At 47.0% G+C, this 144,179-nt stretch overlaps 3 protein-coding genes across 3 annotated transcripts; all 3 read left to right on the top strand.

The window, feature by feature from the left end:
* LOC8086163 (quinolinate synthase, chloroplastic) lies at window positions 82,389–105,763 on the top strand. The gene is made up of 7 exons (XM_002443085.2): window positions 82,389–83,182; window positions 84,849–85,133; window positions 90,389–90,607; window positions 90,713–90,892; window positions 96,269–96,778; window positions 104,122–104,283; window positions 105,362–105,763. Exons 1-7 carry the CDS (start codon window positions 82,466–82,468, stop codon window positions 105,428–105,430), a joined length of 2,142 nt encoding a protein of 713 aa, XP_002443130.2. The 5' UTR covers window positions 82,389–82,465; the 3' UTR covers window positions 105,431–105,763.
* Window positions 96,790–103,299, top strand: LOC110429679. The gene has a single exon (XM_021446006.1). The coding sequence runs from the start codon at window positions 101,804–101,806 to the stop codon at window positions 102,311–102,313; it is 510 nt and encodes a 169-aa protein (XP_021301681.1). The 5' UTR covers window positions 96,790–101,803; the 3' UTR covers window positions 102,314–103,299.
* On the top strand, window positions 107,452–108,560 carry LOC110429928. Its single transcript, XM_021446694.1, has 2 exons — window positions 107,452–108,178; window positions 108,286–108,560. Exons 1-2 carry the CDS (start codon window positions 107,664–107,666, stop codon window positions 108,308–108,310), a joined length of 540 nt encoding a protein of 179 aa, XP_021302369.1. The 5' UTR covers window positions 107,452–107,663; the 3' UTR covers window positions 108,311–108,560.

Raw genomic sequence — 144,179 nt, 5'->3', positions numbered from 1 at the left:
TATCTCCGAGACCGAAGTCTCAGGACATTCGAGCGCGTGGAGCCCCACCTTCTCAGCCTCGCGGCAGTTCTTATCGGTGGTTTCGTGGCGCTTCGTCTTCCTCGCGCTCTTCGCTTTCTTCGCCTCTTTGGCCTTCTTCTGCTCCTCGTTCCGGGCCCGATTCTTGGCCCGTAGCTCCTTGTCCTCCGGGACTTGAGGTAGGGAGTCCTTGACGATCCCAATTCCCTGTAAACGGACGACAATCAAAGCTAAAGTGAGGAAGAAAGGAAACAAGCGCGAGAAAGGAGAAAGAAGCGGCATCTTACCAGAGAAATGTAACCTTTCTCGGGGCGCATCGGCACCACCCAAGAGTCCTTCAGGTCCGAGTGTGTTGGGTATTCTTAACATCATTACCAAAAGTAGACTAAGTTCTCTAAATCTAGTAACGGTGCCAAAAATGCCAAACCTATCCCTCATACCACTTAAGCCAAGTTGTCATCCCCAGCATGATATAAGAGACGCAGTATTGAAATAAGCAATTGCTCTTTTAAATAAATAATGAATGGGATCTGCAAGCGCACAGATTAATACAGATGCAGCATTTTAACCGGGAAGTATTCCAGGTATCGTTATTTATATTTTTACCACTGGGAAGGGATTAACAATCATCAATATTGATTACAGAGTAGAATATGAGATTGAGCATCTATCATTGCATGTATAATTGAGAACATTATATCTAACTCTTCATACAGGGATAAGTGTCACATAAAAGATATATGAAGTAATAATAGTGACAAGGATAACTAATCTGATCTAGCCACATAATAAATATGATAAGCACCTCAATTAGATACTCTAGAAAGTCATTAGCATGGTATTAGAACGAACTACAAGAATATTCCCTAAGTTATTCTCAACTATATAGTCTAGCATTATCATAGTTAGTGCAAGCATACTTAGCAATCATTGTGAGACAAGACTACGCCCATGCATAGTGATATTAGCAAGGAATATGAGAAACATAGCAATCACTCCCCTGTAATAATGTTGCTCTGCCAGCCCAATACACGAGAGGGGGACTATATAAGAATCAATGAAGCTGTCACTATCACGAACCACCCCACGATCTGGCATATTGGGTACAATCGCAGATAAATACGGTATAAGCACCACGCCTACACAATATCTATCATTTACCCATGGATCCAATGGATAAACGCTATACGATCCTAAGCATGTATATAGATTGAATCTAACTAAGCCAAGTACATAACTATGATAAACTAAGAACAATATAATCTTGAATATAAGCAAGTAGAGCAAAGTCATAAGCAATATATTGAAGTAGAACAAAGTCATATTCATAATATTGAAGAACAAAGATAATTAGAAAGCAATTAGAAGCACAATTAGAGAATTACCAAGAATCCTCCTGACAGATCCGGAAACCAATCGAAGATTGACTCCTTCTAGTTCTAATCCTATGTAGCTATGCTAATCTAGATATCTAATTGATGTGGTGGCTCTAATCTTGATCAGAGGCTTCTTCTCCCTTCATGGAACAATGAATTAGGGTTGAGAGGCTCTCTCCTCCAGGGGCCAGGGGGTCTGGTTTTATAGTCCCATCAAGTGAATATGGGCCCTTGGATCAAACCAACATAGATTGTATGGTTTAGATTCATCCTTTAGGTCGGTGGAGATCTCCCGCAAAGCAGAGTCCTGATTGGACTCAAGGGCAGGGCGGGCGCCCTGACCAACTGGGCGGCCGCCCAGGGTCTCGCCCCGTTTCGCCTCCGCTTCGGTCTCGTGGCTTCTGGAGTCTTCTAGATGTAAGATAATTGCGCAGCACGTTAATATCTTTACGTAATCCTGACATGTGGGCCTTTCTTCCATATTTCCTGATAACCCCCTGCAGAAATAGACAAACACCAAAACTCGTGGAATTCTGTCAGATAAAACCCTAAGTCGAGATGTTGATTTCATTTGGGTCCTTTTCTTTATTTATTTGATAATTAAATTTGATACTTAAGGACCGTCAACAGAGTGCATAGTCCTCGAGACCCTGATGGTTATCTCCGACCCAGGGGGTCTCCCGGGTGATCTGCCACATAAACGCATTCCGCTGCGCCAGCGGCAACAGGCTCCGCTTGTGGAAGGCCACCGCCACCGTCGCCGCGGTAACCCCGGCGAGGCGAAGCTTCTCGAGGCCCTCGAGAAGGGCGTCGAGCCTCCATTGCTCCTCTGCGGGGGCGCCCCACCCCCACTTTGCGGGGCACTCAACCACCATTTTCTTGCTATACTCCGGGAGCAGCCCACCGTCGTTTCGGAGGTAGAACCACCCGTTCTACCACCCCCGGTTCGACGAGGGCATGTTACTCCGGATGTAAAGGTGGGAGCACGACTGGCGGAGCTGCAGCGTGCAACCGCGGGCCGCAGGGGTCTCTTCTCCCCTCCCACGTTGCGGGAAGACATCTCCGCCTTGAAGAGGTGAAGCCAGAGGTTCCAGTGGGGAGGGACCCCCAGGAACCACTCGCACACCGTGGCAAAGACGGCCGCCTGCATCACGGAGTTGGGGTTGAGGATGTGCAGCTCCACTTCGTAGTAATGAAGAATGGCCTGGATGAGCCAGCCGACGGGTGCTCCGAACCCCCGCTCCAGGAAAGACAGGAAGCAAACCACATAGCCTGGAGGCGGGTTTGGTTCCGTGTCGCTCACTAGGGGAACGATCCACTCCGGCGCACCCTCATCCGTAATAGGGCGAAGAAGTCCGCCCTTCACACGTGCCTCCAACGCTGCCCTGGTCGTGTTGCAGGGATACCACGCGTCGTCACCGGCCATGGCTGAGGGTGAAAGAGGATGCTTGCGGGATGGTGTCAAGAAGGCGGCGGCAGAGGAATTAGGAGGCAACGGCGTTTTGAGAGCAAGGGCAGGTAAAAAGGGTAAAGGACCCTCGCGGCTACTTTTATAGAAGGAGCGCACCGCGGCCACGCCTCCCACACAGAAGATCAATAGGGAAAAGAGCAACCGTCGCCCTTTCGCTGATCAGATGAAAAAATTGAAGTGCCCAGTTCTCCCGATTCTCACGCCCACTGCGCCCACATGCGCATTAATTTCGCAGGCAAGGCATCACATCCGTCTCGGGCACAACAGCACGATCGTTCCGACTCCCCATGCGAGTCGCCTCAAATGGGGCACCCTGAAAAGTTGCGTCAGGGCGGTTCCTTCCATGGCAAGCGTCGCCCGACCCCCTGCTACACCCGAGCCAAGCAGCAGGGCGGTTTCTTTTAGGATAAGCTCTGTCTCGCCCGACCCCGATACTGCAATCAATCTGAAATCTCCCAAGGTAAAAAATCTCCCGGCCATCGCCACCTACGTTCCAGATGTTGCGAGACTGACCCGACAAATGGGTTCGAACAGTCGCCTCAGGATGACAGAGCAAGGGATGACTGAGAATGAGCACAATAGAGGCCATGGTCCAAGCCCCCCAGGGGATCGGCGCATCTTTGCCAACTCGTATCCGAGACCCATGCGGGTGTCACGCGATTGGGATCCCATCGAGGGAGGCATCGAGCCCTCGGAACCTATCGAACGGTTCTGACATCCACCATGACTGCCCTCAGGTATTTTGAGATGCGCCCATAGGGCCACCAGCCGAACCCTATCGAATGGGGCTCGGGCATCCGCTTGGATTTACCCGCCTGCAGCTCTCGGGGAACGTCGATACACGCCCATCGAGGGTAGTGCGGCGTCACCCACTCCTCCTCCGAGCGAAAGGATGGATGAGGGACGTAGTGGTAAGACAGGAAAGAACCTGATCGACCCTTGTGGGGAAAAGGGCTCGGGGGCTTCCCCTCATAAAGGGAACAGGCACTGCGTACAAAGAATGCGTAACCTATCCTTTGGATACTCCCGACTGCAACATTCAGGGGTAAAAGCCTTTGACGGAATAACACCATTCCTCCAAAAGGCTCGGGGGCTACACCGGGCAGGTGCGCTCGCGCGGACCCCCTGAAGGAAATAAGAAGCTCCAGATCAACAAAAAATGTCCCTTAAAAAAGAACCTCCGGAAGGGTGTCTTCACCCCTCTAGAGGCTCGGGGGCTACTGTTGGGTACCATAAAAAGGGATACCCAAATCTAAGAAATAAAAATCACAAAAAGGAGATAAGGCAAATCACCAGAGACCATCAGGGCTTGGGCGCGGGTTCCGTCTCGCCCGACCCCTTGGCCTCAGGCGCAAGCTCCAGCTCGCCCGACCCCTTGGCCTCGGGCGCGGGTTCCGTATCGCCCGACCCCTCTGGGGCTCGGGCGTAAAACACCGCCTCGCCCGAGCCCCCATCTCGGAGCCAGGCTTCCAACGCACAGCGGTCGTACTCTCGACATGACACACGCTGTGATCCCCATACTACGGTAGGGCATGGCAGCAACTGTTCCAACAACCCCGGCCACTGTGTAGCCTTACCTTTTCCACTGTGCAGCCTTACCTCTTTCACTGTGAAGTACAGCCTCACAGTAAAAGAGGTATGGATAGGATTAACCTGCGTCACTGTGGCTGTCTTCTCTTACTGTTACAGGACAAGCTACAGTATCACCGATCCGACCCCCACGATATCAACAGGGCTCGGCAACCCTCCACAGGAGCAACCATGCCGCCAACCATGCCCCAAGGACGAGATGGGCAAGCTTCCACAGGGTCGGGACTGTGACTTTACCATTCAGAAAGAGTAGATCACCAGTCAACACATGTAAAACCCTATGACCCCTTGAGACTATAAAAGGGGAGCCAGGGCAAACACCCAAGACACGGCTCACAACACGAGAACTCAAAGCAAGTTCACGCACACACCAGAGTAGCGAGTAGCACTCTGTCCACCACACAAAGTCGAGACCTGGGACTTAGCCCTCTCTCGCAACCTGCTTGTATACCCCTACTACGAGCACTTTTCAGGTGCAAGGCAATACAGACACCCAATCTCACAAGGGCACCATTAGCCCGAACCAGTATAAATTCTCTGTGTTCCACTTGCATCATCATTCGGGTTAGGAAGACACGCAGACTCATCACTCGTTAGTGTCTAGACGACGAGTCTAGACACTGACACTATTGTACAAAGGTTGTGCTTCCTTGATATCTGGGTTGAAATAACATTGGAAAGGGTTTCCTCGATAAACTTGAACAACATCTGAATAATAATATTGGGGAAATATAAATACACAAAATAGTGCATAAAAATTGAGAAGTAATGAGGTAGATAATACTGCAGGTGCTGGACTTACTGCACAAAGTCGTGGGTAAACAACCAACAAAGAGGACTACTACGGAGTGAGGATTTTGCGACGTAGAAGTAGTAGGCATGTCGAACTCCTTTGCACGATTTTCCCATAAGGTTACCTTCTGTTCTTCATCACTGGAAATAAGACAAAAGTTATTATAGGACAACATAGTTAATATGAATATACAGTTGAAATTAATATAGGTGATTGTACCTTATGTTCTTTATGGTGATTTCCTTGATTGTTGCAACCCTTTCTCTCTTCTTTAGAGGCATTGTTCGACTGTTTTCAACGGCTATAATAATGCCCAGTACATCTGCATTCATTATATTTTTGTCATATATGATGATAAATATACAACTGTAATAAACCGTATGTTATCAAGCGTTTACCAATAAATTTAGTAGCTGCTGCACCGACAGGATTAATGCTGGAAAATGGAGTTAGGTTGTAAACATATGCAGGAAAAGTATTCGTAAGGATCCTGTACTTGAAAGACAGTAGTGAATCTCATGAATTCGATCATAATTTTTGTCTCAAAAGGTATATAGCTTGTCTTTGATGCTCTGACATTAAACTTAGCAACGGTACATGTGCCAACAATTTGAAGAAGGTCACCAAGCTTTTGAATTTGGGGTTGTAAAATTTGAGCATATATGAAGTCCCCCTGCATAGTAACAAACATAAAATGTTAAACAATAGAAGAGATGAAACCAAAGTGTACAATAGTATTTAACGGATACTATGGTAAACATGATTAGTATCTAACTCGTTTGAGACCAGTAGGAAATGTAACGAAGCGAAATATGTAGCAAGTTCGGACCTTTTCATCAGCTAAGACAAAAGCTATATAGTGGACAGCACTACCGGGTTCATTCCCATCATGAATCCACCTTCGCATAACACATACACAAATAGCACTCTTCACTGGGCCAATTGTCAAATCTGATAAAAAAGACATCGCGGTGAACCTTGCTGCATCATCTCATCTGCCAAGAAGAAATACCGGTACATTAGTGTATAATCTGATGGTAAAACAGTATTTGTAAACCAAAGCAATAAAGTAAAGAAAATAAACGTATAATACAGTAAACTTGCAATTTTTCCATAATAAAATTCAAGTCGAATTTGCAGATCTTGGAGTAGGAAACTAAAGTATAGGCATTATATAAAAGAGTATATCAGCACAGAATAATATTTCACAGTATAAAGTATATGGAATCTTGTGACAATGAATGGGAATTCAAGCAACATAGGATAATAGAAAGTAAAAAGGTATAGCTACATAACCTAACTCAACAAAGAGTTGTATATCGCTGGATTATATGTACATAAGCTTATAGAGACAAAAGTAAAGAGGAAAGCAGCACTATTCCAGTATAGGCAAATTAGTTTATAGAGGAAACAGTACAGAAAAGAAACAACATTGTTTCAACATAGGTGAATAATACACTCGTATATATAATGTTACAAACTATACAATTAAGAAACAGAGAGACGGAATATTAGTAAGCCTAAGGTAGAACACTATGTATTGTCAATGTTCTATGACGCTAAGGAGCTTATGTGTGCAGATGTAAGTGAAGCAAACACTTCCTTGTAGACGACATTTCTTCTTTCATCAGTACAATTTTCATCATCGTCCAACATTAGGAGCTTCAATCCTTGCCTTCCAGTAACACGGGATACAGCAACATAGAGCTGACCATGACTAAAAACAGGTTTCTTCAAGTATACACCTATGTAGGAAAGGGTGTGTCCTTGGCTTTTGTTGATTGTCATAGCATAGCAAGCTTTGATTGGGAATTGCCGTCTCTCAAGAACATATGGCCATTTAGTGCATTTGAGTGTAATAGAGATTCGAGGTATAAAAACGTCCTCTCTTGTGCGGGGCCCAGTAATCATCGTTGCTTGTATCATTTTGTCACCAAGTCGTGTAATAATTAATCTAGTACCATTGCAAAGACCATCGGACTGATTTAAATTATGCAACAACATTATTGGGACACCTATCTTCAAACTCAGTATATGTTGAAGGAAATTATTGCCATTCAATGAGTTGAGAAATTCCACAGGGTATAATAACTCGTAGGATTCATGTCCACCAGCAGATTTTGATATGGTGTCGCAACTAAAGTACTCCTGACTTTGGCCTGGCAATATGGAAATAATATGATCATTCACTACTTCAGCGATCTCATTTGTTGGAGCAAGAATGGCGCGTTCCTTGAGGTATGTGGCATCTTGATACCTTTGGAAAAGATCAGGGTAAATAGCATCTACAATACAGCTTAGTTTATCACCATCTGTGGTAAGTACTAAATCAGATGGGATTTTGATCCACGAAGGTTCAATCTCTCCTTCTTTAGCTCTTGATGGGATGTTGCTGTAGCCAACATTCAGCATCCAGTCACTAAATTCAGAGAGTTGATACTCTGAGCAGATGATATAAGGCACATATTTTCTGTTAGATGGAGCACAACCACAAAAGCCCACAGATGTGAGGCAGCATTGACAATTTCTGCTCGATTACCACCCTCAATGACAGGTAAGATTTGCCTTAGATCACCACCAAGCACTATAATAACTTTCCCACCAAAAGGAACAGAGGAAGCACAAGGAAAACAAGAACTCTGTATGTCGCGAAGGGTTCTATCTACGGCCTCAAACGCTCTTCTATTTGTCATGAGAGCTTCATCCCAAATGATTATTGATGTTGCCTGTATTAGATCTGCCAACATTGTTCCTCTTTTGATGTCACAGATAGAAGAATCATCAAGATCGCATGGGATTTTAAAACGCGAGTGAGCCGTGCGGCCACCTGGTAGGAGAAGTGAGGCAACGCCGGAAGACGCAACAGTGAGAACTATCTTTCGTTGCGATCTCAGATATGACACTACATTTCCATAGGTAAGTTTTCCCTTTACCTCCATAACCTGATACAAAGAAAAATCCTGGTCTGTTATCAGTGACAGTAGTCACAATAGCATTAAAAGCTTGGAGCTGACCATAATTCAAACTGTCTGCCAAATTATTTTGTTCATTGTACTGTGGACACCAATGGGCTAATTCTTCTTCGATTAAGCGATTTGTTGCTGGACGACAAGGTAGACCCACTATGCGAGGAAGATTGTAATCACGAATGTTGTGACCACTCTTGGAAAATATTGTAGATAACTCATCAAGCAAACAATCTCTAAGATCTTCATCTGACATCTGATAACTTCTTTCACCTACAATATCTCTGATCTGATACTGAATATCATCGCTGAGCAGACGCCAAACTTTTTCAAAGAAAAGATGCTCATCTCCAACCTCACAGAAAAGGATCATGGTGACAAATAGCCTACGTAGGTGCACCGACGTAGCCCAGGTCGCTGCTTCATCAAACACATCATACCACTCTTGATCATCTCCAATAAGCCCTCACGATTTTCAAGCCTCTTTAAATGTAGTGTATTGAACTCCATTATGACATATAAGGTCTCGAAACCCGAATGCTCCTTTAACCTTAAGTAGCAGCATCCGTAGGTAATACCTCTCTCCAGCAGATGGGTGTACATAATGCAATCTACCTACTTTAGGACGATTGTCCCGACGTTTAACCCATGATCTTGTATCAGTATCCCATCTCCACATCAAAGGAAACTAAAGATATGTAAGATTCCTAGCATCATTATAAGTTATATTGGCTGTAAACTACTCTGTTAGCATAGTCCTCCTAAGGAATTCTACAGACAATAACTTGTCCATATTAGCTCTTGCACTATACGAAATATAATTATCATTTGGTAAATGGACCGGCATTCTCTCTACGGCAGGATAGTGTCTGTGAATATCATACCCAAAAATGCGCCAGCATGCATCTTGTTCACATATATAACGACAGTCTAAATATTCATTAACCTCATTGACAGTCTGACTTTCTTTGTCATAAGGGGCCTCCTCTCCATTGCAAACTCTCTGAAGATACACTTTGCTACAATCAGCACCTTTTGTTACATACTTAAATAAGTACTTAACAAAAATTGTCTTGTTACACCATTCTACATTTATATGAGCTTGGTATTTCTTGAGGAGATTGATATTGTATAGAACAACCCATGCATTATCAAGGCCCTGCCCCCCTTTTTCAATATACAGCCCATTTTTCTTGCATCTGTATACAGCAAAACCATCACCATCAACAGATTTTTCTTCTTGATAAGATTTTGGACAAAATTTGGAGCACTTATTGTTTTTCATACAAGGGCAAATAGGATTCTGCCTCCCACAAGGACCATGCATCATGTGTTCAGCCACAAGAATATAACCCAATGGGTCAACTCTGGGACCTGGAATTTCGGCGCTGATAAAGGAATTGATAAGTGTAGGTGTTGGATTAGTCGTATCAATTGAACTCCATAGGATAATATGAGCATGAGGGAGACCGCATTTCTGGAATTCAACGGTGTGCAGCACTACATAACGAAGGAAATAGTCAAGGAAGCCCAGACACATAGTACTATTTATTTTAAAAAATACAGAAAGTGGAGGTATAATAGAGTGTAAAATAAGTCTGGGATAAAACCAGCACCTGCATTACATTTGCCAAAAACAGCACCGCTACGTATATCATGGAGAAGGTCTTCAAGTTTCATATTAAATATCCTGACAACAACATCTGCTCTATCACTACCTCGCTGACCCGCCTCCAGTACCCCCTCAGCAATTTCTGGCCACTTAGGATTGCACGTGAAAGTGATAAAGAAATCAGGTGGCCCATACTCTCTACAAATAGCTATGGCATCATGATAATTCTGTATCATATAGCGACGACCACCGGTAAAAGATGCTGGGAGGACAGTTATTTTACCCATCTCACTTCCTTCTATACAACCTCAGCTAACAACATCTGTAATACCGTGGATAGTATCCACACGTATATCATCTTGATGATCAAGAATATACCGTAATCTATTCATATCAATACACGCACGAGCGTCAACCTTAATTTGGCTAGAAAGAGCTCCGTAACATAAGTATGGATTTGGTTGGTTCTGCCGGTAATGGAACATGTAACGGAAATAGTCCTGCATAGTTACTTTTGTGCGTGAGCTGCTACTTGAAGGCTGCAAACCATGATATAGTACCCCAACTTGGAAACCTCTTTCACCAAAGGGAAATAGAAGAGGGTACTGCAGGGCCATGAAGGCAGGATGCAATGCAGATATCTGGTGCAGGTCACCGAAACGTGTTTGTATAACAATATCTCGCTGGAAAGTATCAATAGAGAAATCCTCCACCACAAGCATAGCGAGTTCATCAACCTCGGGAAGGTTATACTGCACAGGATCTCCCTCTCTAGCTCCTACATTCCTGATAACAAACTCCTCATCGGGATGGTCGCGTAGCCTATCTCTTGCAGCTCTGAACTGTTTGGCCAAAGGATTATGCCGATCTAGCATACATGTCAGAGCCTCTATTACTGAAGTGTCTAGATTACCGGTAGATGGTTCAGAAGGATCCAGAGCTTGAATTCTATTGTACACCTCATTTGATGTGTCGTAAATATACAATTGTATAAATTTAGGTGGTCGATCGGCTGCTGGAAGCAAAGATCCAATACGATGGTGGATCTGACCACAAATCTTGAACATAGGAGGACCACACCATCATTCACTGAGCGGTCTATATTTGCCCCCATTGAAGTGAAAGCAAATAGACAATTGTACTGCCGAATGCTCTTCATGAATCTATTGCACCTTATATCACCATCAAATCTAGCCAACGACGCCAAAGGCTCTGGACGGATATTGAAAGGAGGAATGATAACCCGGCCACCTTTGCAACAATTATTATAAATTACTCCAGAGGCATGGCATGGCACCTCATGCTTCACTCTCTCAGCATACCAGAAAATAGCATAGCAATGAGCACAGGTAAAATCTGGTGGACCGTAATATGACCGGCCAGGATATGATGCTGCACAAATAATGCAACACCATTAAAAACGGAAGGTAGACAAGGTAGAACGTAGAGCAATAGACGTATATAATTTGCAAGGTTATAGCACAAATGGCACAATGTACCTTTAAGTGCAGCAACGAAAAGTGGAGCAAAACGGACACAACCTAAGGATGAATCAGGGATGTATGGTATCCCGTGCAATAGCATGGCATTAGGAAATATGAGATTGATAATACCACACACGAAGCAATGGAATTTATATAAATATGTTGATTCAGATGAAGAGAGACCTCTGCATGCTATAAGCTGTTATTGTAGCCTCTCTCTTCTTTGACGGCGACATTTAGTAGATTGTGGACTGGATACTTCATGGCGATCAGGGAAAATCGTGGCAGAAGAAGCTTAATGAAGGAAAAGAACAATAGGGAGAAAAATACCGATTAAATGTAGAACCGATGACCGATGAACGAACAACGGGAAGGCAGAACAAAATGGTATTACTTAAACCTGTAACTCTGATAGATTGTCGATGATTATGTACAGATGTTGTTGGAACAAATAATTGATGTGGAGTATGAATCCGAACTGTAAACCCGAAGAACGAAAGTAGATCAAAACATGGTACGCAGATATAGTATAGGCAACTATACCCGAAACGAGGAACCAACAAAAGTTTGGCAATTACCAGCATATGGAACTACTCGTAGAGGGAAGCTATGGATAGGCAACTCATAATTTGACTGCCAGAGACGTTTGCCACCACGACGTGTCGTAGCTAGAGGAAATAAATAGATACTATCACATAGGAAACTATCTAGAAATTTAATAAACATAGGATATAGGCACACAATAGGCAGGCAGCTATAGAATACATTAGCAACATAGCGTAGATAAAATAACATACATGGTACGTTGGAGACAATAGTAGACGTCTCCGTGGCAGATTCCGCCTCAGACGCTAAAGCGTCGGTAAGTAGACCGCACGCTAAATGCATATGAGTTAACACAAAAGATGAACACACAGCAATAGAACGCAGAGCAAAATTAAAAGAAATATTAAAAGGGAAAAAGCATAAGTTTAAAAAAAAGTACTTACATTTTGGAACAAGATCTCATCGTGATGGTGTGTCCATCAGTATGCAGAATAGCTGCCATCAAAGAAACAGTAACAAGAAGAGAAGGAACGACCAAGCAACAGGAAAACACAATTTTAGCAAATATCCATAAATAGAATCATGGTTCCAACAGGTTGTAGACACGGACACGGGTAGCTTTATAGCTGTAACGCACAGAGGTGATCCAGGTCCATGGGTTTTGTATTACTGTTACAATATACTGTGAGCAGGAAAACATCCAAAATAATATAAGGAAACCAGCAAAAAAGACAGTACAGATGGACCTCTATATATAGGCAGAGCGACGTAAAATCTGAACCACAATATAGAATGCATCGATATAAGATACCCCATCCGAACAAAATAAAAGAAATTAATACAAACGTATATTAAGAGAAAAAGGTATCATAAAAAAACGCACAAATATAATTACGGAACCATAGGATTGAGCAACGCATTAAGATCCTGAATTATCTGATCAGCACAATGTATCAACTGCAAAGCAGAACGTTGCTCAACATCCATAGTTACAACAACCAAACGAGCAAGGTTAGCACCCCTATTAGCAACACTAAATAGATGAGTAACAAAATCCCGTTGACAAATCATAGTGTAGTATGTATAATCCACAACCATAAACCCATACAAGGTCTGTAAGAAACTAACAGCCTGGAAAGCCGCATCCTCGTATAAGTTAGGATAATTAGGATGCGGTGAAGACCAGAAGAAAACACAGCGTGGTGTATCACGCACAAACAAAGCAGGCAGCTGAAGTTCTATACCATGCTGTGAATTCCATTTTAGATGGCTTCCGTCTCTCCCGCTCCCCTTGACGTCTCGTCTCCCCACCCCAGCCCCCCGCCGGTACCCACTCCGGATCCGGCGGCCACCTCCCCATCCTCCCCTATGAAGACGTCAGGTTCCACCCCTTCCTTGTCCTCCTCGGCGGCCTGTTCTGTGTCGCGTGGTCGCTCCAAGTGCGAGCGCTGGAACACAGATAGTCCGCCTTCCTCCTGCTCTGGTGGCTCGCTACCTTCATACCGCGACGTGGTTATCTCGACCTCAAGCTCTGCTCCAGCGGCACCTTCGGCGGCGTTCGTTGGCTGGCCGGAGGAGGGGGCGGCAGCGGTTGAGCTCCCGTCACCGGCGAACCCTTCTTCCCCGCCTCTGGCTCCAAAGATTACGCTCCGCCATCGGTCCCGTTCTGGGCAGGGGCGTGCGGGCGTGTCTGCTCCAGGCCCGGAAGGGTGGCAGAAGGCCGAGTCACGAGGTGCTCGGCGGCGGCGTCTACGTGCGGCTCGTCCTCCACGCCGCCCAGTGCCCAGTGACCTTGCTGGCCTGTGTTTCAATTGCCTCTCGCCTTCGCACACAGCCGCCTACTGTCGTTCGAAGACCCGCTGTTTCCGCTGTCGTTCCCTGGGCCATCGTTCCTACGAGTGTCCTAGGGGGAGAGGTGGCAACACCTCCTCCTGCGTTGTGGTTCGCGGTTCGGTGTGGCAGCGGATTGATCGTGATCGTGGCTGTGAAGCTGATCGTGCTGACCGATCCTCTGCCGGCGGGGGCGGCTGATCGCGTTGCCCCTCCGCAACGGCCTTCTCCGGCGGAGGTGGCTCGTGGATCTTGCTCAGCACGTGTCCCCGTGTGGCAGAGGATCGGTCCGACTCGTGGAGTGGTTAACTCGAGGCCCCCGCAACGGCCATCTCCGGCGGCTGCGGCTTCGGGAAACAGAAAAGTGTGGCGACGAGTTGGCAACACTGTGCCCCTGCAACGGTCTTCTCCGGCGGGTGTGGCCGGTGGTGTTGATTCGGAGCAGCGCTCTTTAGAGTTGCAGATGAGTGACGAAGGGGCACAGTCCGGAAAGTCACGCCGGCGTCGACGACGACCTCATTTCCGTCACCGTCCTAAGGCCGGACCCCAGGGCCCTGCTCAGGAGCCCATCCCACCGCCTTGCGCAGCACCTTTCCCAACAACTTGTGATGTGGAAAAGCCACCTCCTTGCATCATCGACTGGAGCGACCAGATTGCTGAAGCTGTTGATGACTTTTCTACTGCAATTGTGGTGTCTGTTATTGGGGAGGAGCCCCTGGCTGCGGCGGAAGAAGTGGCAATGATGATTGCACCTAGAATTTCAGTCGATGCTAGCTCCTTAGTGCTGCGTCGTGCCTCGCCATCAAGCTATCTGCTGATCCTCCCCGACATGGCTCTAGCTGATCGTATAATGGGACTGCAGCAACCAATCCGGTCGTCAAGTTTCAGTTTCAGCCTGCTGTGTAAGCGTTGGAATCGTCTTATTGGTGCTCATACACGTGTTCTGCCATTCCTCCTTGACGTTGAGCTCCGAGGCATCCCTGCCCATGTCTGGGAGACTACAACGGTGGACCGTTTTCTGAGTCCATATGCCTGGGTTCAACAAGTTCACCCTGACACCTTAGCCCTTACTGATCTTTCAGTGTTTCGGTGCTTGGTCTGAAGTGTAAACCCTTCTTGTCTCCCCCTTGAAAAGGAGCTTTGGGTTGCTGAGCCACTAATGGTTAGCGCTGAAGAACCAAGTGTTAAAAGATTGCTGGCTTATCCTATCAAACTAAGGTTCAGTGAGGTCCGCCGCCCTGCTGGACCAGCTCCGGGCTCTCCTCCCTCCTCTGATGATGGTGATAATGAAGAGGATGAAGACGATGACCCAAGAAAATGCAAACGGCGCGCCCGTTTCACTTCGCCTCCGCCTGGCGCATGGTGTTTGAGCGCTGTTGGTCAGGCTTGCCTGCAGAGGGGTCAGTCATCTGATCAAGGTGGGCCTTCTGTCCGTGAAGCGTCCACCCGCTCTCTGATGGCGAACACGGGGACCAAGGAGGAGGATTCGCGGCGTGACGGCCCAAGCGGTGCTAACGTCACGCATGCAATCGAGGAAGCGGCGGAGGGGGCCTCCCCAGGTACGGCTACGGCTAATGACGCGCTTGGAACTGAGGAAGCAGCAGAGGGGCTCTCCCCAGGCGTGGCCCCTTCTGCCCATATCAATGTGGTGGTTGCGGCATCTGCAGATATCGATGAGTCGGAGCCCCCTAATGAGTCATCTGTCGGAGTTGAACAGCCCCAATCTGCTGTGATCCCATCTGTGACCTCCCCAACTCTAATGCGCTTCCAGATTGATGAAGTTTCTGGGCCACTTCCACTCTCAGAGCCCATTTCAGCAACCCATGTTGGCCCTGGGCCTTCGGCTGCTGCAGTCTGTGATGAACAACTGAACATGCCTCCTGAACTTGTTTGTGGTGCTGTCCACGATCTTGGGCAGATGCCTGTGGTGGGCTTGGGCGACGCTACGGCTTGGACCTCCCCCGGCCGGTCGACAGTGAGGGTTTCCTCCCAGAACTCTCCTGTCGGCGCGGCAACGGTTGGAAGTCCTACTCCGGCCTCCCCAAACACCCCAGGGCCTCCAATGCGGAAGAGCGCAGCTGCAAGGCCCCTTCAGGTTTACTCACGGCGGCGGCTTCGCAGGCAGCGGCACGACTGCTCAAGTCCGGTTGGCGCTGTCTCTCCCTCGGTGGCTGACGTGTTAGTCCAGTCTGGGACTTCGTTGGCCGGTGCTGGACCATGCTTTTCTCCTCTGGCCTCGGAAGTGGTAGGCTCGCCAAGGACGGGTGCAGCCATTCCGTCTTGCGCGACGGATTTCATCAACAAATTAGCCCGCCGCGCAACTGGGCTGCTCCCTGTTCCTCGAACTAACAAGAAAAAGAGAAGCTCGCGCCCACCTGGTAAAGCGTCAAGACAAAGCCGACGAATCGCTGGGAAGAAGGCTGAATTTGGACCTGAAGATTTGGAGAGAAGAATGAAGAAGAAGGCGATGCAAGCACTGGACATCATTGATGAGCATGAAGGCATTGATCAGCAAGCACTTGATGAGTATGCAAAGCTGTTCGGTCAGCCCCTATGTGAGTCTCACATTCGTGCTTTAACTGCTCTTTTCAATTGGATTCTCCCTGCTGATCTTGACCTGGATTGTGGAGGTTTTGAGCTCTTAAACTAAGTGGATATATTGGGTGTCAACTTTTTAGTGGTCGTTCTTTATACTACTGTCAATGGATCCATCAAAAATATTGATCTGGAATGTGAGAGGCCTCAATTCTTCGGGCAGGCAGAACTCAGTTCGCACTGAAGTTGACTCAACTCATTCATATATTGTTTGTTTCCAAGAAACTAAAATGATGGCAATAACAAAAAGGGTAATTCTATCAGCTCTTGGCCCAGATTTTTCTGATTTCATCGAAGTCCCGTCGGCTGGTGCCAGTGGAGGAATACTGGTAGCTTGGCGGCGACATATTGCTGTAACTGGTGCTAAAAGAGTAGATAATCACAGTGTGACCTTGCAATTTTCTTCGGATGGTGGGCAGCCCTGGTGGCTTACATGTGTTTATGGGCCACAAGGAAATGAAGAAAAGATTCAATTCTTGCAGGAACTCCGTAATATCAGAGCTGATTGTCATGGACCATGGGTTTTAGTTGGGGATTTTAACCTGATATATAAAGATGAGGACAAGAATAACGCCAACTATAATAGAGCATTGATGGGTCGGTTTAGGCGTTTTATTAATGATCTTGCTCTTAAAGATATCCCTCTCCACGGGCGCAAATTCACTTGGTCGAATCAGCAGTCTTCCCCTACTTTAGTTAGGCTTGATAGGGTCCTCTGTTCGGTGGACTGGGAGGACTTATTTCCTAACAGTTTATTGCAGAGCATGGTTTCAATTGGTTCAGATCACTGTCCACTCCTGCTTGGACTACGAGATAACAAACTTGGTCGCCGGCGTTTTCATTTCGAAACCTTCTGGCCCAAACTTGATGGCTTCCAGGAGGTAGTTTCTGAGGCATGGAATTCTATTGCAGCTGGACCATGTCCTTTCATTACTCTGGACAGAAAACTAAAGGCAGTTTCAAGAAGGCTGCAAAGCTGGAGTGACAAAAAGGTTGGACATATAAATTCCCAACTTGTCCTCGCGAAGGAAATTCTCCATCAGCTTGAAATTGCACAAGATAGTCGTGCCCTTGCTGCAGGAGAAGTTTGGTTGAAGAATATGCTTAAAAACACAGCCTCGCATTGGCTTCCCTGAAGCGCACTATTGCCAGATCGCGTTCTAGGATTAACTGGCTAAAGGATGGTGATGCTAACACAAAACTTTTTCAGCAACATGCCCGTCATAGAAAGAGAAAAAATTTTATCTCAAAATTGATTGTTGATGATAAGATCTACACAAATCATGAGGACAAATCCTCCATCATTGAGAATTTCTATAGCAGTCTGCTGGGTACACATGTGGATAGGACCAACACGGTTGATCTCTCTGAATTGGGTCTGGCTTCTCACGACCTCTCAGACCTGGATCTCCCAATTACTTCAGATGAGGTATGGAGAACCATACAGCAGCTACCCCCAGACAAAGCGCCCGGGCCAGATGGCTTCACGGGAAGATTTTATAAGTCCTGCTGGTCAATCATAAAGGAGGACATCATGTCTGCAGTTTCAGCGGTTTGGTGCAGAAAGTTTGTCAATTTTGACACCCTCAACACTGCTCTGATCTCCTTGCTTCCTAAAGTGGATCCTGCTGAACGACCACAAGATTTCAGACCAATTAGTCTAGTACATAGCTTTGCCAAATTAGTCACAAAGCTGTTGGCTAATCGCTTGGCGAGCCGGTTGCATCAATTAGTGTCCCCCAACCAAAGTGCCTTTATCAAAGGGCGGTTCATTCAGGATAATTTCATGATGGTCCAGCAAACGTCAAGATTTCTCCATCAACAGAAACAGCCACGAATTCTTCTTAAATTAGACATATCAAAAGCTTTTGACTCGGTGTCATGGCCTTTTCTCCTTGAGGTTATGCAACATATGGGCTTTGGGCCAGTTTGGAGGGACCTAGTCAGTGGGCTTTTGGCATCCTCATCTACTCAGGTCTTGTTAAATGGGATCCCAGGAAACTCTATTGTTCACCAACGAGGTCTGCGCCAAGGTGATCCCCTATCACCCATGCTTTTTATCTTGGTTATGGACGTTCTGAGCCACATGGTTTCAAAGGCAGCCAATGAAGGGTTTCTACAGCCCCTGTCTAGGAGAGTACTGCCACATCGAATTTCTCTCTACGCTGACGATGTAGTGTTATTCCTTAAACCAGAGGCTGGGGACATTATTTTAGTGATGGAAATCCTTAATCTTTTTGGTGATGCTTCGGGGCTGAAAACAAACCTCCAAAAAAGCAATGTTTTGTCCATCAGGTGTGGCGACAGTGAAATTGCTACCATCCAGAACCTGTTGCCATGTGGAATTTCAGCTTTCCCTTGTAAATATTTGGGCCTCCCTCTTTCACTTAAGAAGCTAACTAGAGGACAGATTCAGCCTATTATTGATAAAATTGCTGACCAATTGCCAGGATGGAAAGCGGACCTCATGACAAAAGCAGGAAGGAAAGTGCAGGTTCAGTTTGTGCTCACCGCTATGTTAGTTTACCTCCTAATGTCCATTGACTTACCACCTTGGGCTGTCAAAGCTGTGGACAAAATCAGACGTGGATTCCTTTGGAGAGGAAGAAAGGAAGCAAAAGGAGGACATTGTCTTGTGGCTTGGGGCAAGGCATGCCGTCCACCTGAGCTGGGCGGATTGGGGATTTCTGATTTGAAAACTCTTAGTTGGGCGCTGCGAATGCGTTGGGTTTGGCTTCAGAGGACTGAACCTGGCAGGCCATGGGCTATTTTTCCAATTCATGTCCCTGGTCAGGTCCATGCCTTCTACAATGTTGCGGTGGTAACTGAAGTTGGCAGCGGAACTAATACTCTTTTTTGGGCTGATAGATGGCTGCATGGACACTCAATTGGGGACCTTGCCCCTCATCTTCTTGCTGTAATACCTAAGAGGACTGCTAAGAAACGCACAGTCCAAGAGGCCTTCATTGATCATGCTTGGGTTCAAGATATTCGAGGAGCCATGACAGTGGAAACAATGTTGGAGTTCCTCAATCTTTGGGATCTCGTTCATGACTTCCAGTTACACCCAGAACAAGAAGACTCCCACATATGGCGCCTATCCTCTAGTGGAGTGTACTCGACCAAATCAGCATATGGGGGTTTTTTCATAGGTTCCACTATATTTGGCCCATACAAGAGAATCTGGAAAACTTGGGCCCCACCCAAGTGTCGCTTCTTCATGTGGTTAGTCGCACATGACAGGTGTTGGACTGCTGATAGGCTGGCAAAACGAGGGATGCCACACCCGGCACAATGCCCTCTATGTGATCAAGAAGAGGAAAATATTAATCATTTGCTGGTATCCTGTGTCTTCGCCCGACAGTTTTGGTTCTTCTTGTTTCGACGTTTTGGGTTTCAGCACCTCTGTCCACAACTTTCTGATTGCTCATTTGATAAGTGGTGGGATGATTCCAGTAAGGCTGTTAGTGGATTTACTAAAAAGGGGTTCAACTCTCTTGTAATTCTTGGAGCATGGACCTTATGGAATCATCGTAATAGGTGTGTGTTTGATGGAGATAACCCTAACTTGAGTACCGCCCTTCACCTTGCTCTAGAGGAGAGTCAGTTGTGGGCTGGGGCTGGGGCCCGTGGGCTGTCTTTCTTGACTGCCCCACCTCCTCAACCCCCTGTTATGCTGTAGCAGTTTGGTGGCTGTTTAGTCGTGGTCGTACTTTCCCTTGACAGGCGATATAGAGCTGTTTTATTTCTTGTGTGAGTGGTGTTGTGTTGGGTGGTGTGGTGCTGTAATTCGTGCAGTGGTGTTGTGTTGTGTGGGTTGTACTTGGGGTCTACCCCTTTTTTCCTTCTTCTATATATAATGAAGCGCAGCTCTCCTGCGTTTTCGAGAAAAAAAAAAAGTAGTCCCATCAGGAGCAATTTCCCGTATGGTGCCTACATAGGGAAGACAACAACGCCGAGCAACAGCCCCTAACAAAGGCAAACAAGATACATGGAGAATAAACATATGGGACAAAACAAACACCAGGTTATGATCGTAAGTACCAACAAATAGATAGCAGTGAACAAATCCAAGGTGAAAGAAAAAATAATCAGACAACAAAGAAAGCAAAGAGATTCAAATTAACAAAGAAGGCACAAAAAGCATTAATTAAGAACGCCGACTGTTGGATTGATGGGTTGCTTGTAGCCTTTGCCCCTCCTTTTTTTGTTTTTTAACCAAGGAATAAAAAGGAAAAGAAGATAATCCAATAAGAACATTAGTGGAAACACACATAGGATAACACCTCAATGTCAATTAATGAGGTGAATTAATACAAAATACAGTAGTAGTAACAATTAAAAGGAAGCAAAAATTATAGGCATAGTAGACATTAGAAAAGCAACCACCATACCTAAGAGCTCGGCGACCAGAACGGAGAACAACAATCGTAGCAGGCAATAGCAGACGCAAGCGTTGCGACGTTGCACACGATAAACAACACCAAGCTCCAGGAACAAAAAATCTGATACGGAAGCAACGCAATAATATCATAATTATGAACTTCATTACCTTATACGAATCAATCAGTGAATAGAACGACATCATTTTTTCTCGAACAACGCAGGAGAGCTGCGTGTCATTTCATTAAGAAGACGGAAAAACTGGTAGGAACCGGCCCAAGTACAAAAAACTCCACCCACCCACACACACACGCACACACTTCTAACAGGAGACAAGGCAACAACTAAAACCCCTGGTCAACCTAGACACCACCTAAGCGGCTAGGGACAGCGACCGAGCAAGAAGCTCTTGGAGCTTAGAAGCTCCAGCCAGCCCCCAAAAACTGCAGCCATCAGCTATCACCCGGAGCAGGTCTGGAATGCTAGGTCTAGCATGCTCGAAAATACAAGAGTTTCTGTGTTTCCAAGTTTCCCAAGCTACTAGGATGACTAAAGAATTGAACCCCTTTTGCAATTCCTTTGGAACGAGCCGAATACCTTTCCTCCACCAGCTAGAGAATTTGGTGTCCGAAGTTGAGGGCACAAGAGCAGGTAAGTGAAGGGCTTGAAGAATTGAAAACCATATCTGCCTGGTGAAAACACACCCCACAAGGATGTGTTGTATGGTTTCTTCCTCTTGATCACAGAAAGGACAAACCTCGGAATGGGGCAAGTCTCTTTCAGCAAGTCGGTCTGCCGTCCAACATCGATTGTTGATAGCTAACCAAATAAAGAACTTGCACCGTAGTGGAGCCCAACTCTTCCAAATCTTTTTCCATGGTGCAAATTTGATGGTCCCAACAAAGAGAGCCGCATAAGCCGATTTGCTGGAGTAAGTACCTGACCGAGTTAATTTCCATCTAAACTGATTAGGTACATCCTGCTGCAAGGTCAAGCCCTCTACTAGATCCCAAATATGGAAATATTCTTCCAAGACTTGGACAGTGCGTGCCCCCTTGATATCTGCCACCCACCTCTGATTAGTTAGAGCCTCAGCAACTGTCCTTTTGTTGAGAGATCTCTTGGGAATAGCTTTGACCAAATTTGGGGCTAGATCGCTAATGGTACTTCCATTCAGCCACCTGTCCTTCCAGAATAAAATTGATTCTCCATTACCTACAATACAGTCAACTGCTAGGTGAAACATTGCTTCTGCACACTGAGGAATTTGAACATGGAAACCAGCCCAAGGTCTTGAGGGATCTGTTTTTTGGGCCCAGAGCCACCGAATCCTTAGGGCCCAGCCAAGCTTTTCTAAATTATGGATACCCAATCCACCATACTCAAGCGTGCGCTGAACCCTTTCCCATGAAACTAAACAGTTGCCTCCTGTTGACACCGTTTTTGGACACGTACCCAGGATCGGTAGAGTATAGATCGGTAAGATAGGGTAACAGTAACTGGTCTGCAGGGGAGTTGCCGATGAGGGTGGTTGCCGATGAAGGGACAGCTGAATGAGACTAAGTCTGTGGGTGGTGACGCGTTCATGCCGATGGTCGAGCATTAGCCTTTGCCGATGGCTACGATGAGGAGACTGCCGATGATTTGGAAGGAGAACCTGAAGGTTGCCGATTGGTCCATGGTGGTGTCCCAGTTTGTCACGGGAGGATAGTTTTGTGTTTTCCTTAGTTATTTAAATCGTTTTGTATACGGATTCTGTTTAATTTGGAATTCGAGTTCTAGTCGTGTCTGATTGTAGCTCTTTGAGCAGGGTATAAATGTAGACCCTAGGGCCTTGTAATCGATGAATCTATCAATCAATCAAACACAAGTTTTTACTCATATTCCAGCATCTACTTTTTCGACGACTTCGTCATATTTTCCTTTTTTTTCTTACGAGTTCTTAGGAATTCGTTGACTTAAGCTCGGCGTATTCTGAAGTTCCGCGTGAATACCTCTTGGTCGTGGCATCCGGGCGCATTGCTGTTGTCGGGACTAAAGTATTCGAGTTATCACCTTTGCCGATAGTAAGGTCAAATCGGCTGGCACGCCTTAACGTTTGAATCGGGTATTAGCCTTTTGTGTTTGCAGATCCAGCTTTTGCATCAACACATCTTTTGGCACGCCCAGTGGGACCAGATTCAAGATCAAGATCGATATGGCGACTAGCGATTTCGATTTGGAGAATGTCATCTCCGTGACAGAAGCCAGTCTCAAAGATGAGCAGAAGCAAGCTATTGCGAAGGCTATGGAGGATTACAAGCAACAATGTCTCAAGTCCTTCAGCATAAACAGGAGTGGCGAGGTGATCCAGAAGGAAGCACTGCCGATGCCTCGGCAGGTTACTTTTGAAGCCAATCCTGGTAAACTTCAAGACATGGTTGATAGTGCTATTAACCGTGCCTTGATCAATCAAGCTGGTGTGCTGTCTAATACGGTTTTCAATGCCATGGCTAGAACTTTCAAAGAAGGACAATTGCCACCAAATTATGTGGGACCTTCTCATCATCAGCCAGGATCACCGGTGGTCACAGCTCCATGGGCCGCTACGGCCGCTGCGGGCACAGAAACTACCGTTCCTCCAAGCACGTTAGGAGTCACTAATGCGCAATCTACGCCAATGACGACCAATCCATCGACTTCAGATGGGCAGATCAAGCTTGCTACAGATCTATTGGCATCGGTAATGTCGGGATCGATCCCTCCTCCTAACTGGTGGGGTTATGGTTTGCCTCCAGAGTTGACGTTGAAGACATCTGGTATATCTCAAACGGCTGATGTGAGAGGCAAGGCTCCTATGGCATCGGCACCTCCAAATATGCCGATGAATCAGAGTCCCCAGTATACTACAACCACTACTGCAAGGCCTTACACTGGGAATTCTCAAGATCCAACGTTCCAGATGCCTAATACATCGGCAGATTCAGTGCCGACGCAACAGAGGTTTATGACTCAGTCAGGGTATGTCAATTCAATGATGATGCCCAATTACCAGACATTGGCAGGGCCTATGCCGACGAATGCTAATAGTGGATGGCCTGAGCAGCAAGTCTTTCCACAAATGCCCCAAAAGCATCATCAAGCTATAGGGTTTCAACAAGGCCAGATCTACCCTGGATTCCAGAATCAGGGGTTGGTCAACCAGCCGATGAATCTCGGTGGTTAGCAGTTTGGTGGTCAACAGATTGGTGGTCAGCAGATTGGTGGCCAGATGAGTAACCCAATGTTTCATGCAGATCGTGCACCACATAGACACGTGGAAGCATATCAGCAGACCCCAGATCCGCAACCGCCTCATCGGCAAGATGCCGATGCTTATTGGGCCGATAAGATTGCTGAAGTAATGAGAGACCAATTTGGGATAAAACCCAAAGTCAACACTTACTCTTATCGGACACCGTATCCTCCTGCATATGATTTAATCCCGCTTCCAAATCGGTACAAAGTGCCGGATTTTACTAAGTTTTCTGGGCAGGATGATACATCAACCAGGAGCACGTCAACAGATTCATCATTCAGTGTGGAGAAGCTGCTAATAGGGACGAGTTAAGGGTTCGCTTGTTCTCGTCATCATTATCCGGATTGGCTTTCACTTGGTTTATATCATTACCTCCTAACTCAGTGATTACTTGGGCCGATCTAGAGAAACAGTTCCACAAATACTTCTTTTCTGGAGTCCATGAGAAGAAGATCACCGATTTGGTCAAATTGAAGCAACGCAATGATGAGTTGGTTGAAAGTTTTGTGCAGAGAATATGGGAGGTCAAGAACAAATGCTATAGTCTGATTTCGGATGATCGGCAGCTAGCCGATTTGGCTTTCCAGGGTTTGTTGCCACATATCAGGGACAAGTATGCATCTCAAGAGTTCGAAAGCTTAAGTCATTTGGTGCAGAGAATTTCTGATCAAGATATCAGGCCTTTTGAGCCCAAGAGAGCATGGAACAAAAAGGTATCATTTGTGGATGAAGCAGCAAGCTCGGACTCTAATGAGGAACCAGTCACCGGCTTGGCAGAATGGGTTAAGAATAAGAAGCCGATGTCTTGCCCTTTTGGGCACAAGGAGCCCGAGAAGTTCACGTTTGACATCACCAAAGCCGATAGGATATTTGACTTTCTACTTCAGGAAAGTCAGATCAAATTGTCACCCAATCATGTAATCCCATCGGCTGAAGAATTAAAGAAGATGAAGTACTGCAAATGGCACAATCCAACTTCTCACAACACCAACGAGTGCAAAGTTTTTAGACAACAGCTGCAATCGGCTATAGAATCTGGGAGGATCAAATTTGACAGCTCCAAAACTCAGAAGCCGATGAAGATTGATCAACATCCTTTCCCAACAATCATGCTAGATGCTAAGGGAAAGGCCAAGGTCTTGACATCGGAAGCAGCTGAACGAAGTGCATCAGTGGATCCTCACCATCAGATCACTACCGCTGATGCAAAAGGAAAAGGCTTAATCTAGGAAGGAAATAGCTCAGGAAGGCCTCCCCGATCTGGTATTGTCATAACTCATAGAAGGCCTCGGAAGACTTGGCAGCAATGTGAGGATCGGTATCGGCGCCAGCAAGAAGACTATCATCGAGAAGAAGAAAGGTGCCGACAAGAGTGGAATCGGCATAGGGATCACTGGAATTGTCCGTTCTTCATCCATTGTTGGGAGGAAAATATCAAGCTTCCTACTGTCAGAGACTGCCCGGAATGTAATGGTTATGATCGGTATGACAGATCAAATCGGCAGTATCAGAACAATAACCGCCGGTTTGATGGGCCAATTAGGGGGAGAGCTTTGGTTCATGATCGGTTGGGGGGAAGGCTCAGCGTGCATGATAGGCTTGGTAACCGTGTTGAATATTTTCCTAGGAACCAGGAAGAACTTGAAGAGATGGCTAATTCACGGGTTCCCAATGAGTTTATATTTTGTAGGGACGCTAATACTTATCGAATGGAGTCGAGGGAAAATCGTCGCCCATCGGTAAAGCCACAACAACTTCCTCCATGGTGTCCAGAGGGATTGACTAGGACACAAAAAAGGAGGCTACAGCACAAAAGACGAGAAGAGTTGAAAAAGGGCGAGAACTCCGGCCAGTCTAGGGATCAGCAACAATCAGATCCTAAGGGAAAAGGTCCATCGGCAGATGTCAACATGGTATTTATGTTGCCGATGGAATTCCTTGCACCGTCCAGTGATGATGAGTTGGAGTTTTCCGACCAAATAGCTCAGTTGGCTCTGGATCCGATGATAGCCATCTTCGAAAAGCCTGCCGATGATGAAAGGCAACATCTTAAGGCTCTGTTTGTCAAAGGAAGAGTGGATGGTCAGCCGATGACCAAGATTTTAATTCATGGTGGAGCTGCTATCAACATCATGCCATATGAGGTGTATCGGAAGCTTGGAAAAGGAGATCAAGATTTAACCAAGACCGATATGATGCTTAAAGATTTTGAAGGGAATGTGTCTCCGGTTAAGGGAGCCATCTGTGTTGAATTGACTATCGGCAGCAAGACCTTGCCAACAACTTTCTTTGTGATCAGTGGAAAAGGTGCTTAAAACTTGCTATTGGGAAGAGATTGGATTCATGCCAATTGTTGCATCTCGTCTACAATGAACCAGTGCTTGGCCCAGTGGGTAGGTGACAAGATTGAGATTGTCCCGGGAGATTCTTCTTATGTCATCGCATCGGCAGAGGCAGACACCTATGAAAGAACTAGGTGTATCTCGGGAGAAATTTGGGAGAAGGATTTTCTCAAAGTTGTCGATTATGAGATTCCACCGATCCAAGCAGTCGGTTCTGATGAAGGTTATTAATGGATAGGTTCGCCGATGATGGAAAATTGGGCCCGGGATTCACATCGGCCGATGATTTGGTAGAAGTAGATATAGGTGGTGGTGATAAGTCTAGACCTACTTTTATTAGTGCTAAGTTAAGTTCTGAGTGTAAGCAACAGTTAACTGATTTGTTAAAGGAATATAAAGATTGCTTTGCTTGGGATTATACTGAGATGCCTGGTTTGGACCGATCAATTGTTGAACATCGGTTGCCTATCAAGTCTGGATTTCGGCCACATCAACAGCCAGCTCGCCGATGTAATCCTAATATTCTTCCTGATATTAAGGCTGAAATAACCAAACTTATTGAAGCTAAATTTATTCGGCAATGTCGGTATGCCGAGTGGATTTCCAATGTTGTTCCGGTTTATAAGAAAAATGGGAAGCTTCGGGTCTGCATTGATTTCAGAAATCTTAATAAAGCTACACCGATGGATGGCTACCCAATGCCAGTTGCCGATCTGTTAGTTGATGCCGTGGCAGGGCATCGGATTATCAGCTTTGGCTTGAAAAATGCTGGAGCTACTTATCAGAGGGCCATGAATTTTATATTTCATGAGTTCATCGGCAAGCTGGTAGAAATTTATATTGATGATGTGGTATTTAAGTCTAGAGACTTCACAAAGCATCTTGCCGATTTGCGAAAAGTGTTAGAATGCACAAGGTGTTGACACCGTTTTTGGGCACGTGTCTAGGATGGCAGGATAAGGTGGCAGTACGATGTTTACAAAGTGGGTTGCCGATGAGGATGGTTACCGATGAGGGAGAAGTTGAACGTGACTAAGTCCACAGGCAGTAATATGGTGCCGATGGCTAGATAAGAAAGTCTGCCGATGACTATGGCAAAGGGTCTGCCGATGATGCAAAGAGGGAGTCCGGAAGCTGCCGGTCGTTATGTGGAGGAGTTTCGGTTTGTCACGAGGGATAGTTTTGTTATTTCCTTAATTATTTGCATCGTTTTGTATACGGATTCCGTGTAATTTGGAATTCGAATTCTAATCGTGTCTGGTTGTAGCTCTTTGAGCAGGGTATAAATATAGACCCTAGGGCCTTGTAATAAAAAATCAATCAATGAATCAAACACACGTTTTTACTCATATTCCAGCATTTACTTTTTCGACGACTTCGTCATACTTTTTCCTTTTGTTACGAGTTCTTAGGAATTCGTCGACTTAAGCTCGGCGTGTTCTCAAGTTCCGCGTGAGTACCTCTTAGCCGTGACATCTGGGCGCATCGCTGTTGTCAGGACTAAAGTATTCGAGTTATCACCTTTGCCGATAGCAAGGTCAAATCGGCTGGCACGCCTTAACATTTGAATCGGGTATTAGCCCTTTGTGTTTGCAGATCAGTTTTGCATCAACACATCTTTTGGCACGCCCAGTGGGACCGGATTCAAGATCAAGATCAACATGTCGATCTCTGACCTCGATCAAGAGAACGTCATCCCCGTGACGGAGGCCAACCTCAAGGATGAGCAGAAGCAAGCTATTGCCCATGGCATGGAAGAGTTCAAGCAGCAATGCCTGAGGTCTTTCAGCATAAATAGGAGCGGCGAAGTGGTCTAGAAAGATGCACTGCCGGCACCACGGCAGGTTACCTTTGACGCCAATCCTGGCAAGCTTCAAGATATGGTTGACAATGCCATCAATCGAGCGTTGATTAACCAAGCTGGTGTACTGTCTAATACGGTTTTCAATGCCGTGGCAAGAACTTTCAAGGAAGGACAAATTCCACCAGATTATGTGGGCCCCTCCCATCATCAGCCAACGGCACCAGAGGTCACGGCTCCATCGGCTGCCTTGACGACTGCAAGTGCACAATCTGCCGTCCCTCCAAGTACATCGGGGACTACTGGTGCACTATCTATGCCGATGACAACCAACCCACAAATTTCAGTTGGGCAGCATAAACTGACAACAGATATGTTGGCATCGGCAATGTCAGGGTTGACTCTTCCTCCCAACTGGTGGGGTTACGGTATGCCTCCAGAGTTGACACCGGGAACGTCACAAATAACTGACATGAGAGGCAAAACTCCTATGACATCGGCACCTCCCAATGCGCCGGTGAACCAGAGTCCTCGGTATACCACAACTACTACTGCAAGGCCTCACACTGGAAATCCTCAAGATTCAATGTTCCAGATGCCCAACGCATCGGCAGAGTCAATGCTGATGCAACAGAGGTCTATGGCCCAGTCGGGGTATGTCAATTCAACGACGGTACCCAATTACCAATCATCGGCAGCACCTATGCCGATGAACGCTAATAATGGATGGCTTGGACAGCAAGCCTTTCCACAATCGCCCCAGCAGAGTTACCAGACTACAGGGTTCCAGCAAGGGCAGGTCTATCCCGGGTTCCAAGGTCAGGGGATTCCCAACCAGCCAATGAATTTTGGACAGCAACTCGGAGGACAGCCAATCGGTGGTCCGCAGATTGGAGGACAGGTGATCAATACAATGTTCCGTGCAGATCACGTCCCGAACAGACACGTGGAGGTTCGCCACCAAGTGCCAGATCCGCAGCCGCCTCATCGGCAAGATGCCGATGCATATTGGGCCGATAAGATTGCTGAAGTAATGAGGGAACAATTTGGGATAAAACCCAAAGTCAACACTTATTCTTATCGGACACCGTATCCTCCCGTGTATGATTTGATCCCGCTTTCACATCGGTACAAGGTACCGGATTTTACAAAGTTTTCCGGGCAGGACGACACGTCAACCATGGAGCATGTCAACAGGTTCATCATTCAATGTGGAGAGGCTGGTAACAGGGACGAATTGAGGGTTCGTCTATTTTCATCATCATTGTCTGGATCGGCCTTTACTTGGTTCATATCATTACCTCCCAACTCAGTAATTACTTGGGCCGATCTAGAGAAGCAATTCCACAAATACTTCTTCTCGGGGGTTCATGAGAAGAAGATCACCGACTTGGTCAAGTTGAGGCAACGTAATGATGAGTCGGTTGAGGGTTTTGTGCAGAGGATACGAGAGGTCAAGAATAAATGCTATAGCTTGGTTCTGGATGATCGGCAGCTAGCCGATTTGGCTTTCCAAGGTTTGTTGCCACATATCAGGGATAAGTATGCCTCTCAGGAGTTCGAAAGTTTAAGTCATTTGGTGCAGAGGATTTCTGATCAAGACATCAAGCCTTTCGAGCCTAAAAGAGCATGGAATAGGAAAGTGTCATTTGTCGATGAAGCAACAAGCTCAGATTCTGATGAAGAACCAGTAATCGGCTTGGCAGAGTGGGTAAAAAACAAGAAGCCGATGTCTTGTCCTTTTGGGCAGAAGGAACCAGAGAAGTTTGCTTTTGACACCGCTAAGGCTGATAGGATATTTGACTTTCTACTTCAGGAAGGTCAGATCAAACTGTCACCTAACCATGTGATCCCATCGGCAGAAGAGTTGAAGAGGATGAGATATTGCAAGTGGCATAATGCAACTTCCCATGACACCAACGAGTGCAAAGTATTCAGACAGCAGCTGCAATCGGCTATAGAGTCAGGGAGAATCAAGTTTGACAGTTCCAAAGCCCAGAAGCCGATGAAGATAGACCAACATCCTTTCCCGACAAACATGTTGGATGCTAAGGGGAAGGCTAAGGTCTTAACATCGGAGACAGCTGAGAAGAGTGCATCGGTAGATCCTCAGCATCAAGTTACTACTGCCGATGCAAGAAGTAAGGGCTTGGTCCAGGAAGGAACTAGCTCAGGAAGGCCTCCTCGATCTGGTATAGTCATAACTCATAGAAGGCCTCGAGAAAAATGGCAACAACGGGAAGATCGGTATCGGCGCCAGCAGGAAGATTATCGACGGGAAGAGGAAAGACGCCGACAGGAGTGGAATCGGCACAGGGATCATTGGAATTGTCCATTCTTCATCCATTGTTGGGAGGAAAATATCAAGCTTCCTACTGTCAGAGACTGCCCTGAGTGCAACGGTTATGATCGGTACGATGGGATCGATCGGCATTATCATGATGATGAACGGCGATTTAATGGGCCGATCAGAGGAAGGGTGTCAGTTCATGACCGGCTGGGGGGCAGATTTAGTGGGCACGACAGACTTAGTGACCGTGTCCAGTATTTTCCCAGGAACCAAGAAGAGCTCGAGGAAATGGCTGATGCGCGGGTTCCCGATGAATTCATATTTTGCAGGGATGCTAACACGCATCGTATGGAGTCAAGGGAGAACCGACGCCCGACGGCAAGGCAAAGGCCACTTCCTCCATGGTGCCCTGGAGGATTAACCAAGACACAGAAAAGGAGATTGCAACGTGAAAGGCAAGAAGAGCTAAACAAGGGAGAGAACTCTGGGAGTCGGCAGCCGTCAGACACTAAGTGGGAGGGTCCATCGGCAGGCGTCAACATGGTCTTCATGTTGCCGATGGAGTTTCTTGCACCAGCCAGTGATGATGAGTTGGAATTTTCTGATCAGATAGCTCAGTTGGCTCTGGATCCGATGACGGCTATCTTTGAGAAACCTGCCGATGACGAGAGGCAGCATCTTAAAGCTCTGTTCCTCAAAGGAAGGGTTGATGGGCAGCCAATGACCAAGATCCTAGTTGATGGTGGAGCTGCTATTAATATTATGCCATACGCAGTATATCGGAAGCTTGGGAAAGGGGATCAAGATTTGACCAAGACCGATATGATGCTCAAAGACTTTGAAGGAAACGTGTCTCCAGTCAAGGGGGCGATATGTGCAGAGTTGACCATCGGCAGCAAAACCTTGCCGACAACTTTTTTTGTGATCAGCGGAAAAGGTGCTTACAACTTATTATTGGGAAGAGATTGGATTCATGCCAATTGTTGTATCCCATCTACAATGCATCAATGCTTGGTTCAGTGGGTAGGTGACAAGATTGAGATTGTCCCAGGAGATTCTTCTTATGTTATCGCATCGGCAGAAGCGGATACTTACGAAAGGACCAGGTGCATTTCAGGAGAAGTTTGGGAGAAAGATTTTCTCAAAGTTGCCAATTATGAGATTCCACTGATCCAAGCAGTCGGTTCTGACGACGGTTTTTAATGGATAGATTCGCCGATGATGGAAAATTAGGCCAGGGATTCACATCGGCCGATGATTTGGTAGAAGTAGATATAGGTAGTGGTGATAAGCCTAGGCCTACTTTTATTAGTGCTAAATTAGATCCTGAGAGTAAGCAACAATTGACTAGTTTGTTAAAGGAATATAAAGATTGCTTTGCTTGGGATTATACCGAGATGCCTGGTTTAGACCGATCAATTGTTGAACATCGGTTACCCATCAAGTCTGGATTTCGGCCACATCAGCAACCAGCCCGCCGATGTAATCCTAACATTCTACCTGATATTAAGGCCGAAATCACCAAACTTATTGAAGCTAAGTTTATTCGGCAGTGTCGGTATGCCGAGTGGATTTCCAATGTTGTTCCGGTTTACAAGAAGAACGGGAAGCTTCGGGTGTGCATTGATTTCAGGAATCTCAATAAAGCTACGCCGATGGATGGATACCCAATGCCTGTCGCCGATCTACTGGTTGATGCTGCGGCTGGTCATCAGGTCATCAGCTTCATGGATGGTAATGCAGGTTACAATCAAATATTCATGGCGGAGGAGGATATTCCAAAAACCGCATTCAGGTGTCCTGGTCATGTTGGGCTATTTAAATGGATAGTCATGACTTTTGGGTTGAAGAATGCTGGTGCTACTTATCAAAGGGCTATGAATTTTATATTTCATGAGTTCATCGGCATGCTCGTGGAGATTTATATTGATGATGTGGTGGTTAAGTCTGGAGATTTCTCAAAGCATCTTGCCGATTTACAAAAAGTGTTAGAGTGCACAAGGAAGCATGGATTGAAGATGAATCCCAACAAGTGTGCATTTGGTGTATCGGCAGGGCAGTTTCTTGGTTTCATGGTACATCAGAGGGGTATTGAAATTAGTCGAAGATCTATTGATGCCATCAATAAAATAGTGGCCCTTACCAACAAAACCGAGCTCCAATCCTTGATCGGCAAGGTAAATTTTATCAGGAGATTTATATCGAATTTGTCTGGTAGGATTCGTGCTTTCAGTCCTCTTCTTAAATTGAAAGCCGATCAAGAGTTTATTTGGGGAGAAGAACAGCAGTTGGCTCTGGATGAAATCAAGAAGTATCTAGTAAGTCCTCCAGTTCTAGTTCCACCTCAACAAGGGAAGCCCTTCAGATTGTATTTATCTACCGATGGATCGGTTATCGGTTCAGCTTTAGTTCAAGAATTTGAAGGGAAAGAAAGGGTAATTTATTATTTGAGTAGGAGGTTGATTGATGCTGAAACCAGGTATTCGGCCATTGAGAAACTATGCTTATGCTTATATTTTTCATGTATCAAGCTGAGACATTACCTGTTATCGGCCGAATGCACTGTTGTTTGCAAAGATGACGTGGTCCGATACATGCTATCCATGCCGATTATGAGTGGTAGGATCGGTAAATGGATTTTAGCGCTGTCGGAGTTCGATTTGCGTTACGAATCGGCTAAGGCAGTCAAAGGGCAGATTATGGCCGATTTTGTGACTCAGCATTGCAGTCTAGTGGAAACCTTGGAAATTGTACCCTGGACGCTCTTCTTTGATGGATCTACCTGTGACCGGGGGGCAGGAATCGGCATTGTATTAGTTTCCCCTAAGGGGAGGAAGTATGAGTTTTCCTTGTCGATTGTTGCCACATCAACAAATAATCAGGCTGAGTATCAGGCTCTGATCAAGGGATTGGAGTTGTTAAGAGAAGTTCGTGCTGATGCTGTTGAAATATTCGGGGATTCTATGTTGGTTATAAATCAATTGGCCGGAAGCTATGAATGTCGAAGTGAAGTTCTCATAACTTATTTCGAGAGAAGTATGCAACTGTTAAAGGAATTCAAGGATTTCCGATTGGAGCATGTTCCCCGATTGCATAATGAAGACGCTAATCGGTTAGCTCAGCATGCCTCGGGATATCAGCCAATGATTAATGCGACATCGGCAGTCGGTGCCGGTGATTGGAGGAAAGAAATTATTGATTATCTAAAAGATCCATCCAAAAAAGTTGAAAGACGGGTTCGATTTCAAGCAACCAAGTATGTGCTCCTTGAAAATGAATTGTATTATCGAACTATCGATGGAATTCTTCTCCGATGCTTGGGTGATGATGAAGCTAGAAGTTTGATGGGGGAAATCCATGAAGGAGTGTGTGGAGCGCATCAGTCAGCTTTTAAGATGAAGTGGATGATTCGAAGGAATGGATATTTTTGGCCAACCATACTTGAAGATTGTTTTAAATATTTCAAGGGATGTCAAGGTTGTCAAAAGTTTGGTAATATCCAGAGAGCACCCGCATCGGCTATGAATCCTATAATAAAGCCTTGGCCGTTCCAGGGATGGGCCATCGATCTGATCGGCCAGATTTATCCACCATCTAGCAAAGGGCATAAGTTCATTCTAGTTGCCACTGACTATTTCACTAAGTGGGTTGAAGCTATTCCTTTGAAGAAAGTCACATCGGCCAATATGATTGATTTTGTGAAGGAGCATATTATTTACCGATTTGGGATTCCCCAAACGATTACTACCGATCAGGGCACCATGTTCACATCGGGGGAGTTCGATGAATTCGCAATCGGTATGGGAATTAAAGTGTTGAATTCTTCTCCTTATTATGCTCAAGCCAATGGGCAGGCCGAAGCGTCTAACAAAGGAATTATCAAGCTTATTAAACGAAAGATTGAAGAAAATCCTAAGCGGTGGCATACATTATTAAATGAAGCATTGTGGTCTTATCGGATGGCTTGTCATGGATCGACCAAGGTATCACCCTATCAATTGGTGTATGGACATGATGCAGTGTTGCCTTGGGAAATTAAGGCTGGATCTAGGCGATTATCTTTTCAAGATCAATTAACTTTCGATGGTTATGCCACTTTGATGACCGATGAATTGGACGATCTAGCAGGGCATCGGTTAAAAGCTTTAATGAGTATAGAAGAAAATAAGAAGAGAGTTGCTAGATGGTATGATAAGAAAGTGAAGGCTAAAGAGTTTGCCGATGGGGATTTGGTATGGAAATTGATTTTACCAATTGGGACCAAAAGTTCGAAGTTTGGAAAGTGGTCTCCTAATTGGGAGGGTCCTTATCGGATAAGTCGATCGGCTCCTGGTAATGCCTACTTTCTAGAAACCCTCGAAGGAATTGAATTTCCCAGAGCATTAAACGGCAAATATTTAAAGAAGTACTACCCCAGTATATGGGTCGATGCATAGAAGTTTAGGTGCCGATAACACTCCTATCGGCTGGATCCAAATGCTTGGGGACAAGACTTGGTGTTTCAAAAGTTTAGGTGCCGATAACAGTCCTATCGGCTAGACTAAAAGCTGAGGAAGCAGGAAAGCGCAGATACAATGCCGATGGAAACCCTATGTGTTAAGCAGCGTCTGGATTGCCGATATAGCGCGTAGCCGAATTTGGTTGGCTACTTCTATCTCCTTGATGTCATCATCGGCAGAACCTTCTATCGGCTTCAGCTTCTTCTTCAGTTGAAGTGCCTTGCGACCATGAGCATTTCGCTCGTGCTCAAGAAGCCTGATGGTCTCTGGCAATTGGCTCTCTTCCTGTTGGGCTTGGGACAGAGCGTTCTCTACTTCCTTGAGCTCCGCCAACAGGGATTCTTTTCTTGCCGATAGATCGGATATCTTCTGCTTCAGCGCGTCTCCAGAAGATCTCAGGATGCCGATGTTCTTGTGCTTCTCATCGGTCAAAAGCTTCTCTTTCCTCATTTCATCGGAGAGTTGAGTCTGAGCGGCTCTATCGGCAAGCCGCCGAGAAGCTCTTTGGTACTGCAGCTGGCGACTCTCCAGATGAGCGGCTTGGAACAGGATTTCTTCAACATCGGCTGGGATTTGGCCTCTGAGAGTTCTGAACAGGGTCTTGGTAGGGTCGGAATCATCAACCAATTGCGCTGTGTCCTGGTGAAGGAGAGCGGACAATTCTTCCAGCCTGACCCTGATCTCTGCCGATGTGATGCCGACCGTCTGAGAAGAGCTTGCTTCTTCACCTTCTTCTTCAGAGAGATCGATGGCGAAGGAGAACAGGCTATCGGGAGAATCTTGTTCCTGGGAGGGAAAGCAAAATTAGCTCATACTCAGAGAATCGGCAAATAGTGCTAACGGTAAACGGTGACTTACTTGCTTCAAGGCGATCTCTTGTCTTTGACTGAGAAGTGCTGACGGAGCTGCAGGCTGATCGGCCAAAGATGCCGATGGAGCTACAGGTTGATCGGCTGAGATTGCCGATGGAATGATATCAACTGAAAGAAGACAAAAGGAGTTATGAGACTAAATAAGAATAAGTTCATCGGTAGCGATATTGTTAAAGTATGTTACCTGGAGGAGGGACAACGGTTGTCTGAATCGGGAGAACTGCCGACGGTATAACTGGACCCACCGGGCCAGTTGTTTGTTCACCCATGTCAGCTGATGTATCTTCTGTTTGAGATCCTTCCTGTTGGGGTTCTTCTATCTGTGGTGCTTCCTGCATAGGTGGGGGAGATGGTGCTTGCTGTGGCTGGGCTTCTGGAGAAGAAGGAGAAGACTCCACCGGAATTGGAGATACCTTCTGGCGCTTTGTTCCAGTCTTAGCACCCGTGGTGCCCTTTCTCTTGGGTTGGCTAGACTGGGGGGCATCGGTACTCTCACACCTGGCTTTCGCCGATGCGCCGGTTTGCTGCAATAATGAACAAGAATTTATAAGCATAAATATAGCCGATATAAAGATAGTCAGCATAAAGGAAAAGATTTGACAAATTGCCTTGAAAGCCCGCGCAAGAGTGGGAGCAGCAACCGTTGGTGATGTCTGGGTTCTTCTGGTGGTGACTTTCCTGAGGCGTACACCCCGATGCACGATGGAAGCTAGAGTGGGAGCATTGTGGCCGATTGAGGAAATCGGGCCTGATGGAAACAAGTCAATCGGCCTGCCACTCCTGCTAACCAATGGAGGAATATTGTCAACCTGCAAAAGGAATACAAGGGTAAGCTGCCGATGGAGGTAATATTGAGAAAATGAAACGTTGGTTTGAGTTACTTACAGTGTCATCGGGAACTTCGTATTCGGAGTCAATCATGCTGCGGTATGAAAGTGCCGATCTGCAGAATAGATGCTCTTTCCATTCTGCCCACCATAACTTGTATGCCTGAGTGATAAAAGCAGCCGGAACCCATTCTGACAGATCTACATCTATATCGGCGTTTGGTGGTAGTTGGGCTGCTCGAGTCCACTCAAGAAGGTTGTTGATAGTTTCTCTGGGTTTTATCACATCGGCATAAGGAAGTGCAATCGGCAACTGGCCGAAAGCTAACTGGCGAGCTAATGCCGATGGATTGTAAAATTCGTAAGTTTGAGGGGAGGTTTTTGTGCTACCAAAGAAATTCACTGGAATGATTCTGGGAGTCACAATTGCCATCATCACCTCATTGTCCCTGTCGAGAGCTTCATCAAACGGATTGAAGGTCAGAGGGAGCATGCTATCTGGGTCATCATAAGCCAACCATGGTCATTCGTCTCTGGTCAAACCCTCATACAGAGTCTGGAAGAATCGGCCGATCTGATCTGGATTACCCTCTGAACCAGGCAGAACTATGACAGCTTCGCCAAAGTTCAAGGGGGCGCGTGTTGCCGATTCCTCTTCACCCAATACATGGTTTTCAGCTATATCTCTTGGGAAACGCTGTGTGAACAGGTTGAAGTTGAGACGCTTGTGCAGATGCAGATTGAGCCACATGTTGACAAACCACCAGGGGCCTCCCAAGTTGCCAGTGGATTGGCCGAGCAGAAGTTTCTGGGCTACTTGATGGAGAAGGTAGTAAGCAGCGCCAAGCAAGTATCGGCCGAGAGGGAATCGGCCACCGTTAGCCAGTCTTTCTGCTGCCGATAGGTAGACAGAAGTCGGTCCTGCCGATCGACCACAGAATACAAACTTGTCCAGCCACATGTTCAGAAAGGTGGTTTGTTCCTTTATGGTGACAGATCCTTTCCCACGGTACTTCTGAATGTACCCCGACCAACCGCCGATAGCGCGAGTCTCCACTTTGGCACTAGGGGCAGTATCAAAAAAGTGAGTGCTATCGGCAGAATATATATCTAGACCAGTAAGCATGGCTACATCGGCAAGAGTAGGAGAAGTAGGGCCGTGGCCAAAGGCAAAAGCATTGAGGGTGTCTAACCAAAAGTAGGATGCAGCTATCAGCAGTGACTCGTTCCTATGCATATCGGCAATGGACAATCTAATGCATTGGGCTAGATTCCTTTCACCCCACTGAACTTCATTAGAGTTGCTGACCCTCAAGAACCAGTCTTTCCACCCTACAGTTGGGCTGGGCCAAGAGCGAAAGGTGTCCTTCCACAGATCTAAGGAAAAATTTTCGGCTCTGAAGGGGATCCTGTTGGTTTCTGCGTTGATAAGGTCAGTTGGATCTGGGTCCCCTAGAGGGCCGAGGCATTGAAGGTGTGGTTGGTCGGTGGGGATGACAATTTTGTTGGACAATTCCTAGTGATTTTGGGCGTAAAAAGAAATACAAAGAGGAAAGAAAAGGAAGATGTTCAGTAAAATGAATTGCGAGTGAACAGGGATATGAAGAAAAATACAGAAGACGGGGTGGAGATTTGACCTCAGGGACGACGAACCCGACGGCCATCTTGCTGCGAAGGAAGCGTGTGAAGGCACCGGAGTTGGTGAAGAGGGGTACTTGTCGGAGACCTTAGGAGTTTTTGGTGGCGCCGCCGCTGGAAAAGTAAAGTTGGGTAGTAGAATGGTGTGATGGGGAAGGAGTACCCAAGAAGGAACTATTTATAGGACAAAATGGGCAAGGGCAAATCTGACTTATCTCTTTGCCGCATCCGAGAAATCCGAGGGTACTCAAGTGGATATGGTAACTGTTCGCACGGTAATCCAGGGATTGTGCAGGTGATTTGACGGGAAGCGGTCATTATCTAAAGATATTTTACTGTGCGAGATCTCCTGGTCGGTCCATCGGCAATATTCTATAACGGTCATATTGCCGATGGGCGGATAGAGGGGAAGTAACCGTTTGTGCGAATATCCTGGTCAGAACATCGGCAGATCTTTGTAACGGTATTGTTGCCGATGTACGACTGAGAAAAATGCCCGTTTAGGAAGTTGGGGATTTCGAGGAATCTGCGGAGGAATAGGATCAGAGTTGTTCAGATTGAGGTTGTCGGTTACCAGATTAGGAGCATTAATTGCGGGAAATGGCATCATTACTGCAGAGAATTTCGGAGCATTAATAGTTTTATACTCCGAAACTGGGGGGCATGTGTTGACACCGTTTTTGGGCACGTGTCTAGGATGGCAGGATAAGGTGGCAGTACGATGTTTACAAAGTGGGTTGCCGATGAGGATGGTTACCGATGAGGTAGAAGTTGAACGTGACTAAGTCCACAGGCAGTAATATGGTGCCGATGGCTAGATAAGAAAGTCTGCCGATGACTATGGCAAAGGGTCTGCCGATGATGCAAAGAGGGAGTCCGGAAGCTGCCGGTCGTTATGTGGAGCAGTTTCGGTTTGTCACGAGGGATAGTTTTGTTATTTCCTTAATTATTTGCATCGTTTTGTATACGGATTCCGTGTAATTTGGAATTCGAATTCTAATCGTGTCTGGTTGTAGCTCTTTGAGCAGGGTATAAATATAGACCCTAGGGCCTTGTAATAAAAAATCAATCAATGAATCAAACACACGTTTTTACTCATATTCCAGCATTTACTTTTTCGACGACTTCGTCATACTTTTTCCTTTTGTTACGAGTTCTTAGGAATTCGTCGACTTAAGCTCGGCGTGTTCTCAAGTTCCGCGTGAGTACCTCTTAGCCGTGACATCCGGGCGCTTCGCTGTTGTCAGGACTAAAGTATTCGAGTTATCACCTTTGCCGATAGCAAGGTCAAATCGGCTGGCACGCCTTAACATTTGAATCGGGTATTAGCCCTTTGTGTTTGCAGATCAGTTTTGCATCAACACAAGGAAGCATGGTTTAAAGATGAATCCCAATAAGTGTGCATTTGGTGTATCGGCAGGGCGGTTCCTTGGTTTTATGGTGCATCAAAGGGGGATTAAAATTAGTCAGAGGTCCATTGATGCTATCAAAAAAATAGTTGCTCCTACCAACAAGACTGAGCTCCAATCCTTGATCGGCAAGGTAAATTTTATCAGGAGGTTTATATCTAATTTGTCTGGTAAAATTCGTGCTTTCAGTCCTTTACTTAAGTTGAAAGCCGATCAAGAATTCGTTTGGGGGAAAGAACAACAGTTGGCCTTAGATGAAATCAAGAATTATTTGGTAAATCCTCCAGTTCTGATTCCACCTCAGCAAGGAAAGCCCTTCAGATTATATTTGTCTACCGATGGGATGGTCATCGGTTCGGCTTTAATTCAAGAATTTGATGGGAAGGAACGTGTGATTTACTATTTAAGCAGGAGATTGGTTGATGCTGAGACCAGGTATTCGGCCATTGAAAAGTTATGTTTGTGTCTTTATTTCTCATGTATTAAGTTTAGAAACTATCGGCTGAGTGCACTTTCATATGCAAAGATGATGTGGTCTGATATATGCTGTCTATGCCGATTATGAGTGGTAGAATCGGTAAATGGATTTTGGCACTGTTGGAATTTGATTTGCGTTATGAATCGGCTAAGGCAGTTAAGGGGCAGATTATGGCCGATTTTGTAACTCAACATTGCGGTACAGTGGAGACTTTGGAAATTGTACCTTGGACGCTCTTCTTTGATGGATCCACGTGTGACCGGGGGGTAGGAATCGGCATAGTGTTAATTTCCCCTCGGGGAAGCAAGTATGAGTTTTCCTTGCCGATTGTTGCCACGTCAACAAATAATCAAGCTGAGTATCAAGCTTTGATAAAGGGATTGGAATTACTAAGGGAAGTTCATGCTAATGCTGTTGAGATCTTCAGAGATTCTATGCTGGTTATAAATCAATTGGCTGGAAGCTATGAATGCGAAGCGAGGTTTTGATAACTTATCACGAAAGGAGTATGCAACTGTTAAAGGAATTCAAGGATTTCCGATTAGAGCATGTTCCTCGGTTGCATAATGAAGAGGCCAATCGGTTGGCTCAGCATGCCTCGGGATATCAGCCCATGATAAACGCAGTATCGGCAGTCAGTGCCGATGATTGGAGAAAAGAGATCATTGATTATTTAAAGGATCCATCCAAGAAAGTTGAGAGACGTGTTCGGTTTCAAGCTACCAAGTATGTGCTCCTTGAAGATGAGTTATATTACCGAACTATTGATGGGATTCTTCTCAGATGCTTAGGTGACGATGAGGCTAGAAGTTCGATGGGAGAAATCCATGAGGAAGTGTGTGGCGCGCACCAGTCGACATTTAAGATGAAGTGGATGATTAGAAGAAATGGGTATTATTGGCCGACTATACTTGAGGATTGCTTTAAATATTTCAAGGGGTGTCAAGGATGTCAGAAATTTGGCAATGTTCAAAGAGCACCCGCATCGGCCATGAATCCTATCATCAAGCCTTGGCCGTTCCGAGGATGGGCTATTGACTTGATCGGCCAGATTTATCCGCCATCCAGCAAAGGACATAAGTTTATCTTGGTTGCCACCGATTATTTCACCAAATGGGTTGAAGCTATTCCTTTAAAGAAAGTTACATCGGCCAATATGATTGATTTTGTGAAAGAGCATACTATTTACCGATTTGGAATTCCTCAAACAATTACTACCGATCAGGGTACTATGTTCACATCGGGGGAGTTTGATGAATTTGCAATTGGTATGGGAATTAAAGTATTAAACTCTTCTCCTTATTATGCTCAAGCTAATGGGCAGGCCGAGGCGTCTAACAAAGGAATTATCAAGCTTATTAAGCGGAAGATTGAAGAAAATTCTAGGAGGTGGCACACGTTGTTAAATGAAGCTTTATGGTCATACCGGATGGCTTGTCATGGATCGACCAAGGTTTCACCTTATCAGTTGGTATATGGGCATAATGCAGTGTTACCTTGGAAAATTAAGACTGGGTCTAGGCGACTATCTTTTCAAGATCAATTGGCTGCCGATGATTATGCTACTTTAATGATAGACGAGTTGGATGATCTAGCAGGGCATCGGCTAAGGGCTTTGATGAGTATAGAAGAGAATGAGAAGAGAGTTGCCAGATGGTATGATAAGAAGGTGAAGGCTAAGGAGTTTGCTGATGGAGACTTAGTATGGAAGTTAGTCTTACTGATTGGGACTAAAAAGGGTCCCTATCGGATAAGTCGATCTGCTCCTGGCAATGCCTATGTCTTAGAAACTCTCGAAGGAGTTGAATTTCCTAGGGCATTAAATGGCAAATATCTAAAGAAATATTACCCCAGCATATGGGTCGATGCATAAAAGTTTAAGTGCCGATAACATTCCTATCGGCTGGATTAAACTGTGCCTGGGGCCGGACTTAATGTTTTAAAAGGTGCCGATAACAATCCTATCGGCTGGATCAAAACATTGGGAGTGTTCAAAAGAAAAGAGCAAATATGCCGCCGATGAAGAATTCAGATATTTAATAAAGCCTGGATCGTCGATATGGCGCGCAGACGGATCTGATTGGCTTCTTCTATCTCCTTTATGTCGTCATCGGCAGAGCCCTCCACCGGCTTCAGCTTCTTCTTCATCTGTAGTGCTTTGCGGACTTGGACATTTCGCTCTTGTTCAAGAATCTTAATCGTCTCAGGCAGCTGGCTTTCTTCCTGTTGAGCTTGAGATAGAGCTTCTTCTACTTGTTTGAGTTCTGCTAGCAAGGCATCTCTCTTTGCCGATAGATCAGAGAGCTTTTGCTTCAGCGCATCTCCTGAGGATTTCAGAATGCTGATGCTCTTATGCTTCTCATCGGCAAGGAGTTTCACTTTCATCATTTCCTCTGAAAGCTGAGCATGAGTAACTCTATCGGCAAGACACTGAGCAGCCTTTTGATACTGCAGCTGACGACTCTCTAGGTGTGCAGCGTGAAAAAGGATCTCCTCGGCATCGGCCGGAATTTGTCCTCTAAGAGTCTTGAACAGAGCCTTGGCTGAGTCAGAGTCATTGACCAATTGTGCTGTGTCTTGATGGAGAAGAGCTGATAGATCTGCCAGCTTTGCTCTGATCTCTGCCGATGAGATTCCAATTGCTTGAGAAGAACTTGCTTCCTCGCCTTCATCCTTAGAGATCTCAATGGCGAAGGAGAACAGGCTATCGGGAGAATCCTGTTCCTAGAAGAGAAAAGATAAAACGGGTTATTTTATGATCAAGCACGAGCAGTGATAAGGATGGAGTTCAGGTAACTTACTTGCTTCAGAGCTATTTCTCGCCTCTGACTAGTGGAGGCCGATGGAACTTCGGGCTGATCGGCTGAAATTGCCGATGAGATTATGTCAGCTGAAAGGGTCACAGAAGTAATTATAAGTTGGAAAAGTAGGTTCATCGGTAATGGTTTCATGGAGAGTATGTTACCTTGAGGAGGTGCAGTGCTTGTCTGGATCGAGGAAACTACCGATGCTATGATTAAGCTTGCTGGATCGGTAGTCTGCTCGCGCACATCAGCCGATGTTTCTTCTGGCTGAGGTACTTCTGGCTGGGGCTCTTCTGGTTGGAGTTCTTCCACTTGGGGTGCTTCTTGTGGCTGAGAAGGAGGTGGTACCTGCGATGTCTGGGTTTCTAGAGAAGACGGAGAAGATTCCACCGGGATCGGTGACTTTGGGGGAGGAGAAGGTGTTGCTGTCCTCTAGCGCTTTGCTTGTGATCTGGTGCTCTTGGAACCTTTTCTCTTCGGCTGACTGGACTGGGGGGTATCAGCACTTGTGCTTTTGGTTCTTGCCGATGCGCCGGTATGCTGATACAACGATGGAAATTCGTGAGTACAAGTGTAACAGATGTAAGAGTGAAATCGGTATTGATGAAAGAGTTTAAAAATTTACCTTGAAAGCCTGTGCTAAAGTAGAGGCTGCTACCGATGGAGATGCCTTCATCCGCTTGGTGGTGACTTTCTTGAGGCACACACCTCGATGCATTATAGCAGCCAAGGTGGGAGTGTTATTGCCAATCGAGGAGATCGGACCTGATGGAAAAAGCTCAATCGGCTTGCCACTCCTGCTGACCGATGGTGGTGTGTCGTCAACCTGTGTATGACAAAGAAAGGGGGTTACCGATTGAAAAGGACAGTGAAGAAATTAAAACATCGGTATTGAAATACTTACAATATTGTCAGGGACTTTGTACAGGGGATCGATCATGCCACGGTACGTGAGAGCCGATTTGCAGAACAAATGCTCCTTCCATTCCTCCCACCATTGTTTGTATGTCTGAGTAATAAAGAGAGCTGGAATCCACTCTGATAGATAAGTATCTGTATCGGCACTCGGTGGCAGTTGAGCTATCCTGGTCCACTCGAGAAGACTGGTGATGGTTTCCCTGGGTTTTATCACATCGGCATAACAAAGTGCAATGGACAGCTGACCGAAAGCTAGTTGACGGGCTAATGCCGATGGGTTGTAAAATTCATAGGTCTGGTTGGAGGCTTTCCCACTGCCGAAGAAGTTTACTGGTATGGCTCTTGGAGTGATAAGTGCCATCATCACATCATGATCTTTGTTAAGAGCATCGTTGAACGGATGGAAGACCAAAGGAAACATAGTGTCTGGATCTTCATAAGGCATCCATGCTCGCTGTTCTCTTGTCAGGCCTTCGTACAGGGTTTGGAAGAATCGGCTAACCTGGTCTGCGTTACCACCTGTACCAGGTAGAACTATGGTAGCCTCGCCAAAGTTCAGAGGAGGTCGAGTTGCCGATTCTTCTTCATCCAATTCATAATCCTCGGCTATGTCCCTAGGGAAGCATTGTGCGAAGAGGTAAAGTCAAGACGCTTGTGCATATGGAGGCTAAGCCACATATTGATGAACCACCAGGGGCCCCCTAAATTGCCGATGGACTCGCCAAGCAGAAGTTTCCTAGACACTTGGTGGAGAAGATGATAGGCAGAGCCAAGCAGGTATCGGCCGAGGGGAAATCGGCCACCATTAGCTAATCTTTCTGCTGCCGATAGGTAGACAGAGGTTGGTCCTGCCGATCGACCACAGAACACAAATTTGTCCAGCCACATGTTCAGAAAGGTGGTTTGTTCCTTTATGTTGACAGGACCCGTTCTACGATACTTCTGAATGTACCCAGACCCGTCGCCGATAGAGCGGGTTTCCACCTTGGCACTAGGTGTGGTGTCAAATATGTGACTACTATCGGTAGTGGATACATCTAAGCCGGTGAGCATAAGCACATCGGCAAGAGTGGGAGAAGCAGGGCCATGACCGAAGACAAAGGCATTAAGTGTGTCTGACCAGAAATATGATGCAGCAATCAGCAGTGACTCATTCCTATGCATATTGGCAAGGGACAACCTGATGCATTGATCCAGTTTTCGCTCACCCCACTGAACCTCATTTGAAAGGCTGACTCTCAAAAACCAATCCTTCCATCCCTTGGTAGGACTAGGCCAGGAACGGAAGGCATCTTTCCACGGATCTAGGGCAAAATTCTCGGCTCTAAAGGGGATTCTGTTTGTTTCTGCGTTGATCAGATCGGTGGGATCTGGGTTCCCTAGCGGACCGAGACATTGGAGGTGTGGCTGATCGGTAGGGATGACAATTTTATTGGACAAATCCTAGAAGTTTTTACAGATAAAAAGAAGAACAAAAGAAAAAAGGAGAAGTGTGTTCAGTAAAATAAGTTGCGGATGAACAAGGGTATGGTAAAAGTACAAGAGGTGGGCTGATGAACTGACCTCAGGAACAGCAAAGTTGATGGCCATCTCCTCGCGAGGAAGATGATCGAAGACTTTGAGGTTGGTGGAGAAAAGCCCTCGTTGGAATTCTTGGAGCTCTCGAACAGCGCCGCCGCCAGAAAAGTAGAGTTGGGGTTGTAGAATGATGCGATGGAGAAGGAGTACCTGAGAAGGAACTATTTAGAGGACAAAACGGGCAAGGGCAAATCTGACTTATCTCTTCACCGTATCCATGAAATCCGAGGGTACTCAGGTGGATATGGTAACTGTTCGCACGGTAATCAAGGGATTGCGCAGGTGATTTGATAGGAAGCGGTCATAATCTGGAGATATTTTACTGTGCAAGATTTCCTGGTCGGTCCATCGGCAGTTCCTTCTAGCGGTAGTATTGCCGATGGGCGAATAAAGTGGAGATGTCTAGTTTGGGAGGTTGAGGAATTCGAGGGATCTGCGGAAGAATCGGGCCAGAGTTGTTCGATTTCAACGGTCGGTTACCAAATCGAGAGGATTAATTGCGAAAAGGCATCATTACTGCAGAGAATTTCGGAGCATTAATGATTTTATACTCCGAAATTGGGGGGCATGTGTTGACACCGTTTTTGGACACGTACCCAGGATCGGTAGAGTATAGATCGGTAACAAAATTGTCATCCCCACCGATCAACCACACCTTCAATGTCTCGGCCCTTTAGGGGATTCAGATCCAACTGACCTTATCAACGCAGAAACCAACAGGATCCCCTTTAGAGCTGAAAACTTTCTTTAGATCTGTGGAAAGATGCCTTCCGCTCTTGGCCCAGCCCTACCGTAGGGTGGAAAGACTGGTTCTTGAGGGTCAGCAATTCTAATGAGGTCCAGTGGGGTGAAAGGAAGTTAGCCCAATGCATCAGGCTATCTATTGCCGATATGCACAGGAACGAGTCGCTGTTGATAGCTGCGTCTCACTTTTGGTCAGATACCCTCAATGCTTTTGTCTTTGGCCATGGCCCTGTTTCTCCTACTCTTGCCGATGTAGCTATGCTCACTGGTCTAGACGTATCTTCTGCCGATAGCACCCACTTCTTTGATACCGCTCCTAGTGCCAAAGTGGAGACTCGCTCTATCAGTGGTTGGTCAAGGTACATTCAGAAGTATCGTGGGAAGGGGCCTGTCACCATAAAGGAACAAACCACCTTTCTGAACATGTGGCTGGACAAATTTGTATTCTGTGGTCGATCGGCAGGACCGACTTCCGTCTACTTATCGGCAGCAGAGCGACTGGCTAACGGTGGCCAATTTCCTCTTGGCCAATACTTGCTTGGCGCTGCTTACCATCTTCTCCATCAGGTAGCTCAGAAACTTTTGCTTGGTCAGCCTATCGGCAACTTGGGAGGCCCCTGGTGGTTCATCAATATATGGCTCAATCTGCATTTGCATAAGCGCCTTGACTTCAACTTGTTCACACAGCACTTCCCAAGAGATATAGCTGAAAACCATGTGTTGGGTGAAGAGGAATCGGCAACACGTGCCCCCTTGAACTTTGGCGAAGCTGCCATAGTTCTACCTGGTTCAGGGGGTAACCCAGATCACATCGGTCAGTTCTTCCAAATTCTGTATGAGGGTTTGGCCAGAGATGAACGACCATGGTTGGCCTATGATGACCCAGACAGCATGCTCCCTCTAACCTTCAATCCATTTGATGAAGCTCTTGACAGGGACAATGAGGTGATGACGGCAATTGTGACTCCCAGAGCCATTCCAGTGAATTTCTTCGGTAGCACAAAAACCTCTCCCCGGACTTATGAATTTTACAATCCATCGGCATTAGCTCGCCAGCTAGCTTTCGGCCAGTTGCCGATTGCACTTCCTTATGCCGATGTGATAAAACCCAGAGAACCCATCACCAACTTTCTTGAGTGGATTCGAGTAGCCCAACTACCACCAGATGCCGATACAGATGTAGATCTGTCATAATGTGTTCCGGCTGCTTTTATTACTCACGCATACAAGCTATGGTGGGCGGAATGGAAAGAGCATTTATTCTGCAGATCAGCCCTCTCATACCGCGGCATGATCGACCCCGAATACGAAGTCCCCGATGACACTGTAAGTATATCAAACCGATGTTTCATTTTCTCAATATTATTTCCGTCGGTAGCTTACTTTTGTATTCCTTTTGCAGGTTGACAACATTCCCCCATTGGTTAGCAGGAGTGGCAAGCCGATCGACTTGTTTCCATCAGGCCCGATCTCCTCAATCGGCCACAATGCCCCCACTCTGGCTTCCGTCGTGCATCGGGGTGTGCGCCTCAGGAAAGTCACCACCAGGAGAACTCAGACATCACCAACGGTAGCTGCTTCCACTCTGGCGCAGGCTTTCAAGACAATTTGTCAAATCTTTTTCTCTTATGCTGGCTATCTTTATATCGGCTATATTTATACTCATAGACCCTTGTTCGTTATTGCAGCAAACTGGTGCATCGGCAAAAGCCAAGCGTCAAAGTGCTGATGCCCCCCAGTCTAGCCAATCCAAGAGAAAAGGCACCAAAGGTGCTAAGGCCGGAACAAAGCGCCAGAAAATGGCAACTCCCCTTCCTCCTCTGGTGTCTCCAATCCTGGTGGAGTCTTCTCCTTCTTCTCCAAACGTCCAGATGCAGCAAGCACTATCTCCCCAACCAATGCAGGAAGCACCACAGATGGAAGAACCCCAGCAGGAAGAACCTCAAACAGAAGGCACATCAGCTGATGCGGGTGAACAAACAACTGGCCCGGTGGGTCCAATTACATCATCGGCGGTTCCCCCAATTCAGACAACTGTTGTTCCTTCTCCAGGTAACATATTTTAACAATACTATTGCCGATGAACTTATTCTCATTTAGTCTCATAACCTTTCTTGTCTTCTTTCAGTTGATATTGTCTCATCGGCAACCTTAGCCGATCAACCTGCAGCTTCGTCAGCACCTCCCAGTCCAAGGCAAGAGATCGCCTTGAAGCAAGTAAGTCACCGTTTTCCGTCAGCATTATTTGCCGATTCTCTGAGTATGAGCTAACCTTGCTCTCCCTCCCAGGAACAAGATTCTCCCGACAGCCTGTTCTCCTTCGCCATCGATCTCTCCGAAGAAGAAGGCGAAGAAGCAAGTTCTTCTCGCACAGTTGGCATTACATCGGCAGAGATCAGGGCCAGGCTGGAAGAATTATCAGCTCTCCTCCACCAGGACACAGCGCAGTTGGTCGACGACTCCGATCCTACCAAGACCCTGTTCAGAACTCTCAGAGGCCAAATCCCAGCCGATGTCGAAGAAACCCTTTTCCAAGCCGCTCATTTGGAGAGTCGCCAGCTGCAGTACCAGAGAGCTTCTCGGCGTCTTGCCGATAGAGCTGCTCAGACTCAACTCTCCGATGAAATGAGGAAAGAGAAGCTCTTGACCGATGAGAAGCACAGGAACATCGGCATCCTGAGATCTTCAGGAGACGCACTGAAGCAGAAAATATCCGATCTATCGGTAAGAAGGGAATCCTTGTTGGCAGAACTCAAGGAAGTGGAGGACGCTTTATCCCAAGCTCAACGGGAAGAGAGCCAACTGCCAGAGACCATCAAGCTTCTTGAGCACGAGCGAAACCTTCATGGTCGCAAGGCACTCCAACTGAAGAAGAAACTGAAGCCGATAGAGGGTTCTGCTGATGATGACATTAAGGAGATAGAAGCAGCCAACCAAATCCGGCTACGCGCTATATCGGCAATCCAGGCGCTGCTCAACACATAAAGTTTTCATCGGCATCATATCTGTGCTTTCCTGCTTCCTCATCTTTTAGTCTAGCCGATAGGACTGTTATCGGCATCTTTTGAAACTTTAAGTTCATCCCCAGATACACTTCAATTCAGCCGATAGGAGTGTTATCGGCATTTAAACTTTTATGCATCGACCCATATGCTGGGGTAGTACTTCTTTAAATACTTGCCATTTAATGCTCTGGGAAATTCAACTCCTTCGATAGTTTCTAGAATATAGGCATTACCAGGAGCCGATCGACTTATCCGATAAGGACCTTCCCAATTAGGAGACCACTTTCCAAACTTCGAACTTTTAGTCCCAACTGGCAAAATTAATTTCCATACCAAATCCCCATCGGCAAACTCCTTAGCCTTCACTTTCTTATCATACCATCTAGCAACTCTCTTCTTATTTTCTTCTATACTCATCAAAGCTTTTAACCGATGCCCTGCTAGATCATCCAATTCATCGGTCATCAAAGTGGCATAATCATCGGTAGTTAATTGATCTTGAAAAGATAATCGCCTAGATCCAGCCTTAATTTCCCAAGGCAACACCGCATCATGTCCATACACCAATTGATAGGGTGACACCTTGGTTGATCCATGACAAGCCATCCGATAAGACCACAATGCTTCATTTAATAATGTATGCCACCGCTTAGGATTTTCTTCAATCTTTCGTTTAATAAGCTTAATAATTCCTTTGTTAGACGCCTCGGCCTGCCCATTGTCTTGAGCATAATAAGGAGAAGAATTCAACACTTTAATCCCCATGCCGACTGCGAATTCATCAAACTCCCCCGATGTGAACATAGTGCCCTGATCGGTAGTAATCGTTTGAGGGATCCCAAATTGGTAAATAATATGCTCCTTCACAAAATCAATCATATTGGCCGATGTGACTTTCTTCAAAGGAATAGCTTCAACCCACTTAGTGAAATAATCAGTGGCAACTAGAATAAACTTATGCCCTTTGCTAGATGGTGGATAAATCTGGCCGATCAGATCGATAGCCCATCCCCGGAACGGCCAAGGCTTTATTATAGGATTCATAGCCGATGCGGGTGCTCTTTGAATGTTTCCAAACTTTTGACAACCTTGACATCCCTTGAAATACTTAAAGCAATCCTCGAGTATGGTCGGCCAAAAATATCCATTCCTTCGAATCATCCACTTCATCTTAAAAGCTGACTGATGTGCTCCACACACTCCTTCATGGATTTCTCCCATCAAACTTCTAGCTTCATCATCACCTAAGCATTGGAGAAGAATTCCATCAATAGTTCGATAATACAATTCATTTTCGAGGAGCACATATTTGGTTGCTTGAAATCGAACTCGTCTTTCAACTTTTTTGGATGGATCTTTTAGATAATCAATAATTTCTTTCCTCCAATCATCGGCACAGATCGCCGATATTGCATTAATCATAGGCTGATATCCCGAGGCATGCTGAGCTAACCGATTGGCGTCTTCATTATGCAATCGGGGAACATACTCTAATCGGAAATCCTTGAATTCCTTTAACAGTTGCATGCTTTTCTCGAAATAAGTTATGAGAACTTCACTTCGGCATTCATAGCTCCCGGCCAATTGATTTATGACCAACATAGAATCCCCAAAGATCTCAACGGCATCAGCACGAACTTCTCTTAACAACTTCAATCCCTTGATCAGAGCTTGATATTCAGCCTGATTATTTGTTGACGTGGCAACAATCGGTAAGGAAAACTCATACTTCCTCCCCTTAGGGGAAACTAATACAATGCCGATTCCTGCCCCCCGGTCACAGGTAGATCCATCAAAGAAAAGCGTCCAGGGTACAATTTCCAAGGCTTCCACTACACCGCAATGCTGAGTTACAAAATCGGCCATAATCTGCCCTTTGACTGCTTTGGCCGATTCGTAACGTAGATCGAACTCCGACAGCGCTAAAATCCATTTACCGATCCTGCCACTCATAATCGGCATGGATAGCATGTACCGGACCACGTCGTCTTTGCAAACAACAGTGCATTCGGCCGATAGCAGGTAATGCCTTAGTTTGATACACGAAAAATACAAGCATAGGCATAGTTTCTCGATGGCCGAATACCTGGTTTCAGCATCAATCAACCTCCTACTCAAGTAGTAAATTACCCTCTCTTTCCCTTCAAATTCTTGGACCAAAGCTGAACCGATAACCATCCCATCGGTAGATAAATACAATCTGAAGGGCTTTCCTTGTTGAGGTGGAACTAGAACTGGAGGATTCACTAGATATTTCTTGATTTCATCCAAAGCCAACTGCTGCTCTTTTCCCCAAATAAATTCTTCATCGGCTTTTAATTTAAGAAGAGGACTGAAAGCACAAATCTTACCAGACAGATTGGATATAAATCTCCTAATAAAATTTACTTTGCCGATCAAGGACTGGAGCTCAGTCTTGTTGGTAGGGGCCACTATTCTATTGATGGCATCAATAGATCTTCGACTAATTTCAATCCCCTTTGATGTACCATGAAACCAAGAAACTGCCCTGCCGATACACCAAATGCACACTTATTGGGATTCATCTTCAACCCATGCTTCCTTGTGCACTCTAACACCTTTTGTAAATCGGCAAGATGCTTTGAGAAATCCCCAGAATTAACCACCACGTCATCAATATAGATCTCCACCAGCTTGCCGATGAACTCATGAAATATAAAATTCATGGCCCTTTGATAAGTAGCACCAGCATTCTTCAACCCAAAGGTCATGACTATCCATTCAAATAACCCAACATGACCAGGACACCTAAATGCGGTTTTTGGAATATCTTCCTCTGCCATGAATATTTGATTGTATCCCGCATTGCCGTCCATAAAGCTGATGACCCGATGACCAGCCGCAGCGTCAACCAATAGATCAGCAACAGGCATTGGGTATCCATCCATCGGCGTAGCTTTATTGAGATTCCTGAAATCAATGCACACCCGAAGCTTCCCGTTTTTCTTGTAAACCGGAACAACATTGGAAATCCATTCGGCATACCGACACTGCCGAATAAACTTAGCTTCAATGAGTTTGGTGATTTCGGCCTTAATATCAGGTAGAATGTTAGGATTACATCGGCGAGCTGGTTGCTGATGTGGCCAAAATCCAGACTTGATGGGTAACCGATGTTCAACAATTGATCGGTCTAAACCAGGCATCTCGGTGTAATCCCAAGCAAAGCAATCTTTATATTCCTTTAACAAATCAGTTAATTGTTGCTTACACTCAGGATCTAATTTAGCACTAATAAAAGTAGGCCTAGGCTTATCACCACCACCTATATCTACTTCTACCAAATCATCGGCCGATGTGAATCCCTGGCCTAATTTTCCATCATCGGCGAATCTATCCATTAAAAACCGTCGTCAGAACCGACTGCTTGGATCGGTGGAATCTCGTAATCGGCAACTTTGACAAAATCTTTCTCCCAAACTTCCCCTGAAATGCACCTAGTCCTTTCATAGGTATCCGCCTCTGCCGATGCAACAACATAAGAAGAATCTCCTGGGACAATTTCAATCTTGTCACCTACCCACTAAACCAAGCATTGGTGCATTGTAGATGGGATGCAACAATTGGCATGAATCCAATCTCTTCCCAACAATAAGTTGTAAGCACCCTTTCCACTGATCACGAAGAAAGTTGTCGGCAAGGTTTTGCTGCCGATGGTCAACTCCACACATATTGCCCCCTTGACTGGAGACACGTTTCCTTCAAAATCTTTGAGCATCATATCGGTCTTGGTCAAATCTTGATCTCCTTTCCCAAGCTTCCGATACACTGCGTACGGCATAATATTAATAGCAGCCCCACCATCAACTAGGATTTTGGTCATTGGCTGCCCATCAATTCTGCCTTTGACGAACAAAGCTTTGAGATGCTGTCTTTCATCATCGGCAGGTTTCTCAAAGATAGCTGTCATAGGGTCCAGAGCCAGCTGAGCTATCTGATCAGAAAACTCTAACTCATCATCACTGGATGGTGCAAGAAACTCCATCGGCAACATAAAGACCATGTTGACTCCTGCCGATGGACCTTCCCTCTTAGTGTCTGATGGCTGCTGACTTCTAGAGTTCTCGCCTTTGCTTAACTCCTCTTGCCTTTCACGTTGCAATCTCCTTTTCTCTGTCTTGGTTAACCCTTCCGGACACCATGGAGGAAGTGGCTTCTGCCTTGCTGCTGGGCGTCGATTCTCCCTTGACTCAATACGATGCATGTTAGCATCTCTGCAAAATATGAACTCATCGGGAACCCGCGCATTAGCCATCTCCTCGAGTTCTTCCTGGTTCCTGGGAAAATATTGGACACAGTCACCAAGCCTATTGTGCACGCTAAGCCTGCCCCCCAGCCGATCATGAACTGACGCCCTTCCTCTGATTGGCCCATGAAATCGCCGATCATCATCATGATAACGCCGATCGGTCCTATCGTACCGATCATAACCGTTGCACTCAGGGCAGTCTCTGACAGTAGGAAGCTTGATATTTTCCTCCCAACAATGGATGAAGAACGGACAATTCCAATGATCTCTGTGCCGATTCCACTACTGTCGGCGTCTTTCTTCCTCCCGTCGATAATCTTCTTGCTGGCGCCGATACCGTTGCTGCCAATTTTCTCGAGGCCTTCTATGAGTTATAACGATACCAGACCGAGGAGGCCTTCCTGAGCTAGTCCCTTCCTGGACCAAGCCCTTACTTCTTGCATCGGCAGTAGTAACTTGATGCTGAGGATCTACCGACGCACTCTTCTCAGCTGTCTCCGATGTTAAGACCTTGGCCTTCCCCTTTGCATCCAACATGTTTGTCGGGAAAGGATGTTGGTCTATCTTCATCGGCTTCTGGGCCTTGGAGCTATCAAACTTGATTCTCCCAGACTCTATAGCCGATTGCAGCTGCTGTCTGAACACTTTGCACTCGTTGGTGTCATGGGAAGTTGCATTATGCCACTTGCAATATTTCATCCTATTTAACTCCTCAGCCGATGGGATCACGTGATTAGGGGACAGCTTGATCTGACCTTCCTGAAGCAGAAAGTCAAATATCCTATCGGCCTTAGTGGTGTCAAAAGCAAACTTCTCTGGTTCCTTCTGCCCAAAAGGGCAAGACATCGGCTTCTTGTTTTTTACCCATTCTGCCAAGCCGATGACCGGTTCCTCATCAGAGTCTGAGCTTGTTGCTTCAGCAACAAATGACACTTTCTTATTCCATGCTCTTTTGGGCTCAAAAGGCTTGATGTCTTGATCAGAAATCCTCTGCACCAAATGACTTAAACTTTCGAACTCCTGAGCGGCATACTTATCTCTGATATGTGGCAACAGACCCTGGAAAGCCAAATCGGCTAGCTGCCGATCATCCAGAACCAAGCTATAACATTTATTCTTGACCTCCCGTATCCTCTGCACAAAACCCTCAACCGACTCATCATTACGTTGCCTCAACTTGACCAGGTCGGTGATTTTCTTCTCATGAACCCCAGAGAAGAAGTATTTGTGGAATTGTTTCTCCAGATCGACCCAAGTAATCACTGAGTTGGGAAGTAATGATATGAACCAGGTAAAGGCCGATCCAGACAATGATGATGAAAATAGACGAACCCTCAATTCGTCCCTATTACCGGCTTCTCCGCATTGAATGATGAACCTGTTGACATGTTCCATGGTTGACGTGTCATCTTGCCCAGAAAACTTAGTGAAATCCGGAACCTTGTATCGATGCAGAAGCGGGATCAAATCATATGCAGGAGGATACGGTGTCCGATAAGAGTAAGTGTTGACCTTGGGTTTTATCCCAAATTGTTCCCTCATTACTTCAGCAATCTTATCGGACCAATATGCATCGGCATCCTGTCGATGAGGCGGCTGCGGGTCCGGCACCTGGTGGCGAGCCTCCACGTGTCTGTTCGGGACGTGATCTGCACGGAACATTGGATTGATCATCTGCCCTCCAATCTGCGGACCACCAAACTGCTGTCCACCGAGTTGCTGTCCCCCGAGTTGCTGTCCGAAATTCATTGGCTGGTTGGGAATTCCCTGACCTTGGAACCCGGGATAGACCTGTCCTTGCTGGAACCCTGTAGTCTGGTAACTCTGCTGGGGCGATTGTGGAAAGACTTGTTGTCCAAGCCATCCATTATTAGCGTTCATCGGCATAGGTGCTGCCGATGATTGGTAATTGGGTACCATCATTGAATTGACATACCCCGACTGTGCCATAGACCTCTGTTGCATCAGTATTGAATCTGCCGATGCATTAGGCATTTGGAACATTGAATCTTGAGGATTTCCAGTGTGAGGCCTTGCAGTAGTAGTTGTGGTATACCGAGGACTCTGGTTCACCGGCGCATTGGGAGGCGCCGATGTCATAGGAGTCTTGCCCCTCATGTCAGTTATTTGTGATGTTCCCGGTGTCAACTCTGGAGGCATACCGTAACCCCACCAGTTTGGAGGAGGAGTCAACCCTGACATTGCCGATGCCAACATATCTGTTGTCAGTTTATGCTGCCCAACTGAAATTTGTGGGTTGGTTGTCATCGGCATAGATAGTGCACCAGTAGTTCCCGATGTACTTGGAGGGACGGCAGATTGTGCACTTGCAGCCATCAAAGCAGCCGATGGAGCCGTAACCTCTGGTGCTGTTGGCTGATGATGAGAGGGGCCCACATAATCTGGTGGGATTTGTCCTTCCTTGAAAGTTCTTGCCACGGCATTGAAAACCGTATTAGACAGTACACCAGCTTGGTTGATCAAAGCTCGGTTGATAGCGCTGTCAACCATATCTTGAAGCTTGCCAGGATTGGCTTCGAAGGTAATTTGCCGTGGTGCCGGCAGTGCATCTTTCTGGACCACCTCGCCGCTCCTGTTTATGCTGAAAGACCTCAGGCATTGCAGCTTGAACTCTTCCATGGCTTGGGCAATAGCTTGCTTCTGCTCATCCTTGAGATTGGCCTCCGTCACGGGGATGACGTTCTCCTGATCGAGGTCAGAGATCGACATGTTGATCTTGATCTTGAATCTTGTCCCACTGGGCGTGCCAAAAGATGTGTTGATGCAAAACTGATCTACAAACACAAAAGGCTAATACCTGATTCAAACGTTAAGGCGTGCCAGCCGATTTGACCTTACTATCGGCAAAGGTGATAACTCGAATACTTTAGTCCTGACAACAGCGATGCGCCCGGATGTCACGGCTAAGAGGTACTCACGCGGAACTTGAGAACACGCCGAGCTTAAGTCAACGAATTCCTAAGAACTCGTAATAAAATGGAAAAAGTAAGACGAAGTCGTCGAAAAGTAGATGCTGGAATATGAGTAAAAACGTGTGTTTGATTGATTGATAGATGTCTCATTACAAGGCCCTAGGGTTCATATTTATACCCTGCTCAAAGAGCTACAACTAAACACGACTAGAATTCGAATTCCAAATTACACGGAATCCGTATACAAAACGACTTAAATAAATAAGGAAATAACAAAGCTACCCCCGTGACGAACTAAAATTCTTCCATTAAACCGATCAGTGGTTTCCGGACTCCTCCTTTGTATCATCGGCAGACCCCTCGCCATAGTCATCGGCAGACTTTCTCATCTAGCCATCGGCACAATCACATCACTGCCTGTAGACTTAGTCACGTTCAACTTCTCCTTCATCGGCAACCATCCTCATCGGCACCTCACCCTGTGAACATCATACTGCCACCTTATCCTGCCATCCTGGACACGTGCCCAAAAACGGTGTCAACAATTATCAATTGGAACTATATCAAATATAGAACTAGAGCAAACTAAGAACATAATAATTAGAGACATAATGCAATTAGAACAATAGAATTAGAGAAAGATATGAATAATACCAATCTTTATTACCGAAGATCCGAATCCAGAGTGTAGTGCTCTACTTCTCTAATTGCTATCTAATCAACCTCTAAACTTGAAGGATTAGGGAGTAGCTAATTCTAATTCTCTGTGGGAGAGAGATCTAAACCCTAACTTTGATGGCTACCTCTGAATAATGATTTCTCCTCTTCTCCTCCAGGGGCCAGGGGGTCTGGTTTTATAGTCCCCTTAAGTGAACGTGAGCCATTGGATCAAACCGACATAGATTGTATGGTTTAGATTGATCCTTTAGGTCGGTGGAGTCTTGTCCCAAGAGAGAGTCCTGATCCAACTCCTGGCCAGGGCGGGCGCCCAAGGGGGGTGGGCGGCCGCCCAGCTCCCGAGCCCGAATCGCTTCCCGTTCGTTCCCGTGGCTTCTAGATCCTTCTAGATTGAGGAAAATTGCGCGGCACGTAATTATCTCGTTGTAAACATGACATGTGGGCCTTCTCTCCATATTTTCTGATAAACCCCTGCAGAAATAGATAAACACCAAAGCTCGTGGAATTCTATCAGATAAAACCCTAATTCTAGATGTTTGTTTCATATTGATCCTTTTTCATGTTTATTTGATTATTAATTTTAGTACTTAAGGACCGTCAACAAACTCCCAAATAGACAACAAAGCTTTGTGGAACTGGTTAAGTGTTAGCATAAATATCTAGCATTTATCATGTTGAGCCTCCTCAATAAATATTACTTATTTAGCAGGATCATGCACTTATTTTTATATTTTTATTGTAAGATGAAAACTTATTTATTTTATTTTTATGCCACCACAGTGAATGTACTTATGGGTTTTATGCCATGAGCATACTCACATGGGGCTTACTATTTTTTTAACATTTTTATTTTCTTTTCAAGATAGCATGAACCTGATTAACTAAGCAAACTATTGAAGGATAACTACCAAGTTTACCTCTTAGCAAGTCGTTCGGTATTTTTAAGTCATCCGAACAGGACTCTCCATTTTCTCAGTCGTCCTAGGATTCGCTGGATGGCGTAGTCGGTGGTTCCGGCGGCGCCTCCTCTTCGTGTGTAACTATCTTCTCTCTCCACACCTGACTCGGTGTTACGGTCTCCTCAGGACAGTTCTATTCAAGCTATATGTCTTTAGACCTTATCACTTCTCCTTCGTAGTCTACCCATCTGTCCTTGATGATTTGCCTCCTCTAGTTGCGGTTGCGTTGTCTTCTTCTTGTCCTGACCTGCTTAGAATCTTCAACTATATAGTTAGAATCATTAAAGTAGTGGCGTACCTTCTCAAAGAGGAAGTGCATGTGGACTTCTCCGGTTCCAATGTAGATGATGGCTTTGATAGTGTTGAGGAACGGTCTTCCAAGGATGGTGGGTGGATCATACTCGTCTTCTACCATGTCAATGACCTAAAAATCGTCTGGAGCTGAATGTATCTTGGTTGTAGGAGCATGGTTCCATGCAGGAGCTGATAAGTGACTGCGGCCATTATGTTGTCGTCAGATCTAGTGTCATAGAGTGTCTTCTGAAAAGAGTATCTATTGATTGTGCACTCGATGCTTGGAACACCAGGGTCGTCCTTCTTGATCAGGAAAGGCGACTTGAGTCGACGATCTTGACCTCTTTGAACTGCAGTGACCATCTTAGCTGACTCGGTCCACATTTGCTTGTTCCTGTTCCTCCTATTGGTCTTCTTCTTTGGTTCGTGTCGGGATTGCTCTGAAATTTGTGTAGTCTTGTTCTTGAAGGAAAGTCTCCTTCTTCCCCTTGATGTAGAAAGTGATCTTGGCAGCATTAACGTAGATGACAGCTCTGGTGTTTAGGAATGGCCTCCCTAAGATGATGGGTGCCCTCTCCTCAGTACCAGTCTCTATCACCACGAAGTCTGCTAGAGCATACAAAGTACCAACTCGGACGCAGAGGTTCTTCAATATTTCCTTTGGGAAACTGAGTGTCCAATCTGCAACCCTGGGCATAATGTTGACGCTGGAGCCAAAGTCGTAGAGTGCTTCTGGGAAGTCCACCATGCCGATGGAGAACGGGATGACGGGGCGTCCTGGATCACCTCTCTGAGTAATTAGTCCTCTGTTGATTCCAACCTTGATTTTGTTGGGGACGGAGTTCACGTCCTCAAGCATCTCAGGGCAGTGATTGCCTGAGTGTCCAGTATCTCCAGTGTGTTTGTGCTCGTAGATCCCGGTTCTTCACTTGGTGGAGTCTGGGAGTTGTAAAACTCCTTCATATTATGCTCGATATGTTCCTGCTCATAGAGACAAGGCAGAGATCAAGTACATGGGCCCTGTTGGTGAAAAAACACCAACAGAACCAAAAGTGTGTTTGTTCTTCTCTAACCTTAAGCATAGTGAGCAAGACAAAGTTGATAGGATCATGAGTGTAGCATTTAAAACATTTGTCAGATCAGATGGCTCAACCTAGTGGAAAGATAATCTATCTATATTTATGTTTTGTTTATATCTTCCAAAGATTGAATGTGCAATACTTTAGCTTATATGATTAGGAGTGTGGAATCACGAAGGTAGTACTAAGAATAAAGATTAAAGGACTAAACATGTTGAATTAATTGGGTTGGTTAATTTGGAGTTACAAATCATACATGTTTGTCTCTTTATTCATGTGAATGCCAGAACCAAGGAGAAGTTTATAAAAGTGATAGTCAAGTACCTTAAGGTGTTACCTTACTTGAAGAGTGATGGTATAGTATCACCTTGTGGAAGCTTTCCTTTCTTGGCGGTTGTGCATCGTGTTTGTGGCACCCTCCATGAATCATCTCTTTATAATGAATGAGCTATGTCTTCCTTGTGCAAGTCATTAAATTTCATGTGTCACCTTTATCTCCAATGAGCTTGTAGCACAGGACTTCCCAGGTTAATATTGAAAGTTTTCCTGCAGGGGTTAGTCCGACAAAATATACCAATGCCTACTCAAGCAGTTTTAGTTCAGTAACCAAACTAGACTCCATGTCTAATCAGATTAAGGAAGGCTATTTAACCTAAGCACCATGCTTAATTTAAATGCCAATGGAAGTATGTCGAGTACTTCCAAACCAACACTTACTAGGATAAACAAAGGTAGCATGATGGCATTTATAGAGATCTACTCAAGTGGAGATGAAGTAGTGTGATTAGTGTTTAACAAATTGAGCATGTCTCAAAGGTAAGGACAACCAACATAGCAACATGGCAAAGGATGTTTTTATGTAAAGTACTCCCCCAAGCTTGAATTTTGCGAAATTCAAGTTTGGATGAATTTAATTCAATGTTGTATGATGGTTGGTTGGACATACCTTGTGCTTGTCATTCATCCGATCTTCTTGCTCCAATCCTGGAAAGGTTAGTGGCAAGAATACCCGAAGGAATATTTCTACAATTATCTCAATATGCTCAATACACGAGGCAATGTTGCAAATTCATGTTACGATCTGATAAGTGCTTGTTTAAGGACGCTAAGCTTATCCTTGGGAAACCATCAAATTATGTCGGCGAAGTGGTTTCCCCTCCAACGCTGACCTATATCAAGATCAACTCAACAAGATCTGCAATATTTATTATAGACATATGCATCGACAACCGCCCTTTTAAAGTTTTTATAAATAGAAAAAAAGAGGGGGTTGGAGATCTCAAATGTGGTGATGTTGGAGAGACCAATTGATTGGGGAGATGTTTTATATGAGCAAGGACTTGGTGAGGTATTTATGAAATAACTTCCATGCTCACTGTTGTTTCTATCATTCTCAAACTCCAAGGATGATTCTTCACGAATGCTTAAAATTCCTCTAGGACTGTCTCTCAAGTTTGTTTTATCTATCCATTCAATGGTGATAGCACATGGATTTTTAATGCCCTCTAGCCATTGATGTTGCTCTTCTCGATCCTCCTTCTTATGCATGGGATGTCTAGAGAGATTCATAGGATAATCGGGAGGTTCAAGAGAAAGAGCATAGTAGAAACTATTAAGCTCAAGGATGGGATGGATAGCCGAATCATGGGATTGAAATGTTTGGAAATTGGCTATTGAAACTTCCTTTCCTCGTTTGGGAGATGATTTCTTCTCTATCTCTAGGATATTTTTATGAAGACTAGTGCAAGAAGGATGTCCACAAATGAAGACATACCTTCCTTTACTAATAGATAAAGAAAGAAAGACTCTACCAAAGGTTATATGATTAAGACCAATGTGAAAATATCGAGAAAAAACATGGTCTTGTAAGGCTAGGTACAAACCAGAATTTATAGAAAGATTAACAAATTCCCTAGGTGTAGCTAAAAGTGCATTATCTTCTTGATTAAAAGATAGGACCTCGGCTATAGAAAAGGGTTGGTTTTGAACTATTGCAATCAACTCCGGACACAAATCATAATTAGGGGCAGGACTTGTTGACTCCCATGGTCTATGGCTGGTCTCCGAAGGTGCAAAGAATTCAATAATAGGTATGGAATTTAAGTTATCCATAAAGATAAAAATAAAAAGAAAAAAGAATAAAAGTATAAAAGTATAATACAAGATAATAGCAAGACTTAAAGTTATCTCAGCAAACCGTCTTTCTCCCTGGCAACGGCGCCAGAAATGCTTGTTGATATTTGGTAACGCAATAAGGAAATGATCCGCAAGCGCACGGATATCGGTGAGCATTTCACTCGGGAGGTTTTCTAGAGTATCGTTTTTATATTTTTACCACTAGGAGAAAGGGTGCATCTGACTAACCAAATCTATTGCTACTATCCCTTTAGGCTACAAAGAATGTTTCTCGATGTGAGTGATGTATAGAGAAGACTGCAACCGTAGTCTCGTTCTAACTTTGGTAAGGATGATCTACTGTTCTATTGGGGAAGCTTACGGAATCTAGACACCACAAAGGATGTTCGACCCGCACCTATAAATCCTACCCGTCCTGCTAACAAGATTTGGGATACAAAGGTAACTCGGAAATGTCACGTTCCTCGCTACTACCACGGTCCAGCTAGTCAGGGGATATCTATGAGTACCCTAGCCTAAACACCACGTTTACGCTAGCAATGATTACTCTAATACTCAACCGGAAGAGGATTAAAGTAAACTCATAAACCAAAGAACAATAAAACAAGAACTTACTAGAATTAGAAGTCGAATTACTGAAGAATCTTAGGAGCAAGCCTCAGGTTAGAAGTCTTGATCCCGTAGGTACAACTCGGAGTAGACACTGACAGGCCGGCCTTCCTCCGATCTACACCTCCACTCTATCTCTCCCAATCTAGTAGAAACTAGAAGATCTATTTCTACTCACATTGGATGCTAAGCCTAAAAAGAAATATTATTTAGAGAAGAGGTTTTCCTTCGAGGGCACCCCACAACTCTATGATAACTTCTTGTCTTCTCCAGGGGCCAGGGGGTCTCCTTATATAGTCCTCCTCCTCTATGCGTTTCTGGGTCGGTAGGCGATGTGGTACTACATTATCCTTGATCCTTTAGGTCGGTGGAACATCGTGTGCGAAGAGAGTCCCAAACGGAGTCCAGAGGTGCGCAGGCGCCCAGGTCCTCAGGGCGGGCGCCCTGGGCCTGGCCCCTTTCGGCCTCTGCTTTCTTTCCGTGGCTTCTGGAGTCTTCTAGATGGTAGAAAATTGTGCGGTGCATTGATATCTCTATGTAATCCCGACATGTGGGCCTTTCTTCCTTATTTCCCGATAACCCCCTGTAGAAATAGACAAACACCAAAACTCGTGGAATTCTGTCAGATAAAACCCTAAGTCTGGGTGTTGGTTGCATTTGGATACTTTTCTTTATTTATTTGATGATTATATTTGGTACTTAAGGACCGTCAACACCCTGCAGAAATAGACAAACACCAAAACTCGTGGAATTCTGCCAGATAAAACCCTAAGTCTGGATGTTGATTTCATTTGGATCCATTTCTTTGTTTATTTGATAATTAAATTTGATACTTAAGGACCGTCAACACCTCCATCTCTGGGTCCTCATCCATCTCATCCTCAGAATCCAACTCAGCTGCTCCAGGTAGGTGGTGAGGGTGGAGCTGGTTATCTAGCTGGTGGATCCCCTCATGCAGGTTCTCATTATACTCCTCAGAATTAGCTAGCTGCTGCTCCAGCTCTAGCTGTCGGGCCCTTAGGGTGTCCTCCTCGTGCCAGGCTTCATTCCTCTGACCAAGCACATGAACTAGCATGCGCTCGCAGTTCCTGTGAGTGGTGGTCACCCTGTCCCTCTGCTCTCTCACTGCGAGCAGGTCTCGACTCACCTCACTGTTCTTCTGGACTGCCCGATCCCTCTCCAGAGTCACACGGGCCAACTCTGCCTGCAGCCTCTCAACCTCATTGTCAAACTCACGCTGTAGCTGGCGCTTCTCATCCTGAACTATGAGAAGAGACCCAGACAAGCGTCTCAAACAACCCTCTAGACCCCCATAGGTCTTCATCAAGGCAAACATAGCGCTCATAGCTGCGCTGTCACTGTGTTGATCCTCATCTGCACTCCTCTCTAGAGTATTTACCTCGGACTGATCCCACACCGAAGTGTAGGGGTCACCACGGGGAAACACCCCAGCGAAGGCATGGGCCAGCTCCTGCAGAAACCTCTCCATGATGTCCCTCAGAACAGCAAAAGCAGCCCTGCTAGCACCCTGGAAAGGCGTGGTACCTCGGGACTCGTACACCCAACCACCCTAGGCGGGGTCACCTCCACTGGTAGGGACCACTGCCTCAATCCCCACCAGGGTCTCGTCACCAAGCTGCTCCTTGTTCCAATAGTAACGAGGTTCCCTTCCTTCCGGATACCCCATCGAACTGAGCACTCTCCAAAGCAGGGTAGGCATCCCAAACTCCTCTAGGAACTTGCTCTTATGACAAGAGCTCCTAGATGCCAACTGATGGTGAGGGGCCCGCCCACCAGTGGACTTGCGAGCGGTGAGCCTAGTGCATGCCATGTGCTAAAAATAGAATACCTTGAGTAAGACTGAGGATTATCTTTTATTATCTTAATTGAAATTGGGACAGATTTAAATAAGGGGAGGAAGTAAGCAATGATATGGAATAAACATGATGCATGCACGGACTTACGATCTCACAAACGTAGAAAAGAAAATTAATACTAATCGGTATATGCGGTGGCACACAACGTTCTCTCATAACGTAACTAGCATTCTAGGCGAGAACGTGGTTAGCGTACCTGCAAAAACTCATTTCAGCCCAACCACAGTATGAACATGCAGAACAAGAATTTAGAGCTATACACCCCACACACATAAACACCACATCCAGGCATTGGTGTGTTACTACCCACATCATTGCCCTAGTGACGGCATCGCCTCTCAGGATGGAATCTCCCAACATGCGGTACTGTTCCCAGGCACACAAACATACGTGCATGACACAACACCTAAAATCACTTCCCTAGATCGGCAGTGTGTCCGATCATGCTCTCACAGCTCCCACTTACCGAGGCGTAGAGGAAAAATTGATTCATACATTACCACTCAAATGAATGGCACTCATACTATTGCACGTTGTATGAGCGACAAAATTAGAAATATGATGCATAACCCCCAAGTCAGTATTTAACTAGCCACCTTAGAGTCCTTAACTAGGCATAAAGGCTATGACCATGGCACACTGTGTAGTTTTCCAAAAACTTATTTTAACACCTTGATTATCATTAATTGCATAGTTAACTTTTATTAACCAGTTTAGGTTTAGTTTAGAACGTACTTATGAAGAGTAACTCGCTAAACCTTTCTCCGATACCAGCTGTAACAGAACCGCCCAAATTATAAGAGATTAAGCCTAATGGTGACCATTTGCACAGTCGAACCATCGAGCTTAAGCCCATATAATCCCGGTAGTCCGTGAAATCTCGAAGGATTTCAAACCACAAATCGTACATATAGCCAAGATCGTAATAAGTTCAGCGGTCACCATTCACAATTACATCCAGTTCGCCACAATCATCACATACATTGGAGTTACTTAAAGTTATTACAAACCAAGTTCTCAAGTAGCGGAAGCTTCATAGTTTGAAAATAACACACACAAATTTAGTCTGATACAGTGCCATAGTTCGATCATTCCCACAAAAGCAAAAGAGGAGGTAGAGTGACCATCGCCCTTGGTCTAGTCATCACCCATTGCTGGGTACAAGCAGTGAATGCAATAACCATAGTACATCTGCCCATCTGCAAAACAACATGGGAATAGAACCCTGAGTACGAGAATGTACTCCGCTTCACTTACCCGTCATAAACCAAAAATAAAGACTCTTCAAGGATCATGAAGGCTGTATAGTGGGGTAGCTGAGACCTTTTGCGTAAAAGCACTACTCAACTAGAAGTACATCCTAACAATACCCCCCTCTTCTTTTAATTAGCTCAGGTTAGGTATTATTACCTATCATCTAGATTTGCACCTATACTATTTCAAACAAGTGTTGTGATATGATGGTACCTCATCATAGTATTTGTTGGGTATTCTTAACATCACTACCAAAAGTAGACAGTTTCTAATTCTGATAACGGTGCCAAAAATGCCAAACCTATCTCTCATACCACTTAAGCCAAGTTGTCATCCCCAGCATGACATGAGAGACGCGGTATTGAAATATGCAATTGCTCATCTAAATAAATAATGAATGGGATTTGCAAGCGCACAGATTAATACCGATGTAGCATTTTAACCGGGAATTATTCCAGGTATCGTTATTTATATTTTTACCACTGGGAAGGGATTAGTAACCATCAATGTTGATTATAGAATAAAATATGAGATTGAGTATCTATCATTGCATGTATAATTGAGAATATTTATCTAACTCTTTCATAGAGGGATAGTTGTCACATAAAGGATATATAAAGTAATGCATAGTGACAAAGATAATTAATCTGATCAGCATAACTTAGCCACATAATAAATATGATAAGCACCTCAATTAGATATTCTAGCAAGTCATTAGCATTGTATTAGAACGAACTACAAGAATATTTCCTAAGTTATTCTCAACTATATAGTCTAGCATCATCATAGTTAGTGCAAGCATACTTAGCAATCATTGCGAGACAGGACTATGCCCATGCATAGTGATATTAGCAAGGTAAATGAGAAACATAGCAATCACTCCCTGTAATAATGTTGCTCTGTGAGCCCAATACATGAGAGGGGGACTATATAAGAATCAATGAAGCTGTCACTATCACGAACTACCCCACGATTTGGCATATTGGGTACAATCGCAGATAAATACGGTATAAGCACCACGCCTACACAATATCTATCATTTAACCATGGATCCGATGGATAAACGCTATACGATCCTAAACATGTATATAATTCCAATCTAACTAAGCCAAGTATATAACTATGATAGACTAAGAACAATATAATTGCGAATATAAACAAGTAGAGCAAAGTCATAATCAATATATTGAAGTAGAACTAAGTCATATTCATAATATTGAAGAACAAAGATGAACAATTGAAGAACAATAGAGAATTACCACGAATCCTCTTGACAGATCCTAAAACCAATCGAAGATTGACTCCTTCTAGTTCTAATCCTTTGTAGCTATGCTAATCTAGATGTCTAATTGATGTGGTGGCTCTAGGCTTGATCAGAGGCTTCTTCTCCCTTGATGAATAATGAATTTGGGTTGAGAGGTCCTCTCCTCCAGGGGCCAGGGGGTCTGGTTTTATAGTCCTTCCAAGTGAATATGGCCTGTCGGATCAAACCGACATTAATTGAACGGTTATCCTTGATCCTTTAGGTCGGTAGAGCGTAATCCCAAAAGAGAGTCCTGATTGGACTCCAGAGGTCGGTGGGCGCCCTGGTCCCTCGGGCGGGTGCCCTGGGCCAGGCCCTGTTCTGCCTCCGCTTCGTTCTCGTGGCTTCTGGAGTCTTCTAGATGTAAGATAATTGCGCGGCATGTTAATATCTCTATGTAATCCCGACATGTGGGCCTTTCTTCTGTATTTCTTGATAACCCCCTCCAGAAATAGACAAACACCAAAACTCATAGAATTCTGTCAAATAAAACCCTTAGTCTGGATGTTGATTTCATTTGGATCCTTTTCTTTATTTATTTGATAATTAAATTTGATACTTAAGAACCGTCAACAGCATTCATAAATCATTTCTCATCATAACCCAAGTGTTCCATAGTCCTTACTACGAGGACGAAGCGCATGTCAAGTGCTCGTATACAGGAGCGATGGCGATTCAAATCGATTTCTAACCAGCTGGCAAGTTTATTCCCCACACAAACCACACTCACTGGTCAAGTGAGCTACAGATCACCGTATTACACTATCCAAGATCAAATTGCGGGTTCGGCAGGCACCGCCAGTACCCGAGGACCGTTCCGGCGACCGAGGTATCCAAGGTATACTAAGGTTGTGCGTCGCGCCCTCGTCGTTGTCCTCAACCATCACTAATACAGCGCATGGCGGCTCGGCTCCTGGCCTAGATAGTGTTCAGGCTTCGTGGTCCGAACGACTTATCATTCCAGCTAAGTGTGGGGTATGCGTTCAACATGACAAGAGGGCCGTCAACGATCCGTCCTTAATCGACACAGGCAGGGGCACTACGGTCAACTCCACCATAAGACCCTGCCCGGTCTCAAGTTCATTCCCACACTTGGTCACTTTTCCTCGTATCATTGACAGCTAATTCAACAGGTGTCCACCTATATCTCGCAGGTGACAGGAAATCACCCGACTTCTACCGTGCTAAGCAAGCTAAGCATAGACTCCGAGCCTATCTACATAGGACAAGGTAGATAAACAGGTGGTGATATCAAGGAGTAAGTATGCATCAGCGGTATCAAACAATTCCTATCACTTAAATGCAGCATAGTAGAACAATCATAATATATCAATTAAGTTAGCGAGAATAGGGAGACTCACAATGCTCCGGGGCTTGCCTTTCTCAAACGTGCTAGGCTTGTGGTCTGGACACTCCTGCTGCTCTCCTTGCGGCTCGAGTCCTCCCGGAAGTTCCTCCTCCTAGGTTTCCTCCTGCTCCTCGGGTCCCACCTCGTTCTCCTGCGAGCCTGTATGATGCACGTGTGCTCATGAGTGGAGTGCGAGATGTCCGGGATGCAATGCTTATGCAAGCGGGTACCAGATGATCATGACATGGTGCAGAGATGATATAGGTAATTACTTCTACAAGGTAGTCAACATCATCCAAGGACATATATACTCAAATTAAGTATCTTTTGCATTCTCTTCTACAAGTTGTTTTCATGGTTAACCAGCAAGCTGACATGATGCTTCAAAGGTACACCAAACATCCCTTATTTCTTTTAACTATGCACAACAATTCATAATTTATTTTTAGTTATTATTGGACCTACAACATTAGCATGTACTTCTGATTATCAATAAATTCAACAAAAATTACAGTGGATTACTGGTCAAGCATAAAGTCTACCATAAATTTTTCATAATATTTGGACACTTAGTTTGGCCTACAAAAATTACAAGATTACTCAATATAATTAAGTATAAATACCCTACTGTTGACCAAGTGTCAAACAACAGATTTCATATTTTTATAAATTACTTACTAACATAAGAAACACCCATAAAAATTTCCAAGTTAATTGCATGATCTAATTATTTATCAAAATCATAAACCACTGCCATGCAAGCAATTAAATCATCATAAATTAATTTATACAGCAAATATTATGTGACATATTTTTCCCAGAAACTAAACATCCATGCACAACTAACAAAACAAGTTTTTTGAGTCATAGTCTAATTACTATGCATTTTCTAAATATCAGCAAAAACATGGATTAAACATATTTGTACAGATAAGTTGTTCAAATATAACATGCAGTTACACCAAATGGTAGATCTAGAATTATAGAGCATACCAAATTTTGTTTCATCATTTTTGGAGCTATGGATCTCAAGATATAGATTTAATACCATTTAAATCATTTTCTGGAAAATCTTTTCAAACGAAAATTGACTTAAAACGCTAAGTGCACCCGGATTCGAACCCGCAGAGGCGCTGACAGGCGGGACCCATGAGTCAGCTGACCCCACTTGTCAGCCACCCCACGTTTCCGCGGCCGAAGACCGGTCGGAATCTCACCGCCGGTAAGGTTTCCGGCGACACCGAGAGCACCTATGGCTTCACGGGAGTGAAACGAGTCTAGCCGTGCCCTTTTTGCCATTGGACGAGTACCGGAACTACCTCGCCGTTGAGAATGGCAGACGCAGCGGCGCTGCTCGCCGTGGTCCGGCCATCTCGCGGCGATAGAGCGTGCGCTAGCGATAGGGAAAGATGCACAAAGCCAAGGCGAAGCTAACGCACCTACGAACGCAAGCAATGACGGAGAGGAGAAGGAGAAACGCATGAGTCGAGAGGTCGTCGGAGCTCCGACTCACTCCGGTGAGCTCTACTGGGCACGCGGGGCCTACCGAGCACGGTCGAGCGCGAGCACGGGGTGCGGAATGGCGAGACGGACTCGCTAGTGCTTGCGGATGGGAGGGAGGAGGTCGGAGCTGGCAGGGAGAGAAGCTCCGAGCGTCGGCGGCAATGGCGCGTGGCGGTGCGGCTGCTACTGCAGGCGGGCGAGAGAGAGGGCGAGAGCGCGAGCAGAGGGGCGCGTCTGGCAGCGGGGACTGAGGCGGACGCGGCCGGGCGCACCTGGTGGCCGACCAGGGCGCGTCCAAGCCATCGCATGCGCGCCACGCGGCGGCCGAGCTCTGCCGGCTCGCCACGGCGGCACGGCGAGGCCGTTTGCGCGCGTGGACGCGGCGCGGGCGCGAGCGCGAGGAAGGGGGAAGCACGGGCGCGAGGAGGCCGGGCCGGCTTCGCTGGCTGGGCCGGTTGGTTGGCGCCGGCCCACCAGTGAACAGCCCCCCTTTCTTTTTTTTAAATTTATTTTTCCCAAAAAGCTTAAATGAAATTTTTGAAGCTTTTGCAAACTTTTTCAGGGGTTGAAGTAAAAAGAAGAAATATTCCCCACAAAGTCCTCTACAACTTTTCTTTAAGATGGAAATTCAAATTCCAAATAGAATTTGAATCACAAATCAAAACTACTTCTAGGTTTTCAAATAAATTCATTTTAGGGATTTTTGTATAAAATCCATTTCTCAATTTCTATAGCTCCAAAAATTTCACAAAATTACTCTTAATTCTTGTAAAACATATTTCAACCTATTTTGGGCATCACAAGGATTTTTGGAACAAGCATACTATTTTTATCATATTTAATTCACATAAATTAAGCACATAAAATCATACTTGAATTAATGCCATGCTCATGTGATGCTATGCTTAATGAGAATGCTTAGGAAAGGGTTTATGAGACTAAGTGCATGCTTAACACCTAGGGTGTTACAGGATCGGTTGCTCATATTTGCAATACAATGCAGGGAATGATAAGAAGTAGAAGCGTTGAAAAGGGAGAAGTTGATTTCCACATGGGTAATAATGCAAGAGTTGCTGCATTGAACGTCGAGATGATGCAACTTCATTTACCATTGGGATTTATTTTAGAATTGAATAATTGTTATTTTGTTCCTAGTTTAAGTCGAAACATTGTGTCTCCTTCATGTTTGATGAAGGATGGTTATTCATTTGTGAGCAAAGACAATTGTTGTGTGATCTCTAAGAATGACATATTTGTGGCTTATGCATCCATTGTGAATGGGTTATTTATTTTAAATCTTGATGATGCACCTATCTGTAATGTTAGTGCTAAAAGGCCTCGGCTTAATGAGTTAAGTCCTACTTATTTGTGGCATTGTCGTTTGGGTCATATAAGTGAGAATCGCATGAAGAGGCTCCATGATGATGGGCTTTTAACTTCGTTTGATTTTGAATCATATGAGACATGTGAGTCTTGCTTACTAGGAAAGGTGACCAAGGCACCTTTCACAGGTTTTCCTAAGAGAGCGTCTGACTTGTTGGAACTTATACATACTGATGTATGTGGACCAATGAGCACGACAGCTAGAGGCGGATTCCAATACTTCATAACTTTTACTGATGATTTTAGTAGATATGGATATGTCTACTTAACGAAACATAAGTCTGAAACATTTGAAAAGTTCAAAGAATTTCAGAATGAAGTAGAGAATCAATGTGGCAAGAAAATTAAGGTTTTGCGATCTAATCGTGGAGGCGAATATTTGAGTCACGAATTTAGCAATCATCTAAAGAGTTTTGGAATTGTTCCACAACTTATGCCACCAGGAATGCCTCAGAGGAACGGCGTATATGAGGGACGTAATCGAACTTTGTTGGACATGGTTCGGTCTATGATGACCCAGTCGGACCTACCTTTATCATTTTGGGGATACGCTCTAGAAACAGCCGCTTTCACTTTAAACAAGGTACTATCTAAGTCTGTAGTTAAGACAGCATATGAGATGTGGACTAGTAAGTGTCCTATTTTGTCTTTTATAAAAATTTGGGGTTGTGAAGTTTATGTCAAATGACTTATATTAGATAAACAAACACCCAAATCAAACAAGTGCTTTTTCGTGGGATACCCAAAGGAAACTTTAGGGTATTATGTCAATAACCGGACAGAGGACAAAGTGTTTGTTACTCGAAACGATGTTTTCTTAGAGAAAGAGTTTCTCAAAAGGAAGAAAAATGGACAGAAGGTTTAGCTTGAAGTTCAAGACGAACCAATTGGCAATGACTCTACGAGCAATGCTAACGTAGCAAAACAAGTTGAGACGTCCGTGGTAGTAGAAACACCACCACAACCACGAAGATCAGCAAGACTTCTGTTGGCATTTCTTAGCATCACTACTAAAGATAGACTATAAATCCATCATTAGCAATGGCACTAGAAATTTCGGATGTTGGTATACCATAACTATCATTACGTCAGAGAGATAACCCAAGGCCTTTAACGGCGCCGGCCTTAGCAGTGCAGTCTGGTAACAATAATTAGGAATGCCGGATTGGCCATCCTAACCATCCTTACTTACGATATGCAAAGTTGTAGCACGGCGCCAGATAAATGCACAGAGTTTACAATCTTAAGTAACGGTACTTAGGTACGCCAATCAATAGTTCATGAATATAAAGAATAAAACTGCAAGCGAACAAAACTATCATTGTAGTATTTCAACTTGTGAGTATTCAAGGGTTATCGTATTTAATCCCGTAGGAGGGCGTAACAAATGCATCTAGCTTGGTTTGTAGCATGATCACTTATTGAGATGCATAGGTAGACATAGTCTAATCAGGGGTCACGGTAGGCTCTTAAAATATGGATAGTGGACACACTCATCGGGGCAACCTCAAGGAATAAAGAGAAAATAAGGAAATAAAAGAAATAAAGAACAACTACTTGAGCCGGCATTGATCTTATATAACTATGCAAAGAACTATTAGTTGAACATCTAATCAATATAACTAGAGTTAGAACTAAGTCTGAAGCTCTAGGGAGATCCCCGCAGCTGGACATCCAGCCGATAGGGACTTACAGAACTCCTACCGGAATACCTATACCAGGGATGATAGGGCTGTCACTACCCTGCCACCTACCCCTGTACCTGAAAGATACCCGCGCATCCGCTGATCTCCGCATACCCGAGCACCTCGCCCGTGTAATTGGAAATGCCTCCTAGCCTCCCGGGACACCAACCCTTCGGATTGACAGGCTCGGCTAAGAGTGGCCATCACAGCCCAACGAACCATTACCCCAATCTTAATCCTTTGTCTATTCATACTAATTCGATGAACGATGAAGAACAAGGATGAACACATCAAGAACATAGCACAAGAACTAAGAACTAGTTCATATACTATGAACAAGATATGAACACAACTATACTCTAATTCAATTGCATAATCATATAAATAAGATAAGAACTTGCTCATGGAGGAGAACTGAATTGTATTCATACCAAGAAGCTTTAAGATCCTCTAAGGAGACAAGCTCTCCTTGCTAGCTTTGCCTTGCTCTACTACTAAATCTAAACTAAAGAACAAGTGTAGAAATGTGAGGTGTATTGCTCCAAATGATGGTGTGTGTGTGTTGAATGGTGTGGAGCCATCTATTTATAGCCCAACAAGGACGGTTCATGGCGATCTAAATTTGGTAGGAGGTGAAACCGTCCTATGCATGCCGCCATGCAACTGTCTGAAAAAGGTGGGACCGAGTTGCCGCCACGGGGGGTGTGCCCGCACCAGGGTGCGGCCGCACCACTAGTGGGCCTCCCTGGCCACCGCCTTCGTGTGATCGGTTTGTCTCTAGGCCCTGATCCTTCCCGTGGTTATGTATGGATCCAGTTCGGTGTTTTAGGGTGCTTTTCCATTTATCTTTGATTTGCGCCTTTTCTGAATACGCTTTCTTGAAGTGCGCCTTCTCGTGTCTTTTGCGCCTTTCCACGTGTCATACTTGAAATTGATATTTGTAACAAAACTTGTGGAAAGGTTAGTTCAAAGCCCTACCATCTATTTATTTTATTTATTAAAATGATGTTTATAATTATAAGATAAGGGGTACCAACAACTCCCCCACACTTGGTCCTTTGCTCGTCCTCGAGTGAAGGCACTAAAGACCAAATGGGTTCATCTTCCTTGTCAAAAGAATCTACATACAGGTTATTCCCAGCTTCACCTGGATTTATGAACTTCAAAGTGTCTACCAAGATATCTTGGGTAATTAAAACATGGAACAGCCTGGATTCAAATCCTCTTACATAGTCCCTGCACAGAAACTTGGGGTTTTGCAAGATTTTGAAAATTAAAGATAGCATATGTTTCTTGAATGATGCTCTCAAGTCCCTCCTAATCTGTGAGTGGTTTCTTACCAAGGCATAAAGAGTTGATGCCTTCTTTTTGATCGTCCTACTTCTAAAAGGCTTATCTGGAGTTTTGGGTAGGTATGATGGTGGAACTTACTTACCCTGCGTATGTTGTCGAGTCAAACCCAGGACCATATCGGAGGGAGTGCGCCATACCCTTAGATCAGAATGTGCAAGTGTGTGGAATTTTTGGTGGAATCCTATCACTACTTTTATTGCAACATTCCTTGCATCAAGACTCTCTTTTGAAATGAGATGAAAAACTTGAGAGGATATGTTTCAAATATTGTTATAGGGACCCCGTTTTGCCCCTTTGGCTTTTTCTCATAATAATTTATATATATATAGCCCATTCCTATGATTCTGATGAAAACGAAAGAGAGCTTTATGATAACAAATGCAAGGAATGTATATGAATGCACAATTCTCAAGGTGAGATATTGGCATTTTTATTTGGTGGATATATGTGCGCAACCCTCAGTGTAAGAGTTGGCGAAATTTTGGGTGGATGGAGAAAGCATGTTGTGCGCAACTTCTCAATGTGAGAGTCGGCTTTTATATGGTGGATGCAAGTGAATTCTGATCTTAGAGGCATGAAACATCTCTAGACAGCGGTCAAAAAATTTGACCAAACTCAACACAAAGCAAGCAGCATATGTAGAAGGTTTAATCATGAACAAATATTTGGCCATGGTAGGAATAAAGCTTGATCATTCAAGAAACTTGCTATTGAATTTTGCTTTTTATAAAAGAAAACCCAAGTACTTTGCAAGAACCAGCAAGCATCATGTCATCCTACTATATCACATATGTTAATTACTTAGATAAAATGGGGTCCCTATAACAAGTGTTCATAAATCTCTAGGGATATTAGCTAAGAATAAAAAGTATGCAAAAATATATTTGAACATAGGAGACATGTTCGATGGAGTATGAAGGTAACATCATTTTAAACATTTCATTTGAAAATCTTTTTGGGGAAGAGGGTTTGCACAAACCGAGATTTTTGATTGAATAGTCCTTCCCCCACACTTGTTTTCAATCCTGTCATGGTTAGTCACAATATATAGAAAACAAGTGCACAAGATAAACAAACTTTTTTTATTGATAACTTTGAATAGGCACATTACATTGGAAGAGAAAAAATATTTGAAACATAAATATTGTGAAAAGGAAAAATGTGCCTAAACAAAGATTCGTGCAGGAGGTGTGGTCTAAAGATCTTCAACAAGGCGACCAACACCAAAGGCTTCAGCGACCTTTCTAAGTATAGTATTAAACTTGAAGCGAAACCTATTAACATCATCACTGAGGTTCCTAATCTAAGTGTTCTTTTCCTCTAGGTCGTCTTCTAAAACCCGTAACTCAGCACGTAGGCTAGCCTGCTTAGCTAAAAGCTTGGCTATGATATTGGGATCATCTTCTCCATCGCTGCTCTCATACTGTCCTGCACGACACTTGATTGACGGCTGTGGCAAGTGCCTCCTGATCCTAGGGAGACTACTGGACGATTCCATCTTCTTGGCCTTACCACCCATCTTGCTACCAGCATGATTGCCTTGCCTATCACCACTAGGGGCTTTTCTCTTAAGCCCTATGTTGCTAGTGGACGAACGGGCAGTAGCGGGTATGTTGGCGGCGCTATTGGTGGGCGCTTTGTGGTTTGCTGGTAACAACGCTAATGGCTTTCTCTTCTCAACATGGACCTCCTTGCTAGAACTCTCTTGGTAAGGTGCTATGTTAGATTGGCTATGGTCTTAGGAGCATTGATCAGCGAGAGGGCATAGCTAGACATGGTCACTACTGAAGAATGGGAGAGCTTAGCAATCTTCACAAGAGGGAGATGAGAAATGGTTGGTGTGAGAAGAGAAGAGGCCTATGGAGGATTTTATAGGTGCTAACGCAGTCTTTGATTTGGAAACAACTTGATTGTAACCATGACATGATGCTAATCAGTGCAGAAGAGGAAGGAAAAAAGATTGGGGCCGATTGGCGGACCTGGGGCTGCGCCCGCACCATGGTGTGCCGCACCACTGGGTCCACCAGTCGGTCTCAATCTTTCGGGTATTTGTTTCCCTCTTTGAGTATTTCGTGATCCTGGTTACGATCAATCGTGATGCGCAGTGGAATCAGAATGATAGTGTGTGGGATATAGTTTTGAATTTTGAAAACTTTCTAAAATCTATCACACTATCATGCATTTATGAGTGATTGATACCCATGATCACAAAGATTCAAAAATGAAGAAAAGATCATAGGGGCAATATGGACTACACATAAATACAACAAATGCACCATTTATTCAAAACATAAATAGAAAGAATTTATTCAAAATAAATAAATAAGTAAAAATAAAATATATATTTATATCTTTTTTATAAGTAAAAACTTACCTAGGGATAACTTACCGATTTACCTTCGGCAAGGGCTCATCTTTATAGTCCGTTGAGCGGGACTCTTCTCCCATTACTTCTTGCTTGATGATGGCACATCCGTCTTGGGAGGAGTAGACGGTTGCACCTACTTGGGCCTCCACTTTAGCAGTATCACCTTTGGAGGTGTGGAAGTTTATTCAACCTTCTGCTTTGGTTTCCACACCTGCTTCGGTTGTGAAGGCTTGGGGACTTTGTCCCTCTTTTCATACTTTTTAGGAGCTATTTTCTTTTTCTGCTCCTTATTATTTTTCTTAGGAGCCGCCTTTTCTTTTGGCTCTGGCTTTTTCTTAGATATTTTTGTATTTTTAATAAGTTGAGGCTAGATCTCAACCTGCCTGATGCCGTGGGGGTTTGGCCCATAGAGGATGCGTATCATGTTGCACTCTTGTTGACGACGTGGCTTGTACTTGAACTTCTCTTCTTGGCCATTAATGTTGAAGCGGATTTCTCCAGCCCCAACATCAATCTGTGCTCCAGCCGTACTCAAGAATGGTCTTCCCAGGATTAGTGGTGTTTCTTTAGTGAGCTCCATGTTGAGCACCACAAAATCCACTGGAACATAGTATCCTCTGATCTTGATAGGGATGTCTTGAGCAATCCCTGCCGGGTACCGGACTAACGAGTCTGCCAACTGGAGTGTCATGGTGGTTGGCTCCAAGTTGGTGAAGTTCAGCCTGTCAAAGACTGATTTTGGCATGACGCTCACACTCGCCCCCAAATCACATAGGGCGTGGTCGAATTGCTGGGCCCCAATTGAGCAAGAGATTGTGGGGCACCCAGGATCCTACTTTTTCTCGGGTAGCTCATTGAGTATAGCTGCGCTACATTCTTCTGTCAGCTTGACAACTTCAGTGGACGGCAATGGTCGCTTCTTGTTGATGATGTCCTTGATGAACTTAGAGTAGGACGGAATGTGCAAGACATCCATCAACGGTACACTGACGTGCGTCTTTTCGACCATTTCCATGAAGTGGAGGAACTGTTCATTTCCGTCCTTCTTCTTCCTCCTTTCTCTTGTGGGAAAGGGTAGCATCGTGGTGTCCCCATAGTTGTTTGGGGTTGACTCGTCTTCCATGGATTCTTCTGATGGTTGAGCCGGTCCTTCTGCCTATGTTTCCTCCTGTTGTCGTGGCGCCCTTCCTGTCTTATGGTTAGGATAAGGGGGATCACGAGTGGTCTTACCCCCTCTCGTGGTCACCGCATTTACATTTTCCACAGAATCAGGAGAAACAACAACTTTAGGGGCAGAAGCAAGCTGAGCTACTTTTAACTTGATCTTCTTATTAAAAGCTAGCTGATCTCTAAAAGAAAGGGTCAGGCAATCAAGCTTTGTATTTATGTTGACAAACATTTGATCGTTTTCAAAAATCTTTTTAACAAGATTTTCATTGATTTTGGCCTGACCTAGCACAAGATCTTTCAGCGAAGGCTGGGAGGAATTAAAACTAGAGTAATTACCTTGGGGGCGGTTCTGATTGTTCCACCCATTACCTTGTTGTTGTTGGCGGAACCCGTTGTTGATGAATGATGCGTCCTCCTGGGTTCCAGGGAAATTGATTCCCATGTAGCCAACATTCCCACATTCCTCACACGTCATGCGTGAGTCGATGGCTTGGACAGTGCTGGTGGCCTGTCCGTCCAATCTCTTCATTAGTAGGTCTATTTTTGTGGCAAGCAGATCTGTCTCCTTCATGGTATGCATGCCTTTTTGTGTTTTGCGTCCCTCTCCCCAACTCTAGTTGGCTACCATCTTCTCAATTAATGTCGTAGCATTCTCGATGGTAAGGAAGAGGAATGCGCCTCCAGCAGCGGCATCGACGTACCCCTTAGACATGGGCGTGAGCCCCTCGTAGAAATTCTGAAGCATGAGCCAATCTTCCATCCCGTGGTGGGGGCAGGCCCGGATGTACTCCTAGAGCCTTTCCCAAGCCTTAGGAATGGATTCGAGTGAAGTCTACTGGAAGTTTGATATCCTTCACCTCAGAGCATTTGTTTTGCTCATGGGGAAAAATTTCGCGAGGAACGCCGCGGAACATTTGTCTCACGTGTTGACAGCTTCCTTGCTCTGGTAGAACCATTGCTTCGCCTTCCCTGAGAGGGAGAAGGGAAACAAGCGGAGCTTGACGCTTTTAGGTGCGACATCCTTGATGATGATGGTTTCGCATAGCTCAAGGAAGTTCTGTAGATGCGCATTTGCGTCCTCACTTGGCAAACCACAGAACTGGTTTGCCTGCACCATCATGAGTAGGCCAGTGGGAAGCTCAAAGTTTCTATTCCCAATGTTGACTGTGGGCCCAACGGGCACGTTGGCAACAGGAGGGTGGAATAGTCGCGGAGTGACCTGGCCATGGTGGTTGAAATGGATGGTGCGGGGGTGATGGTTCGACTGTCGGTGGCGTGGCAGAGGAAGAAACGACACGAGTCCTTTTCTTCCTTAGGAGTGCCTCTGGATTGCTGTTGAAGTTTGCCGGCAAGTTGAAACCGCTCATACACTATCCTGTTTTCATTCCAATAAAAAGAGGAGGAAAACAACAAAGATTATCCTGCTTAAACTATGGCTGCCAATGCTTATTTTGTAGTCAATACTAAATGCCAAAGCTAGATGTTTGCACTGTTCTTTGCCCTCCCCAGCAACAGCGCGAGAAATGCTTGTTGGCATTTCTTAGCGTCACTACTAAAGATAGACTATAAATCCATTATTAGCAATGGCACCAGAAATGTCGGATGTTGGTATACCATAACTATCGTTACGTCATAGAGAAAACCCAAGGCCTTTAACGACGCAGGCCTTAGTAGTGCAGTCTGGTAACAATAATTAGGAATGTCGGATTGGCCATCCTAACCATCCTTACTTACGATATGCAAAGCTGTAGCACGGCGCCAGATAAATGCACAGAGTTTACAATCTTAAGTAACGGTACTTAGGTACGCCAATCAATAGTTCATGTTTATAATTATAAGATAAGGGATACCAACAACTTCACGAATTGTGTGGGGAATTATTATTGTTAGACGATGACAAACCTATAAATTATGCAGAAACAATGATGGACCCAGATTCCGAGAAATAGCAAAGTGCCATGAGATCTAAGATAGATTCCATGGGAGATAATCAAGTTTGGAACTTGGTTGATCTGCCTTGTTGACGGTCGATAACGTCAACTTTTATTAGAACTTTAGACCTGAGAGAAAACATGAAAACACATTAGTCTGGGTTTAAACTGACAATTTCCACGAGTTTTCCATATTTTGTATTTTCCAGGGTTTATTTCACAAAGAGCTGAAAAGAGGGATTCAAGTGAAAAATAAACATGAAACTTATCCGCGACGCAACAACACTACCAACGGGGTCAGGAAGACTCCAGAAGACACCCGAAGCAACGAGACCGACAGAGGCCACCAAGTGGGGCCGGCCGGCCCCACCCTGGCGCCGCCTGACCCCCTGTGGTTAGGGTTTGGCCCCCTCTTCTAGAAGCTTCCTCCACCGCCTCTCTTGATGCATCTCGGCCCTTGGTTAAGTCGATTTGATCATACGACAGACGTGCACTCCACTAGGCTATAAATAGAGGGGCAGACCCCCCTCCCAAGAGCACCCTAGATTCAATTCATTCCTCTTGCTTCATTTGTCAAGAATAGTCAGAAGTTAGGGTTTCCAGAGATTAGAAGTAGAGCTCTAGTTCTTTAAGTTCTTAGTATAGGCGTCTAGCGAGGTTCAAATAGAGATCCGACGCTCTACTCAGGATTCCAGATCTGTCTTTTAGAAATTGGAAATATTATCTTGTATTTCATTATAACTTTGCTCTACTTTAATATATTGCTATTTATTCAGTTATTAGTTTATTCTAGTTGCATATTTAATATAGATGTGGTTTATGATGATTATCGTTATATGATCGTAAAGCGCCTGATTCAATACTCGAGTAAGTTAGGTGGTGCACATTATGTAGATGTGGTGTCTAGATATATTGTATACCTACGGAGGTACCCTAATATGCTGGGTCGTGTGGTAGTCCGCATAGGAGACAGCTGCGTTGGTTCCTCTGTAGTCCACCCCCCGTACGTAGGACTAGCCGAGTGCGGTCACGAAGGAGGTGACCTTTGTGTCTTAAAATCCTCATTAGTTGATGCTCCTTATGATGTTTTCTGAGTTTATCATACTATAAATGAAAATGTGTAGCATAGCGTAGGCTGTAGACTTTATATTAGTAATTACATAGGTTTCTTTTACTTTAACTGAATCTCAAGATTGCCTTGCTACGTTAGTGAGTCTTTATTCTCTATCTCTGGAATACCATTTACTTCGTTACTCAATTATTATTTAACATTTATCAATATTGTTGACTAGTTATCGCTAAAGCATTAGTACTATTGGTTGAGATAGATTTACAAAATTATAATTTCTTTAGTCCTTATAAGATTACTAAGCCTAATGAATAGAATGCTGCTTTATCTTTTTGGCATAAAATAAATCAAAGATACTCATAATACTTCTTGGGTGAAATGCTACAACGGAAGAATTATCTGTGTGCTTGTGGATATATTCTATTTAGAGTCATTGCGTGTAGATTATTTTTATCTTTAGTTTTTGGCATCGTGTTAGGGATGACAACTTAATAATATGAAGTGATGTTAAAAATACCAACACGCCTAATGGGGTTAGACCCATAGAGTGCATATGGATCTATAAAAAGAAAAGGGATATGGATGGAAATGTTCACGTCTATAAAGCTTGACTTGTGGCAAAGGGTTTTAGGCAAGTTCAAGGAATTGACTACGAGACTTTCTCACTAGTAGCGATGCTTAAATCTATCTGGATCATTCTAGCAATTGTTGCATATTTTGATTATGAGATATGGTAGATGGATGTTAAAACAACCTTTCAAAATGGAAATTTGGAAGAGGACGTGTATATGATACAGCCCGAAGGTTTTGTTGATCCTAATAATGCTGAAAAAATATGCAACCTTATATATACAGCCCGAAGGTTTTGTCTCTCTTTCTCCAACTACCGAACGATGAATAGTTTCTTTTATCTGAACTTATATATATAACTTGTGCTCATACGAGTTAGAATAACTTGCGTCTATAGAGTAGGAGTCCTAATATAAATAGATTCCTCACATCCTAAGTATTCTAAATAGAACTCTTATTAGACAAATAGAAAAAATAAGAATTACTTTCTTTATTTTGCTCTGCTTTCTTTATTTAGTTAGATGTCAATTGGAGGCAAAAGAAAAATCAAAGTCCTAATCTATAGTTCCTTCTTCTTTTCTAATAATAAAAAAGCAAATTTTGGTCGTTTTGAATTTTGGTTGAGTCTAACCATTCGCTGATTCAACACATAACTTTGATTTTTTTCCCTGACCCAATTGGATCAAGAGTCCTCATGCCATACATAGAAAATGAGCTAAAAATAATAGAAAACTAGATGCAGAGAAACATCGTTTAATTAATCTTTAGACCAGCGAACATACAAAGATATGCTAAACTGATATTTTCACAATTATATATTAGAAAAAGATAAAGTTCGTACCGAGCATTTGAGTGAGCTTTTTTTAGACGAAACAGACATTGGACCGGATTTACATGGAAAAACAGGACAGACCCCGCTTGGGGGTCTTCCATCCGGACGGGACGATTGATTCATGCGCACAACCTGTCTTATAAACCTGATTCCGATCCGCCAGCTACGGAAAGCCACCGAGACGGCTACGAACATACTCGTGCGTGCGGCTTCCCCTTTCTCCGCCCGCTCTCTTGGATCTACGACAGCCGCGGACCCGTAAGGAACTTTGGAAGCGAGGGTAATGAGGCAAGGGCCGGCGAGCGAACGGACAAAATTTAGAGACAAATTGAAATTTTGGCTCTTTAGATAGAGCCTTGTTTAGTTCCAAAATTTTTAGCAAAATAGCCACTGCAGTATTTTTGTTTGTATTTGATAAATATTATTCAAGCATAGACTAACTAGACTTAAAAGATTCATCTCGCATATTATAGGTAAACTATATAATTAGTTATTTATTTTATTTATATTTAATGCTCAATACATGTGCCACAAGATTCGATGTGACGGAAAATCTGAAAAATTTTACAAAATCTTTTAGAAACTAATCAAGGCCCTATATAGACATGCTCAAGGGGGCAAAATGTTAAATATCTCGGGCCGAATTGGTCCCCAGCAAAACGCGCCTCCCCCCACGTCTCCGCACATTACAGCACGGCCACACCAACGCAACGACATGGACACCGCCGCCGCCTCACTCTTCCCCCCCGCCGCCGCGAAGCCCCGAGGCGTCCTCTCTCCTCTCCACGTTTCCCGAAGCGGCCTCGTACCCCGTCAGCGCTCCCTCCTCGCTGTTCGCTGTGCCCACTTCAGTGCCCCTCCTCCACCTCCGCCTCTCCCGCGCGCCGATTCCGATGATGCTGCCGCCAAGGCGCACCCGCGCCTCCGTCTCCGCCTGCTTGCCGAGGAGTTCCGTGCACTCCCATCTGATGCAGACCGCGCGCGCCGGCTCCTCTCCCTCGCGGCCGCGCTCCCGAGGCTCCCGGAGCCCGACCGCGCTCAGGGCAACCGCGTCATGGGCTGCGTCGCGCGGGTGTGGCTCGTCGCCCGCTGCAACGCGGCAACGGGCTGGCGGATGCGGTTCGCGGCGGACTCCGACTCTGACCTCTCGCGTGGGTACTGCGCCTGCCTCGTCGCCGCACTGGACGGGGCCAAGCCTGAGGACGTCCTCGCCGTCGACCCCGCCGATCCCGACCTCGCCCCGCTCGGGGCGGGGATAACGGCGGCCCGGTCGCGGGCCAGCACGTGGCACAACGTGCTTGTCGGCATGCAGAAGCGGGCGCGCACGGCCATCGCGGCGCGAGAGGGTAGGCACCCCGGGAAGCCGTTTCCGTCGCTCGTCATCGCTCGCGACGGCGCCGTCCGCGCGCAGGGCAGCTACGCCGAGGCGCAGGTGAGCTCCTTTATCCGATCCTCATGGTCCGTTGATTTATCCGGAGTTGGCTATATGAATGTTCGTGGCACTTCTTTTTTTTTTTCTTTTCTTTTGATACATGTTCGTGGTACTGTTGGTCTCGAACGACTTGCTACATGAATGTTCGTGGCACTATTGGTCTAATGAATGAAAAGACGTGGCTTGTCTCAACAAGTGGGGAATTTAGGCCTTGTTTAGTTCCCAACAAATTTTAAGATTCCCCGTCACATCAAATCTTACGCCACATGTATGGAGTATTAAATTTAGACGAAAACAAAAACTAATTACACAGTTTGCTTGTAAATCGAGAGATAAATCTTTTGACCCTAATTAGTCTATGATTGGACAATATTTGCCACAAACAAACGAAAGTGCTACGGTACGCAAAATCTAAAATTTTTGTCAACTAAACAAGGCCTTACTAGTATAATAGCTCGGTGTGTTATCCTTTTACACAATGTCTGAAGAAGTTGTGCTTTTCCTTGGGTAGATTCGACGTGAAGAATCTGCCAAGGATGGGACTCCATTTCCCTTTTTCCACTAAAGTTAGCAACACCGAATAAAAGATATCTTTTCTATTAGCTCATGCATTTTTCTTTTTTTTGATCGATCAGGAAGGAGCTGACTCTGGTCAGCCTGTGTGTAGGGAATGGACCAGCTAGTGTCAACATCAGCCTTATTTTTCCACTTTGTGTGGTCATATTAGCATCTTGCTTACATGGGAATATCATTTACTAAAAAGATTGCACTCAGCCTTTTCCACAAAGGTTTTCCCATTTTATATATCTTTTTGCCATGGAACTTAAGGGAACTTTGTGTGGTGTCTCTACAACTGTAAATGTCAAAAATTAAGATTAGTTGCTTCTGAGGAGGCTCTATGAATTTACCACGATCGAATGATTACTCTAGCATTGTAAAAGACTAATAATCATATAGTTGCGAAAAAAATCAGATGAGAGCCGTAACAATCATTATATCATTCCACAGCAATAGTTCAATTGTCCTGTTACTGTTTCTGTTTTTAACACCATCGTACCCTCATCTATTGCAGCTCTCCTCATCCTTGTCCCAATTCCCAACTGAATAAAAGAAGACGTGTGTGATATGAGTCATGTCCCCTCTAACCTATTATAGTTGGTATTGCCCATTATTGGAGCTGCCTGTAAGATGAATACAGGATTACAGGAATGATGATAAATAAGCAGCTTGGCGATAGTTAGTCATCATAATCTACACAAGAAGTAAATATTCTAGTGTCTCAAGGGGATCAGTTGCAGCATTGTAATGTTAGATGCTTAAGAGCTGTGAAGCTTATTAGATGGCTCCATCCTTCCCCAGTATTGTTGATGGTGTATTCAAATTAGTGGAACCTATAGATTAGTGGTAGAGTTGATGCTCTGTGGAACTGCAAAGATATGATTTCTTGCTTGACAACATCATGTGGCTTCAGACATCCTGCCCACATTCACTAGTCATCTATGTACCAACGTTTGCACTAAAGGATGCTACTTATAAAAAAGGAAATTTGGTTGTGAATCTGACAAAAAATGACAGCTTAAATTAGCTTGAACGTATCATTTTACTGTAAGTCTTCATATTGATTTCTGCATGAAGCAACTCACTAAAATTTAATGTTTAATTGCAGGCGATGTTTTTATCTCCGGACGAGTCCAAGATTTCAGGCCTTGTGAATACCCTGAAAGAGAAAAAAATTGGGGTTGTTGCACACTTTTATATGGATCCTGAGGTGCAAGGCATACTTACTGCTGCAAAGAAGCAGTGGCCCCACATCCAAATATCTGATTCCTTGATTATGGCAGATAGTGCTGTTAAAATGGCTGAAGCAGGATGTGACTATATTACAGTTCTAGGTGTTGACTTCATGTCAGAAAATGTTCGGTCAATACTTGATCAAGAAGGATTTAATAAGGTACTTTTTTAATTAGTGTTTCCAGAAGTCTAATTGTCATGTCATTTATCACTAAAAGCATACTGTGAGAATCAAGCTAAAATGAGTAGGTTTATATATACACTTTTATCATTTTTTTTCTTGAAAACTATACACTTGTATCATGTTACTACGTTAGTGAAATAGTGAAGTAACATCATTTGGTAACCTTGTTATGAGCTAATTCTCTTTCTAGTTCAGTCTCCACTTTTATACACTAGCCTGGAGTGGCAGCTCGGATGAATTCCAGAACGATCCTAGTCAGATCCAGTTTATCTGTTGTGTTACCATTATATCATTTGCGGACTAGCACTTTCTGAACTTTGATCTTACTGTGGATGTGATTATGCAAAATACAGAGAAAGTTTGTAGTAAAAGAAGATTTTTAACCATAATCAGACTATTGAAGCAGAACGAATGACTGACTGTTGCCGTACTTACATTGGTTAAGGTAATAAGTGATATCTTGGTTATATGATGTTTGAATAAGTCCGACCAAAATAGTTGTCAACTTCAGCAAATCATGAATGTCATTCTTTGTTGTTTTCACATGGATATCCCACAATATCATGTGGGGGCTGTTAAACTTTCTGATTTCTTGATTAGGCCCTAGAAGGGTAGCAATATAGTCACATACATGGGCCTAGCCTCATGAGCCTGCATATACATACTCCAACACCCCCCCGCAGTCTGAACTATCGGCGCAGCGGAGTTTGCAGACTGGACAGAAAAGAAGAAAGAAGTACAACACACGAGCCCCCCACAGACGCAACTAGCCATTGGTGATGTTGAGGCTAGAGCGGAACTCGGTGAAGGTCGAGGACGGGAGACCCTTGAAGATGTCGACGAACTGGGAGGTGGTCGGGACGTGGAGGACCCGAACATCGCCGATGGCGACTCGATCCCAGACGAAGTGTAGATCGATCTCCACATGCTTGGTCCTCTGGTGCTGGACCGGGTTGGTGGAGAGGTACACCGCACTGACGTTGTCGCAGTAGACTAGTGCGCTGCGGGAGAGAGGGCTGTGAAGCTCGACAAGGAGCTGCCGGAGCCAGGAAGCCTCAGCCACGCCGTTAGCGACAGCGCAGTACTCCGCCTCGCCACTGGAGCGGGAGACGACCGGCTGGCGCTTGGACGACTAGGACATCAGGTTGCCGCCTAGGAAAACGGCGTAGCCGGAGGTAGAGCGGCGAGTGTCCGGACACTCGGCCCAGTCGGCGTCAGTGTAGACGACGAGCTCGGTGGAGGACGACCGTCGGTGAAGGAGACCGAAGTCGACGGTGCCGCGGAGGTAGCGAAGGATCCGCTTGAGAGCTGTGAGGTGTGGCTCCCGGGGATCATGCATATGAAGACATCTGCTGAACTGCATAGGTGATGTCCGGCCAGGTGAAGGTGAGATACTGAAGTGCCTCGGCAAGACTCTGATATGCAGTGGGATCTATCACACTTCCTTTGATAGCTTGCCCTGTGTGTCAACTGGAGTGGAGCAGGGCTTGCAGTCAGTCATCCCAGCTCTCTCCAGGATATCAAGAGTGTACTGCCGTTGGTGAAGGAGTAATCCAGCAGGGTGAGGCTCAACAGTGACCCCAAGAAAGTGATGTAGTGCACCTAGATCCTTCATAGCAAACTCTTGCTAAAGAGAGGCGATGATCCGCCGAAGGAGTGACTCACTGGAGGCTGAGGACAATGTCATCAACATAGAGCAGCAGGTATGCAGTCTCAGCGCCATGGTGATAGATGAACAAAGAGGTATCTGACTTAGCCTCCACAAACCCCAGAGTCAGTAGAAAGGCAGCAAACCGATGGTTCCATGCCCGGGGGGTCTGCTTGAGGCCGTAGAGAGACTTGTTGAGCCGACACACCATGTCGGGATGAGAAGAGTCAACAAACCCCGCCGGCTGACTGCGGTAATCTCAGTGAGAACGCCTTGTAGGAAGGCATTCTTGACGTTCAGCTGATGCACGAGCCACCCGCGTGTGAGAGCCAGCGAGAACACCGTGCGGACGGTGGCAGGCTTCACCACCGGGCTGAAGGTCTCGTCGTAGTCGATGCCGGGGCGCTGAGTGAAGCCCCGGAGAACCCAGCGAGCCTTGTACCGCTCAAGAGTGCCGTCAGCCCGGCGCTTGCGGGTCTAGATCCACTTGCCGGTGACGATGTTGGAGCCCGGGGGACGAGGGATCAGATCCCAGGTCTGGTTGGCGTGGAGGGCCGCGTACTCCTCTTCCATCGCGTGGCGCCGATGAGGTTCCAGCAAAGCCTCGCGGACGGAAGAGGGCACCGGGGAGACCTGCGAGTCCCCGGGCATCGTCGCAAGAGCCCGGGGCTGTAGGGTACCATCCGCGGTGTGAGCCATGCGGGGACCGGCTGCCGTGGTGTGAGCCACGCGGGAACCGGCCGAGGACGTGGCTTCGACGTCGGGCGAGGCAGGTATGCCGAGGATCTGCTTCGCCTCGGCGACCTGGCGAGCCAGGGCGTCGGCCACGTCGCGCTCGCGCTCCCAGGCGATGGCGGCCTCACGCACGCGGGCCATGCCCTCCGCAACGGTGGTCCGTGCAGCGACGAGGGCGGCGACGCTGTGGAGGTGGGAAGCCGGAGGCAGGGCGGTGAAGCGCAGGAGCGTGTCGTTGGCGCCGGCCGGCATCCCCAGCCCGGCGGCCATGGCAGCAACAGCCCCTGCAGCCATGGCTCCAGGCCCTACGTCCACGGCCAGGGCGTCGACACCGGTTAAGGCGCCTGTGGCGTCAGCAGCGGCGTCCGCAGGCAGGGCACCCGCATCTGCCCTGGCGCCCACGGCCAAGAGGGAGGCGGCGGCACTGGGCGTCCCCTGAAGACGGGCAGTGGCGCCCCCTGGCGGGCGAGCGCCTGGCGCGGACGCGTGGGAGACGTCGGGCGGGCGGACAACGCCGGGCGCTGCCACATGCAGGGTGTCGTGCGGGCGTGGCGGGCGGACGCCGCCGGGCGCGGCTAGACCTGGTGGAGCCGCCACCGGACGGGCGGGCGCGGCCCCCAGCGGACGACCGCCAGGTTTGGGTGCAGCCCCCCGCGGAGATGCAGAGGCGGGCAAACGACGGTCGACAGTTGGATCGGCGGCGGCGGCTGTGATCTGCGCCCAGGTAGAGGAGAAAGAGGTGGGAAGCTGTGGAAGTAGGTGGGGGATGGAGGAGGTTGGCCAGCCATGGCAGAGGCGCGCGCCGGCCAGCCGGCGGCGGCGACTGGGGAGGAGAGGGAGGGAAGAGAGAGAACCTAGTTGGATACCATGTTAAACTTTCTGATTTCTTGATTAGGCTAACCCTAGAAGGGTAGCAATATAGTCACATACATGGGCCTCATGGGCCTGCATATACATACTCCAACAGGGGCGCCAATATCAAAGGCGCTCCAGGGCCCGAGGCGCAGCCGCGACCAACTGTAGTTAATGACAATTAGTAGTCTGGGGAAAGGATAGAATTAATGAAAGATTAATAAGGATAATTAATGGGAAGAGAACCAAGGAGCTTGTGGCTGGCGCTTAGGGGCCGGGTAGTCTCCTAATGTACCTCTGCTGCTCTTAATCTCTTCCCCCTGCTGGTCGGTAGCCAGGTGAACCAGGTAATGGTGCCAGGGTTTTTGCCTAGCTACCGAGCAGCAGGGGATGAGATTAACAGCAGCATGAGGTAGATTAGGAGATAACTTGTTTCTTCATTGCCTTCTCATAAGCTGATTACAGGGTATAGGACTGCCCAGCCCCTAGGGGCCAGCCACAAGCTCCTTGGTTCTCTCCCCGTTAATTATTCTTAATCTCTCACTAATTCTATCCTTTCCCCAAACTACTAATTGTCATTAACTACAGCTGGTGCCCCTTTGGTCTCGAGCCCAGGAGCGCCTTTGATATTGGCGCACCCACATGACACACAACCTAAGGGTATGTTTGGATACTGTGGGCTAATTGTTAGCTAGCTAATTTAGCTCAAATTAGCTGTAGTGCATCCAAACAAGAGGGCTAATAGGTGGAATTTTTTAGCCAAGTCTCCAACTAGTTGTTAGCCAACTGGCTAGTTTGTTTGGGCTAATTTTAGCCAACTAGTAACTAGCCATGTATATCCAAACATTCCCGAATGGTGTGTTTGTTTGAGGGCAGAGTTGGATGGGGATTGGTTTGATGGATGACGAGCTATTTTTCTGTTTAGTCAGATGGACGAGAGTGGATGGAATGACAATAATTGACTAATTGTATCTATTATCTAATAATAATAACAACTAATTATACACTAGTAAATATGCACTAACACTAACTTTATCATGATAATCACTAATTATAGATAAAATATGTTAATTAGTACTTCTACCTTAATTGGCACACAAAACATGCACTAATCAACATATTAGCACTTACCAAACTAATCTTGTCATCAGAATTATTACTCCATCCTAGATTATACGGCATAACCACCTCTGGTTCAAAGACCAAGGAGTGTATTTAATTCTCTCTCTTAACACTAGTACTACTACATGATGTACACATGTCTAGAGAGCACGACTTGTATTATGGGACTTAAATAAAAAGTGGTTACACCTTATATATATTAGGATAGAGGGAGTATGTTATGACAGGCGTCAAGTATACAAGGTGCAAGCCCATTAGTGGCTAGGCGCAGCCTGTTAGGAGGGCTAAAGGCCATATTTATCTTGTCATTCAGTTATTTAGATGATTATTATTATTTAGAGAGGACTATAAATATTAGTAAGGACTTGGAGATTGAATTAAGCAGAAACAATATATTTGTTTCCGGCTTCCTCCGGGAGCCGGGACATGCCCCAGCCACCCTCTGCCCTAGCTGTGCCGGCGCCACCCCACTTCCTCGCGAGATCACGGCGCCCCGCCGTGGTCCCTCACGGTTCTAGCCTCGTCCCCTGATCCCTCACAGCTACAACCTCCGCATTGTCAAGGGCAGGACCCCGGTTCCTATCAGAGTAATTAGTAATATAATATACTAATAATCCTTAATTTATTTACAGATGACAAAGATTAGAAAATATGGATGAGCTCATCCACCAATTTTTTGGTGGCCATTGTATCCAGCATCTAGTAGGGATATTTCTTGTAGTGGATATCCATGTCCAACCAATCTAACAAACCAAACACCACCTATCCATTGATGACCATCTCCCATCCATGGGTATCCATCCAACCAAACACACCCCTAATGACTCCGTAACTCCGCAACATGCAGGCACTAATTCTTGGTGGATTTATGCAGGTTGTCGTTTATAGAATGTCTAGTGAACCAATTGGCTGTTCATTAGCAGATGCTGCTTCAAGTTGTGAATATACTCATTTTTTGAGGGAAGCTTCGAGATGTTATCCGTCTTTGCATGTTATTTACATTAATACTTCGCTGGAAACAAAAGCTCATGCTCATGAACTTGTTCCTACAATAACTTGCACCTCTTCTAATGTTGTTCCAACTATATTACAGGTACATGTTTTGCTTCTGAGAATTATATGAGTGGACATTTTATTTGTATTTCATTTTTATTTTACTTATCCTGTAATCAAGCTTTCTTAACTTCGTATATTTTAGGCATTTGCCCAAATACCAGATCTTAATGTCTGGTATGGTCCTGATTCATATATGGGTGCAAACATAGCAGATTTATTTCAGAGAATGGCTACAATGGCAGATGAAGAAATTGCAAAAATTCATCCAGACCACAACAGAAAATCTATAAGTTCATTGCTGCCACGTCTACACTATTACCAGGTTGCGTGATTTTGTTCCTCACCTGTGCTTTAGGAAGTTTACTCCCAGACATTTTTATTCAAGTATGGATACTGTGATCTCAATTCGAATGAATTTTGAAGATCTAAGCTTTGGATCTCATTTTCTTTATTTTCTATAAAGCATATTTTGTTTCTGAATTTGTCTTCCACTTTTATTTCTATAATTGTTCAAATTTGCAAAGGTCAGATTTCTTCACAAACACCAGTTTTTAGATTGATCTGTATATTTCTGAAAGAAGTGTTTCGGATATTCTCTTGTTTATCTTTAATTTATAACCAAACATTGATTTGTGTTTAATATCTATATCCCTACACAATACACCAATTGCATTCTTTGCTATGTCCATCCAATAATGTGTCCCAAATCAAACCTTATGTAAACTTTCCTATCTTTTGTCAAGGGCATCGGGGCTTAGGTGGCAGGACCTCGGCCACAGAGCTCGTAGTCTCGATCAGTAGTGGGGCGAGGTTTTTCCCCTTGGTTGATGTTGAAGAAGGGAGATTAGGAGTGGGATAATTTGTATTGCTTAACCTGATGGAGTCTCATGCAAGATGTAAATAGGCCCTTGGCCACAAGCAAACTAGAGATGGAACTCTCGAACTCAAGGCATGGCTGATAGCCCGCCTAACCAAACACTGTGGTCCCGTTCCTTGGGCGCGGTGATTGCGCGCGCCTATGTTGCGCACTCCTGGCCGCATCCCTGGCACGTGCCCTGCGCATGTACTGCTAGGCCCACATGACATATTTGCTATGCTCACCCAATTTTTCGGCCCATATGACCCACAAGGCTCTCTATATATAGTCATCTCCACTATTGGAGTTATTACCTTCTCAATGTTGGCCAGGTAAGACACTTAGAGTGGGGAATTTGGTTCTGCCAAAGGGCAGCATGGCCATAGGCCGCTTATTCTCATTGTATAGAGAAAGCAAACTTGGTTTACAAGGAATAGTGAAACTACTACAACATATCTACTGCATAAAGTAGATGCTTACTTAGATGCCAAGACAACTGGATGATAATAGCATTACTAGGAATAGTAAATAGCTAAAGTAGATAACTAGATACATTAGAGAGTAGCACTTGGCTTAACTCTCATTTCTACACCTAAGCCTTGTGCTCACCCTTGGAGGATCTGTTTCAGCCCATTCCTCTCCCTCATCTCTTGGAACTTGGCCTTGCCTAGTGACTTGGTGAGGATATCAGCCAGCTGATGAGTAGTGGCAATGTGGTTGGCCTTGATGCTTTCATCTTCCAGGCAACTTCTAATGAAGTGATACTTGATCTTGATGTGCTTGTTCCCCTCATGGAAGACTGGATTCTTAGCCAGAGCTAGAGCAGACTTACTAGCCACCTTCAGCTCAACCACCTTGACATGCCTATTGAGAAGCTCTCCCAATAGCCTTGACAGCCACAATGCTTGGGTTGCTGCAGTGGTGGTGGCGATATACTTGGCTTCACAGCTTGATAGAGCCACCACCTTCTGCTTGAGGGATTGCCAGCTGACCAAGCAATTGCCGAGGAAGAACATGGTTCTGCTCGTGCTCTTGCTTGTCTCGATGTCGCCGGTGAGGTCACTGTCGCAGTAGCCGATGAAGCGCGCTGTGCCGGGAGCCTAGTGTAGTGTAGACCGTAGTCGAGGGTGCCCGCCACGTATTGAAGGATGCGCTTGATTGCCTGCTGATGCTCCACCGTGGCCCGCTCCATGAACCGGCTCATGAACGCAAACGCCAAGTTCGGCCGGGTGTGCACCAGGTAGTGCAGACGCCGATGAGCCGCCGGTAGTGCGTACGCCAACTTCCGCCGTGCTGTGCCGAATGAGCCTCAGATGCTTCTCCATTGGAGTGTAGGTTGGGTTGCAGCTAGTCATGCTGCTGAGCTTGAGGATGCACTTGGCGTAGTGAGTCGGGCAGAGGGTCATGCCATTGGCATCTTGGCGCACCTTGACACCGGGGTAGAAGAAGAGGAGGCCAAGGTCACTCATGTCGAAGACCTATTTCATCTGCGCCTTGAATGTCTCCACTTCTCGTTCCTCTACACCAGTGATGATGAGGTCATCGACGTAGACGGCAAAGAGCAGGACAGCGCCCGCTGCCCCGTCGGTACATCGCCGCCTCGTGCGCGCTTTGCTGGAAGTCCACCTCCTTGAGTGTGGTGTCCAGCTTTGCGTTTTAGGTGTGCGGGGCCTGCCATAGGCCGTAGAGTGCCTTGCGGAGGTGGTAGACCTTGCCTTCTTCTCTGGCGACAGCGAAGCCGGGTGGCTGCTGCACGTACACCTCTTGGAGGTCGCCGTTTAGAAAGGCGAACTTCACATCCATGTGGTGGATACGCCAGCCTTCTTGAGCCGCCAGCATGAGGACTCAAACCGATTCCATGCACACCATCGGGTCGAACACGATGTCGTAGTCAACCCCCTCTTGCTGGATGAAGCCACGTGCCACCAATCGCGCCTTATGCTTGATCTCTGCCCCCAGCTCGTCCTTCTTGAGCTTGAACACCCATTTCATGATGATGGGACGGTGGCAATCGGGTAGGGAGACCAGCTCCCAAGTGCGCAGTTCTGCTCTATGGACTTGATCTCTTGCTCCATTGCTGCTGCCGTGCTGGATCACCTTGTGCCTCAGCGTAGTTGGCAGGCTTGCCGACGTGCGTCTGGTGCAGCTTGGCAAACATATGCTGTGCTGAAGGAGGCGGAGGCTGATTGCCGATGATGTTGGTCATCGTGCGGTAGCATAGAGGCTCATCGTCATAGTAGGCATCCAAATGGTCCTCGTCCTCCAGTGGTGTGGTATACTCGACTTGAGGTTGATCGCCATGTGCTGATGCTGCTGGTTAAGCAGCTGCTGGGGATGCAGGTGGTGGTGGCCGGCTGTGGCGCTTGAGGAGTGCATGCTGCTACCGATGTGGCTCTGGGCTCCCTCGGATTTGGTGACAGTGAGCGCGACGCTGGTGGTGGTGTAGGCAACGCTGGTGATGAAGGTCCAGCCGCCACCAAAGATCTGTGCTCCCCCTGCTCCTCTAGGCCACCAGGACTCGACGGTGAAATCACTTGCCGCTGATGCCGAGCCACTAGGATCTGGCTTGGACCAGTCCCAGCCATGGCCTTCGTCGAAGACGACGTCGCACGCCACCTTCACACGCTGAGTCAGTGGGTCGAGAATGCGGTAGGCCTTCTCTCCCTCTGCATACCCGATGAAGACACTAGGCTTGCTGCGATCGACGAGCTTACCCAAGTGGTTTAGCTCCTTGGTGTATCCGAGGCAGTCGAACGTCTTCAAGTGCCCGGCCGCTGTCGTGCAACAGCGCTAGGCCTTATAGCGGGGGTCTTGCTTTGCAAGCTTCTGGTTGGCGAGCGACTGTGAACTGCCATCGTCACCGCCTTCCCCCAATACAAGGCCAGCATCCCTCTTTGCCAATGTCACTAGCATGAAGCCCTCATTGATCATGGGTTTTAAGCATCATGAGTTTGCTAAGGAGATGTGGGACCACCTGCAGGGAGATATATTCAGAACAGCGACACTTTTTGCTTACCCTAACAAAGGCCTTCATGAGCTTCAGCAAAATGAGATGTCCATAGAGGACTCAAGCGCGCTGACGAGTAAAGGCTTGGTCGGTGGGGCCTTGATGGGGATCGGGATCACGACCTAGCAATTAGCGTGGGATGGGTGTGAGTTTTGGGTTTGTTTGAACCCGGTAGGTAGTTTGGGTGGGTTGGTGTAGAATAATATTGGGTGTAGAATAACATGTAACTCAATGATTCAATCAATCTAATATGCATGAAGGGTTCCACGCTATTAGTGAGGACATTATAGAATTTGGCAGCTGGCAAGCATGGTGCCCATAGACATTGAACTTGACAGCGGCGTTGAGGTTGCTAGTGGTGTGTGTTGTCACCCATGGACATTGTACCATATGAATCTGATGTCACAGCATGGACTGTTACAGCGCGTGGCCCTGGGCCATGACAGTGTGGCGGAGCAATGATATACTTGAAGAACTAGAGATAAAAACCATGTAATACCTGCCCAAACCTATGATTACCCTGATGACAAATCTCCCAACTAATTGGCTAACTTTAAGCTAAAGCAAACTAACTAAAACTAATCTTTAAGCTAATGCTGATTCCTCTGATGCTGCTGCTTCTTTTGCACCTGTTATACTGTAATCCCCACACGACATGCACACTATTGGGTACACTTTCTGTCCTAGATATCTCTCCGTTTGGCATTTTGGGCACCACTAAATAGACATGGTTTATAAAGCAGTAAACATGTGTCAGTTTTACTATGAACTGGCATATACAAGTATAAGATTTTTCTTAGTTCCTCAATTGTACAAAAATGTTTTGACTTCGTTAACTTTTGGGACAATGGAATATATGAATGGATTGCCTGATGGGTTGTATTTATTGAGTTGCATGCACCAACCAGTTCAACCCAAAAGTTTAAGCTGATGGGGAGAGGTGGACAATTCACTTATATTCCAACACTCCCCATCACGTGGAGGCTCACTCAGGCCTCAAACGTGGAATAGGAGCGAGCAACAATTATTTTATTTAATTGCGCTAACCAGGATTTGAACTCGAGATCTGTTCAACCCAAAAGATTAAGCTGATGAGGAGAGGTGAGCAATTCACTTATATTCCAACACTTCCCCTCACGTGGAGGCTCCCTCAGGCCTCAAATGTGGAATAGGACTTGGGAGATTTGGAAGCATCGTAATACTTGTGTCTTCGATATGAAGAGGCCAAGTGTTCATGAAGTCCTTGCGGCAATTAGCTCAGAGGGTAGGCTTTGGTGCTCGGCTGGGGCCGCCAAACTCCAGGAAGTTCTTTATAGGTCGCTGCCTCATGGGGCTTAGGGCTTGGAGACTTTTGGTCGTTTTTTCATGTTCTTGATGTGGTGATTAGGTAAATCCAAAGTACAGTGTGTGTGGGCGTGTGTGAATTGTGGGGTGTGTGTGGGTATTGGGTCTCTTGGACCTGTGTACCTGTTTTCTACCTTAATGAAATGACGCGCAGTTCTCCTGCGCTGTTCGAGAAAAAAAAATATGTGGAATAGGAGCGAGCAACAATTATTTTATTTAATTGCGCTAACCAGGATTCGAACTCGAGACCTCTGGCTTTGATACCATATTGAGTTGCATGCACCGACCAGTTCAACCCAAAAGCTTAAGCTTTTGGGGAGAGGTGGACAATTCACTTATATTCCAACAGTATTATTCTTTGGAATGGACTGGAATCTGTCTCATAAATCTTTTAATATCATGCTTTTTCTGCTTTTTATGATTTGCGCCAGTCTTAGTTGATGTACACTCTCTGCTTATCCCTTCTGTAACAATTGTTTGCTGATACTCAGGGTGGTAACTGTATGGTTCATGACATGTTTGGCCATGAGGTTGTGGGGAAAATAAAGGAACAATATTGTGATGCATTTCTAACAGCACACTTTGAGGTCCCTGGAGAAATGTTCTCTTTGGCAATGGAAGCAAAGCGGAGAGCAATGGGAGTTGTTGGATCCACTCAGAACATCTTGGATTTCATTAAGGACCATCTGATGAGAGCTCTGGACAGAAATGTAGATGACCATCTTCAGTTTGTGTTAGGAACAGAATCAGGGATGATCACTTCAATTGTTGCTGCTGTTCAGGAGTTATTTGATTTGTATTCTTCTCAAGAGAGAGCAAACATTGAAGTAGAAATTGTGTTTCCGGTTTCCTCGGATGCGATTTCTAAGACATCGAATGGTTCTCATCATGTTGGTTCTTCAATGGCTACTAATTTAGATAATCTTACTATTGTTCCTGGTGTGAGTTCTGGCGAAGGCTGCTCCATTCATGGTGGTTGTGCCTCGTGTCCCTACATGAAGGTTGGTACCACCTTTCTGTTGCCATAAATGTTTTGGTACAATAGAATACCAGTACCTCACCTACTATTGCCTTGATAACAGGTCTCTACCAGAGTGTCATCTATCGTATTTTATCTTTTTTTTTCTCGAATACGCAGGAGGACTGTGTATCATTGTATTAATAGAAGGAAAGAGGAGCCGTACTGATAGGATTTCAGATCCTACCAGGCTTGTTGCGCAGATTGTAGGGATGGGAAGGAGGAGGACGGAGGCGATCACGGCGCAGGGGCGCCGTGCTTGCTTGCTGGGCGTGTGAGAGAGAGGGAAGGGCAGCTAGGGTTTCTTGGCTCCCTCAGGGAAGCCGAGCAGAATAATGCTCTTGCTTAATTCCAAATAGGTCCAAAGTACATGTATTTATACTATGACTAGTAACATATAAATAATCCCCTCTACCTTATATAATTATAATAAATTTGGTCTGAAAACCCCCTCTAATTGGCGCCTATTTAGCCACCTCTAGGCTTCCTCCTTTCATAATGCACGCCAGTCATAACATCTCTCCCCGCCTACACAAACAGCTCATCCTCGAGCTGGAAATCGGGTAAGGCGGTGCGAAAATCTTGTAGCGGCTCCCAAGTAGCATCTTTGGCGGACAGATTGCCCCACTTGATGAGGACGTGCTAGTCACCTCGTCGCTGCTAGACACGTAGGACCTGTTCAGGGCCTGTAGATGGCGAACGTCCAGGACAGGCGGAGTAGCACCAGGCGTAGCTGGCGTCTCGCCCTGGTGGCGCTTGAGGAGGCTGACGTGGAAGACGTGGAGACAGGAGTGTTCCGGTAACTCCAGGCGGTAGGCCACCTGTTCAATGCGGTCGATGACGCGAAAAGGCCTCGCGTAGCGAGGCCCAAGCTTCCCCTTGGCGCGCGGATCGAGGGACTGGGTGGTGCGGTTGAGGAGACACACCCATACCCAGTCACAGGTCGCGAACTCCATGTCGTGGTGCGAGGCGTCATAGTACTTATTCGCCTGCTGCTCTGCCTAGAGAAGACGCTGGCGAACCTCTACCAGAACCTCGTCACGGGAGCGAAGGAGAGCATCGGTCATCTCGGTCTGGGCCGATCCAAGATGGTAGGGCAGCAGGGGTGGGGGCGGCTTGCCGTAGACCACCTGGAAGGGCGTGTGGTGCGGAGGGCTGTATGGAAGGAGGTATTATAACAATACTCCACCCACGATAGCCAGTCCACCCACGCACACGGACGATCACCTGTAACACCACGCAAATACACGACAACGACTTTGTTAACAACTTCAGACTGGCCGTCCGTCTGGGGATGGAAGGCCGTGCTGAGTCGCAGAGTGACGCCCGCCATCTTAAAGAGGTCGCGCCACACATGGCAGTGAACACAGGAAACCATGAAGGCAGACGACACCGTCGAAGAAAGCGCGGGCGACCGAGGTAGCGGTGTAGGGGTGGCCCAGCGCAATGAAGTGGGCGTACTTGGAGAAGCAGTCAACCACCGCCAAGATGACCGACTTGCCGCCCACCTTAGGCAGCCCCTCGATGAAATCCATCGAGATGCACGTCGAGGGGCTGCAGGAGGCCGGCCGGCTGCAGCGTCTCTATCTTGTTACGCTGACACATGGTGCAGGAGCACACCTAGTCCCGGACCAATGTTCGGTCACCCGGAATATAAAAATTGGAGTGGAGGCGGTGAAGCGTCTTCTACACTCCCTCATGGCCAGCTGACTGGGCTAGAAGAAGGGCTTGATGGCGGAGATCGCCGTGGTCTGGAACGAAGATGCGAGAACCATGGAGGAGGCCAGCCTCCACCCGCCACGGTTTGCCTGGAACCCCTGCTTGGAGGCGCTGCAGAAGGAGCTGGGCGTCAAGCGCCACCGCTGTGGCGTGTCGAACGTCGTCGACGAAGGCAAAAGAGGGGCCCGAGAGAGTGTGTACAACCCCCTGCGCAGGGGAGGCACCCTCCATACCTTCAGCGCCGTGGGACAAAGCGTCGGCGGCAGACGGCCGAGCCGATACTCCACATCGAAGTCGAAGTCGAATAATTTACTGATCCATGATGATGGGGAATAGTCAACAAACGCTGATCAAGCAAAAATTTGAGACTATAGTGTTCATATCGCACCAGAAAATGGCGCCCCCCACAAGTACGGCCGCCAATGCCGCACTGCTTGGACCAGCCCAATGAGTTCATGCTCATAGGCCGCCAGCTTGAGGTGGTGGGCCACGAACGGCCGGTGGAAGTAGGAGAGGGGACCAACGCCCTGGTGGAGGACAACGCCGAAACCTGCGCCCAAAGTGTCGCAGTCCACGACAAAGACCTTGTCGAAGTCGGGCATCTGTAGGACTGGGCATGTCGTAAGGGCAGCCTTGAGCCCCTCGGAGGCCGCCGTCACCTCGTCATCCCACTGGAACGCGTCTTGCCGCAAGAGGCGTGTCAGCGGGGCAGCGTTCAAGCCGAAGTCCCGGATAAATTTCCGGTAGCATCTTGCAAGGCCCAGGAAACCGCGAAGGCCCCGAGCCGACTATGGCGTCGGCTAGGACGACAACACAGCCACCTTGTCCGCATCCATGGCGACCCCGTTCGCCAAGATTACATGGCCCAAGTAGGCCACCGAGGTCGCACCTTGAGGTGCAGGTGCAGGTGATGCGTCCGCAGGGCTGTCAGGACAATGCCCATGTGCTGCAAGTGTTTCGCCCAAGATGAGCTGTAAATAAGGATGTCATGAAAAAAGACCAGCACAAACCTTCGCAGGAACGGCCGCAAGACGTCATTCATCAGGGCCAGGAGCGTCGCGGGCGCATTGGAGAGGCCGAACGGCGTCACCAAAAACTCATAGTGGCCATGGTGAGTGCTGAATGCCGTTTTGGCCACATTGTTGGGGTGCATCCGGACTTGGTGATAGCCCGAATGCAAGTCCAACTTGGTGAAGAACTGAGCCTCGTGGAGTTCATCAAGGAGCTCATCGACCACTGGAATCGGGAACTTATCCTTCGAGGTCTTCGCTTTAAGGGCCTGATAGTCGATGCAAAAATGCCAGGAGCTGTCGGCCTTGCGCACCAGCAAGACCGGCACCGAGAAAGGCGAGGTGCTCGGCCGAATGATGCCTTGGGCCAACATGACCGAGCATTGCCGCTCCAGTTCGTCCTTCTGGAGCTGTGGGTAAAGATACGGACGCACCGCAACTGGTGCCGTGCCTGGAAGCAGGTGAATCCGATGGTCATACGGACCGGCGGGCAGCAATCCCTACGGCTCGTCGAATACCGCGTCGTGCTAGGACAAGAGCTGGTCCAACAGGGGGTGTGGGGCCGCAGCGGTGGCCGCCGCTAGGCGGTGTGGGTGGGGCGAGGGCGTCGGCTGACCTGTGCCTCGCCAAGTGATCCAGTGGTCGCCCTGGGAGAACGTCAGCGTCATGGCCTCGAAGTCCCACAGGATGGGGCCCAAGGTCCGAAGAAAGTCCATCCCAATGATGAAGTCGAAGCAGCCGGGTCGAGGCCGACGCACGTCATGGCGAACGTGTCAGCGCCAACCGTCATGGGCACTTGGCGGGCGATGCCCTCTCCGGGAAGGCGGTCACCGTTAGCCACGGTAACTCGAAGCTGTTCGCCCCCGCTGGCAGTGAGGCCCAAGCGGCGCATGGCTGAGTCCAGCAGGGTCAGGAAGCGTTCCCCCTTGATCAAGACCGGCACCTGCATGGTATTGTCGGCGCATATGCCGGCCACAGCGTGCAGGGAGACAACCAGCGCATTAGTTGCCGCTGGGTCCTCCAAGATGGCGGCGTCCTCTGGTTGCTGCACAGCAGCAGCCTCCGGAGCCAGGAGCTCGTCGTCGATGTAGTCGTCGGCCTCCAGGAAGAGACGCGGGCACACGTGCCCGTGGACGTAGGGCTCATCGCAGTTGAAGCACAGCCCTTGACGCCGGCGTTCCGCCATCTCAGCCGGCAAGAGACGGCGGAAGGGGTGCGCAGCCGCTGCTGGTGCACCGACGTTGGCGCCTTGTGGCGCGGCGGCCCCTCCGTGCAGGCACGGCTGCTGGTGCGCGTTGTGGAGGTGACAGGGGCAGGTGCTAGGGAAGCCAAGTGTTGCGTTGGGGTGGAGCAGGAGCGGTGGCCGCAGCACGGCGCTCCAACGCCCTAGTCAAGTACTTCGCCGTCTGTAGGGTCTGCGGTTCGCGTAGCTCGACGTCCACCTTGATGTGTTTCGGTAGACCACCCACAAAAAAGCTCTGCTTTCTGGGCAGCGGACAAATTGTGGGAGTGGCACAAAACCGCGTTGAACCGCTCGGCGTAGTCCTGCATTGTGGACAAGAAGGGCAGCCTTGCCAGCTCGGACAGGCGGGAGTTGTGGACTGCCGAACCAAACTGGAGATTGCAGAGGGCCTTGAAGCGGTCCCAGGGCGGCATGCCCTCATCTTGTTCCAGGGCGTAGTACCAAGTTTGTGCTGCCCCCTTCAAGTGGTAAGAGGCTAGCCACGTCCGATCCGAGGCCAACGTCCTCTTGCCACGAAAAAACTGCTCACACTGGTTGAGCCAGTTCAATGGATCAGTGGTGCCGTCGTACGTGGCAAACTCCAATTTGTAGTTTGTGTGTGTGTGTGTGGGGGGGGGGGTTGATGATCCCCTGCAGTCATGGTCGGCGCCGAAACCCCTGGGTGCAGCGGCGGTAGGGGGGGCCGTGGAGCAGGGTACCGTCTCCCGTACATCGTACCGAAGGCGAAGGGAGCTCCAAAGGTGTCGGATAACGGCGCTCCGGCGATCGTCGGAGAAACAGTCACCCACGGAGGCACCGAAGAATATAGGGCAATTTAAATATTTGCCCCTCTTATGGATGGCTCCTCTTCACTTGCCCCTCTTATAAGTGCAATTAATGATTTGTCCCAGGTATCTCTTTAGTCCTACAGATTTACCCATTTTGGCTATGTGGCACTCCAACTCATCATGTCAGCTTGGATCGGTTACATGAAAAGACCGTATTGCCCCTCCCCTTACCTGAGAAAAAAAGCACCTCGCGGCGCGTGTCAGCAGCCATGGGGGAAGACCTTGTCACCACCCTGTCCATGGAGAACGGCGGCGGCGGCGGCCACCACGGCCCCTGCACGCTCCTCTCCATGGACCCGTCGGGCTACCTCTCCGCGCCGGACGACCGCGCCGTCGGAGTCATGGTGCAGGCCCTCATCAGAGGGGCCGTCGGCGTCGGCGCCCGCGCCCACGCCGTGTCGCCCTCCGGCACGCCTCCGCCCGACATCAACCAGCCCTGGCAGATGGACCTCTACGACATGCTGGACGTCGGCCTCGGCCCGCAGGTCTACAGCGCCGAGGCCGTGCTCAGCTGCGCTCCCAAGGCTGGGAGCCGGAAGGCTGCCAAGCGCGGGGACACCACCTGGGGCGCCTGGTTCTTCTTCACCTTCTATTTCAAGCCCCTTCTGTCCAACAAGTGCAAGGACAAGGTCGTCCGGGACAACAGCGGCGTCTCCGGGTTCGACAAGTCGGACCTCCGCCTTGACATGTTCCTGGTGCTTCCCACAAGCAGCAGCTAGCACGCTGCACACGGGCGAGCAGAAGCAGCAAGCGCCGAGCGGCCGGTGGAGGGGCGCATGTGGCTGGCGGCACGCAGCCTGCGTGGAGGCGTGGAGCTCGCCATGGACGGCACATGGAGCACGTGGTCAGCGAGGAGCTTGCGGCTTGGGTGCATGGTGAGCGGAGCTCGCAGCCCACGCGCTCTCAGCCGGCATGCTGCTGCTGCGGCTGCTCGGCCATGTGCTAGGTGTTGCTGCTCGCAATGGACAGCGACTGATGCTGCTCACGCCAAGGAGAGAGGAGGAAGAAGAAGATGACATGTGGGGCCTGCGTGTCGGTGAGAGGGGAGAGGGGCAACATGGTCTTTTTCCATAGCTGATCCAAGTTGGCATGATGAGTTGGACTGCCACGTAGCTAAAATGGGCAAATCTATAGGACTAAGGAGATACCTGGGGCAAATCTTTAATTGCACTTTTAAGAGGGGCAAGTGAAGAGGCGTAAGGGGGGCAAATATTTAAATTGCCCAAGAATATATAGGTGCTGCAGTACTCAAGGCCCACGACGTGATCGGCGATGGGGACGGTGGAAAGGACATCTGATGGATGGGGACATATATGGACGGCGGCAGGGAGGAGGGCCTTGGGGGCGGCTCTGCAGAGTATGGCAAGGCGAGGGTGGGTTGGGTGTACAGCAAGGAGTGGTGTGGCGGCGGTGGATAGGCGGTGTACAGCGGTGGGGATGGTGGCTGCTGCTGGGCGAGGACAAGGGCCTGCAGGGTGCGCTGCACCTGTCCCATGGCATGGCTGAGATCGACAATCGCCCTTGTCAACTGCTCAGGAGTGAGCACGGCAGCGGGAGGCGCTGCAGCGGCAGAAGATGACGGCTGCGAGGGCGAGACCAGCGCCGACGTGATCGCTGGGGCTGGTGGCGGTGGTGGAAGGGTGCTGCTGGACGGCGGCGGCGGCGGCAGGGTGGAGGTGGGCGAAGAACCTGACATCTCCGATACCAAATTGATAGGATTTCGGATCCTACCAGGCTTGTTGCGCAGATTGTAGGGATGGGAAGGAGGACGGAGGTGATCACGGCGCAGGGGCGCCGTGCTTGCTTGCTGGGTGCGTGAGAGGGAGAGGGAAGGGCGGCTAGGGTTTCCCGGCTCCCTCAGGGAGCCGAGCAGAATAACGCTCTTGCTTTATTCGAAATAGGTCCAAAGTACATGTATTTATACTATGACTAGTAAAATATAAATAACCCCCTCTATCTTATATAATTATAATAAATTTGATCCGAAACCCCCTCTAATTGGCACCTATTTAGCCACCTCTAGGCTTCCTCCTTTCATAATGCACGCCGGTCATAACACGTACATAGACTCAAACACACAAACTCCCCCCCCCCCCCTCCCCACACACACACACACAGACACAAGGCCACACACTACCGTATCTTATTTCGCATGCAGTTTTTATTGCTAAGATGAAAAATCATCTGTAGTGTGTTCAAATGTAGAAGTACAATATATCTATCTGTTCATAGAAAAGAGTCTCTCTGACACTGAAAGCCAAGAAAAATCAATATTAACAAAGTTTTTCTCAGTATTTAATGTCAAATACTTTTGGGCACATATTGAATAATTCATGTTTCACCCTTCCTTATTTCTAACTTTTGTTAGTTCATTTGGAATCCCCAAATATTCATACTTGAAGTGCTGACACCATTTCCTTTCAAAAAATCAATAATTGTTGTTATGATCTTAGAATGCTCTATTATCAACAATATGTGCAGTAAATTATGATATGGTTCCTGATTAATGCTTCTGAATTATATGCAGATGAATACCCTGGGGTCGCTACTTAAAATTTGCCATCAGCTTCCTGATAAAAACAACAAATTATCTGTATATCAAGCTAACAGATTTAATTTTAAGACTCCTCTTGGAAAATCAGTTGCAGAGGTTGGATGTGAGCCTATTCTGCATATGCGGCATTTCCAGGTCTCCCGTTGTATTGCCCTATATTTTTACCCTTTGATGCTCAATTGCCATAATTTCTCTCTTCACTGCACTAAAGTACTGCTGATTTCTTATTTTTCCTCGAACACATGGGATTGCTGCTGGTTTCTATTTACTGGATATTTAATTACAAGAGTTCCAAATCTTCCATATGCTAATGAATCTATCAAACTTTAATGTTTCATATTAACTCAGTTGTAATGAATTGCAAGAGAAGCATGGATTCTCATGTAGGAAAAAAATGTTAGTGGTTGTGGTGCTAATCATACTTAATTAACTCTATAATAACATGAAAATTAGGTTGTCCAAAAGATTCACACAGCTCAAATGGTAAACTATTCATGAGCCAAGCTTTAGTAGATTGATTAGGTACAAGTTAAATTGAGCTAAGCTTCCATTATTGTTCTTATTACTCAGTCCTACTTTATGTTGGTGAGTCTATTCTATCCTTGTTACATGTGATGTATTACTGTAGAAATAATCAAAGAAATACTTGCATCTGTGGATGATCGGAATAGTTTCTTAAAATGATTGTAATCATGTTCCTAAGTGATCAATAAACCACTCTCTTTCTCATAAAGAAAAAAGCACTTAGCCAATGGTTTCCCTTGAGTTTGTAGCTATCCCAACGCCACACGTTTTTTAAACCTTAAAACTAAGAAAACGTTGTATCAGAAGACCACATGTTTTTCACTGTAGGAGTGAGAATAAATATAATTTTGTTGATGGAAAAAGTGAATCAATGTCCTCACTTTGCTCTCGATCTCATTTTTAATAGCAGTACTAGAAATTAAATACTTTTTTATGCCCTTTTTATGCTCTCTGTTAGTCCTTTTGTATTTTCCAGTGCCAATTATTTTTTCCCCACCATGGACGAACCAAATTTCATTAACAGCAAAATAAATCGGTACCAAACCTAAGTTGAGGCCAAGCTGGAACACAGAGGTTCACCCAACTGTCGCTAAACAAATCACGAAGTCATCAAGCGTTTTCTAGTGCCAATTATACTGTGAATTTTCCATTTCCTTCTTTCTGTTGTGACTTTGTGCTCATCTTTCAGGAAACGAAGAGGTTACCTCACAAGCTTGTTCACCAGGTTGTCCATGGTAGTGGCGACGAACCCTTGTAATAGCTGTTCAACAATACTTGTATTTATTTTATCAAGGTGGTGTGGAGGATGAATATACATTGAAGAATGCCATGTTTAGCTGGCATACCGAATACACCTTCCGGACAGATTATTTGCCCTGTACGGTAGACATCCGGACTTGCCCTGTACGTTAGACATCTCGACATCTGGTGAGCATTAATGTTCGATAAATGGGCTTGGTCTAATTGTGAAATTTTAATTATTCTAAATAAATCTTAAATGACTATTCATGTATGTATATGGTGACCGGTGGAATTTCAGGGCCTGTTTGGTAGATCTCTTTGATTTTATAAGAAATGGAAATGTTTGATATCTGAATTCTTTGGAGAAATGCTTCTCCGAACTGTTTGGTTGTTTGAAAAGAAGAGAGTGTGGCGAAATAGTTCAAGACCCCTTGAGGAGAATGTGCTACCTGGATTTTGACGACAGTGGTGGCACCACCTACTTGGAGTGGAGGTCGTGGGACCGTTAGGGCTTGCAGGGGCAGCCTTCCTGGCACTGGTGATGTTGAGGGCCGCCATTGAGGGCCCTGTGACTTGGAGTGAGAGGTCGTTGGGTTGACGGGGCTTGCAGGAGAGGCTCTCTCGGTGGCGTTGGGCAGTGACTGTTGGAGTGGAGGTCGTGATACCATTAGGGCTTGCATGGGTAGCTTTCTCGACGCTGGTGATGTTGAGGGCTGCCATTGAGGGCCTTGTGACTTGGAGTGAGAGGTCCTTGGGTTGACGGGGCTTGTAGGAGGCCCTCTCAGTGGCGTCAGACGGTGACTGTTGTTGAATATAATGGGCCATTAGTCCATAATTATATTTGATGATTAATTTAAGGTCCCATAATTAATGCTACAAAGAAAATGGTTTAGTACTATATTGATGATTGACCATGTGTTAACTCAACTTCAATAGGTGGCCTTTGTTAGCTCCTGTGGAGAAGTTGAGGGAGGGTGAAGGGGTGCCACACGCGCGCGCCGCCGCTGCCGTCGAGCCGTGTCTTGTTGTCTTGTCGAGGTCGAGACGAGCGAGCGTGACGTGGCACACGAAAACGGGATCTGATCGTTGTGCAATTAATGGTAATTAATTGCTAATTGATTGACTCGTTAATGGCAATTAATTGTGATTGATTGCCATTAACCAGACGTTTCCTCCTGGGCCTATATATTCCATACGCAGTACCTGCGAGAACACATTCAGTCTTCTCTCTTCCTGTCGAGTTGCTCTCTGTCCATTCCCGTCCCGAACCTCTGCGCGCACAGAGATCGGGAGAGCGGGCCTCCGGAACCCGACACCTTGCATCGAGACACCTGCTCGGGTGTTGCGGGCAATCAGGTTTTTGGGGAGCGTCTTCCACGACTGCTCACCGGCGAGATCGTCTTCTTCCACTCCAGCGGGTCTTCTTCCTGGTGGCTCGGGTGTTGCGGGCAATCAGGTTTTTGGGGAGCGTCTTCCACGACTGCTCACCGGCGAGATCGTCTTCTTCCACTCCAGCGGGTCTTCTTCCTGGTGGACGTTCGCGCGGATCGAGATCGACTACTTCGTCTTCTTCCTGGTGGACGTTCGCGGGACTGCACTGCGAACATCTTCCTGCATCGACTGTGGTCCGCTACTTCACGCAACGCACTATGCCGACTAGTGCGAATGGAGTCGTCGGTGCCTTCGGCACTGGTCCCTCCTCTGGGTACAATCTCAAACAATTGTTTTTCACTTTCAGTATGTCTGTTGTTGTTGCAGTAGTATTTTCAATGTTTATCTCTATTCTGAGTAGTGATAAAATTGCACACGTGCACATATATGCCACCATAATATTATGCGTAATTTTCTGGATTAAATCAAACATTAAAATGTCTAAATTTCTAACAATCCAAAAACCTGATATTAGACATTTTTCTGTTAGTGGTTTTGCTGCTGCGTTAAAACCGGATATGTTTGATGGTTCAAACTATAAGCGGTGGCGCGTGAGAATGATATTTTGGTTAACTGCTATGAGTTGCTATCACGCCGTGGAGGGGAAGCCGGAACAGTTTACTCCTGAGGAGAAAACGTTCATGGGTGCTGATAACCTCTTCAGAGGCGCCGTGATTAGTGCGCTCGATAAAAAGTACGTTGACAACTATATTATTTGCACCACTGCTAAGGAATTATGGGATGCACTTGAGGCCAAGTTCGGGGTTTCTGATGCTGGTAGCGAGCTGTACCTCATGGAATAATTGTTTGATTACAAGATGGTTGATAGCCGTTCTGTGATTGAACAAGCACATGAGATACAGGCACTAGCTAAGGAACTAGAACAATTTCCTTGTGTGTTATCTGAAAAGTTTGTGGCCGGTGGTATAATCGCGAAGTTGCCACCTTCTTGGAAGGATTTTGCTACTTCTCTAAAACATCAGAGGAAAGAGTTTGGTCTTGCCGAACTCATGGGAACTCTTGATGTTGAGGAGAAGACGAGGGCAAAAGATACACATGGGAAAGGCGTTCAGTCTTCTAGTGCCAATGTGGTGCAGAAGAAAAAACAATTCGCATTCCGTAATAAGAAAAAGAACAAGCAAGAGAACAAGCAAGGAGCAAATCCAAAGCCAAAGCAAACTGTGACTTTTAAGAAGAAAAAGGCAGATGGAGGCTACTTTGTTTGCGGTAGCGATGACCACTGGGCGAGTGGTTGTCCAGACCGCAAATTTAAACGAGAAGAGAAAAAGTCAGTAAACATGGTCATTGTCGAGGCTGAAGGAGGAACATCTGGGTATGGTAATTATTTACCTACTGTTCTGTCATTAACCTGAGTGGTGGATGGATACTGGGGCTAATGTTCATGTGTGTGCTGACATCTCTTTGTTTTCTTCTTATCAGGCCGGCAACACTGGAGCCTTACTGATGGGGAACGGCTTTCATGCGCGTGTTCTTGGTGTTGGTACGGTCATTCTGAAGTTCACTTCGGGAAAGACGGTGCTGATGAAGAACGTGCAGCATGTCCCCTCCATCAAAAAGTATCTAGTTAGCGGCTCACAGCTTTGTAGAGATGGCTACAAAATAGTCTTTGAGGCCAATAAAGTTATACTTTCAAAGTTTGAAACTTTTATTGGTATAGGTTATGATTGCGGAGGCTTGTTCCGCTTATCCATGCATGATGTGTGTAATAAAATCGTGAACCATACTGTGATTTCGAATGAGTCGAATATTTGGCATTCGCGATTTTGTCATGTTAATTATGGTTGTTTAACGCGGCTAGCAAATATGAATTTAATCCCGAAATTTAATTTAGTCAAAGGTTCTAAGTGCCATGTATGTGTGCAATCCAAGCAACCTCGCAAGCCTCACAAGGTTGCGGAGGCGAGGAACTTGGCACCATTAGAATTAATCCATTCCGATCTATGCGAGATGAATGGTGAGTTGACTAAAGGTGGTAAACGATACTTCATTACTTTTATAGACGATTGTACTAGATTTTGTCACGTGTACTTGCTTAAAACAAAGGATGAAGCATTACAATATTTTAAAGCCTATAAAGCTAAAGTAGAAAATCAACTTGAGAGGAAAATTAAACGCTTAAGGTCCGATCGTGGTGGAGAATATTTTTCAAGTGATTTTTCTGACTTCTGCGTAGAACATGGAATTCTTCATGAGAGGACACCGCCATACTCACCACAGTCCAATGGGATTGCCGAAAGAAAGAACCGTACTCTAACTGAGATGGTTAACGCCATGTTAGAGACTTCGGGTCTATCTAAGGAATGGTGGGGTGAGGCGATATTGACAGCGAGTCATGTCCTGAATAGAGTTCCTACAAAGAATAAAGAAATCACACCATTTGAGGAATGGGAAAAGAAAAGAGTAAATGTCTCCTATTTGCGTACTTGAGGTTGTTTGGCTAAAGTGAATGTGCCAATAAACAAGAAACACAAACTCAGACCTAAGACAGTTGACTGTATTTTTCTTGGTTATGCTACTCACAGCATAGGGTATAAGTTTTTAATTATAAACTCTGGAGTACTAGATATGCATGTTGGTACTATAATGGAATCTAGAGATGCAACATTCTTTGAAAGTGAGTTTCCTATGAAAAGTACACCTAATATTTCTAGTCATGAGTCTATAAACTCCCATGAGCAATTTATTCCGATAGAACAATCTGAGGAACCCCATGTTCACTATCCTGAGGAGGATGATAATGTAGTCACTCGAACGAGCAAAAGACAAAGAAAAGTGAAGTCTTTTGGAGATGACTATATTGTGTACCTCGTGGATGATACCCCACAACAACCATTAAAGAGGCATTTTCCTCTCCTAATGCTGACTTGTGGATGGAAGCAATAAGGAATGAGATGGATTCTATAATGTCTAATGGAACTTGGGAAGTGGTTGAACGACCTTATGGGTGTAAACCTATAGGGTGCAAATAGGTGTTCAAGAAAAAGCTTAGGCCTGATGGTACAATTGAGAGGTACAAGGCTAGGCTTGTGGCTAATGGTTATACCCAAAGAGAAGGGGAAGATTTCTTTGATACTTATTCACCTGTTGCCCGTTTGACCACAATTCGAGTGTTATTGTCTTTGGCTGCCTCTCATGGTCTTCTCATTCATCAGATGGATGTGAAGACAGCTTTCCTAAATGGAGAGTTAGAGGAAGAGATCTATATGGATCAACCTGATGGATTTGTAACAAGTGGTCAAAAGGGCAAGGTGTGTAAGTTATTAAAATCCCTTTATGGCCTAAAACAAGCTCCAAAACAATGGCATGAGAAGTTTGACAGAACCTTAACTTCTGCCGGCTTTGCTGTTAATGAAGCTGACAGATGTGTGTACTATCAGTTTGGTGGGGGTGAAGGTGTGATCCTTTGTCTGTACGTGGATGACATGCTGATCTTTGGGACAAGCCTTGTTGTGATCAAGGAAGTTAAAGACTTTTTGTCTAATAACTTTGAGATGAAAGATTTGGGAGAAGCTGATGTTATTCTAAACATTAAGCTTTCAAGAGAAGGCAATGGTGGGATTACACTTGTGCAGTCCCACTACGTGGAAAAGATTTTAAGTCGCTTTGGGTACAGTGACTGTCAATCTGCTCCTACGCCTTATGATCCTAGTGTGCTATTGAGGAAAATCGAAGAATATCAAGGGATCAACTAAGATTCTCCCAAATTATAGGCTCACTGATGTACCTTGCTAGTGCCACGAGGCCTGATATCTCGTTTGCAGTGAGCAAACTTAGCCGATTTGTGTCAAATCCGAGAGATATTCATTGGCAAGCTCTTGAGAGAGTGATGCGCTATCTGAAAGGTACTGTGAGCTATGGCATTCACTATACCGGATACCTGAAGGTATTAGAGGGTTATTGTGATGCAAACTGGATATCTGATGCTGATGTGTTAAAGGCCACAAGTGGATATGTGTTTCTGCTTGGAGGTGGCGCTGTTTCATGGAAGTCTTGCAAGCAGACTATCTTAACGAAGTCAACGATGGAAGCAGAACTCACAGCATTAGACACCACCGGTGCTGAGGCCGAGTGGCTTCGTGAACTCCTGATGGATCTACCGGTGGTTGAAAAACCTGTGCCGGCTATTTCCATGATCTGTGACAATCAAACAGTGATCACTAAAGTCAACAGTTCTAAGGACAACATGAAGTATACTAGGCATGTCAAACGGCGTTTGAAGTCTGTCAGAAAATTGAGAAACTCCGGAGTTATAGCATTGGACTATGTTCATACGTCCAAGAATCTGGCAGATCAATTCACAAAGGGACTATCACGTAATGTGATAGATAGTGCATCGAGTGAGATGGGTTCGAGACCCACGTGAGGTCTACCATGGTGGCAACCTGTTCTATGTGATCGGAGATCCCGTGAAGTAGAATGGTGAAACAAGCCAGAAGTAGATTGTGAGGAAAGACCCTTTATTTAACTCATCTCAATTGCACTTCTTTCCTAAGTCTGTAAGGAAGGCTGATTATATACCTTAATGTATTCCAAAGCGGCTTGTGAAGCGATAGATGTTGTCCTACAGAACATCTTTAAGGAATACACCTATATGAGTTTGACTGCTAGTCACAGTCTATGAGATTTTGGGTGATCTCTAGATACTCATGAATGGGCCAGAAGTATGACTTATATGCTTCAACCAGAGGGAATGTTCATGCAACCCGATATCAGTTATGAGTGTAGATGAAACTTATATCACACAAAACTTGCAATTCAAGGCATAGTCCATTGTTCAAGTTGTGGCTAAGTGTAGTCTGTACTCTAGGTGGAAGTTCAACTTAACAGTCTCCACCAAAACGACTGGTATATGAAACGACATGGAAACTTGAGAGCTTTTCTTATGTGCCCTAGAAATAGGTGGGGATTGTTGAATATAATGGGCCATTAGCCCATAATTATATTTGATGATTAATTCAAGAGCCCATAATTAATGCTATAATGAAAATGGTTTAGTACCATATTGATGATTGACCATGTGTTAACTCAACTTAAATAGGTGGCCTTTATTATCTCCTATGGAGAAGTTGAGGGAAGGTGAAGGGGTGCCACACGCGCGTGCCGCCGCCGAGCCGAGCCGTGCCGTGCCGTGTCGCTTGTCTTGTCTTGTCTTGTCTTGTCTTGTCTTGTCGAGACGAGCGAGCGTGACGTGGCACACGAGGACCAGACCAGACGTGACGTGGCACATGCGTGGTGAATAAGAAAAGGGAGGAAAATGGGATCTGACCGTTGTGCAATTAATGGCAATTAATTGCTAATTGATTGACTCGTTAATGATAATTAATTGTGATTGATTGCCATTAACCAGACGTTTCCTCCTGGGGCCTATATATTCCATACACAGAGACACCTTCCATACCTGCGAGAACACATTCAGTCTTCTCTCTTCCTATCGAGTTGCTCTCTGTCCATTCCCGTCCCGAACCTCTACGTGCACAGAGATCGGGAGAGCAGGCCTCCGGAACCCGACGCCTTGTATCGAGACACCTGCTCGGGTGTTGCGGGCAATCAGGTTTTTGGGGAGCGTCTTCCGCGACTGCTCACCGGCGAGATCGTCTTCTTCCACTCCAGCGGGTCTTCTTCCTGGTGGACGTTCGTGCGGATCGAGATCGACTACTTCGTCTTCTTCCTTGTGGACGTTCGCGGGACTGCACTACGAACATCTTCCTGCATCGACTGTGGTCCGCTACTTCACGTAACGCACTATGTCGACTAGTGCGAATGGAGCCGCCGGTGCCTTCGGCACTGGTCCCTCCTCTGGGTACAATCTCAAACGATTGTTTTTCATTTTCAGTATGTCTGCTGTTGTTGCAGTAGTATTTGCAATGTTTATCTCTAATCTGAGTAGTGATAAAATTGCACACGTACACATATATGCCACCATAATATTATGCGTAATTTTCTGAATTAAATCAAACATTAAAATATCTAAATTTCTAACAACTGTTGGGGTTGGGGCCCACCATTGATGGTGTTGGGAGGAGGTGACCACCTGTTGTCACATGGTGGGGCTTCGTCCTAGTGGCGGTGGCTGGCTGGCGATGATGTATAGGCAGGAAAGATGTCGCTTGCATGCAAGGGAGTGGGGGAGAAGATATCGTTGTTGGGCGTCGAGTGGTGTCTGTGGCTTTGGCTCTTGGTGATGATTCAGTCCTTGGGTTGGTCGTCCCCACCAACTTAGGCTGCGAGTAGATAATGAGGTGGTGGCATGTATTATAATTTCTACCAAAACACATGAACGTTTTGTGTCTTCTTTCGTTGCTATGTTACTATCATAATTTCTCCATCTTAAGGGTTTGCATGCACCGGTGATTGAGAAGAGTACATCTCTAGAACAGTTAGCCCTTGCAATCTGATACCTCGGGTGAATAATTTGGCTTATGCTAATACTGTTCATTTATCTTGTATGAGAAAAACACTTTACAATGGCTGATAAGCTGTGTTGATAAGTTCAAGCGAACATGTCATTGTCGGTCTACTATCAGCCATGATGTCACAAATTAGAAGTACACATCTCATGATCCAATCTGTTATTTCAGTACAGTGGCGGATATAAGCCTAGGGCCAATATGGCCATGGCCCTAGGCGTGGGAAAAATACTAGTGTAGTTTTTTTGTTTTTTCCAGCTAAATCTATATACTAGTATTACTTTAATCCATTAGCATATGATCGGATATTGGTGCTTAATAGTATTGGCTCTAGTCGTGAAAGTTCTCTAGCTCCGTCACTGTTTCAGTATGTATATTGTTTGCATTATATTGTTGTTAATCTTGATGTTGCTCGGTTCAACTAACATGTTAGAGTCTTGTATACTAGCATCTGTATTTTACATGATTTATGTTATGAAATTAATCATAAAATTACCTAATTTAAAAGTCCAAAAACTTTATTGTAGACAGTTTCCTGAATTAAGAATATCTAATTTCGTTGATGCATCGAGAAAGGAGTCAAGGACAAATTTATTGGTGTGCACTTTAAAAGTGGCAAGTGAAGGCCATGCTCAGGTTTCAAGCCAGGAAGGTATTCTAAGGTTTGTACTAGCATGCCTGAAGGAAATATCTCTAATAAAAGTCATAGAAATTTGAAGGAAACCAATACTATCTTTGAGGGGATGCGTTCTTGACTTCCTTGCCGACCGTCTAGTAGATGTGTACGTACATGCACATAAAAGATGGAAAGAAGGTAATATCAGATGCAGGTACATTAAACAATTGGTGGGGACCTGTCAAGTTAATCTACCTCCGATTAACAATGTATTTAAGGGTTGGTAAGCTAGGTCCAGTCCACACCAAGTGCTTAGCAAGAGAATGCTAGCACAGATGAGGTGATGATGGCCATAGAGATGATCGGGTGCTCAATGTCGGAGAGAAGAAGAGGATATGAAAAACAACCCCAAAGGCAAAGGTATATGCTAGGGGTTTTCATTTTGCTGACGGAGATGCAATACGGTGCAGTTTTGGGTAGATATAGCTGTATATTGAGAGGGGAACTCTAAAGAAATTGTGTTTGTCTAGTGCCATCATGTGTTGATTAACTTTGCATATGCATATTCCCTAAAAAAAAAAAACTTTGCATATGCATAAGACCTAGTGAAAGCCCAAGTTTTGTTTTAGAGATTAATGACACCAAGATGCTATTGTCGTTGGTTTAAGTGGTTTGAGTTAGGCATAGCAACACATATGATGAAGGAGAAAAGTGACATGAAGTGGTGGCCACATGATCACAAAGAGATGGCGCTTGGACGTGGAAATGAAGATCAAGGTGATCGAGCACTTGGTGGAGGACAAGGAGTAAAGTGATCAAGGCAAATGTATAACCATAGGGATTTGCTCTTGCCGATCTAAGATGAGTAGAGAAGTGATTGACCGGATTTAGGATAGATCGCCGACCATCAAGAGGGAAAATTACGGTTATCTCTTAAATCATGTGCTACTAGGTCAATATCTTGAGCATATGCATTAGGATCTAGTAAAGTGCTAACCTAACTCCTTTGAAGAAATTGTTTGTGAAATGCTAACACATATACACAATGGTGGTGAACACTTGGTGGTGTTAGAACATTTGTAAAAGAGGTGGAGTTTGAGGGTTAGAGAGGGGTTTGGGTGGCAGGATTCGACGCTTTTAGGAAAATAAATTGCATATTTTCTGTTGGCAAAGTCACGCGAGTTGTCGGACGTTGGGTCACAAAGCGTCGGACGATGAGCCCACGTTCGACACGTTTAGCATAGTAAGGCGCAAACAGGAGTGTGCATTGGAGCGTCCAACGCCTCGCATTGTAGCAGTGCTGCCAGAAGGGGGTTTCGACGTTGTGTGCATCGGACGCTGGCATGCCTCCAACACCATCAGATGCGTCTGGTGCTAGCACGAAGGTTTTCAAACCTCTTTGAGTAGCGTCTGGTGTGAGCAGGCCACATCTGTTGCAGAGCAACGACGCGTCTGATGTGTGCTAACTCTGGCTCGTTTAGTTTCTAGTGATTGTTGAAGATCAAAGGGTCACACTCAAAGAGCAACACATGGCAGTGATCTAACACACGTGGCCAGTGAGTGTCGGACGCTGGACCACATCTGACGAGGAAGCGTTGGAGCGTCCGACGCCCCTGATTCTGTCCCTAACCGCTAGCTATTGAGTGAAATGTTATAAATAGAAGGTGACCATGTTTGGGAGATTCTCTTTTGCACATCTGAATACTTGAGGCATACTTTGAGCTAGATATCATCCCTTCCACTCATCTCCTTGCTTGATTGCTCATCTTAGTGAGATTGAGTGAGATTCAAGTGCATTGCTTAGAGAGTTGCATCTAGTGGCTCTTGATCCTTGAGTTTGCTACAGATTTCTCGTTACTCTTGGGTGTTTCCTAACACCCTAGACGGCTTGGAGCACCGGTGGTTTTGAGCTCATGATTGGAGATTATTTCAAGCCTCACCAATTGATTTGTGAGGGGTGTTGGCGGTTCTTAATGACATATTTACCCAGCCAAGATAGTCCATGCAAAGGAAGAACAACATGTATTTTACTCACATATACTTATTAAATGCTTACCAAGTTCCACATGTAGTGCAAGTTGTGTTTTGCAGATCATATACAGGCATACAGGTGGAAAGCAAATAAAAAAGGCGCAATCTTACACATAAAAAATGCGCAAATAAGCAAGTACATAAAAGCCCAATATAGAAGTGCATCAATTTGCAGGTGGATCTGGACTCAGGGCCCGAGAGGAAGGCAACGGGCTTCGTGCCGGGGCCAGTGGGGCCCACCAGGGGGCGGCCGCCCCCTAGGGTTGGCCGACCCTAGCCAGCCCATCTCGGCAGCGCCTTTCGCAGAGGCGGTGCTGAGCCTATCTTCCCGCAGTCCCCGCGTGCAAATTGCAGTTTACACCCTAGGGAACCGACCTTCCCCACCTATTTAAGGAGGGGGAGAGGGAGGCTCCATTCATCTCATCACATTCACAATCAACACTCCACCTTCAAGGCACTTGGGCACTACCTCTTCTTAGTTTTTTCTTTTAGCTTTTAGAGAGAGAGTTGGGTGAGCTATCAAGGAGGGCTTGGCTCCTTGGAGAGAAACTTGGGTATGAATAAAGAATATCTTTACTCCAAGTCCATGCCTTATCATGTCCGATATAGTTCTTCATATGAACTAGAGTATGGTTCTTATGCTATGGTATATGACATAGATCATAGGCCCTGTTTTATGATGCTAGCATATGAACTAGAATATACATTTTAGTATATAGTTCTTATAGTATAATGCTACCCTAGGGCTAGTAGTGTATTATATGAACTAGTGCTAAGTGTATTGTGTATTATTGTCACTTAGGACTTTAGTCTGATTGCTTCATGTTAATTAATTGCCTAGAAATAGCTTTGTGTGAAGATGGGGGTTTATCATGCTCTTTTGAGTAGGCTCGGGCTTCTTACCTGTCGATCCGTAGGGTCGGGGACCCAGGGAGTCTGAGTAGGTTCTTTGCATGTAAGCATGGTGCTTGGGTGTAAAGGCTGGGTAAATGCATTGTCCTAGTCCACGGTTGAGGGGATGGCGGCAGGTGGTGACAGCCCTGTCCGTCCTTGGCATTCCCCCACGTTCGGCTAGGGTGTAGGAGTTTAAATAGTTGCAGAGGTTGCTGGCAGACCAGTACTCGCGTAACCTCCCAAACCATCTAAACACAGGACTAGATCTAAGTAGTATAATTACATGATTAACTTGTTCTATGACATGATCTGTATCTAGGACCACACCTGCTCCAATAGGTTGTTTGTTTATTCTTTGATTCAATTCATTCTTTTAGTCTCTTTTTATTCCTTAGCCCATATGCCATGCCTAGATTGTGATGGATCACTATTCTACATATAAATGTTTATCACCTGCTATGACTTTTGATTCCATTATTGCTATCATAATTACTTTGATCTATGCTTATTTTAGAATCCTTAACATATTAAGCCTTTCTTAGAGCTAACCTATAAATACGACACTCGGTAAATCCCCGGGTTGAAATGCTACACGATAATTCCCGTCCGCTTGCGGTACTTAAACTCCAAACCTAAGGAACTATCACCCCGGTATATACTTAACACTGTTGCTAGACATGCGCCGAGCTAGTGACTTGTTAAGGAATACCAACATGTAAATCCTAGTGCCACTACCAGGATTAAGAACTGGAACCCTACCCTAACGGTAATAAGGCGCCGTTATCGGGAAGGTAGATCTAGCTTCGTATTCAAGGTGGTGATGCTACGGATCTGCCAATATAACACTGCCAATGTCATTATCATGAGTAGGGCAGAACCCTATTCTAGGTAGCAACGCTAAGAAACACTAACAAGCATTTCTGGCACCGTTGCTTAGGATAGATTTATTCTCTAATCTTGGTGATTGCATTAGTAAGTGTTATCACGACATTTCTGACATCATTGCTGAGGACGAATTAAACCCTGTTCTTAGTGATGACGTTAAGAAATGCCAACAAGCATTTCTGGCGCCGTTGCCGGGGAAGGCTAATATGAAAATGATTCTAGATAAATATAATCAAGTAATCTGATGTGCGTAATGAGTCAATTGTTTTGCAGGCTAACTCTACATGTTTTCTCCCTATTGTGGATGAAACAGGAGGAATAGTGTATGCCTGGTTTCTCTTTGCCGGAAAACTACATCTCCGATCCCGAGGCACTCCTAAGGACTTCTGCTACTCCACCGACAAGTGAACCAACCGGTACTGCACCAACCCCGAATGAACTCATGGCCGCCGAGAAGACACTCTGCAAGTTCTCCGTGCCTGCTGTCACCAACGTGGCCACTGGCCCCGCTGTTGACACGGCCGGCAAGAACTTCGAGCTACGCACCGGCCTGATCACCATGGTGCAGGCGAGCCCATTCTGTGGCTTGCCAAGCGAGGATGCGAATGCACACCTTCAACACTTCCTGGAGCTATGTGACACGATTGTCATCAAGGACATCACTCCTGATGTCATTCGGCTCCGCCTCTTTCCTTTCTCCCTCGTGGGGAAGGCGAAGAGGTAGTTCTATCAAGATAAGGAAGCTGTCACCACGTGGGCAAAATGCTCCGCGGCATTCCTCGCCAAGTTCTTGCCCATAAGCAAAACTAATTTTTTGAGGGGAAGGGTTGCCAGTTTTCAACAAAATGCCAGCGAAACAATCCCTGAAGCATGGGAGCGGCTACAATAGTACATCCTAAGCTGCCCCCATCACGGCATGGAGAACTGGATGGTGCTCCAGAACTTCTACAATGGGCTCACGCCCATGTCGAAGGGACACCTAGACGCCGCCGCTGGAGGCGCGTTCCTATCACTTACCACCGCCGGGGCCAAGGCCCATATCGAGAAGATGGTAGAACACTAGAGCTGGGGGGAGGACAAAACTCATCCACCAGCTGCCAAAACACAAAAAGGCATGCATACCGTGAAGGAGACGGATATGCTTGCCGCAAAAATAGATTTATTGATGAAGCAACTCACCGAGAGGAACCAAGAGAACCCCTCGAACTTGGTGAAGGCCATAGACTCGCACATGACGTGTGAGGTCTGTGGAGAAGTTGGCCATTCGGGGAATGATTGCCCCGAAACCCGTGAAGACGCTGCCTACATCAACAACGGGTTCCGCCAACAAGGAGGCGCCAACCAAGGTAATGGTTGGAATAATTAGTCACGCTTTTCATTCCAAGGTAATTCGAGTTTTAATTCGAATCAACCTTCATTAAAAGACCTAGTTCTTGGATAGGCTAAAATAAATGAAAGCTTAACCAAAAAGATGCTGTCCAACGACAAAATTTTAGAAAACGTAAATACAAAATTAGAAAACCTTGCCTCTTCCGTACAAAACAAACTGAGCTTTAATAAAATGATAGAAACACAACTAGCTCAGATCGCCGCTGCAATTCCTACTAAGAATGCGGGTAGACTCCCGGGGCAACCCGAGAACTCTCCCACTAACCATGCAGGGCGAAATTCAAACGACGGAAGAGAGTCCTTCTAAAAAAGGACTATAAACATTTTTTTTAGCCTCCGCCGAAGGTAATCGGTAGTTATCTTAAAAAGATATATATAAATTTTTTTTGAAAAATATTCAAAAATTCATTTTCAGCTAGGAAATAAAATAAAATAATAGAAAAATATTTTTTTCTAAATTTGTCGAAAATAAAAATTTTACAAATAAATGTTGGAAATTGCAAAAGTCATTTTTTCAGCTGGAAGTGCATCAATATGCCAACAGAATACTTCAAAAACTAGCCGTTGGAAGATGGAGACAAAAGCTGGGGAGCAGCGGGGCCCACCAGGGGGCGGCCGCCCCTAGGGTCGACCGACCCCCCCCAACTGCTCTGGCCAACGGCCAGCTTGGGGAGGCTCCTAGTTGCCCTCACCCCGAATCCACCTGCATTTTCAAACTATAAATACAAGGGGTTCGGGTGTGGCCCTCTCCACCCATTCTCACTTCACTTCATCACTTCCATCTTCACTCTCCAAGCAACACTTTCACATCTTTGCTATTTCCGACCAACCACCAGCAGAAACCTCACAAAAAAATCACCTATCCAAGCTAGCTATCCACTGGTGCAAGCATTACACCATGAAAAGGTTCGGCAAAACAGTTTCGGGGGCGTTTAAAAGAGTCACTAGGTCATCCTCGAAGCGCCCCTATCGGAGCACTTCCTCATACTACACCAATCCCCGATGGAGTCCTTCCGCTGAGGAAGAATTCCTGGAGATCGAGGAGGTAGAGGAAGAGGTAGAGGAAGAAGAAGAGGAACAAGAGGAGGAACAACATGAAGAAGGAGGAGCCCACCAATTCGACTTGGTGGGTGATCGAGAACATCAAGCCTACAACATGCTCAAGGACCGGATCTTCCTCCATACGCCGGTCTACGATGACTCACTCCTCTCCGACATCGGTATGGACTCTGAATTCCTCTCCATATGGAAAGCCGCTGGGTGGGACAACATTCACCCCATAACTTAGTATTGATCCTATACCCTTACCATTCAATTCCTGTGCACTTTAAGAGAAACATATGAAGGTATTTCTGTTCGTTTATTTGGAAATGAATATGCTATCTTTTGGAAAGACTTAAGCAAATACCTTGGTTTTCATCAAAGATGCTCTCTTGATTTAGTGCATGCCACAAAAGGGTTTAATAAGGATATGTTTTGGGAAGAAATCACGGGGCAAGTTCACACTGGAAAATACTATCCTAGAAATGCCCACATCCAACACCCCACTCTAAGGTTTTTACACCTTTGGCTATCCATAACAATGTTTCGTAGCCAGGATACCCGCGTTGTGCGATTAAATGAAATGAGGTTACTTTACGCAGCTAGAATGAAAATAAAAGTTGTGCCTGTGCAAGAAATTGTAAGGCATTGGTCAGATATAATCAAGACAACCACCCCTATCTCTTTGACTTCACTCATAACACATGTGGCCACGGCCATTGGTGCGTTGAAAGGGCAAGATCTTGATTATATTCAAATTCCACGCACCATGATTAATGAAACCTATCTTATCCAAGGTCACCATTTGAAAAGAGATAATGCGGGCGGTCTTGTGTTTTATTTCCCAGGGTATACAAACGTAATCCGATTACCTAACCCGGGTCTACGCTTGTATAACTCTAGGAGACTAACCTTTGATTTGCAGATAGCTGAAACTGTGCGAAGGCGTAGTGTTTCTGGCAGGGACATCGGCGGATCCAGCTCCCAGCCACCACCCTCCTATACATAGCCGATCTACCCGTCGGGGTGGGACACACCCATGCCGACACAAGGTGTTGAGGGGTGGGCTGAGGCGGATTCTAGCGCTTGGGAACAACAATCGCGCAGGAGGGCCGAATCACCAGAAGAACATCCTTCGGCCTCCACAGTAGGCCGAACCGACTTGGAGCGCCTCCAAGCTCAGCTTGGGGGACTGGTGGTGCGCACGGATGAGATCCAGGATACTCTCCAACAACACATCCAAACCACCGATGCGCACCACCAGCATGCCGTGGAGTGGCACCAGCAAGGGTTGCTATGGCAACAGCAACTACAGGCCTGGCACCATCAGCAGCAAGAAGAAATGCAAGCTCGCCAAGATCAGCTGCTGAAACAGTCCCAAGACTTCTGGCGGTACATGGGGTACAACCCCGATCAGTAGGCCAGAAGCTAGCTTGGGGGAGGACCCCCAATCCCGAGGTTATCTGCATTGCATATTTATTTTCATGCATCCTTAATTTTAAATTAGCATGTTTTCTTTATGAAATTTCCATTAGTTAAATTCATGCTTTAATTATTGCATATAAAAAAAAATGAAAAATGCTAAAAAACAAAAATATAATTCCACTCTTATATGTGATGTAATATATATGCTTCTTCCTTGTTGAAATGATGAATAGTTGCTCTATCGTAATTTCTTTCCAGTATCTAGTTTCAACCTTGAATTCTCCAAACTAATAAAATGATTAAATGCGTGGGTTGAAAAATGCTCTATCTAAAGTCTAAAGTAATTAATGGATATATTTGTGATGATTTGAGCTGCTAGTATCCTGTTCTAAACAACGCTAGAGTTCTGGAGTTTTTACAAAAATAAAATAATCACATTGAGTTAGATTAAGCTTTGTTGACCCTTTGAGAGGTTGTCATACCATTGAAAACAAAAATATTTCATTATGTTATCATCTCAAAAGTTTGTTAGAAGGCATATGGCTATGAAAGAAAAGCATCCGAGGAAATAAAAAGGGACATGTGTCCGAAACCTCAAAAAGAAAGATCACGAGGAAATAAAAAGGGACTTGTGTTCGGAACCTCGAAAAAAATAAAAATAAAATAAAATGGGCAAGTGCCCAATAGTAGAATTAGCCACATAGCCAAGTGTCTCTAATAGACAAAAAGAGAATGATGGAAAAGAAAAAGTTTTCAAAAATTCAATGGTATGATTAACTTTCTCTTTGGATCCATTGTTTAATTTGACAAATAAATGTGCTAAGTTTTGAAAAATCAAAAACTCCAGAACAAAGGTGAAGTAAAAAACTAGGGATATAGCACTAGATCTGATCAAATCCATTCTGCAAATGCTTAAGGACCAAAGGTATGAGCAATAAGCCCCATGACATATCTGTTCAAAATTCAAAGGAGAATTCTTGTTTGAAGGTATGTACTGGATAGAAGTGAAAATATTGTAGCAACTCCTGATCAACAACCAAGATCTTAGCTTCTTGCTCGAGGACGAGCAAGGGGTAAGCTTGGGGGAGTTTGTTGGCGGTTCTTAATGACATATTTACCCCACCAACATAGTCCACGCAAAGGAAGAAAAGCATGTATTTTACTCACATATACTTATTAAATGCTTACCAAGTTCCACATGTAGTGCAAGTTGTGTTTTGCAGATCATATACAGGCATACAGGTGGAAAACAAATAAAAAAGGCGCAATCCGACACATCAAAAAAATGCGCAAATAAACAAGTACCCAAAAGCCCAATATAGAAGTGCATCAATTTGCAGGTGGATCTGGACTCAGGGGCCCGAGAGGAAGGCAACGGGCTTCGGGCCGGGGCCAGCGAGGCCCACCAGGGGGCGGCCGCCCCCTAGGGTCGGCCGACCCTGGCCCGGCCCATCTTGGCACCGCCTTTCGCAGAGGCGGTGCTGAGCCTATCCTCCCGCAATCCCCGCGTGCAAATTGCAGTTTACACCCTAGGGAACCGACCTTCCCCACCTATTTAAGGAGGGGGAGAGGGAGGCTCCATTCATCTCATCACATTCACAATCAACACTCCACCTTCAAGGCACTTGGGCACTACCTCTTCTTAGTTTTTCCTTTTAGCTTTTAGAGAGATAGTTGGGTGAGCTATCAAGGAGGGCTTGGCTCCTTGGAGAGAAACTTGGGTATGAATAAAGAATATCTTTACTCCAAGTCCATGCCTTATCATGTCCGATATAGTTCTTCATATGAAATAGAGTATGGTTCTTATGCTATGGTATATGACATAGATCATAGGCCCAGTTTTATGATGCTAGCATATGAACTAGAATATAGTTCTATTGAAAATGATATGACATACATTTTAGTATATAGTTCTTCTAGTATAATGCTACCCTAGGGCTAGTAGTGTATTATATGAATTGGTGCTAAGTGTATGTTGTATTATTCTCACTTAGGACTTTAGTCTAATTGCTTCATGTTAATTAATTGCCTAGAAATAGCTTTGTGTGAAGATGGGGGTTTATCATGCTGTTTCGAGTAGGCTCGGGCTTCTTACCTGTCGATCCGTAGGGTCGGGGACCCAGGCGAGTCCAAGTAGGTTCTTTGCATGTAAGCATGGTGCTTGGGTGTAAAGGCCGGGTAAATGCATTGTCCTAGTCCACGGTTCAGGGGATGGCGGCAGCTGGTGACAGCCCTGTCCGTCCTTGGCATTCCCCCACGTTCGGCTAGGGTGTAGGAGTCTAAATAGTTGCAGAGGTTGCTGGCAGACCAGTACTCGCGTAACCTCCCAAACCATCTAAACACAGGACTAGATCTAACTAGTATAATTACATGATTAACTTGTTCTATGACATGATCTGTATCTAGGACCACACCTGCTCCAATAGGTTGTTTGTTTATTCTTTGATTCAATTCATTCTTTTAGTCTCTTTTTATTCCTTAGCCCATATGCCATGCCTAGATTGTGATGGATCACTATTCTACATATAAATGTTTATCACCTGCTATGACTTTTGATTCCATTATTGCTATCATAATTACTTTGATCTATGCTTATCTTAGAATCCTTAACATATTAAGCCTTCCTTAGAGCGAACCTATAAATACGACACTCGGTAAATCCCTGGGTTGAAATGCTACACGATAATTCCCGTCCGCTTGCGGTACTTAAACTCCAAACCTAAGGAACTATCACCCCGGTATATACTTAACACTGTTGCTAGACATGCGCCGAGCTAGTGACTTGTTAAGGAATACCAACATGGCAATCCTAGTGCCACTACCATGATTAAGAACTGGAACCCTACCCAAATGGTAATAAGGCGCCGTTATCGGGAAGGTAGATCTAGCTTCCTATTTAAGGTGGTGATGTTACGGATCTGCCAATATAACACTGCCAATGTCATTATCATGAGTAGAGCAGAACCCTATTCTAGGTAGCGACGCTAAGAAACGCTAACAAGCATTTCTGGCACCGTTGCTTAGGATAGATTTATACTCTAATCTTGGTGATTGCATTAGTAAGTGTTATCACAACATTTCTGACATCATTGCTGAGGACGGATTAAACCCTGTTCTTAGTGATGACGTTAAGAAATGCCAACAAGGGGTTCTTGAGCCTTTCCCTCGGGAGATCGCAATTGGCTACTCTAGTGGATTGCTCAGGGTTTGGAGGGTTTGGCTTTGGATTGCCAATTAGCTCGTGGTCCATCAAGTGGGTGTATCACCATAATGAGGACTAGCTTGCTGAGAAGCAAGTGAACCTCGGTAAAAAATCATATGTCATCTCTTGCCAAGGATTTCTTATTGTGCATATATTGTGATTGATTCTTGATATAGGAATCTTTACACACTCTTTTACTTACTTTCTTATCTTGCTTAGTTGTGCAACTTGTGTAGTTTAGTTTTTTGGTTTAGGAGTGTAGGTAGGTGTTGTAGTGCTTTGTTGCTGTGTTTGAGTGTTTAGCCTTATACAAGACTTGTGTAGGTGGCTTGCATAACTTAGTTGATCTAGTGCTAAAATTGCTTCGCCATTTGTTTTACTAACCAATTTAAATAGGTTATTCGCCCTGTCTAGCCATTTGTACCTTACAAATGGCATCAGAGCCGAGGCACTGTTTGTTTGAGGCTTAACGATCTTCGGTGAAGTAATGGCTCTTAGTCTTCATATCAACAATACTAAGAAGGCACCTTACTTTGATGACACAAATTATGCATATTGGAAGGTCAAGATGATTGCTCATGTTAAGTCAATTAATTGAGAGGCTTGAAAGGTGACCAAAACAAAGTTTGAGGTAGCAAATGACAATGTACCAACACCAGTTGAAGAAAAGAATCTTCAATGCAATGACATTGCCATAAATGCCATTCATGAAGCCATTGATGATAATACCTTTGACCAAATCAAAAATATTGAGATTGCTCATGATGCGTGGGCAAAGTTTGATGAAATATTTGAAGGCACCAAGGGCACTAAGACCGCCAAGGCATACATTCTCCAAGAGAAGTTCTCAAGTTTCAAGATGCTAGAAGATAAAAGTGTGCCAGAGATGTTCCATCAGTTGTAAGTGATTGTGAATGAGCTCAAGGCACTTGGGAAGAAGTTAAGGATAGTCAGTTCTCTATGAAGTTATTGAGAAGCTGGCCCAAGAGATTTGACACATTGATCACCGTGCTTGTGAAGACAACTCTTAGTGAATCCACACCACAACAAGTGTTCCAAGGGGTGATGACTGATGATGTATATAGATAAGATGATGGGAAAGATGAGTTGGTTAAGAAGGAGATGGAAGGGGAGAAGAAAGATGATGAAAACAAGAAGAGTATGGCATTCAAGGCCTCCACATCCAAGGGAAAAGCCAAGGTAGCATCATCAAGTGATGAAGACTCAAGCTCCTGTTATGGAGATGATGATGATGAGGAAATCACTCTCCTTGTCAAGCGACATGGCAAATTCATGAAGAAGAAGAGATATCGGGTAAGAAGAAAGAAAAACTCATCTAAGAAGAATGGTTATGCTATGAGGTGCTTAGATGTCATAGCAAGGATCATCTCATTGCCAAATGCCCTTATGATAGTGATGATGAAGATGCTATCAACAAGGAAAGAAAGAAGCAAAAGAAGCAAGTAAAGGAGGGATCTCACAAGAAGAAGGTTGATGCTCATGTTGCTATATGGGATAGTGATGACTCTTCAAGTGATGATGATGAGCATAGCAAGAAGAAAAGTGCATGCTAGCATTGCAATCTAAGGAAAGAGCTTCATCTTCGACACTCCATCATGCTTCATGGCTAAGGCCACTAACGTATCATCCGATGATGAGAGTGACTGTGCTAGTGATAGTGATGATGATGAATCCACTAAAGATGAACTAAACATTATGCTAGAGGATTGTACACAACACTTTAAAGAATCTAGAAAGGAATGCAAGGCCTTGCTTAAGGATAAGAAAACCCTTATTGTTCAATTTTATAAGTCAACAAGAGTCTAAAGAAGGGTTAAAAATGAGCTTTACCATAGACTTAGGGGTTTTAACTAACAATTTCCATGAGTTTTGGTGAATGTCTATTTCTACAGAGGGTTATCAGGAAACAACCAAAAGAGGCCCACAAGTTAGATTTACATAGAGAGAAACCAACCCTACTACGAAAAAGAATAATCTAGAAGACTTGAGAAGGAAACCCTACAAAGGAGGGGGCCATCTGGCCTAATGTTGATATTTGGTAACGCCATCAGGAAATGATCCGCAAGCGCACGGATATCGGTGAGCATTTCACCCGGGAGGTTATCCAGAGTATCATATTTATATTTTTACCACTGGGAGAAAGCGTGCATCTGACTAACCAAATCTATTGCTACTACCCTTTAGGCTACAAACAATGTGATTCGATGTGAGCGATGTATAGAGAAGACTACAACCGCACTCTCGTTCTAACCTTGGTAAGGATGATCTACTGTTCTATTGGGGAGGCTCACGGAATCTAGAAACCACAAAGGATGTTTGACCCGCACCTATAAACCCTATTGATCCTTCTAACGGGATGTGGGCTACAAAGGTAACTCGGAAATATCACGTTTCTCGCTACTACCATGGTCCAGCTAGACAGGGGATATCTATGAGTACCATAGCTCAAACACCACGTTTACGCTAGCAATGATTACTCTAAACTCAACCGGAAGTGTCGGCGTTTTCCCCCCGGGGGGTCACACCAACGAGTAAATTTGTATGCGTGCTCCCTTTCCCGGATGGTGATGCAAGAAGACACAAAGATTTATCCTGGTTCGGGCAAGAGAAGGCCCTACGTCCAGCGGGGGGGGATAGTTTGTATTATCTTGCACCTAAGTGCTTGTACAGGGGCGAATACAAGCGTGGTATGAAGTGTCGAGCTGTACTACGTATGAGCGTGGTCTTGTGTCGTGATCTCCTATGTGTGAGCCCCTCTTTCTATTCCTGAGTCTCCCCTTTTATAGCTCCAAGGAGAGACCTAGGGTACATGCGTAGATGTTAGAGTAGGGGTCGATAGCCGCATGGAGCGCTGACCTACTCGAGGCTTCCGTACAGCATGGCCTCGAGCCGTCCCATCTTGATAACCCGGTGATGATTACGCGTGCTCCTGCATTCCGCCCTGTACGCCGCCTCGCGCTGGTTCTGAGGTCGCACGCTCGTACGGTATGGCGGCAGATCCGGCGGGGTAGTTGTGGTGTTGTCAGTCGACGCCCGACTCGTCTCCAAGAAGGAGCCTGGTGAGGTCGAGGGTCGGACGTCGTACGAGGTGTCGATATCTGGAGCGCTGACCTTGGGTGTCTCGAGGGGGTCCCGATTAGACGTTCCATCCTTGTTTCCCGCGTCCTGACACGCCCTGGGTCGTTCGGTGGGAAGGCTGCAAAAAGAACGACGGGACAGAAGCCTGTTCCCTATCACGCCTCCCGTGACCCATGTGTTAGGTGGGGAAGCGTCAGGTGCATTAAATGCCCTGGCTCTCGTGCGCGCGTCAGGCGGCGGACAGTGTCCTTGCGCTCGACGCCTCTCGGTTCGCTCGAGCCCGCTTCCGTATTCGACGGCGGTTGTCGCTCGAGCCCTGATCGATTCGCTCGACGCTATTTCCGTCTTCGAGGCTGCGGCTGTCGATGGCCGCGCGTGTGTGTGGGCGGAGCGTCGAATCGAGGAGCTAGTTTTATGCACGGATGGTCTCGTTATACGCATTGGTGAGGGTACCCCTTGTTGATACCCTCGACAGTAGCCCCCGAGTCTTCATTCGAGCGCTGGCGCTCGAGTGGAGACTTTCGCTTTTACGGTCGAGCTTCCGTGGGGGCGCGCGAGCGACCCCGCGGAGGTAGCCCCCGAGCCCTCGAGGGAGTATTTAACTCCTTCGAGGGTTATTTTGCCAAATTTGCAGAAACGCTGTCAACACCCGTGGTGGAAGGTTCTGTTCGGCTTTGCCTTGCGTGGAGATTTCGACGTACTCTCGATAGAGCGAGCGTCTTCCACCCCAGATTGATTTCCTAGCGGGTAGTCCAAGTGAGAACCTGTGCCCCTTTCGAGGGGGTCAGCTGTAGCCCGGAGGCGTCCTCATGAAGCAGGGTCGACGTGGTCGGGGATACCGGTCTCATTCGATAGAGTCCAGCGGCTCGATGCCTCCCTTCGGGGGGATTCCTCTCGACTGTCTCGACCCTACCTTGGACATCGCCAGCGAGTCCTCGAGGCGGGCCTCGATTTTCGACCACTCGCTCGGGATCCCTGACTCTTGGTGCTCGAGATCGGCTGTCGAACCCTTTCGACGGGCCAGCCATCGACCTCTCGAGACTATCGTGGGCGCATACCTTGGCTTACGAAGTAAGGAAGCTGCCGTACCGGTTCGTCTTTCTGCCCGTTGGGCGCACCTTTTGAGGTAAGTGACGTTGCGACACTGTATCGGCGGGGAATTCGGAGCGTCCGGCCTGTGAGGAGAGAAAGGACCGTTAGACGGCGCATTTATGGGGGGAGTTACCTCATTTATCGGATCTATCCGTTGGTCGGCCGCTATCTATAAATACGCCGTGGTGTTGCTCCATTCCTTCTCTCCCCTTCCGTCCTCTCGCCTTCGTCTTCTCGCTGCCTTTGCTCTCTTGCTTCCACCACGCGCGCGTGCACCCCCTCGAGCGGTAGTGAATCCACCATCCTTCCAACCAAGATGCCTGTGAGGCTTGTTGCCGCCGACGACTGGCGTCCGTCGTTGATGACGGACCGCCGTCTGCTAGAGCTCGAGAATGAAGGGCTCTTGCGCCGCCGCACTTCGCAGTCTTCGCCGGAGTGGATCGCGCCGCCGGCGAGTCACAGGGAGCCCCAGCCACCCGAGGGCTATGTGGTGTCATTCGCCAAGTTCCACCGCCATGGCTTGGGTGCTCCCCCGAGTCGCTTTATGCGGGCCCTCTGCTTCCACTATGGAGTGGAGCTCCAGCATTTTTCCCCGAACGCCATCACCGTCGCGGCGGTCTTCGCCGCGGTGTGTGAGGGCTGTCTGGGGATGATGCCCCATTGGGATCTATGGCTCCACCTCTACAGGGGTGAACTTTTCAACGCCCCCACCGGAACCACCGGCGTGAGGAAACCCGTGCGGGCCGGATGCCTCAACCTGGTGTTGAAGACGAAGAAGACGGAGAGGCCGCGCGAGTACATCCCGGTGGGGCTGTCGTCGAACCATGCTGGGTGGGACTCCCAGTGGTTCTATCTGAGAAACGACGACGGTCTCTTCCCCGCCTACACGGGCCGTCTGATCTCGGAGCGCCCAGACAACTGGACGTATGGCGTCGTCCAGGAGCACCAGTCGCGGCTCGACCCCCTCCTCGACGCCATGAAGAAGCTGCGCCTGGAGGGCCTGTCCGCCGCTCTCGTCCTCTCGGCCGTCCATCGTCGGAGGGTCCTTCCCCTGATGTCTCGGCCGTTTAGGATGGACGAAATGGGGCCGGGCGTCTCGTCCCGGGATCTCGAAGCTTGCCGGATGTCCAACGTGGCTCTGGCGGACGATGAAGTCGCCGCCCGGGTCAGGGCAGCCATCGCCGGCGACTTCAAGTCGCAACATGTCAACGGCTTCCCCATGAGGCCTGATGAAGGCTCGGTCGATCTGGTATGTTTTCTTCCTCGTGGGTAGCCTTGACTCTGGGTTCCTTTTCCACCCCCTTTTTCTAAGTCTACTTTTTACGGTGGCAGGGGCGGATGGACGTTCGATCCTCGAGGCCCCCAGTGAGGGAGGACGAAGTTGACCGCGACGCGCGGTGTCGGTTCGCCGAGAAGTCGAAGTCCGTCAAGGACTCTAAGAAGAAGGGGAGAAGAAGAAAAACCTCGACCGGCAAGCCTTAGAGGCGCGCCGGTCCAAGTCCAGGCAGAGGGGAGAGCCTGAGGAAGAGTCCCCCAGCGAGAAAGATGACGACGATGACGAGGAGAGTGAGGACTCCGAGGGGATGGCGTCTCGTCTTGACCGGATCCTCGGGGGTCCATCTCAAGGCGACGTCGACGCTCCTCGGGCAGAAGCTCCGACGGGGGGCCCAGGCGGGTCCTACCGTCCTCGCGCCGACACCCCTCCCGCGCCCAAAGTCAGTCAAGTCGCGCCGCGCCCTCCCCCGGCGCCCAGGGAGGGCGGTCATGCCAAGCCCCAAGCGACGGGGCCACTGACCCGCGGTCGCGCAGCGGCCTCCGAGAAAGGAGAGGTCGGCCGCAGGAGTGCCAGTCCCGGCGCCCGTCAGGCGGGAACTGACGCACCTAGGCCAGCGCCAGCCCTCGAGGGGCCTGGAGCCTTGACGCGGGGTGGCTCGAGGCCCACCGGTCGGGGCGGAGGGAGGCGAGTCGTTCTCCCTGTGGGGTAAGCCTTCTCGATGCTGTGGCTTTTGTCTTTCTACTCCCCTGCGTTTCCTCATATGCCGTTCTTTTCTCAGGCTAAAGCGGACCCTCGAGCGGGCCCAGCCGTCCATGGCAAAGAGGCTCAAAACGGGAACCGCCTCCAAGGAACTAGGTTTATAGCTTGTTTATGGCCCCTGTGATGTTCTCGCGTCGGTTATTACAGCGTCTAACCTTCATCCCTTGTTTTGTAGGCTCCTCCGACTCCCAACCTCCAGCCGGTGTCGAGAGGAGTCCGCCTCGTCCCGTGCCTGCCTCGTCGCCGCCGACTTGTGGCGAGGTGTCCCAGACGCAAGCGTCAGAGGGAGCCCCCGAGCCCCCTCGGTTGGGGGTCGAGGGGGAACCCATCACCATCAGCGACACGTCTGATGGTGACAGAGCGTCTGGGGGTGCCCGCCCTATGGAGGAGGAAACGTCGAGCCCTCGTGTCGCGGGGTCAACTCTCTGGCCCGCCGGCCTCCATACCCTCGAGGAGCAGAAAAAGAAGAGGGAGGAGGATGAACAGCGGGAGCGCGAGGCGGCGCGGCAGCCGCAGGAGCGCGAGGCACAGCAACAGCAGCAACAACAACAGCAGCAGCAGCAACAACAACAGCAGCAGCAGCAACAGCAACAACCGCAGCAGCAACCGCAGCAGCAGCAGCAACCACCGCAGCAGCAACAGCAGCAGCAGCAGGCGGGCCAAGAGGAGGGACCGCTCGAGACTCCGCCCCAAGGTCCGGCCCAGCCAGTGCCACCGGAGCCGCAAGGGCTCGGTGAGGAGGAGGACCTGCCGGTGTACGGCCCCCCAACCCCGGCGTGGCTCCTCCCGGGGGCACCCGCCGCGATCCGGGCAGAGCCGGGGCGAGCGGATGGAGTGGTGGCGCTCGCCTGCCTGAAGCGCACACCCCCCGACCCCGAGTCCGATATCAAGAGGACAATTTACGGCATGGACGGGATCGCCCCAGGGTTCCTCCGGGAACGTCGGGCGTGGGAGGACCGCTTTCCTTCCGAGGAAGATGAAATTGGGGCATCGGGGACCAAGGACGGAACCTGGAAGACGGTGGACGATGACGGACGGTTCCCATGCCTCGTCGACCTGTTCCTACGCCATGGGGGCTCCCTCGAGACCATCGAGGGCCTCATCCGCGGCGTTAAGGCGCGGGCTGACCGGGAGATGGAGCACTGGTGCCCCGATCGCATCCGTATCCGGGCCTCCCACGACCGTTCTGAGCCCGACATCTTCCTCGACGATCGGAAGGAGGCGGAGAAGTGGGAACACGTCGAGGAGCTCCGCCTTTGGATGAAGCATGTGGTGGGGCTCCTCTCGGACGTTATCAACAACGGGCTCGGCCCGGCTTATTTCGTAAGTGTTTCTCGAACTCCAATCCTCATGGTGCTTTCTGGTTTCTGTATTCTAATCCATCCGACCCATGATTCGCAGGATATGAAAGAGACCTCCCGCATCAAGTCCAGTTTCATACACGCCACGAGGGGCGGTTTGGAGCAGCTCCCCCTCCTCAAGGATCAACTCCTCGAGTCGCAGGAAAAGCTCCTTAAAGCTTACAAAGATCTCATAGCACTCGAGGAGGAGAAGAAGGCGAGGGAGGCTGCCTTGGCCGAGGCCCGAGAGGCCTCGAAGAAGGCGGAGGAGGAGACGATGCAGCTACGGGAGCGGGCTCTCACGGTCGAGGAGGCCGCGTCCAGAGCCCGGGAGGAGGCCCTGTCCTGCAAGAGCGTTATCGCGGATCTGGACAAGGAGAAGGGCCTCCTTAAATCCGACCTGGACTCTCTCCGAGAGTCCTTCCGAAAGATGAAGGTGGAGTATGTGAACGGCGAGGTCGCCAGGGGCGCCGCGGAGGAAGCCAAGAAGAAGGCCCTCGAAGATCTCGAGGCGGAGCGGGCTCGATCCCGCAGTCTCTCTAACGACGTCGAGCGTCTGAAGGGAGAATTGCTGGAGAAGAGTGGGGCCATTGCTCAGGCTGGCAAGGCGATCGAGGATCTTCGTGTTGCCAACACCGAGCTGGCACGCTCCAACAAAGAGATCAAGGGGGCCAACACCAGGCTGGTCGGCGAGAACACGGCCCTCGAGGAGACCGTACGCGGTATGTTTCCTCTATCAGATTTCTTTTTCCGAGGTGTGCTTAGTTTTTCCTAAGGTCTCTTTGTATTGGCTTTTACAGGGCTCAAGGACGAACTCCTGGCCGCCCAAGCCGAGGCTCGCAACGCCAAGGCTCAGCTCGAGGCGGAGGTTGCTTTGAACCGTCGAGTGCGGACGGCGATAAGTGATCTCTCGATCTCTTGGGAGGTCGAGCCTATGGATGAGTCGAGGGAGGGTGCTCGAGGTGACGCCCTGGTCGACCAGCTGTGCTACATAGGCGCGACGCTGCGAGATCAGGTGCGGGATGCCCTCCACATCGGGGTGAAGCGGGCGATGGCGGTTGTCTGCTCGGGCTTCTCCTACGACATGGAGGTGGTGTCTCATGGCTTCGTCACCGACATCTCCAAGACTGATGTGGAGAACGAGGAGAGGCTCCACGCCTTGATCGACGATGCGGAGGCTCCTGGGGAACGGTTGGCTAAGCTTTTTGAGCCTGAGGTGCTCCCTCCTGAGACTAGCTCGGGCGGAGGCGAAGGCGGTGAGGATCGTGCCTCGGACTGAGGCCTGCGAGCCTACTCAGGTTGCCCGGGGCCCCTTGTATAATACTTTGTTAACTCTGTCTTTAAGCGACACAGTATCTTTTTGTAATTGTTGAATGTCTGTTTGTCTTTCCGCTCGAGGTTCTTTTATTCTTCCTTATTCCTACGTTTGTATTCCTTGTTCGATCTTTCGTCAAAAACAACCTTGATCACCTCAAGGGTAAGGAAGTGAGTAGAGTTTTCCGTAGCCCGGGGGCGTAGGGGCTCTCAGGCTCGTTGTCCCTCGGCCTTTGAGGGGCTCGAGGTGCTTTGGCTACTCGAATCGTATAAGGTTTACTAAGTAAGAAAAGAAAATTTCTTGGCTTTTTTCGACGTTTGGGGGGGGTCGTCCCCCTGGTAGCCCCCGAGGGGGTGCTGACTATGATGGGTCATAGTCGGCGCCCCCTTTTAACGTCGAGATCGTGACTTATGAATCTTCTCGGCACAAAGAAAAAAGAATTGTTTCGAGGGAAGGACTTTATTTATTTATTCATTCGTTTACAAAGTCTTGGTACAAAACGTAAGCAGGGACATAAGTTTAGAACTTCTAGGGGTAGAATCGACGTAGCTGTTCGATGTTCCATGCGTTGGTGAAGATTGCCCCCTTTTCGTCCGCCAGCTTGTACGTTCCCGGCTTCAGGACCTCGGCCACCACGTACGGGCCTTCCCAAGGCGGAGTCAGCTTGTGGCGTCCCTGATTACTTTGCCGGCGTCATAGGACTAGGTCGCCCACGTTGAGGTCCCTCTTGCGCACATGCTTGTCGTGGTAGCGTCGAAGCCTTTGCTGATATCTGGCAGAGTTGAGGAGGGCCATGTCTCGAGCCTCCTCAAGTTGGTCGACCGCGTTTTCTTGAGTCTCTTTGTTCGATTGCTCGTTGTAGGCCTTGAGTCGAGGTGACCCATACTCGAGGTCTGTGGGGAGGATAGCCTCAGAGCCGTAGACCATGAAGAACGGGGTGTATTTTGTGGCCCTGCTTGGTGTCGTCCTGAGGCTCCATAGGACTGAGGAAAGCTCCTCGACCCATTTCTTGCCGAATTTCTTCAATCGATTGTAGATCCTTGGCTTGAGTCCTTGCAAAATCATGCCATTGGCACGCTCGACTTGGCCGTTAGTTCAAGGGTGGGCTACTGCAGACCAGTTCACACGGATGTGATGCCGATCGCAGAAGTCCAAGAACTTTTTGCCGGTGAACTGGGTGCCGTTGTCGGTGATGATGACATTGGGGATCCCAAACCGATGGATGATGTCGGTGAAGAAAAGGACGGCCTGCTCGGAGCGGATGTTGGTGATGGGTCGAGCCTCGATCCATTTGGAGAACTTGTCTATGGCCACCACCAAATGGGTGAATCCTCCTTTCGCCTTTTGTAGAGGTCCTACTAAATCGAGCCCCCACACCGCAAACGGCCAGGTAATGGGGATCATCTGAAGATCGTGGGCGGGCAGATGCGTCTGCTTGGCGTAGAACTGACACCCGTGACATGATCGTACGAGCTCGATGGCGTCCGCCACGGCCGTTGGCCAGTAGAAGCCTTGTCGAAAAGCATTCCCTACAAGGGTCCGTGGAGCGGCATGGTGACCGCAAGCCCCCGAGTGCAGGTCATCGAGGAGTTTTCGGCCTTCTTCCACGGTGATGCAACGTTGTAAGACCCCCGTCGGGCTCCGTCGATATAGCTCGTTGTCTTCGCCATAGATCACGTATGATTTGGCCCGTCGAGCGACACGACGAGCTTCTGACCTGTCTTCTGGCAACTCGCCGCGGATAAGGCAGTCGAGGAACGGTGTGCGCCAATCGAATGGTCGACCTGGCCGTCGTTCTATCTCCATCATCTCTTCCACCATCAAGAGCGTATCGATAGCATTGGTTGGTTGGGCGGTGGTGGCGTCGACGCCAGCCCCCGTGCCTATGTCGACGGATGGCTCGTGAAGATCTTTTGAGAATGCATCAGGAGGCACCGTGCCTCTGGTCGATGCGATCTTGGCGAGTTCGTCGGCTGCCTCATTGTAGCGTCGAGCGATATGGACAAGCTCGAGACCGTGGAACCTGTCCTCGAGTCGACGGACTTCTTTGCAGTACGCTTCCATTTTTGGGTCGTGGCAGCTCGAGGTTTTCATCACTTGGTCGATGATGAGTTGGGAGTCACCTCGGACGTCGAGGCGTCGGACTCCTAACTCGATAGCGATCTTGAGACCGTTGACGAGGGCCTCATATTCTGCGACATTGTTAGATGCGGCAAAATGAATCCTGATTACGTATCTCATGTGGACGCCCAAGGGTGAGATGAACAGCAGGCCGGCTCCGGCTCCAGTTTTCATGAGTGACCCATCGAAATACATCGTCCATAGTTCCGCCTGGACCTGGGTCGGGCGGAGCTGGGTGTCCGTCCATTCTGCGATGAAGTCTGCCAGGGCCTGCGATTTGATGGCCTTGCGGGGCGCATAAGTGAGAGTCTCACTCATGAGCTCGACCGACCATTTTGCTATTCTTCCCGTGGCTTCTTTGCTCTGGATTATTTCGCCTAAAGGAAAAGACGAGACCACCGTGATGGGGTGGCCAAGGAAGTAATGCTGCAGCTTGCGACGGGCAAGGATTACGGCATAAATCAGCTTCTGGATTTGGGGATAACGCGCTTTGGTCTCCGAAAGCACCTCGCTGACGAAATATACTGGCCTCTGAACCGGTAGCGCATGTCCCTCCTCCTGCCTCTCGACCACCACCGCCGCGCTGACGACCTGGGTCGTCGACGCGACGTAGAGGAGCAGCGGTTCTGCAGGTTGAGGTGGAACCAGGACCGGTGCCGAGGTCAGCGTCTTCTTCAGCCTTTCGAGTGCTTCCTCGGCCTCGGGGGTCCAAGAAAAGCGTTCGACCTTCTTCAGGAGTCGATATAATGGTAATGCCTTTTCTCCTAGTCTCGAGATGAAGCGGCTCAGAGCCGCCAGGCACCCCGTGACTCTCTGTACACCCTTGATGTCTCAGATCGGCCCCATTTTCGTGATAGCCGAGACTTTCTCGGGGTTGGCCTCGATGCCGCGCTGCGAAACGATGTATCCTAGGAGCATGCCTCGAGGCACACCGAAAACGCACTTCTCGGGATTGAGCTTGATCCGGCTGGTGCGTAGACAGCTAAAGGCAATCTCGAGGTCTTGGATCAGGTCTCCTCGTCGCTTTGACTTGACGACAATGTCGTCGACGTAGGCCTCGACCGTTGACCCTATATGTTCGCCAAACACATGGAGCATGCAACGTTGGTACGTGGCTCCCGCGTTTCGAAGCCCAAATGGCATGGTCACGTAGCAATACATCCCAAAAGGCGTGATGAAAGAGGTCGCGAGCTGGTCGGACTCCTTCATTTTTATTTGGTGGTAACCAGAATATGCATCAAGAAAAGAAAGGGTTTCACATCCCGCGGTAGAATCGACAATCTGATCAATGCGTGGCAATGGAAAGGGAACTTTTGGACATGCTTTATTCAGACTAGTATAATTGACACACATCCTCATTTTCCCATTCTTTTTCTTAACTAATATAGGGTTTGCCAACCAGTCAGGATGATGAACCTCCTTGATGAATCCGGCCGTCAAAAGCTTGTGGACTTCCTCGCCAATGATCTTGCGCTTCTCCTCATCGAATCGGCGCAACCGCTGCTTCACTGGCTTGGAACCGGCTCGAATCTCCAAGGAGTGCTCGGCGACTTCCCTCGGTATGCCTGGCATGTCCGAGGGACTCCATGCAAACATATCAGCATTTGCACGGAGAAAGTCGACGAGCACGGCTTCCTATTTGGGGTCGAGGTCGGTGCTGATCGTCAGCACTTTGCCGTCGGAGTTGCTGGGGTCGAGCGGGATCTTCTTGGTTCCTTCCGCTGCCTCGAAGCTGCCCGCATGACGCTTAGGCTCTGGAGCCTCGGCGGCCAGGGCCTCGAGCTTTGCAACGAGCTCGGTGGAGCTTTCGACCGCCTCCCCGTACTCGACGCACTCGACGTCGCACTCGTACGCGTGCTCGAAGGAGGAACTCACAGTGATGACGCCTTTGGGACCGGGCATCTTCAGCTTCAAGTAGGTGTAGTTGGGTATAGCCATGAACTTGGCGTAGCCCGGACGCCCGATGATGGCGTGGTACGTGCCTCGGAACCCAACCACCTCAAAGGTGAGGGTCTCCTTCCTGAAGTTGGCCGCTGTGCCGAAGCAGACCGGTAGGTCAATTCGACCTACTGGCAGTGCCTTCTTCCCTGGCACGACGCCATGGAAACCGCCGGCGCTTGGCTGGAGGCGTCCTCTATCGATGCCGAGGAGGTCGAGGGTCTCGAGGTAGATGATGTTGAGGCTGCTGCCACCATCCATCAGCACTTTCGAGAGTCGGGTGTTGATGATGATGGGGTCGACGACGAGCGGGTAGACGCCTGGGGCGACTACCTTGTCGGGGTGGTCCTCTCGGTCGAAAGTGATAGGAGTGCTTGACCAGCTAAGGTACTGGGGCACCGCCATTCTTGCCGCAAAGACTTCGCGACGCTCCCTTTTGCGCTGCCTCATGGTTAATTGAGTCGAGGGCCCGCCATAGATCATGTAGCAGTCGTGGACGGCGGGGAAGCCGTCGTCATCTTTGTTGTCCTCCTTGCTGCCACCCTTCTCTTTCTTGGAGTCATCACGCGTATCTTTTTTGAACCCCAGACCGTCGAAATGCTTTCTCAGCATACGACAGTCCTTGAGCTTGTGGTTGGCGCCTCCCTTATGGTAAGGGCACGGCTCCTCCAACATCTTGTCAAAGATGCCTCCATCCGGAGGGCCTCGAGGCTTCTTTCGATCCATGGCGGCGACAAGGTTGTCTTCGGAATCTTCCCGGCGGAACTGCCGCACTTTCTGCTTCTTTTTATTTTTCTTGAGGCCTCGACTGGGGGTCCCATCTTCGTCGACGGGCTGCTTGCCTTTTCTTCCTTCTGAGCTGAAGAAGGCGCCGACTGCCTCCTCCCCTGCCGCGTAGTTGGCTACTACGTCCATCAGCTCGTCGACGGTCTGAGGTCGATTGTGACCTAATTCCCGCACCAAGTCTCGACTGGTGGTGCCCGAGACAAACGCCAAGATGACGTCGTGGTCAGGGATGTGCGGCAACTCAGTGCGCTGCTTCGAGAAGCGTCGAGCATACTCCCGAAGAGTTTCTCCTGACTTCTGCTTGCACTTGCTGAGGTCCCACGAGTTCCCTGGCCGTATGTAGGTCCCTTTGAAGTTACCCTCGAAGACTCTGACCAGATCAACCCAGTTGTGGATCTGATTGGCAGGGAGTTCCTCGAGCCATCGACGGGCGGTGTCGGAGAGGAAAAGGGGTAGCTGTCTGATGATGGCTCGATCATCACCTCGAGCGCCACCTAGCTGACAGGCCAGCCTGAAGTCGGCCAGCCACAACTCTGGTTTGGTCTCTCCATTGTACTTCGAGATGCTGGTCGGGGGTCGAAATGGATTAGGCAGGGGCGTGCTGCGGATCGCCCTGCTGAACACCCGTGGGCCTGGTGGCTCGGGGGCCACCCGGTCCTCGTCGCTGTCGTATCTCCCACCGCGATGTGCGCTGTAACCGCGCTCTTCCGCGTCTCCGTGCCGGCGGCGTCGACTTTCTCTGATGTCGTGCCGCGCGTCGTGTCGACATTGATTGTCGACGGGGAGGATGAGAGCGATCTTTCTACCTCGAGGGGGAGGTTGTTGATGGACTGACACCTCCTCTTCGTTTAGAGGCTGTTCGTCGCGCTTCTCTGTGGCAGCTCCTCGTCGTCGAGATGCCGAACTTTCGGCTTGTTGAACCGCCGCCACCTGGAGCAATGTCTGTACCTCATCCCGAATGCGTCGGGCCTGGGAATTCGACGGCTCTGGCATGTTACGTAGCAGCATCGTCGCTGCTACTACGTTCTGGCCTGCTCGAGGGAAACGGCTGACAGGTTGCTCTGGCTCTGCGTCGCCGACGATCTGTCGATGTACCTCTCGAGCGCGTCTGCGGACACTTCCGCCCGGCGGGTGGGGCAGGTCTTGCTCGAGGATTTGTTCGAGCAGGACGAGGCGCTCGCGGTCTTCGTCGAGCTTCATCTTGAGCTCCCGCAGCGGCGCGAGCTGCGCGGTTCTGTCTTCCTGAGGAGGGGGGTCGACCTGTCCGTCGTTCCCAGGCGTCCTAGGGTCTTCTCGCGCCGCGGGGGCTCGACCACCCGCAGCAGCATCCCGTGTCTCGTCAGTAGTTTCTACCGCCCCATCGATGTGATAGCATTCCCTCGTAGGGTCATAGCTATCTGTCTCGGAGTCGGAGTCCGGTTTGGCGGCGCAGAAACACCCACGTCCTTCCTCCAGCAATCGTTGCCTGAGGGAGGTGATCGAGTACCGTCCGGGGCCTAGACGACGGAGGCCTCGTACTCGGGAAAGGTCCGGTAGCTCGGACGCCGGCCGCCGCGCTTCAGAGCTACGTGGGAGGACCATAGGTCATTCTACGTACGTCTGGGCGTTTGGGCATATCGCCCTGGCGATCGACGCCGCGGCGTTATCCAATCCAAACGGCAGTGCCGCTCTTGGAGTGAACAACCTGTGTGGAAGTAGCCTAGCAGCGGTGGGGGAGAGCGCGCGAGACGCGTCCCCTCCCGTCGTCGCGCGGTGCTGAGTCGTCGCGTTTGTTGCTCCGTCACACGGTGCTGCCGACTTGTGGCCTACGTCCTGCCTCGCACGAGTTGTTGGTCGTGCTGAAGCAGAGGGGCCGCGGTGGTGCTGTCCGCGCCTCTTCTTAGGCGGGGAGGCGTGGTGGTGAGGGCGTCTCGGGGCCTTCAACCGTGCTGGCGTAACGCGGGCTCCTCCTGGTCCTTTGACTGAGAGCAAGATCATGTCGTAGCCGGAGCCCGTAGACATGAACTCGAGACTCCCAAACCAAATCACCGTGGAGCGCGGAAACGGCGAGGCAAGAGTAGCCATCCGGAAAAGAGTGGGAAATCGATGAAAAACACGCAGGACCCCTACCTGGCGCGCCAACTGTCGGCGTTTTCCCCCCGGGGGGTCACACCAACGAGTAAATTTGTATGCGTGCTCCCTTTCCCGGATGGTGATGCAAGAAGACACAAAGATTTATCCTGGTTCGGGCAAGAGAAGGCCCTACGTCCAGCGGGGGGGGGGATAGTTTGTATTATCTTGCACCTAAGTGCTTGTACAGGGGCGAATACAAGCGTGGTATGAAGTGTCGAGCTCTACTACGTATGAGCGTGGTCTTGTGTTGTGATCTCCTATGTGTGAGCCCCTCTTTCTATTCCTGAGTCTCCCCTTTTATAGCTTCAAGGAGAGACCTAGGGTACATGCGTAGATGTTAGAGTAGGGGTCGATAGCCGCATGGAGCGCTGACCTACTCGAGGCTTCCGTACAGCATGGCCTCGAGCCGTCCCATCTTGATAACCCGGTGATGATTACGCGTGCTCCTGCGTTCCGCCCTGTACGCCGCCTCGCGCTGGTTCTGAGGTCGCACGCTCGTACGGTATGGCGGCAGATCCGGCGGGGTAGTTGTGGTGTTGTCAGTCGACGCCCGACTCATCTCCAGGAAGGAGCCTGGTGAGGTCGAGGGTCGGACGCTGTACGAGGTGTCGATATCTGGAGCGCTGACCTTGGGTGTCTCGAGGGGGTCCCGATTAGACGTTCCATCATTGTTTCCCGCGTCCTGACACGCCCTGGGTCGTTCGGTGGGAAGGCTGCAAAAAGAACGACGGGACAGAAGCCTGTTCCCTATCACGCCTCCCGTGACCCATGTGTTAGGTGGGGAAGCGTCAGGTGCATTAAATGCCCTGGCTCTCGTGCGCGCGTCAGGCGGCGGACAGTGTCCTTGCGCTCGACGCCTCTCGGTTCGCTCGAGCCCGCTTCCGTATTCGACGGCGGTTGTCGCTCGAGCCCTGATCGATTCGCTCGACGCTATTTCCGTCTTCGAGGCTGCGGCTGTCGATGGCCGCGCGTGTGTGTGGGCGGAGCGTCGAATCGAGGAGCTAGTTTTATGCACGGATGGTCTCGTTATACGCATTGGTGAGGGTACCCCTTGTTGATACCCTCGACAGGAAGAGATTAAAGTAAACTCATAAACCAAAGAACAATAAGAACAAGAACTTACTAGAATTTAGAAGTCGAAATACTGAAGAATCCTAAGAGCAGGCCTCGGGTTAGGAGACTTGATCCTGCAGGTACAACCTCGGAGTAGACACCGACAGGCCGGGCTTCCTCCGTTCTACACCTCCACTCTATCTCTCTCAATCTAGAAGAACTTAGAGGAACTAATTCTAATCTCACATTGGAAAGGTTATCCTTCGAGGGCACCTCTCAACTCTATAAGGATGTGTTCTCCACCAGGGGCCAGGGGCCTCGCTTATATAGCCTCCTCTTTTGTGCCTTTTTGGTTCAGCAGGCGATGTGGTACTAAACTTTCCACCATATCTCATTAAAATGCACATAGGCCTTAATGGACCAAAATCTGATTTGGGCCCAATTAATCCCGCAGCTCTTTTATGTGGAGTCTTTTTTTATTAATATCTCTTGATTCCGAACTCCAAATATAGCAAATAATATATGCATTTCGATCAGCTCGACGAGATCTTTGTAATGGTATACTCCATTCTGTGATTGGTTCTTGTACCAGGGTGGGCGCCCAAGGGGGGAGGGCGGGCGCCCTGCCCCCGGGCCCGTTCGGCCACCCGTCCATTCCCGTGGCTTCTGGACTCTTCTAGATGATAGAAAATTACGCGGCACATTAATATCTCTATGTAAGCCCGACGTGTGGGCCTTTCCTCCATATTTCCTGATAACCCCCTACACCAAAACTCGTTGTATTTTGTCAGATAAAACCTTAAGTCTGGGTGTTGGTTGCATTTGGATCCTTTTCTTTATTTATTTGATGATTATATTTGGTACTTAAGGACCATCAACAAACTCCCCCAAGCTTACCTCTTGCTCGTCCCTGAGCAAGGATAGACTCAAAAGTTTCTGCAGTGGTTTCATGCCTTAAAAGTACACATGCGTTCAAGCAAGATCTCATCTCTGAGTTAGAGTAAACTGTTAAGACTTAAAACTTACTCATTTTACCTTTCACCATGGGGCTTGCAACCGTCACTTGTGTCTTGAGCAGTTAAAAGATAGAACAGTCTAGTCAAGCGCCATGTCTCTTGTTCTTTGATCAACTATAGCTCTGGAGTTTTTTTAGATTTTCAAATAAAACTCAGAGATTCCTTGTATGACTCTCCCAAATCTCTCTTTTGTGGTATTTCTGGATCCTTTCCAAAGCAGTAATGGTATATGCCTTCTCTCAAAGTATGTGGTATTTTTGGTATAAGGCATAGTGATACTACCTTCTGATATGACCACGCCACCAAGCAAGATGTCACAAGCTCCAAGTCAAGCTACACCCACTCAAGTTTCACCTACACCGACACCAGCTCAAGTCATCGATGGACCGATTACACGTAGTCGTGCAAAGAAGCTACAACAAGAGGTCCACGCGCTAATTTGTGAGATTCATTTTAACATTAATGATAATTATATACTACCTAAGTGTTGTACCTTGATTGTGCTCAGGTATATAGAAGAAGAGAAGGAAGAATCGGACCATAAAGAACGGACCAGTGCAAGTTCCAGAAGAAGTCAAAAACGGACCAGTGGAAGTCAAAAACGGACCAGTGCAAAGAATCTTCATAACTTTTTACTCACAAAAGCTATGAAGGTCCATGAGTACTTGTTGGAAAGCTTGACGAGTCTACTTTCCAATGAATCTAGTGGCGACCAGTTTGGATACTCCATATTGCCTGCAGACCAGAATTAGTACAGACTGCTCAGAAGGTCAATAGTCTATCGTGACAGAATGTTGGTACAACTTGCCAGGTAAAACTGTACCAATCTACAACGTTTCGTGCTGGTTGGCATACATTTCTGGAAAGCTCTTTGAGTCTAGTTTCACACCCAAGAAACGGTTCATCATTTGGACTTCCCAATAAAAAGTTATGGTCAGTTTATTGGAAACTGCTCTGGAGGCCAACAGTCACGCGAAGCCACTTCGGGAATCTATTTCGAGGGGACCTTTCACATTGTCTTCCCTCAGAAACTCTATTTCGTTTTCATACCTATCTAGCAGGGCTGTTGCTAGTATAAATACCCCCTAAGACTCATTGTAATCTCAGACTTTGATAATTGAAATACAGAACCCCTTTGTTCAGCTACGTGCTAACAAATCCAGAGAGTGATCTCTACCCCTTTGCTCTTGTGATTTCCTCGCGGGATTACATAGGCGGCGGCTTCATCCGCTCCCAATTGGTGCTCCTACTCCCTTCAAGGTATTCCTTGATTGATTGTAGGCTGTGCTGGTTGGTTCCTTGAGAGTGTGGTTGGGCGAATCCTCGATTCAGGTTGCCGGTTAAAGACGGTGGTTGGCTTCGAGTTTTATTTGCCAGGTTGCACTAGTTATCGCTGCTTGCAGCAAGTTATCCGGCTGTTCTTCAGCTAGTTATCGGTGTTCATCCTACGTCGTGAAGATCGGGACAACGTGACGCATCATCTGGTATCAAAGCTTTCGTTACCACGGTAGGAATT

Source organism: Sorghum bicolor, chromosome 8, assembly GCF_000003195.3.
Source record: "Sorghum bicolor cultivar BTx623 chromosome 8, Sorghum_bicolor_NCBIv3, whole genome shotgun sequence".
NCBI classification, from domain to species: Eukaryota; Viridiplantae; Streptophyta; class Magnoliopsida; order Poales; family Poaceae; genus Sorghum; species Sorghum bicolor.
This window is presented reverse-complemented; position numbering and strand designations above follow the sequence as displayed.

Coding starts and splice junctions, on each gene's coding strand:
- LOC8086163 (XM_002443085.2), top strand. CDS start 82,466: ATGGACACCGCCGCCGCCTCACTCTTCCCCCCCGCCGCCGCGAAGCCC. Junction 83,183..84,848: donor GCAGCTACGCCGAGGCGCAG/GTGAGCTCCTTT, acceptor GTTTAATTGCAG/GCGATGTTTTTATCTCCGGA. Junction 90,608..90,712: donor TTGTTCCAACTATATTACAG/GTACATGTTTTG, acceptor CGTATATTTTAG/GCATTTGCCCAAATACCAGA.
- LOC110429679 (XM_021446006.1), top strand. CDS start 101,804: ATGGGGGAAGACCTTGTCACCACCCTGTCCATGGAGAACGGCGGCGGC.
- LOC110429928 (XM_021446694.1), top strand. CDS start 107,664: ATGGTTGATAGCCGTTCTGTGATTGAACAAGCACATGAGATACAGGCA. Junction 108,179..108,285: donor GCTGAAGGAGGAACATCTGG/GTATGGTAATTA, acceptor TCTTCTTATCAG/GCCGGCAACACTGGAGCCTT.